The sequence below is a fragment of the Serinus canaria genome, chromosome 17 (genome assembly GCF_022539315.1).
Source record: "Serinus canaria isolate serCan28SL12 chromosome 17, serCan2020, whole genome shotgun sequence".
NCBI lineage: Eukaryota > Metazoa > Chordata > Aves > Passeriformes > Fringillidae > Serinus > Serinus canaria.
Genome location: NC_066330.1, coordinates 9955752 through 10059140, shown reverse-complemented (window position 1 = coordinate 10059140; position 103389 = coordinate 9955752). Strand labels below are relative to the sequence as shown.

The 103389-nt window shown below is 56.0% G+C and overlaps 2 protein-coding genes across 9 annotated transcripts; both read right to left on the bottom strand.

Annotated features, from left to right (window-relative positions):
• Window positions 1–17225: 17225 nt before the first annotated feature.
• RGS3 (regulator of G protein signaling 3) lies at window positions 17226–77184 on the bottom strand. Of its 8 annotated transcripts, none has more exons than XM_050981059.1 (16): window positions 77004–77184; window positions 74238–74333; window positions 73456–73561; window positions 72406–72739; window positions 71980–72019; window positions 68605–68792; window positions 66792–66875; window positions 60408–60519; window positions 54075–54115; window positions 42758–42880; window positions 28342–28992; window positions 23948–24021; window positions 20226–20327; window positions 19356–19417; window positions 18572–18738; window positions 17226–18482 (listed from the first exon to the last, which is right to left on the bottom strand). In XM_050981059.1, exons 1-16 carry the CDS (start codon window positions 77155–77157, stop codon window positions 18297–18299), a joined length of 2520 nt encoding a protein of 839 aa, XP_050837016.1. In that variant the 5' UTR covers window positions 77158–77184; the 3' UTR covers window positions 17226–18296. The 8 variants fall into 8 exon arrangements, with proteins under 8 accessions (XP_050837016.1, XP_050837017.1, XP_050837023.1 ...); XM_050981060.1 differs by having other exon boundaries at window positions 74238–74319; window positions 77004–77110; XM_050981066.1 differs by lacking the exons at window positions 68605–68792; window positions 71980–72019; window positions 72406–72739; ... (1 more) ...; window positions 74238–74333; window positions 77004–77184 and adding an exon at window positions 67012–67016.
• Window positions 77185–78226: 1042 nt separating this feature from the next.
• On the bottom strand, window positions 78227–85062 carry LOC115484337 (regulator of G-protein signaling 3-like). Its single transcript, XM_030230158.2, has 7 exons — window positions 84931–85062; window positions 83125–83183; window positions 82390–82484; window positions 81503–81571; window positions 80780–80840; window positions 79342–79432; window positions 78227–78273 (listed from the first exon to the last, which is right to left on the bottom strand). The coding sequence occupies exons 1-7, from the start codon at window positions 84944–84946 to the stop codon at window positions 78227–78229; spliced, it is 438 nt and encodes a 145-aa protein (XP_030086018.1). The 5' UTR covers window positions 84947–85062.
• Between the last annotated feature and the right edge of the window lie 18327 nt (window positions 85063–103389).

Below are 103389 nucleotides of genomic sequence, written 5' to 3'. Positions count from 1 at the left end.
CAGGGCCACCGAGAGGGCTCCAGATGTTTGCTGAGAGTGCCGGGTGGCACAGCCATCTATGTATATCATCTATATACATCTGTCTGTAAGAGCCAGGGATGCTGTTATAGATACATAATATTGGCTTTTGGAAAATATTTAAATAGATTTTATATGTGTGATGTTAACGTAATTTTGTTCTAAAGATACAGGTTTTATTTCTGTTGTTAATTAAGCTTAGACATAGAAGTGAACATAGCTATACTTGTATTAAAATGCCTACTTAGATGAGATAATATCCAATCAACATATGAAGAAGACACCTACTATAGATGTGCCAACTATCAGCACTCACTGTCTGAAGAAAATATAAACCAAAGCCCAAACTAGAAGTAATAAAAAAAAAGAACCAAAATCATAGCCAGGAAACACAAGTACTCTATAAAAGCAGACCCGAAGAAGAACCATGTAAAATAGTTCCTGGAATATGTAAAATAGTTTATAGATATATATAAAAGTCTATGAATATGCAAAGGGCCAATGTAATAAAAAAAATATTTAAAGAGTATCCCCAAAAATGCCAGTGTAGTCTAAGCTGAGTGCCAAGATGCACCCAGACATAATAACCTTTGCTCTATGGTCCTGGTCTCCTATTGTTCTTTATTAAACTTTTTACAGTTTCACAAGTGAAAATGTTTTTCCCAATGGGCTGGCCATCCTTTGGCTCTGGGGGATGCAGAGCACAGCTCAGCCCCCTGAGGTGCTCTCTGGAGATTTCCTTTGGGGGAACTGCTGAGGGAAGGGAGCAGAGGGCAGAAATCCACCAGCAGGGAGCCTCCAGAGGGGCTGGGATCAGCACAGGGTGTCCCCAGAGCCCAGCATTTCCTGCTCTCTGCTCTCTGGGCTGCTCAGGGCTCCCTGCAGACAGGCAGCCCAGCCCAAGGGGTCTGAGCCCCACAGCTGGGACACTCAGCCAAGCAGGCTGCATCCACCATGGGTCTGCTTGGCTCTCCCAGAGCCCTCAGCAGAAATGTTTGTGTCTTCCAGACAGCCCAGAGGCTCTTCCTGCTGCTGGGATGGAGGGTGAGCATTGGAGGACACACACACAGAGCCTTCCTTGTGCCACCTCTTCCACCCACCCAGCCAGGGAATCTTTTTGCTTCCCAGAGAGTCTCTTGGCATGAGGTCCAGCATTTCCTGACCACCAGCCCAACCCCACCCCCAGCCCTCAGCCTTCCTGGCACCAGTGGTGGGACTGTGTGACAGCCCTGCTCCACAGCCCTGCTCTATCCTAGCAGCAGGAACAACAAGGAGCCAGGTGAGCAGCAGATCCAAGCAGGTCCCAGAGGTGTCCAAGGCCAGGGAGCAGCCTACAAACACTGCACACAGCAGTGGCCTCCCATCAACTCTCTGTGAACCACCCTCTCCATTTTCCCAGCTGTTCCCTGACATTATTTAACTGATTTAATTTAAGGCCAAATGCCTCTGGGCTGCTCTGAGCCCTGGAGGGCAGAGCTTGCCCAGGACACGGTGCTGGTGATGCTCTGCCCAGGTGCACTCCCCAGAAGGACAAGACGTGAACTCTTCAGAGCCATCTGGGCCAAAAAGAATGATCCCCCACCCTCCCAGGCTTCTGTGGGCTATTCTGGCAGGGAAAGTGTCCTTTCCCCATGGCAGCCCTTATAGGAGGAGCACATCAGAGCCAGCCTGGCCCCTGTGGCCCTCCCTGACTCCAGACACAGCTCCATGCTCCTGCTCCCTCCCAGCTGGGCTTTTACTGCAGGAGCATCTCGAGGCTTGGGGTGGGGGAACCTTCCCTGAAACACTCAGCAGCTTTAGAAACTCTCCCTGCTGCTTTTCCAAGAGCCTGATTTTGCCTTTCTGGCTCAAACACACCACTCATTTTTCTGCAGCAATGAAGATAAACGTCAATAAATCTTCTGCAATCGTTCCACGGGGCCAAGAGTGATCTCAGCCCTGAAGCATTTCAGTGTCCTGCAGTTCCACACTGAGCCCCATCCAGCAAACTCACCCTGCTCCAGAGCCTCAAACATACAAGTACCTCCTTCAAGGAGGTGCCCAGTCCCTCTGAAGTCAATGACACCTCTGTGCTCGTGGGTTTGCCTGGACCAGCTCCCACACAAGCAGCCTGTGCACAGCAGAGAGCTCTGGCAATGCCAAAGCCCCCTTGCAGTGCTGCTCCTGAGCTCCCAGGTGTTCTGCTGCCTCTTCTCCCCCAGCAGGGTGCAGACCCCAGGCTTGGCAGCCTCTGGGGGCTGTTTGTTCACAGGCCGAGGCACATCTGTTCTCCTTTCTGCCCCTTGAACAAGGCCTTGGGAAGTGGGGTGACCCCCTGTCCTTGTCTGCATGAATTCCCAGCAAATGGCCACTCCTCTGGAAATGCAAAGTCCTTTTCCAGCTGGATGGGCAGGTGGGGCTGGGGGGATCCTGCACTGGGCAGGGTGCAGCAGGCCCAGCTGGTGAACACTTCTCAGCCAGTGGTGTTTTTCCAGCACCTTTCAGTGGTACCACAGCCCCTGGGCGATGCAGGGCCCTGGTGCATCCTGCTGGCTTCTGGCTTCTCCCTTCTGCTCCTCACAGACACCCAGCCAGGCAGCTCTGCCCTCAGCCCACGAGTGCCCAGCCACGGGGTCACTGCCCTGCCCAGCAGGAGCTGTCTGCTCCATGGCATCTGCTGGAGAGGGCAGGGAGGGACAGCTCAGCTCCAGAGCTCAGCTGGGGCAGGCAGGGCACCCTGAGGGTGCTACTGTGGGGGACAAGGAATTGAGTCCTGGGAATTGAGTCCAGTACCCGTGGGGCTGGAGCTGGGAATGGAGTTATGGACCTGCAGCACCTGGTGGGGAACCAGGAGCTCCCCGTTCCTCCCCTGCTCAGGGGAGCAGGATTGTTCCCCTCCTGCACATGCAAAGATTGGATTTGGCCAAAAAATGCAGTGGGGAGAAGGTGTTCTGGTGCAGCTCCCAGGCTCTCATCCAGCCCAAAGGCAGCAAATGTTGCTCTACTTCAGACACAGCCAGGCAATCTTTGCTGGCCAGGGTGGGTGACCCCAATCTCTGGAGCAGAAACCCCTTCCCCTTGCAGAAGGACAATGTGAATGTTTCATTCTGCAGTTTTACAGTTTGAATTCCCTTCCTTCCCTCTGCTTTTTTCCTGGACCCGCCTCGTGCCTGAACTGCCATGAGCTGCAGGGTCTGCAGTGCCACAGCCTCGTTTCCCTAATTTCCCACCCCAATTTCAGTCTGCTCAGCATTATTGGGGGGTGGCCCTGGCTAAACAACTTGACCTTGCAGAGTACCCATGAAAACAAACTGTTTCCAACCACCCTGGGAAGGCTCTTATCAGAAAATGAGCTTAGAAATTCCTCAGCACCCAGAGTTGGTGCCAGGTCATGGCTCTTATCTTCTGCAGTGGCTGCAGTAAAGGGAACATTCAGTGTGTTCGAGGGACACACAGAATTAATTGTCCTGGAGCTGGGATGGAGCCCAAAGAAATTGAGGGTAATTTTTTTTCCATCCTCTGAGTTTCTGATGGTCCAAATGTCTCTTTGTTCCTTTGCAGTTGTTCTGCTCCAGTTCAAATGCAGGTTCACAACAAACACAAGCATATCTTTGAAATATAATTATAAAAAATTTGCACCTGGGAAGGTGCAAAGGAAATCTGAAGGAGGGTGAAGGAAATCTGAGGGATCCTCCTCTGAAGGTGACTGTGAACAACATTCCTGAATGTGTCCATTCCTCCCCAGGACCCCCAGAAAATCTATTTGATAGAATCCCAGATCCCAGAGTGCTTTGGGTTGGAAGAGATCTTAAAGCTCATCCCATTCCACCCTGGGACACCTCCCATTGTCCCAGCCTGCTCCCAGCCCTGTCCAGCCTGGCCTTGGGCACTGCCAGGGATCCAGGGGCAGCCACAGCTGCTCTGGGCACCCTGTGCCAGGGCCTGCCCATCCTCCCAGGGAACAATTCCTAATTCCCAATCTCCCATCCATCCCTGCCCTCTGGCAGTGGGAGCCATTCCCTGTGTCCTGTACTCCATCCCTTGTCCCCAGGCCGTCTCCAGCTCTCCTGGAGCCCCTTGAGGTCCTGGCAGGGGCTCTGAGCTCTCCCTGGAGCCTTCTCCTCTCCAGGTGAGCACCCCCAGCTCTGCCAGCCTGGCTAGAGGGCAGAGGGCTCCAGCCCTTGGAGCATCTCAGGGGTCTCCTCTGGACTGGATCCAGCAGCTCCAGGTCCTGCTGCTGTTTGGGTCCCCAGAACTGGAGGCAGCTCTGCAGGTGGAGTCTCACTTGAGGGGAGCAAGGGACACCCTCTCCCCCCTCACAGCAATCCCATTTCCAGTCCAGGGCACACTGACATGGCCAAAGACCACTTTGCCACCAAAATGTTGCATTTTCAATTGATCAGTTTATCCCAGGGAACCAAGCTGGTCAAGCTGCACATTGCCCTGGAGCAATCCCAGCGAGGTGGGGCAGGGCAGGCAGGATGGATCCCCCCGCTCCTGCCCACAGGGAGAGCCAGCCCAGGGCAATGCCATGGAGCACAGGGGTCCCTGTCCCTCCCTGGGGCACCATGGGGGCACAGCCAGCCCTGCCTGGTGCAGGAGCAGGGCCAGTCCCATCCCACAGCCCCAGCAGCTGGGGACATGTGCTCTCCATCCCTCCTGTGCTGCTGGGGGGCTGTTCCTGCCCTGCAGACACAGGCCAGCCTGCATTTGCTCCCTGCATTCACAAAGGCATGGGCTGCTTGCAAATGCCCTTGGAAAACTGCTGGCAGTCAAGCAACCACAGGGAATTTTCCCACAAGGTCCCAGCCACAAAGACACCCAAACTCCAGGGCTGTTTCCAGCCCTCTCTCCTGCATGAGCTGAGTGAGCATCAGAGGATGCTGGGGAGCTTTGTCCTGGCCTCTTGCCCAAGCCTGACTGATTCCAGGCCAGCTAAGCCTGACTGCAGAACTGGAGGTTATTCCTTTTGCAAAGTGCTGCAGAGGGAGCTTCAAGACCTCAAAGATTTCAAAGGAAACCCAAGAGCCTGGTGAGGGTCGCTGAGTGGACAGCTGGTCCTTTATGTTCTGGCATGGGCAGTGTCTAAACTGGGCCACACAGAATCCCAGAATTGTTTGGGTTGGAAGATCCCTCCCAGCCATGGAGTCCCAGCTGTGCCCAACCCTCACCTTGTCCCCAGCCCAGGGCACTGAGTGCCACATCCAGGCCTTCCTTGGACACCCCCAGGGATGGGCACTCCAAACCCCCTGGGCAGCCCCTGCCAAGGCTTGACCCCCCTTTCCATGGGGAAATTCCTCCTGGTGCCCACCCTGAGCCTGCCCTGGCCAGCCTGAGCCGTTCCCTCTCCTCCTGTCCCTGTTCCCTGGGAGCACAGCCCAACACCCCCTGGCTGTCCCCTTCTGTCAGGAGTTGTGCAGAGCCTCAAGGTTCCCCCTGAGCCTCTTTTTCTCCAAGCTGAGCCCCTTTCCCATGGGATTTACCCCCTACACCCTTCAGACCATGTGGCCAACCCTGTTCCACTCCCCCACCTGTACCTGGGTTAGTTACACTAAGTTCAGCCTTTTACTGCATATTCACTTTCCAGAGCCTGGTCCAATCCTTGGGGCAGACAGGGAATCCCATCCAAGGTCCAGTTGTTGGCTCCCCACCAGGTTCCACCCCTGAAGGGTCCCAGCAGAGCAGAGCCCCCCTGGCAGGCCCCGAGCCCACAGGTACAGACTGGAAACAGCTGTTGGACAGATGTGCTGCAGACAGGCAAAGGCTCTCAGCCTGCCAGGGTTGCTCTGGTAACTCCCAAACACAAACCTCACCTCCAAAGGCTTCCAGCCTTGCCAGCAGCACAATAGGAGACAACAAAGTGATGAAATCTTCACCCTGCAGAAACCCCCTGGAAGCACCAGCCTGGCTCAGATTTGCAGGAAAAAAAATGCCAAGAAACTGAGCAGGGACCAGGCAGTGGGAACAGCCCTGGAACAAATCCATGGAGTGCAGCAGAGACAGGAGAGAGGATAGAGGCCGCAGCATCCCAGCAGCAAGAGGAAGGTGGAGGAGAGAGCAGAGGGGTGGTAGCAGGAGCAGGTGGTGACCAGAGATGGGCTCTGCTCCCACTGGGGGCACTGGATTAAGTGGGAATTGCTCTGGAGCTGCAGAGCCAGCACTGCCATGTCCTGCTGCAGTTCCAGGGAATGCTGTCTGGAGGGACCTCTGGGATCACCCCCAGAGCAGCTGCATTTGCAGACCCATCAGATCAGTGCAGTCCAACACGAGGGGTCTCCTGCAGCCCCACCGGGGCTCAGTCAGCCCTGTTTGGAGTGGTCCCTTCCAGCAGCTCCTCCCAGAGCACAGGGCCATGGAGGGGACACAGGAGACATCCCCTGGCATGAGCTGGGCCAGCACATTGCACAACCCTTCCCACGGAGCTGCCCACAAGGTGCTGGAAGTCCTTGGGGCAGGGACCAGGACTCTCCCACCCCTGATCCAACCACAGGGCTGCTTTGGTAGTTTCAGCTGACAAAGCCCCAACCCCTTTTCTCCCACCTCCTCCATCAGTCCAGAGCCTGCTCTGCCAAATCCCACCATGTGCCCTGGCACCAGAAACCTTCAGGTTCAGGATGGGCCCACCAGGACACTCTGTCCTGTGTCCTTACCTGCAAGTTCAGGCATCACACACAGGCACTGCCCTTGGCCTCAACCCCTGCACTCCCTCTCTGCCAGGCACCTCCCCAGTTTACAGCCCATTGTTTTAAGGAGAATCAGCCCTCAGTCCATGCTTTCCATTCAAGGTCAGGAGTTGGCCTTGGGCTCACTTGGAGCTGCCAGTGCCCCCCTGCTGCTCTGGCCATGGTTTTCTGAGGACCTGCACCACAAGGGACACTCGTGTGTCCTGTGCCAGCCCTGCCCACGTGGCACAGGCAGGGCACTGGTGACTCCTGGAGCTGAATCACCCAATGACCCTTGTGTGAGAAACGACTGCTCACTTTTAAAATGTCAAAGGTTTATGAAACCTTAACAAAAAAATACAACAAAAGGACTGAATAAGGAAAAATTGCAGCGCTGGGAGCCCCTGTGACTACCAGCCACATGCTCCTCTGTAAGATGGATCTTCTGCCTTTTATACCCTTAGCCCCTCCCAAGGTTTTGTCAGTCAACTCTGTCAGATTAAGCCCTTTTCTGACCCAGAGATGGGGTAACTGAGAGGCCTTTAAAAAACTTTTATTCCATTTCCAGTCTCATGTGAAGGGTGAGACAATACAGATGTTATAATTCACACCATCACAATCAGAAGCCAACTATTTCCTAATTACAATACACTATAAGCGTTTCTTGGCCTATCAGCTTTTTGCCACACCATGCCGTAAATGCCTTAAAGTCAATCATCTAAAATTACCCCCATGGGTCCCACTACAATGCATCTTTCACAGTTCTATTTCCCCAAAGTATCCAGTCTTTTTTTCAAGGCCATGCTTTGAAACTTGTTTCTAGTTCCATTTCTCTCTCAACAATGTCTGTCCTATTCCATGGCATTTTCTACAAATCCATTTCCCACAAGCTCCTCTGCCATCCCTTGGTGGAGATTACCTTCTCACATCTTGGTTGGAAGTCAGGTGTTGTGATGCCACCCCTCCTGGTAACAAGCCAGCCCTCTGAATGCCCTGACTACGGAGGCTGTTACAACGGGAGGGAAAAGAGGAGTATGGGGGACATAGCCCAATGACATTCACATAATATCTGTCTCTTCATGGTGAGAGCCAGCTATTTTATTACTCACCTGTAACCCATGTGACTCATCCCACAGCGCCCCAGGCAGGGCCTGGCCAGGCTGGCACTCCCTTCCCCTCCCAGCCCTGGCTGATAACAGCTCCAGCTCAGCCCCTTCTGACCTGGCTGTTCCAGCTTTGGAGGAGCTCTCTGCAGGGCTGACTACCAGGGGACAGGAAGGGTTGTGATGTTCAGAGTGGAGTCACCTCCATGGTGTCCAGGAGGAGCCTCATCACCTGGGGTCAGAGTGGAGGCACTCCCCAGCCCAGCCCTTCACCCTCCGCCCTCTGCCCCATCCCTGCTCTTTCCATAGCCAGGCACCAGCCCGTGGTGCTGTTCCATGGAGCAGAAAAGATCCTGGGCTGCAGAAAAGGAGTGTGTCCAGCAGAGGCAGGGGAAAAGCAGGGAAGGCAAGAGGAAGGGCAGGAGGGAACAATGTGGTGAAATCACAGCACCATCACCTTTGGGTGATGTTAGCTTGGATCAGCCCCAGCTCCAGCTCCCAGCCCTGCTCACGGAGGCCAGCTCTGGATCCAAAAGCCCCAGCAGAGCTCAGTCCTTCCGTGGGAAACCAGCACTGGAACCCTGAGGCTCCAGTCCAGGGCATCCTCGCCAGAGAGCTGGGCAAAGGTTGGGCTTGACCCTGCTTTTCCAGGGCATTTCTGTAGTTTATGGGAAAAGGAGCCTCTGTGAGCCCTGTAAACACACCTGTGCCTGTGGAAGAGCAGCCACCCCGGAGGAGGGCCCCAGGCCCTCTTAGGGGAGGCAGCAGGAGGTCAGGAAAACATTTGTGTACAGGAATTTAAAAGAAACCAAACAACAATTTGAGGGCTTTCATCCAGAGGAATGAGTGCTGTGACTGTTCCTTTTCCTGACCTGGAACATGCAGATCTTCAGCACTCCCAAGACCAAAAGAATTCATCTGGGAATCGCTGGCTGGACCAAGGATGGATGTGCTGGGATGGAGTAGAGCCCAGGAACACCCCAAACCCCTGCTCTGGCCACGAGTGGGGCACTGCCAACCCCACAGCCAAAGGGTTAAACCCTGCAGGGATCCACCAACCAACCAGAGCTGCCAACCTCGTGCTGCCCTTGATTTGTGCCAGCCTTGCAAGAGCCACCTCTGGGGGCTGCTCCTCACAGCCCTGGGATTGGAACACCCAGGAGCTGCCACAGCAAAGATTTGTCACCAGCAGAGAGCGTGGGGCACGCCAGGAGCTCAGGAGGGTGAGACAGCCATGGGAGATTCTCCCAGGGCTTTATTTCCATTGACAGCTGCAGTTATTTTGGGAGCTTGGCACAATGGAGAGTGCAGGGGCCAGTTGGATCCAGGAAAAAAGGAGATGTGTTTTTCTTTAAGAAAAATACAACGACATTGCAGCTTGATTGGAAAAAGACCAGGTTTTGTTTTTCTGGTTGTTATTTTTTTCCTTAGTTGGCGTTCCTCTGACTCTCTGCAGCATTTTAAGGTTTTTCCAGAAAATGAGGAGCAGCCCCAGCCCTGCCAGGAGCAGTTACTGAGCCACCAGGGCTAAAAGTGGCAAAAGCACTGAAGGTTTCCAGAAGCCACAGCTGGAAATAACCAAACACAGCACCACAGGAAAGCACAGGGCAGCCAGTGGGGCTCCACACAACCCCTGCTCCAGCCCAGGGGCTTTCCATCCCTGTCTCCTCATCTTGGAGGAGTTTGGCATTTCCTGGTGACTCTGTGCAGCCATGGAAAAGTGGGGAACAGGAGCAGGATGGGCTCAGAGCAGAGCAAACAGGGGCTGCTCAGCAGCAGAGGGCTTTGAGTTTGTGGTGCCTGGGGGAAGTACTGGAGGAGGAATCATGGAATCCCAGAGTGGTTTGGGTTGGAAGGGTCCTTTCCTTGGGCAGGGACACCTCCCACTGTCCCAGGCTGCTCCAAACCCCATCCAGCCTGGCCTTGGGCACTGCCAGGGATCCAGGGGCAGCCACAGCTGCTCTGGGCACCCTGGGCCTCCCCACCTCCCAGGGAACAATTCCTTCCAATATCCTAAACCTGCTCTTCCAGTCTGGAGCCATTCCCCTTGTCCTGTCACTCCCTGGAGAGCAGGACCCAGGTGTTTGTTGTTTCTCCTGAGTCCCACCTGAGCCTGGCCGTGATGCTCTGAGGACAGAACCTGTGGCAGTGGCCCAGCAGTGTCCCCAGCCAGCCCAGCTGTGTCCCCCAGATGCAGAGCTCCACTGGCAGGGCTCTGCAGCACTGCCAGGGTGAGAATTCCCCCATCTCTCACAGGGAGACCTGGATTCACCAGCTCTTACTTCCATCCCAGGTGGCAGGAGCAGAGCTCAGGAGGGGTGGGCAGGGCCAGCAGGGAGTGCTGGGCAGGGTGGGGAGGTCCAGGGGAGGAGGAGGAGCAGAAAAGCCATGGGACCCCCCTGCTGGGTCCCACTGCTCCTGCAGCATCACTGCCAGTGGGACTACAGTGAGGTTTGGGTGCTGCTTCTCCCCACTGCCCAGGCTGAGCCCAGTTCCAGCTAAGCCCAGCTTCAGCTGAGTCCCATTTAAGCTGTGCCCAGCTTTAACTGAGCCCAATCTCAGCTGAGCCCAACTTCAGCTGAGCCCACATGTGAGGGTGCTCATCCAAACCCCCTCAGCCAGAGAAACACAGCAGAGAACAGAGAGGATGGAAGGCCAAGGAGTAGGACCCACATCTGATGGGTTTCAAAATCCCACCCAAGAAATGGAGCACTGGGGAGACAGGACCCTCAGGGTTAGAAAACCAGCAGGATTCCCCAAGCCTATCTTTATCCAGCAAGCAGGAGCTTCAGCCACTCCCAGAAACAGGGGAGATGAGCAGAAAAAGAGGGTGGAACCAAAAAACCCAGGTGGTTTTTAGCACCAGAGTGGTCTTTTGCACCAGAGCCTGGAAAACACCTCCAGTGTCTGACCCCCCCACAGTGCTCAGGCTGCCTGGTGGTGCCACACCTGACCCCACAAACCTGTGCAGCCACAAACACAAGCAGGAAATCGTCTTCCCACCTTCCTCAGGAGGCTTTGTCTCTCCAGGTCCAGGAGAAATCAAGTTTTGCCCTGGTCTGTGGGGACAAAGTGGCACATCAGGGGTCTCCTCTTCCTTCACAGGTGCAAGTCAATAACCCCTGGTGGGGTCTGTGTCTCTGCAGGTCCCAGAGGGCTCTGGCTGACAGCTCAGCTGGAGCCCAGCATGCTCTGGGTGATGGAGGTGCCTGGATGAGGAGCCAGCAAGGGCTGACACATCTCCCAGCAAACTTCCATCCCTCTAAAACATCCCTGAGCAGAAGGGCAGTGCCCCTGCAGCCTTTTCAGACACCGGGATGGAGCAGGAGGTCCAAGTGAGACCCCTCTGGATCTTCAGTGGTGGCCCTGGAGCTGCTCCTAAGGCTCCTCTGTGCAGGAGAACAGGGACAGGGATGGACCTTGGGAGGCCACTCTGGCACCAGGCTTGGACTCCAGCAAATTCCCCACAGGGGCTGGGAACTCCAAATTCCCCAGAGTCCCAAAGCTGCCCTGAGGGAGGCAGAGCCTTGCCCTGTGTGCTGAGAGCAGCCTGGCTGGAGCCTCAGCTGTGGGGAGAGCAGTGGGAGCTCTCCAGGGAATCACTTCCCTGGCACGTGGGCACAGCAGAGGAGACAGCAGAGCCCATCCTGCTCCCTGCCAGAGTCAATTCCTGGGCTGTGATGGAGCTGCAGTAATGAGTGTGGCCATAATTATCATCTCATTAATGCTGTGCCAGTGCTTCAGGAACTGTGGTTTTATGGCTGGGCCATAAAAGCTGACACTATTTAAAAAGTGATTTTCAGGGGCTCCCATCCTACTTCCTTCCTCATTGTTTATTTTAGGAAGGGAAAGATTGACTGGATCAGCTTATCGGACTTCCTACCTCTGGCAACACTTGTGCTCCCTGAAAAATCATCTAGTTAATTAACTGGATTGTTTGCATACAAATGACAAATTAAATAAAATACGTGGGGCAATAGCTACAGGAGCCATCCAGGATCTCCATCCACACCCCAGCCTGCACAGCTCTCGCTGCTGCTCAGGCCTGAGGTGGCCAAAAAAAAAGATTTTAGGCACGATCTCTAGAAAACACAGCAATGTGGAGATCAGAATTACCAGTCAGGGAGATGAGCTTCTGTGACAGGGGACAGGGCAGCTGGGCAGAGATGTCACCCTGAGCTCCACAGGGCCACCCCACAGCCCAACCCAGCCCAAAATCTGGCTCTCTGCTCTCATCCTTTACCCACAACCAAACAGACTGTGAGTGGTCAGAGGATGAAGGGAAGGACTCTTCCCTCAGCTCCAGCATTAACTCAGTGGACCCATCCTCAAGCTATGGTATTTAATTTTTCCTTGTAGAAAAACACAGGATTTGTCTTCACATGAGCCCTTTGGCCTCCAGCAACTCTGTGCTGCCTCTCTTGTGTGCTGGGGATCATTGTCCATGTCCATGCAAAGCTCCTCAGAGTGTTCCTGGGTGCATCCCTGGGCTCTCTGTCCCCACCCTCCCACAGGCCAGGAATGTCCCCAGCACCTGGGGGGCAGCTGGGACTGGGGTCAAGTCTGGACCCCTTCCAGCAGTGAGACCCTCCCTTCTCTGGGGGTGTTTCCTGCTGTGCCAGCTTTGCCATGAGAGCACCTGTCCTGCTGTCCCTGCTGAAGCCCTGTGAGCTGTCACACGCTGTGCTGCTGTCCCTTACTGTGTCACCTGGAGCTACCCTGAGAACTTTGGCTCCATCACTTTCCTGCTGTCCTTCCCAAAGCTGTGGATGCTGCTACATCCCACCCCTCTCCTCCCTCCACCTCAGCAGCCTCTGCAGGATTCCCTCTGGTTTCTCCACACCCCTCCTGAGCTGGCTGGGGAGCACAGGGCACACAGTCAGAGGGACACACCCCAAAGCCCCATGCCAAGCCCAGCAGCTCCATCCCAGAGCAGAGCAGAGCTTGTTTGGCCCTGGGGATCAGCTTTCAGCACGTGAGCCCCTTCTGCCCTGGGAGCTTTGTTTGGTGCTCTGTGAGCCATCACAGCTGTCCCCAGGCCCAGGAGCAGGAGTTTCACCTGCTTGTCTTTGTCTAGAAAATCACGTCAGGGACAGCAGGGCTGCTCCCCTGAGGAGATGACGCAGGGACTGTGTGGAACTTTCCATGAGAAACACGTGTGGCCCCAAGTAATTGTCCCATTAGTTCGGGAAGGGACAAGAAATTACTTGCAAATGGCTCCTGTGCAAACACTCCATCCACAGCCCCCACCTGCTCCTGCTTGGCTCTTCTTCCTCTCACCCACCTCCCTCTGCCAAGGGAGGGGGGCAGGGAAATGGGGGATCCCAGATTTCCCCAAGGTGGGAATCCCAAAATCAGCTCCATCCCTGCCCTGTGCACAAAGGGGTGGGGGTGCTGGCAGGGGGTCACTCTGAGGAGCAGGTGCCCCTCGTCCCCTCCCTGTGTCCCAGCCCAGCTCAGCCACAAATAAAAGCATTTTTCACCATCATTTGCTCCATCCTCCCCAGGCCTGGCTGCACTCAGCATTATCTGCTTTCCTCCCCAGCTCCAGGGAATGTGTGAGCTGGATGGGCTGACTAAAAATGACCTCATGCAGGGAAGAATCAGAAAATGAGCAATGAGAGGGACACAACAATGCTTCCCCACTGAGCTGGAGGCACCCAGGGGACTCCAGCACTGCTGCATTTCCTGCCCTGGCCCCGGCCCAGCCAAGCTGGGTTTGTATCCTTGACAGAAACCTCTGAGTCTGGTTTTATTTTTACCTCAGAAGCCTTTTACTTTCCCTGTATTTGCTCCCTTGGATTGTTTGGGGGTGACATTGTTAATGCCACCTGCAGAGGTTGGTGGCACTGGTCCTGCCAGCCCCAATCCAGGGATGCTTTGGAAGGGCATCTGTGGCACCCTGGGCAGGACAAGGAGCTGAGCATCCCCTCCCCAGCCCAGCCCAGCCCCGGGGCCACCAGCAGGAAAGACAAACACACTTTGCACCCTTCTCACACCCAGAGGATGCCAAAGGCCCCAGACAAATCCAGACCAAGGCTGACCTCCATCCCCACCCCGCAGACAGCTGGGTGCTCCTGTGGTGGGGCTCCAGACAGCTCCTGGGCACCTCAGCACCCAAATTAGAGCTCAGGGTGCTCCTGATAAGCCTCAGGAGCCCTGAGCAGGGTGAAGGGACTGTCACGGCAGCTCAGCTGTTTACTCCAGGCAGGGAATTCTTGTGTCAGTGGTTTCAGTATCAAACTGCTGAGCTGTGTTTAGTCTGTGGCTGGAAAGCAGCCTTGCTTCTATTCTGAGAACATTTGTCTAATCAGGGGTCCAAGGAATGATTTTGCTCAGTAGAAAGTTCTGTTTATTTGGGTAAGTTTTTTCTGCAGGATGGATGCCTTGGAAAAGCCCAGTAAGGACTGAGCAGTGCTGGAGTGTCTTGGGGCACAGGACACACCTGAAAAAAAAGGCAAAGTTCTGTTTCTGTAGAAATAAGAGAAAAGCTTTGTGCTCCTGGCTTCAGGCCAGCTCTGGAATGAGGCTCCTTGCAGCCCAAGTGCTGCAGGTGCTCACCTGGGATGACCACATTCCCTTCTCTCCCTCCTCATTCCTTTTTCCCAGTAAATCTTCATGCCAGAGGTGCTCAGCATCTTGAGCTGCATTTTCAGCTGCCACATTCAGAGCTTCCTTTGCTTTTGTGAATCACAGGTGACCCCAGCACCCATCCCTGGCTGCCAGCCACGTCAGACAGCTGATGCAATACTGACCTGAGGGACACCTGAAGGGTCAAGGCCATTGCCTGAGACAGATGACACATTTTCCCACCTCTCCAAGTGCTTTTTGTTCATCCCAACCTCCTCATCCCTGAGGCTGTGAGGTCAACCATCATGTTAAAACCAGGACCTTAGGATTTTACCTTTTTCAAAAATGTCAGTTTTTGAAGCTTTCAGCTCTTTCTGGTGATAATTCCCATTTTCCCACATAGATCCCTTCCCTGGGAGCTTTGCCTTCAGCTGGATGAGTTTTTGCCATGGATGAACGAGGAGCACCTGGGTGGACTTTGCCCTGTTTGCACACAACAAACACGGCTGAGCTGCTGCTATTTGCAACTCAGCAACCACTAATTTTTAGCCCAGAGATAAATCCTCGTTATCTGCTGAGATAATGCTCCCTGTTTTGGAAGGCACCAGTTTCCACACTGGGAAATTCCCTTTGGCTGCAGCACCAGTGATGTCTACAGGCAGCTCTTCCCCATATCCCTGATCCTCGGGATGAGCCCAGGACAGGCAGGAGCTCCTGCTGTCACCCTTCTTGGGTGGCTTCAGTGCAGGTAATGTCCCTTCTCCTTCCCCAGGGCCACCCCCAGCCAGGTGACTCCCTGATCCCAGCATTGCTGCTATGGGAATGTCCCTCCAGCAGTGCCAGTTGGGTTGTGGCTCAAATTAGGAATTAGGGATATACCTAATTCCCATTCCCTTCACACAGGCTTGTGGCATTGGCATCAATGAGTCAGGAATTTCTTCTCTTGGCATGACTGGATTTTGTCCTGGATATTTGATTTTGTGCTACAGAAGGACATTTCTCTTCTCTTTCTGTGCTGTAAGCTCAGTGTCCCTGTAAGAGCTCCCTGTGTCCCCTTAGGGTTGTGGGGCTGGATCTCCTTCCCAACCAATGTTCCCCAGCACAAACCCCCTCCACGGGCTCACTTCCCTCAGCAGTTCCTGTGCAGATGCTCCAAGCTCCTCACACCTTCTGCTCTGCAGCACAAAGTCTTGGAGAAGCTGTCACAGCCCCTCTCCCACAGCACAGAGAGGACAAAGCTGTGGCTTCAATGTCACCACAGAGTCATGAGAAGACCTGAGTTCATTTTGAGACCTGTCCTGTGCTGGGGGCACTAGCCGTCCCAGGAAAACAAGGAAAAGCACGTGGCCTTTCCAGCTTTGCCCCAGCCTGTCCCTCCAGGGAATCAGGTGTCCCCAGGCACGTGGGGATGGCGTTTCCCAAGTGACTCAGGCCAGCCTGGAACCCAGCAATAAATTCTCTTACAGCAATAAGCCAGCTCCTGCCACTCACCCAGGGCTATTTCATCTTTCCAGGGAGTCAGCCCAGGTCCTCATTTCTCCACCCCCACGGGGCCTTTGTCCCCTGCAGGGATCAAAGCCAAACACCAGATTCCCACCCCACACCTCCCATGGCAGCTCCAACCCTCCCTGCCTGCCTCTCTGGGCTGGGATAATTCCTGGAGGGAAGGCAGGTTTTAGGCTCAAAAGCCAGCGAGGTAACCGGGTTGGGATGCTCCTGGGCATCAGCAGCACCACAGGATGCACCAGGGCTGCTGTGCTCTGGGCAGGGAGAAGGTGACAGCAGGGACTGAGCTGCCCAGTGCCCACAGAGCCCCCAAGCGCAGACCCTCTGTGGGTGTCCCAGTGAGCCTGGGGACATGGAAAAAATGGGACAGTGAAGGGACCCTGCTGTAAGTATTTTAACACTGACAGTTTGGGATGGAGTGAGGAGCTCAGGAGAGTGCAGATGGAGAGAGGGGGAGGTGCAAGAAAATCTGTGTCGAGTCCAGACACAAAGGGAAACCCTCCAAGCTGGGAAGGAGAGGAGATGAAAGCTCTGGGCAATACCAGGAAAAAGAGGAGGAGCTGGCCTGGAGGAGGCAGCTGGGAGGGTGCCCCCACCCACCGGGGTCAGTGACTGGGTCACCACTGGGACACCATCCATGGACCTTGACCCTGGGGTGCCAACAGCATCTCCAGGATAGCCACCTCACCAAGCCTGCTGTCCCAGCCATGCCCTGAGCGGAGCCCTCAGCTCTGCCTCACCTGGCATCACCTGGTTGTTTGAAGAAGGAAAATAGTCAGCTCCCCAGGACTGGTACCTGCTGGGGAGAGCTGTTCTCAGGTGGGGAAGCCACACAGCCCTGGGCAGCACCAGCACCACTGGGCAGCCACACCACAGTCACATCCCTGAGCCATCCAAGGCCCACCACAACCAGGTGGCACTTCACTGTTCACACCCTGAACAGCCTTTACAAAATATTTCCATCCCACACCACAGCACTGCCCTTGCTGGGGAGGAGAAACCCTGCCAAGCTGTGCACAGGCCTGGAGCAGCTTTTTGTTGCTGCTTTTGGTGTGTCCCCAGAGGGACCTGGAGCCGCAGGAGGTCGCTCAGCATTGAGCACTGGTGTGTTTGGCCATTTCCCTGCTCAGAGCTTCGTGCCCTGCTGTGTTTAACAGCGACCGCTGGCCTTGGGAACGGTCTCACTTTGGGCAAAACTCTGCTCCTACACCCAGACCTGGCCTCAGGAGCATCTGGCAGCTGCTCCATCATAAAAAAAGCTCAGAAATTCATGGAATCAGATTTTCCCTTCTTTAGGCACACAGTAACAGGATTTTACACTCTTCAGCAAGGCGAGCGCCACACGGCTCCACCAGTGCTGACAAACACGGCACGAACAAAAGCCAGCTACAAGAAATTATATTCTCCTTTTATTTACCTATGACCATGACAATGTAGGATTTTTTTCTAGATGCAGAGATGCTTTGCACTGTAAACTGGGAGGCAGGCAGTGCACCCCACCCTGCTAGGGCTAGCAAGAACCCCTGCTTCCCAACCACAGCATTGTTATCCAGAGTCAGGAGAGCGGCTGCTGCACAGAGTTGCTTTTCTGCTTTTCTCCATCACCAAACCCTCCGTCGTCAGGGCATCAGTATATTGATATTTACACCAGGCTCCCCCGGCGGCCCGCTGCCAGGGAATGGGTCTGGCACACAAAACCTGCTACCTTACAAAATCTACACACCTGGAAAAAGAAAAAGGCATCCACTCCGCCGGAGAACTCGGCCGCGACACACACAAATATTGCACTTGTAACTTGGGAACGGGGAGGACATGGGGCTTTCCTATCACACAGCAATGTGTCCAGCTACAGGAGGACAATAAATAAACCAGGGGTGAGGGCAGGAGGGGGTGCTTTGCACACCTCCAGCGCAGGGCAAGGACCCGGCTCTCGCTGCTCCCAGGGGTCCCACCACGAGCCAACGAAGCACCGGGCTCCTGCCAGAGCTGCTGCGGGGCAGCCAGGAGACCCCACAGCACAGGGAAGCACAGCAGCATCCTGGGGCTGCTCCAGTTCACAAGGCTTTAATCCAGGACCACATCTGTGTCGGTGCTGCTGTCCCCTTGCCAGAGTCCTGCGTGAGATCCCCTCCTCCCCACCGAGCTGGGCTCACTCTCCAGCAACACTCCTGGCTGGGGCAGGTGCTTCACAGTATCTTGTGGGAGCTTCCCTCCTGGCTAAATCCACGCCGGGGCCACCCCGAAGGCATCGTACCAGCGATGGTGGGGCTGCAGCAGTGCCAGCCTGCCTGGCCTGTGGTGCCCTCGGCCCCGGGCTCGGTGCCTTCAGCTGCCCCCTGTCCATAAGGCCCGGGGCACGAGCAGCACAACGAGCTCCCACCAGCTCCTGGGAAGGCCTCCACTGCCCAATTCCATGTAAACACGCAGCTCCCAGCCTGCCCCGAGACAGTCCTTGGGCCTACAGTGGGGAGCTGCCCTTCTTCTGGTTGATTATGTCCAAGTAGAGGTCGGAGCGGAGGAAGCGGGGGTACGAGTCCTTCTCCATGAGTCCGTAAATCCTCTTCTGCGCCAGGTCGAAGCAGCTGCGGGTGATGTTCTGCAGGTTCTCCTTGGTGTGCTCCCGTGTGTAGGAGTCCAGGTTGACCTGTGGGCAGAGGAACCAGGGCTGGTGAGCAGCTCCCCAGGCAGCCGCTGCGCCAGGAGCCGCACACCAGTGTGGGAGCCAGCCCTCACCTCCTTGCAGGACTGGATGGCAATGTACTCGGCGAAGATCTTCTTGGCCTTGGAGACCATCTTGGACTGAGATTTGATCTTCTTGAACTCCTCACAGGCCAGCCAGAACTCCAGGTTCTCCTCGCTGAACTCGGTGCGCAGGAAGGCCCTGAAGGCAGCGAGCCCGTCTGTGGGAGACAGGGACACGGCTCTACTCCTGCTCACAGACAGGGAACAGCCCCACAGGAGCCTCAGCTCTGGCAGAGCTGCAGCCCAAAGCACCTCCCTGCACTGCCCGAAAAAGCCCCTCGTGCAAACAGGCAGCGATGGCACTGCCAGAGCAGCACAGCCTGTCCAGGAGCTGAATCCACATCCCCAGCCTGGCTGCAGCACCAAAAAACAGAAGGGAGGCTGGGCTGGCGTGGGGACAGGACCCCCTGGCCATCCCCTGGGCTGGGTGTAGGAGGGGGTGCCTGAGAAGGGTCCTGCCATGTTCAGGATGCTCTAAAGCAGCTCCTGCTCCTCTGCACAGCCCCAAACTGGGCACAGACACAGATCACTGCCCCCTCCTCCCCAAGCTGGGGGCTGCAGCCCCGACCTGAAGCTCTCCGTGGCCCCTGCCACCAAGTTCCCCCCTGGGCCAGGCAGGAGCAGGAGGGGGGCAGACGAGGGAGAGGCTAATTTGGCTTCGTGCATCCCCAAACACCGGAAGGGATTAACAGAGGAAATCCCAGCTTTATCCAGGCACGTGTGTGGATATTCCCCTGGCAGCAAACACAAGGGGAAGGGATGGACACACACTCACATTTGTGCAGCAGCAGCTTCTCCAGGGAGTCCCCCCACTTAAGCGCTTCCTCGGGAGTGGGCCTGTGGAGGAAGGATGGCACGTTGGCAAAGCTCAGCAGCAAAAGCTGCTTTTGCTGCCTGCTAAACATTTCCATTGGATTAAAAGCCAGGCTGTGAGCCCAGCACGGCTGCTCCCAGCTCCCAAATCAGCTCCTGCTAGACATTTCCAGAGGATAAAGCCACGCTGTGTGCCCAAGGGGCTGGCCCTGTCTCCTACCTTGGTACTGGCCCTGGCAGAGCAGCTAAAGGCAGAGCCAGGCTCTGCACCAGGCAGCACCACAGCAGCTCTGCCGAAAGGAATCTGCTGCCTTTGGGCTGGCAGGAAGGAAATCCAACCCCAGGGGGTCTGTGCAGGCAGCTGTGACACTTGGGGTGTCTGAGGAAGAACTGAAGAAGCCCTGGGAGATGCAGAGCTGTGGAAAAGTGGGATTTCAGCTGCCCCATTCAAGCAGCCAGAGAGGCTGCCAGGAGCAAGAGCAGGAAGGACTTGTCTCCAGCTGCTGGAGCATCTCCAGAGCAAAGTGGTTTTTCAAACCATCCTCTGGCCAGCTAAAGTTCCATAGACAGGCACTGGGAGAACGCTGCTGTCAGGTAAATTTCCAGCCCAAGCTGCTGCGGTGCCACTGTGCAGGCAGCACCTCTCATCCTCCAGCAGGAGATTTTCAGCCAAAAAAATATTTTACATGCTCCTCTAGACACAAAAAGTTTGTCCACAGCTTCCCCAAAAGGGGTGAATACAGCTTTCCAGGAGGGGAGGATCTCCAGACCACAGCTTGCCCCCGAGCCCCCCACGGTCCCCGAGCCCCCACAGCCCGCTCGCAGCACCTACTTGAGCGATTTGAGCACTTTGTCCAGCTTGCCGGAGGGGTTGGCTCCGGGGGACTCGTTCCGCCGCCGAAAAATCCCCAGGCGGTTCTTCATGTCTTTGGCTCTAGAGAGAAGAGTGAGTGTGAGCGGGCGGGCGAGGGGACACCCGGCCCCGCAGGGACCCTCCGGCCCGCGCCCACCACCTACTCCTTCATGGTGTGCCGGCGCTGCAGGCTGCCCGTGTGCGGCCGCTGCACCGCCAGCAGCATCTCGGCGTGGAACTCCAGCGGCTGCGGCTTGGACAGGTCGCGGAAGAAGGGCATGGCAGCAGGGACAGCGGGGAGAGCCCGAGCGGCGGGGACAGCGGGGACGCTCTGCCGGCCGCCCCGAGCCGCGCTCCTGCCGCAGCGGCCAGCGCGGAACGGGAAGTGGGAGGGTTCAGCGCCGAGAGCTTTAAATGCGGCGTGGGGCGGCCCGGGAGCGTGCGAGTGAGTAAAGGCTGTGTCAGCCCCGCCGCTGCTTGCGACGGCTCTGCCGTTGCTGGGGAAACTTGAGGAAAGGTGGAAAAATCAGCGCCGAGGCGGATAGTGGGGCCTTTCAAGAGACGGCGGGGAAAAATAATCACGGCGAGGATTTACGAGGGCTATTTATAGAGCGCAGGGAAGGCAGCGGGGCCGGCGGCGGGGCGGAGCGGGCTGAGGAGCAGAGCGGGGACCGCGCTGCCCCGTGTCCCCCCTGCGTGGGCACCCGCACATGCACATCCCACGGGTGTTCACACGTCTGCGGTGCCAGCCCGTGTGGGACATGGCCTGGGGACATTTTCGTAAGGGGATGGCCGGGATTGGCAGCGCAGGGCATTGGGCAAAGACACCCCACTCTCACCCGCGCACGGGTTCCCCCCGCTCCAGCATCCCTGGACAGACAGACTAAGGGACACACGGCCGTGGGCTCGCGGTTGCCCCGGGGAGCTGCCAGTAACACAAAGCTGTACAGATTTTTGGGAAGCGCCGTGGGAAAAGGAGCTAACCCCCCCAACGGGTAGGGATGGGACGGGCGGTGCTGCCCCCGCGTGGCACGGCGCTGTCACTGCACCCGGACACCGCGGGGACCGGGACCAAACACCCCCCAAAAACCCCAATAATGCAGCAATGACAAGGTTTAGCGCTTGGGCCTTGCTTCCCTTTTCTGGCAGTCTTCTCCCAATGGCACTGATCTGTCACGCATTAAAAAGCAAGTATATTGCTATCTTAATTACATGTGGCTGGAACCCTTATAACTAGAAAGAATTACAGTTTCCATCTGTGTTTTTAATTTCTTCCATTTAAAATACCTCTCCTCGATCTCATAATGAAGTGCACACAGACAGTGTTTCACCACCTGTGGATTTAATGTATTTATCAAAACTTAAGAGCATCGTTTTTTTCTCAACATACATGGACTCTGCCCCCTAAATCTGAAGCTCCTTATCTGACAACATCTCATTAGTCAAGCGGCTTCAGTTTCCGCTTCTTGCTCTTTCTGATTCTGCAAATTTAATGTTACAGGATCTGCCACAGGTCGCACAGCAAGGATGCTCAGAGAAGCCACCTCTACCTGGCCAAGCCATGCCCAGGGACACGAGGGGGACAGGAGGGGTTCAGGGCACAGATGCACCACCCTACCCCAGGTGATGCTCTCCAGACTCACAGCTCTCTCCAGTCCCAGGAAGGTAAAACACAGCAACCACTAGGAGAAATACAAGGTGCAACAACCCCAGGGCTCAGTCCGATGAGCCACAGAATGATTGCAGAGGGCAATCCCTCTCAGTCCCTGATGCCACCCATACCCTCAAGGACACAGTTTCACTGCTTTCACACCCCCTGGGCTGTGCTCCCAGCAGGACGCACGTCCCGCTGCTGCCAGGCACCCGCTAGTGTGGGAAAAGCGGATCCAAACACGGAGCCTCACACTCCAAACACCATCTGCCTCCCATCGCTGCACCGCCAGCGCCGCCGGCAGCCGGGGACCCGCCAGCACAGGGGACGAGCCATCCACACAGCCTCGAGCAGCAATTCCAACAGTGCACCCAGTTTAGCAGGGCAGCAGTCGGTGCCCGGCAGGGCTGGCAGAGCACTGAACACTCCTTGTGTGACACACGAGCGTCACCCCCACAGCACAGCCCTTGGCACCAAGCCAGCTAGAACACACCAGGCAGGTGATCCTGGCTCCTGGGTGGATTTTCCAGCTGGAACACACCAGGCAAACACCTCCTAAGGAAGCTCCCCAACTTCCACATGCTGCTCCTCTTGCACACCCTTGCACAGAAGGAGGGGCACCAACCCAGCCTATGACAGCCGCAGGCAGGCACAGCCCCCAGCTGCAGCCACACTGCACAATAAATAATTCCCCAGCAAAAACAATTCCACAAAATAATTGCTGACTTCACTCCTCTATAAATTGATCTGCCTCAATAAATTGATCTGCCCCAGCACTCCAGCATGACCATGAGGCCCAGCACCATCACCCCACACTGCTTCCAAACCATCCCCAGGGCAGCACATCCCCCTTCCTTGCAGGATGCTGGGTGTCCTACCTTTCCAGGTATTTTTCGGAGAAGTCCACCATGGCGTGGTACATCGAGGCCGGCAGCGTGTGCCGGGAGAGGAGCGAGTGCGGACCCGCGGCCCCCGCCCCATAAATAGTCCCGGGGCCGGCTGGGACGGCGCGGCACAGCCAATGGCGCTGCCAAGGCTCCCCGGAGCATCCCCCGAGCATCCCCCGCCGCTCAAGGTGAGCGCGGAGCCCTCTCCGCAACCGCCCCTGACCCCGGGGGGCCCCAGCCTCCCCCGCCAGCCCCGCTCCCCCGGCACTGCCACGAGGCCGGGGGGACGTCCCTGCTGCAAGGGCTTCGTTTTCATTTCGAGTGCTGGGGGGGAAATAATAAAAAGAGCTAAAAATAGGCGGCAGCGATGAAGCAGCGCGGGCCGACAGTGCCGCTCGCTGGCACAGCAGCGAGGCCGGGCCGCTGCGTGCGCAGGCCCCTCGCACCCCGAGCCGCTCCAGCCACGTGTGGCTCCTCCAGGTGCCCGGCACACGTGGCGCAGGGCACGGGGCACACATCCAGGGGCACCCCCGCGGCCCCGGCACCGCCGGATCCGCGTTCCGGAGGAGTTCGCTCCTGCACATCCTCACTCGTGCGCCTGCCCCCTTCAGCTGCAGCTGTGTTTGAGGACAGCAAAGGCCACGGCTGCCTTGTCCTTGCTTGCATCCACTTTGTGGCACCCCAAAGCCTTACCGGGGGCAGCAGAGAGCTGCCGGTGTCCCTCGGGGGTCCCCGCGGTCCCCACTCCCACCGCTCTGCCCCGGATGTGCCGCAAGGGCTGAGCATGACCCGCGGTGCGAAACCTCCCCATTCCACCTCCCCATTCCTCCTCCCGGCATGGGGCCAGCGGGAAGGAGGCCCCCAGCTCAGATTTCACCGCTTCCATGTCCTCTCCCTGAACCCGGGCAAGCTGTTTTTCCCCAGAGCCGGTGTCTTCACCCTGCCCGGGCACGGTGGAAGGGGGTGCTCCCAGCACACCCCGCACCCTCCCTGGAAACAATTCCATCTGAAGTGAGAGCCCAGCTCATGGCTTTGCTGCTGGAAAAAGTCAGGGAGAGGACAGGGATCCTGAGGGCTCCTGGTACCAGCAGGGCTAGGCTGAGGTGTCTGACCCCACAAACAGCCCTGGCACTCCCTGATGCCACCCCCAATGTGACACTTACAGGCTCTTGCTGCGCTTCTTGCGGGAGGTCTCGTCCCCTTCGTCACAGCTGCACTCGGGGTCTGCTCCACTCAGCTGGGGGGAAAAGAAAAACAGTGTCTGCCATCACACCAGGACGTGCCCACGGTGTCACTCTGTGTCACCAGCCAGCAGGGCCAGCATCCCCATGTCCCCACAGCACACAGCCCAGACCCACAGCACCCACAGGGCCCCTTCCTCAGAATGGCAATGACATGGGACAAGCTCCTGACACAGGAACCTCCCTGCCCTCACTCATCCTCTGCCACCTTCAGCCCGTGGTACTCCTGGAGCATCCAAGGAGACCCCAAGGCTGCTGGCCCAGATACCTTCCAGGCTTAAGGTGCTGACAGTGGAACGTCCTACTCCTGCTGCTGAGTGGGCACAGGGATCCTGCCACTGCCCACAGAGCCCCCAGAACCAGGCTGGGCACCCAAATTCAATCAGGAGTTCCCAGCACTCCCCAGGCAGGAGAAATCAGAGCAGTTCACCTATAATGAATCATATAATTGCAGTTTACAAGTCTCCTCTCTGACCACTGCTCCAGGGCAGCCTGGACAAACCAAGGGGATCCGGGGTGTGCCATGAGCTCAGGGCAGCACCAGGACAGCCACAAAGCCTGGCACCAGGCAGGGAGACCCGCGGGATCACCGTGGCTCCGGCGCTTTAGCATTCCATCCATTCCTGCACGCAGGAACACATTCCTGAGGCAGATGCTCACGGCCAGCCCCGCATCCCGACCCCCAGCAGCTCATCCCGTGCCCCCGGGGCTGCCGGGCGCTTTCCAGGATCATCACCCGCGGCCGGGCCGTGGGAACTCTGTGCTCAGCCCCACAACCCCAGGCCCGAGGTTCCGGACATTTCCTTCCATTCTGCGCCCGGCTTTCCGGAGTTTATGGGGCCCGAACAATGCGGCCCTCGCCGAGCGCCTTCCCCGGGCCGCTCCGGCCCCGGCAGACGGGCTGGACGCGGCTTCCTGCCATTGTCCGTGCTCGGGGACAAAAGGCAGCGGGAGAGCTCTCCCGAGGAGTCCCGGCGCTCCCCACCGTGCCCTGTAAAACAACCAGCTCCAAACCCCACCGCGGGAGCGGGGACAGGGAGGCACACTGGGCACGATGGTGTTAAAAGAGGCTGTGGGATGAGCCTCTCTGAAACACTCCCAGATGGGAAAATAACCAAGAAGGTTGATGGATGTGATGGCCCTGCAGCCGAGGCCACTCAGTGCAGGTGTTGCCATTGCTTGATATCTTGGTGGGGGAATTCCCTGTGGGAATTGTGCATCGGTGTCCTGCTCCAAAAAGCTGGGAGGTTTCATTGAACTGATCAATGGCACAGACCAATGAAAGTGCTTCCAAAGTGTAGGCAGGGGGTGGCAGTAGCCCAATCCCACAGTGGCTCAGCCCCGTGTCTGGCTTCCTTGACTGCTGCACACCCTCCACAGGCAGCTGGAGATGTAGGGCAAGGGGAAGGGACAATGGGAGCACGGTGGGAATGGATGGGACAGTGGGGACAGAAGAATGGGAGCAGGGCAGTGGGAACGGGGCAGTGGGAATAGAGCAATGGAAATGGGGCAGTGGGGACAGGGGAATGGGAGCAGGGCAATGGGAACAGGGGAATGGGAATGGGATGGTGGGAGCAGGGCAATGGGAGTAGACCAGTGGGAATGGGGCAGTGGGGACAGGGGAATGGGGGCAGGGCAGTGGGAATGGAGCAGTGGGAATAGGGCAGTGGGAACGGGGCAGTGGGAATGGGGGCAGTGGGGACAGGGGAATGGGGGCAGGGCAGTGGGAATGGGGGCAGTGGGGACAGGGGAATGGGGGCAGGGCAGTGGGAATGGAGCAGTGGGAATAGGGCAGTGGGAACGGGGCAGTGGGAATGGGGGCAGTGGGGCAGGGTGGGGGCACAGGGGGAAGGGGATGGGGGCAGGGCAGTGGGAATGGGGGCAGTGGGGAATAGGGCAGTGGGAATGGGGCAGTGGGAAGGGCGTGGGCGGGCAGTGGGAATGGGGCAGTGGGCAGGGGAATGGGGCAGGGCAGTGGGAATGGGGCAGTGGAAATAGGGCAGTGGGAACGGGGCAGTGGGAATGGGGGCAGTGGGGACAGGGGAATGGGGCAGGGCTGGGAATGGGGGCAGTGGGGACAGGGGAATGGGGGCAGGCGTGGGAATGGGGGCAGTGGGGACAGGGGAATGGGGGCAGGGCAGTGGGAATGGGCAATGGAACAGGGCAGTGAGGGCAGTGGGAACGGGGCAGGGTGGGGAATGGGGGCAGTGGGAGGACGTGGGAATGGGGCAGGGCAGGGTGCAGGGGGAATGGGGGGCAGTGGGACATGGGAATGGGGCAGGGCAGTGGGAATGGGGCAGTGGGAACGAGGGGGCATGGGGGCAGTGGGAATGGCAGTGGGACAGGGTGGGAGGGCAGGGGAATGGGGGCATGGGGCAGTGGGAATGGGGCAGGGCATGGAATAGGGCAGTGGGAACGGGGCAGTGGGGGAATGGGGGCAGTGGAGGACAGGGGAATGGGGGCAGGGCAGTGGGAATGGGGGCAGTGGGGACAGGGGAATGGGGGCAGGGCAGTGGGAATGGGGGCAGTGGGGACAGGGGAATGGGGGCAGGGCAGTGGGAATGAGGCAATGGGAACAGGGCAGTGGGAATGGGGGCAGCTGGAACACAGCAGAGGGAATGGGACAGTGGAGACAGGGTGATGTGAGCTGGGAGCAGGGCAGTAGGAACAGGCAGGGTGCCCAGCAGAACACGTGGGCAGGGAATTAGGCTCCAGGCAGCCAGAGCTGCTGCAGGCTTGGAACTGGGAGCTGCAGGAGGTGCAGCCACCACACTGCCCTCTCCACCGGCACTGGCTACCCATTCCCTGCCCCCAGAAACCCAGCCCAACGTGCACTAGAACAGTTTAACGCAGGAGGAGCTCCGGTCACCTCTCGGGAAAGCATCCCCCCAGAGGAGAGCAGGAAGTGCAGCTGGCGGCTCCCCGGGGCAGGGGGGAGCAGGACCCAGGGTGCCCGGGAGGACACACAGCCCGCTCGGCTCGGGCAGCGCTGCAGGGCTCCAGGGCTGCAGGGATGCAGGGCTGCAGGCTCGGGGCTGCACACACAGCGGCACTGCGAGCTCTCCTTCAGGGCACCGCTCACGGGACGCTCTCAGCCGGCGCTGACGCTGTCACCGCCTCCCTCGCACGTGTGACAGGCAGCGACCGCGTCTCTGACATAAGGGTGGCTTTTTTTTATCGGGGATAGGGCGGGTCTGAACCCTCCATCTCCTCCCGCACACAATTGTTGGCCTCAGTCCCCAGGAGAGTTTGGGCTCCCCTGCAGACAGCAGCCCCATCCCAGCAGTGTGTAACTCTGGGAAGGGCTCTCACCAGATGGTCAGGGACTCTGAGCCCAAAAATTCTTCCAGGAAGCAGCATCAGGGTGACTTTTCAACCAGCGTGGCAGGAAGAGGGTTAACCCAGCATGGGTTTAACCCCAGCATGGGTTTAGCCCCAGGGTCTGCAGCAGCCTCTCCTGCCAAGGAGCCATTGCTCTGGAGCAAAAGCAGAACATGGTCCTGAGCTGTGAAGCGAGGACCCTGAGCACTGGACTGCAGTCCTGTGCAGAGCACAGAGCCCCGAGCAGCACCCAGAGCTGCAGATGGGGCAGAGCAGGGTTTGGGGCCAGGGGCCACTCTCAGCACCCTGCCAGTGCCACCTGGGGACATGGGAACAGCAGGGCTTCCCATGAATGATCTTTGCACTGACAGCTCGTTTCCTGCACGCTTCCTGCACTGCTCGTTTCCATGCAGCCAGGGCCATCTCTGCTCTGGGGGTCAGAGGGCTCCCCAGACCCCTGGACTGCATGGGCCAGTCCTGGGCAGAGCTGCCTCAGAACAGCCTATGCTGCTCTTCCTGCAGCAGAGGTGGGGTGACACATTACTGCTGAGCACAGCTTTTCCATGAGATGGACCCCACAGTGGTCAAAGCCCTGCAGAAGGCTGGTGGGGCAGAGGTTACACTGCTCCTGGCACACCCTGCACACTGGGGACTGTCACCAGGGACTCTCTCCACCGCTGCTGGGAGCAGCCCTGTGCATTCCCAGATCCCCAGGGGCACCTCTGCCACCAGCAGTCCCAGCAGACAGCGCTGCCCAGGCCATGGGCCCTGCAGGGCGTGGGTGCAGTGGCGGCAGTGCCACCCACAGCCCCAGCACGTTGCTCTGGGTGCCATGCCCCGGCTGCTGACACCTCCAGAGCTCGCTGCCAGGGGCAGGGACCCTCCTGAGCGCTCAGAAGGGAGCTTTGCCATGCTCATGCAGACAGGCGCCACATGGCAGGACACCCCCAGCCCAGGAGCTGTCCCAGCACCACGGCCAGCCGTGGCTCTCGTACCTTCCTGTGGCCCGAGAAGAGCAGCGTCAGCTGGTGGATGGAGCCGCCGTTTTTGACGAGCTCCTTCTTGAGGGTCCGTGGGGAGGGCAGTGCCCAGTGTGCGGCGGTGCCCTGGCTGTCGGAGCAGTGCAGGGTGGTGTCGGAGGTGAAGCAGTGGCCCTTGGCCTCCTGCAGGAGGCTGCCCTCGCTGTGCGTGCGGCGCCGCAGGGAGCCCTGCACGCTCAGGGTGTAGTCGGGCTGCCCGCCCGACGTCTCGATCATGCTGCTGCGCTTCAGCTCGTTCCTCTCCAGGTACTGCTCATCGCTGTCCTCCTCCTCCTCCTCGTCCTCCTCGTCCTCATCTTCCTCCTCATCCTCCTCCTCGTCCTCACCATCCGTGGTGCCGCCCGCCGTGCCCTCCGCTCTCTGGCTGAAGGTGCTGTCCAGCCGCAGCTCGGGGATGACAAAGGCTGGCAGGGAGCTGGGCTGCTCCTCTCCCTTTGCGGTGGCCACCGGCTGCTTTTCTGCCAGGAGAGGAGCCTGGGTGGCCTCCAGAGTGTCCCAGGGCTCAGCCAGAGCCGCTGCCTTGGCAGCCAGAGGGGCATCACCCATTGCTGCCTTCCCATCCTCCGAGTGCATCTGCCCCGGCTTCTCGGTGTCCGTCTCCAGCATCTGCCAGAGGAGAAGATAAAGAAGGATGAAAGAAGCACCCCAAATCTCTCTGGCCACCTTCCTGGGGAGCCTTTCACCTCCTCACACCCCACCTACAAGGCTGGCACGGATTTGTACAACACTAACAGTGCTCTGGTGGGGTGGGATGGCATCGTCCCCATGTCCCCAAGTGGTGCCAAGTCACCCATTGCTGTCAGCACCCAGTCCTGCTCCTGAGCCCTGGAGCACCAGGTCCCCCAGCTGGCAGGAGTGGGATGGTGGCACTCAGCTCCCGGCAGCACCGGGGGGGTTGTGAGGAATCCCAGGGTGCCGGCTGGGCTCCAGCCGCAGAGGCAGAGCCGTGGCAGAATCCTCACCCCGATGGCTGCTGCGAGCTGCTGCCCTGCAGGGATCTCCCTGGGGCTGCAGAGAAAGCCAGCAGCTCGTCCGGCAGCTCTGCCCCCTCCTGCACTCTTATCATCAAAAGGCCGAAGGGAAGCGCCGGGCTCTGCCCTTCCCTGCATTACCCCAGCTCAGCCCGAGGCTCTGGGCAAGCTCTACAAAACCACAGCCACTCCTGCCAGCCCCTGTCGGGGGTTTGTGCCTTTGCGGCTGGTTTTTCCAGGTCTCTCTGCAGCTGGGGAAGGCCTGAGCAAGCTCTGTCCTTTCAAAGGGAAAAGCCCAAGGGAAAGAACCTCCAAGGTTGTTTTTGTGAGCAGGGTGAGCCTCTGATAAGCCCTCCCTTGCCAGAGCAGGGTCCCGTGTAATTTTTGTGCCTAAGCCTAAGGGCAAAACCAGCCCAGCAGGGAAAAAAGACCAAAGGAGAGAAAATTCTCTCTTTAAGAAGCAATTCCCTCCTACACAGATCCTGGGGCAGGGACTATTCCATAGGACCACCCCCAGCTAACAAGTCACCCTGAAAAGAAGTCACTGTATCCCCAGCTGAAATCCAAGCATTTTCCCAAACCCAGGGACACCAGCAAGCTGGAGTTAAGAAAGACACTCCCTCTGTATAAATTGACTTCAGCTTTAAAAGGGGCAACAGCCCCAGGAGTCAACCCATCCAGCCTCACATCCCATTGGGAAGAGGCACACACAGAGTGGACAGAGGTTCCATCCCCATGGAGGTCCCAGCCTGTGACAGCATCCCTGGGAGAGCCATCCTGCTGCTGGATACCCCTCATCCCCCAGAGCATAGAGGGGATAACCACCCCTGGACATCCCCAGGCAGCTGTGTGCAGATGTTGGGCTGCAGAAGCTGCTGTCATCTCCATGAAACACCCCGGGGTGGGGGTGTGACCCCCTGTGCACAGAGGGGCCAGCACAGACACCACCCAGCCTGAGCTCAGGGGGCAAAGAGCTGGGCAGGTTTCCAGGAAGATGCTGGAGCTCAGTGCCACAGCCAGCTGGGCAGGAGCCCACACGTGTCCAGCTGTGCCTTGTCCTGGTTTATCACATCCTGTGTCACCTGTAGCACAGAGAGCAGCAGGTCTGTCCCACCCAGCCTGGCTCACCCCAGCAGCAATTCAGCATCACCTGAACTCCCCCAGTGAGTCAGAACACAAATTCAGAGACCACGCTGGTCCCTTCATGACATCGCTCTGTCCATGAAACAGCTGGATTTGGTGTCAGGCACAAAGCAAATGCTCCCTCACCCCACCCTTGGGGTGAAATTACCCAGTAATTCCCTGTAAGAAGGGAATGTTCCCAGCCCTGCCCTGCCAGGCTGCCCATTTGCACCAGAGTGTGCCTCAATGATGCTGCTGATGTTTTATTTGTCTTGCAATCACTGTCATCATTATCTCATGAAATAATTAGAGGAAAAACCCACAAAGCCCTCCCCCAGCACTGCCTATCTGCCCAGTCCTGCTCACAGTGCTGGGTGCCTGCATCTGATAAGGTCCTAGAAGGAAATGAACAGGCTCCTTTAAAATGAGAGACATTTGGGGATTAAATTAAATCCTTGCACTAATTCAATCAGAGCCTCTGCTGCTCTTCTCTGGCATGGAGGGGATGAGCAGCTGCCTCACCATGAGCCAGGGTTGGTTCCATCTCGGGCTGAGAGCATTACCAGGGCTGTGAAATGCTGTCTGCAAAGGGCTGAGCTCTGCTCAGCATCACCTGGGCTGGGGAGAGGCATCAATGCCATCACTGCCAGCCCACAGACCTGCTCCTGGCTGGGGGCACCAGGGACTTCATCAGCCAAGGCCACCTTGCTGCCCAAATCTAACTTGGGACCTCAAGAATGGGGATGTGACCATGTTTCACAGGCTCACAGGATGGTTTGGGTTGGAAGGGATCTAAAGCCCATCTTATCCCACCCCCTTCCATGGGGTTCACTGTCCCAGGCTTCTCCAAGCCCTGTCCAGCCTGGCCTTGAGCACTGCCAGGGATCCAGGGGCAGCCACAGCTGCTATGGGCACCCTGTGCCAGGGCCTGCCCACCCTCACAGCCAGGAATTCCTTCCAAGTATCCCACCTAACCCTGCCCTCTGGCAGTGGGAAGCTGTTCCCCCTTGCCCTGTCACTCCAGGCCCTTGTCCAAATTCCCTCCCCAGCTCTCCTGGAGCCCCTTTAGGTCCTGTAAGGGGCTCTGAGCCCTCTCTGGAGCCATTGAGCATCTTTTCCAGTACCTGAGGGGGGCTGACACCTTCTCACCACTTCATGTGGCCAAGGGGCTGCTGGAGGAGGCAGCAGTGGAGGCAGTGCTGGTGCTGTCTGAAGGAGGTGCTGTCCTTCCACCTCACAAGCTCTTCCAAAACCTCCCATGCTCTCTCTATAGCAGCAGCAGCAGCTCAGGAGCCAGCAGCCACCATCTGGATTTCTCCATTCCCAATGCCTTGGTCTCACTGCCCTCAGCATCTGTGTGTCCCTGACCTCCACGTGCAGATTTCCCTTATTTCACCACCTGCATCCTCCCCTTCACCCAACAAAGTGGTTTTGCCATTCCCAGCCTCTGGGTTTCCCTGTCTGCATCAGGGCAGGTCGAGGGGCTGAGGGGATTTACTCCAATCTCCCTGGAGGATCTCACACTTCACCCTTCCAGTTTCTGTCTCAGACTGAGAAGCCAAGGCAGTATTTTCTGAGAAGGGGAAGAGAAAGCAGAAGCAAGAGCTGCCTCCAAAGCCCAGGATGGCTCTCTGGGGTCATTTTAGGGAAGGACGATGATAGGTCTGAGACCAGAGCAAAAGCAAGAGAGTTCCTGAGAATTATCTCCTCATTGAGAAAAAAAAACCAGCACTGCCCTGCCTGCTCCAACATCCTCAAACCTTGCACCTCTTACCCACTCCCTGGGTTCTCTTTGCCATTGAGGATCACTCACTATCTCAAAAATTAGTTTTTTCAAGTTTTTAAAGTTTTATTGAAACCAAGACAGGGCAGAAGAACTGCAAACCCTCTGCTCCTTGGTCTGTACCTCGAGCAGGTTTTTCTGAGCTGCTGCTCACACCCAGGACTCTTCCAGCTCACCAGCACAGAAAATTCCAACTAGTGCCAGCACAGCCTCAACTTCTCCAGCATTTCTTTAAATAATGTGGCCTTGCTGGTGGCCCACAGCTGGGACTTCCAGCTGGGAAAACCCCAGCCATGGAGACAGCACAGCTGAGAGCTGGAGCCTGCCCTGGTGCTGCCAGCTCTCCCACTGCCAGAAGTGCTGGCACAGGTGGCATTCCCTGGAATCCCCAGCAAGAGGAGGTCAGAGATTTTTTTTTTTTTTTCTGTGGCTCTCAGCTTTTCATTTCAAAGCCTCTGCTCCTCTCAATCATGGAGCCACTGTGGCTCAAGGAATGCCTGGCCACAGGGATGTTTGATTGAGCCTTTCCTGGCTCCTGATTGGGATGCTCAGGTTTTCTCTTTCTTTTGTGGTGATGCTGAGGAAGAGGAGGCAAAACACAGCTCAGAGAGCTGCCCCACACCCAGGTACCTCCTCAGCCAAAACCAGAGATTGGGAAAAGCAGGGAAGTCCCTGCAGGCTGTTGGACATGGATGTGAGCAGGATGTGCTGCTCCAACTGTGCTCTCACCCAGGAGGGGTGAATGGATCTCCTGGGACACTGCAGGAAGAGCCAGCCTTGTGGCTGTCCCCAGCCATGGCAGCTCCATCCTCCCTGTGTCCCATGGGGAATCTCTCTGGATCCTGCTGCCCTTCAAAGACCTTTGCTCTGAGATGCCTCACCTGTCCCCAAAAGCATTTAACTCCATGGGAATGAGACCAGGGTTGTTTTGGGAGAGATGCAGAGAGCAGTGTGTTCCCTGTGCTGGAGGCAACACCCTACTCCACATCAGCTGGATTGCAGCTGATGCAAAAAAGAGCACCTACATCATCCAGGCAAACATCAATCTTTCCAAAGTAGATCTTTCCCAAAGCAGAAGGAAAATATTTTACAATTTGGGTTCTTAGCATGGGACAGACTGTGCCCAGATCCACCAGACTGGAAACTTCTAACTGTGAAAGGCTGTTGAGCACCTCAGGATTTAAAAGTGACAACTAAGAACCAAGGCAGCTCACAGCTGCAGGGAACAGCAGCTAAAGCACAGCACGGGGCTGAGGGGAAGAAAGCAAAGCCAGAAATGCAAAGCAGAACTACCAAAGCTTGAGAAAATCTTCGTGGGAGTCATTGTGAAAGTGCTCACAAGGGGCATTCCCCGAGCTCTGCTCCTGTCCCTCTGCGAGGCCGGCCAGAGCCCAGGGCTGGCTGCTCAGCCGGGTTTTCTATCCTCTCCCTGCTTCACTACTGCACAATGAATAATTGATCCCGGGCAATTACCGTGACAGCAAAAGCGGCGCGGGTGTCTGAGCCCGAGCAGCAGGGCCGGCAGTGCCTGGGGCAGGGCAGGGCAGGGAGGCGCAGATGGGAGATGGGGGGTGATGTTTGTGCCGCCCTAAAAACCCGGCCGTGGGCTGCCTCAGAACCCTGGCAGGAGAAGCCTGGCCGGAGAAGCCCTCCTCGGGGAGCAAGCACGGGAGGATCCCTGCACAAATCCCGATCCCCATCCCTGCATTCCCGGCGGGTCGCCGCTCAAAGGGCTCTGCCCAGCCCCAGCCCTGTGGCCCCGGGGCCGCTCCGCTCCCGAAACTCAGCGGGAAGCGGAGGCCACCCGAGGGCAGCGGCCCCGTGCCCGGGGAGAGGAGCTCGGGGGCAGGCTCAGCTCTCACCCCGCATCTCGGTGTCGGCACCTGCTCAAGGTGTCAGCCACCAGCCCGGGACCAACCCTCCCAACGCCGCCACCAGGGGCTCGACACCGCCGCAGCCCCGGGCTGCCAGCCCAGACCCGCAGCTGCCCCGGCAGTCCCAGCTCCGGATCCCAGCCCATCCCTATCCGGGACCCTCCATCCCCAGAGAGACTCCGAGCATGCCACGGCTGCAACTCCCGCCTGAACCTGCTGGGTTGGTCCCCAGTGCCAGTTCAGGGACGGTATCCAAAAGACTGCAAAAGTCCTGGAGCAGAAAATCCACATTGTGGGCACATTGCAATGCTGATCTCACAGCAGGAGCCAGCTGGTGCCGACGGCACAGCCAGCCCAAATTTGAGGGGGAGCCTCAAAACATCCCCGCAGTACAAATGCCCGTTCGCTCTCCCTGGATGCACCTTACCAACCCTCGAGCCCAGCCTGGTGGCAAAAGAGACTTGCAGGGTTCCCCAGGAGAGAGCAGGGCAGGGAGCGGAGCCTTGGATCCCCAAGGACACCAGCGCTCCTGGCACCCCGTGCCGCTCCCTCAGCCCGAGCCGGATCCTGCCCAGCGCAGGCTCCGGCCCTCAGCTGCAGCCTTTGCTTGTAAAACCTACCAAGTGTGGCCTCTCATCTGCATTCCCCGGGCCGAGCGAGCGGCACCTCCGCCGGCAGCCCCGGCCCCGCCATGTGCCCGCGGCGGCGCTCGGCTGCGGCTGGCGCGGCGCTCCGGCTCTGCCCTGCTGTTATTAATGTCCGTGTCAAGCGGCGGCTGAAACCGCCCCAGCCTCCCCCAGACGCGGCTCACTCGTGCCCCCCGTGCTATTTATGGCTCTGCCGGCTCTCCCCGGAGGTGCTGTTACCTGCTGACAGCAGCGCACGGCCGCTGTGCCCTGAGGAAGGGCCATTCATCACCCTGCGAGCCGCCGCGCTCCTTCTCCTGCCCTGTCCTGCCCCCGGCGACACTGAGCGCGGAGATCCCGGTGCTTCCTGCTTAAGGAAATTCTGCTGCAAGTTCGCTGTCCGTGGGGTTTTTCCCCAAACTGTTTTCTGTGGCGAAGTGATGGCTCTGGAGTGGGGGATGCTCTGCAATGGGGAGTTCTGCCCTTGGCATCTCAACCTCTGTGAGCAGCTCGAACCAACGGGCAGGGACAGGGAGAATAAACAGGCAGGATGGTGGATGGTGTCCATCCAGGGGATAGCCCACCAGTGACCATCTGCCCCCACTCTGCTCCTGCAAGGCCAGGGCCCTCTCGTGGCACCCCAATGCACATGGGACTGGGGACCCGACCCCAAGCTGGGCATTTCTCCTGCTGGGATTCCACTTCACTGACGGAGACAGGCAAGTGTCCTGATGGTTCCAGAGAGAGAGCACAGTGAGGGGTGTGTGCACAGCCACTCCCAGACATGTGGTGGTTTTATCTGTCCCACAGCCACCCTTCACTGGCGGGTCCTCACTGCTACAGTGACAGTCTGAGCTCCAGCACAGACCTCGGGCACACACACCTCCCCTGCTCAGCCAGCTGCAGCCTCCTGAATGCTCCTGGGATGGAGCAGGACTGTGCTGCCTCCTCCACCTCACAGGCAGCCACAGCTTTGCAGTGGCACAGGAAATGTGGAAGCTCCCTGGTCTCACTGGACACAGAGCTGAGCTCAGCTACACGTGGTCACCATGGACAGCAGTGACTAGGCACAGCCACCCCCACAGCTGTGCACAGCTCCCATCCTGCCTGCTGAAGGGAGCTGGGCCTTGGGGGGTTTGTGCCTGTTCCCTCTCTGAGGCTACCTGGCTGGCTGCAGGTCTGTGGGACACAGGATGCCACCACACTGGGGGTACCTGGATGTCCCTGAGACATCAGGGACAGTCCCCAGCCCCTCTCAGTGAGGAATGACCCAGCCACCACCCCAGCCTGCCCACACCCACTGCTCTGTGCCCATTGTGAGGGGGATACAGCTCCAGAGCCAGGCTCCAGCTGCTGCCTGCAGCCTCATCACTGCAGGGCAGGTGCCAGGGGACCCCGGAGCTGTGAGATGATGTCTGGGTCATAAATATCCCTGGCAGTAAAAATCCAGAGTGGTGGGAAAGGGGGAGGAAAGAGCAGATCCTGTCACTGCCATTCAGCCCACAGAACCCTTTCCCTTTGGTGCTTCTCAGCAGGGGAATCTGCAGCTTTATGGGCAGGACAGAGCTCTGTCCCCTGGACAGGATAAGGAAGGTGACAACCAGAGCCTGATGCATTCAGCCACTGCAGATCCACTGGGAAGGACTCATCCCAACACCACTTGCACAGGACCACGAGGCTGGTGCTGGAACCCATTCCTGCTGCCAGCAGAGACCACTGGAAGGAAACATCCACTGGGAGGAGAGGACCTGGCAGAGCAGCTCTGCTGTGACAGCCTCCAACTGGGCCATGGCCAGAGCCACACACAGGGGGGAGGAATCCCAGATGGTCCCAACCCCAGCACTGGTGGTTCCAAAGGCACACAGAGCCCTCCTGCAGGGGTGCTGGCAGGCCTTGCCCTGCTGCTGCACCAGGAAGGTGCTTGTTCAGGGCAGGACACCAAGCCTGGTGGAGGGTCAGGGTGCCACAGGGACAGGATGAAGCTGTGCCTACCAGTCCCACAGCACTCTGGGCATCACCACCCAAAGGCCCCTGGAATTTTGAGTATATCCTTTAACTCTGCAGAGATATCAGGTTTTGCACAGAGTTATTTGAACTTGACTTCAGAGGCTGCCCAGCCACACGCTTACAGTCCCCTGCCATGCTCAGGGGGAAGAGAAGGAGCAGCAACCCCAGGCAGGAGATGTTTGGGCACAGGCAGGAGGTGTTGGGCACAGAAGAACAGGGCTTCAGCCTGGCAGGCTGCAAGGAAGCATATGCAGCACCTTCATTAAATCACAGCAGCGCTGGCTCAGAGCGCTCAGCCCACCCCGTGCGAATGATCTCAGCCCGCTCATCCCCCCGGGCTGCCGGCGCCGCTGCTGCCAGCGCTTTCCTCTTACCGGCCCTTCTGGGGATGGGCCAGGAGCAGCCCTTGCAGGCTTTAACACTGCCTCTGGCCATGATGGAAGCGTTGGCAACTGCTCCTACCCGACTGCCCCCGAGCCTTGCCACTGGGGGGTGAGGGGGTGCGGGTTGGCCGGGAGAGACCTGCCCGAGGAACCGCTGGGGGACGGGGACAGCTCTGCTCTGCTCCTGGCTGAGGAGCCCAGCCGAGCAAACCAACAACCCGGGGGAGGTGTGGCTCTGGGCCCCTCTGCTCCACTCCTCCTGCGCCTGCCTTGGGTGCTGGGGGCCCCTCGGTGCCACCAGGAACGGCACCAGGAGCCTCAGGACTGGGCAGCCAGGCCAGGGGAGCCAGGGTTCAGTGACCAGGGCTCAGGGGAGGTGATACACAGATCAGCAGCCCAGCATCCCATCCAGTCCACAGGCACACCCCGGCTCTCTGGGGCCTTGGGACGTGTCCTTACAATGAAGGCTGGAAGCCAACTGATGTGCAGCTGCTCAGCCTGGAGAAGAGAAGGTTCTGGGGGGAACTTAGAGCCCCTTCCAGTGTTTATCAGGGTTCCAGGAGAGCTGGAGAGGGACTTTGAACAAGGGCCTGAAGTGACAGGACAAAGGGAATGGCCTTTAGCTGAAGGAAGGCAGGGCTGGGTCAGATATTGGGAAAAAATTCTTTACTGTAGAAGTGCAGAGGCCCTGGCACAGGGGGCCCAGAGAAGCTGTGGCTGCCTCTGGAAGTGTCCAAGGATCCCTGGATCCCTGGCAGTGCCCAAGGCCAGGCTGGACAGGGCTTGGAGCAACCTGAGACAGTGGAAGGTGTTCCTGCCCATGGCAGGCGGGTAGAACTGGATTTTAAAGATTCCTCGCAACACAAACCAGTCTGTAGCTCCATTACTCTGTTCAAGGAGGGACAGCTTCCTCCAGATTTTTAAGTGGACAGAGCTGCACTGAAGCCTGACTTAGAGAGGAAGAGCATCTCTGGTCCCACAGCCTCACAGCTCCATGGAACCTTTGGCTGTCCTTAGCAATGAGTTTCCCCAGTTCAGGGCGAGAGCTGGGCTGCGCTCCCTGGTGTGGAACAAGATTTTGTTTTGGTTTTGTGACCTGGCTGCGCGTCCTGCCAGCTGATGCTTTAACCCTCATAGGGGCAGAATCACCCTCAAGGTTTCTCCCCTCTTTGAGCCCCCTGACAGCCCAGTTAGGTGCTGGGTATGGCCAGGTTCAGGTTGGCCTCCAGGTGCTGCTGTGATGTGCTCAGCCTTGGCCAGCCTCTTGTGCTGGTATGTGGCAGGAAAGGCTCTCGTGAAGCTCCAGGTTTACTGCACCCTTGGCCATGTCCTACCCCACAGCAGCAGATGAGCAGAACCCCCTGGAGCAGATGGCACCGATGGGGCAGCAGGTCCCCAGCCCAAAATGGGAAGACTTTGGCCAGAAACAAAATCGGGAGGTACAAAATCCTCCCCTCCTTCCCCATCAGAGCTGATCACACTCTGACTAAACTGCTGTGAGTGAAGCACCTGCTCAGAGACACAGGGAGGAACGGGGCTGTCCACACTTGTCCCCAAGTGCTTGTCACAGCCACCCCAGCAGAGCCTGGTGCTTGGCTGTGCAAGGAGGGCCCGGGAGATGCCCCAGTGCAAGGAGAAGGGATTTGCTGGGACAGGGGGATGCCAAGGAGCAGGGATTGTGAGGGAACAGCAGGGTGGGTGCCTGGGGTGCTCGGGATGAGGAGGAGGCAGGGGGTGGGACAGGAGAGGGGTGACCACCACTGAAGCAGCTGCAGGTGCCGGGGGAGCAGTGCTGTCCCCGTAGCCCGGGAGCCCTCCCGGCCCACCGGCCCTGGTTTCAATCAGCCCTCCATCACACACTGTTTGATTTTGCTGACAGCTCATTTACTCGCACTTGTCAAGCACTTTGTAAATAAGTGAGAGAAACAGCCCTGCCCTTCCTGAGCAGAGGCACGGCCAGGAAGGGGCCGGTCCCCCGGCCGCTCATTCCCAGCACCGGAGCCAGCGCTGCCAGGAGGGGCCGGGTCATCCACGCCTGCTCCCAGGCAGGGCTGGGAAAGCGCTGAGCATCCACCACCTCCCTCGGGAAACAAGGGGAGCACCCGTCCTGGACTCCCAAAGTCCACGCCACCGAGTGTCCGTAATTATTTAGTTTAAGGATAATCTGCATCTTTCAGATACAGCCAGCCATCATCTCCGAGGCAATCTCAGGTCACGGAGCCAGAAGGGAAGAGTAATCAGCCGTTCTGAGTGTGGAAGACACAAAGAAACAAGCAGTGAGAATCAGACGGTGGCAGCAAGTCCGTTACACACCGGGGGCTGTGCTGTGTGTGGAGCTTTTCCCTGGCAGCCAAAGCAGCTGGAGCAGCTCCAGCCCCAGTACCTGCCCTGCCCCTGCTCTGCATTTGCCCTCTCTTCAGTCAGGCTGAATTTCCCCAGCTGGTGCAGCAATGTGAGGAGAGCCCAGCACTGATGCTCAGCACCTGAGCCAGGGTTAGCTCAGTTGAAGCACAAAGCTGCTCCTCTATAATCACATTGCCGTGGCTGTGGTTCCTGGCAGCCCCAGCCAGCCTCCAGCCCCAGTGGGGAAGGTTTGCTCCAAGGTTTTACAGGGACTTGCTCAGCACAGTCACAGGGCAGGGAGCAGCATCCTAGAGCAGACCTGCCCACAAGGACGGGAGGGGGAAGGTTCTGCAGATGGAGAAAATACCCACAGGGCAATTCCTGGGAGCTGCTGCAGCTGCCTGGGTGGGTTTGCAGCTCAGGGAAATTCAGCCAAGTCTTACAGTGGCAACAGAGCCCCATTTGCACCACATCCCTGACAATGACATCTGACACTGGGGACAGAGAGCTGGACCACAACAACAGCCACGCTGTCCCCAGAGCTCCTCCTGCACTGACTCTGGCAGGAAAAGCGCACTGGGAGCAGGGCTGGACTATCACAGCTGCATCCCTCATGGATGTCTCTTTCTCCATCTCCAGAAGCAGATGCTGCATTTGCTCAAGTCCCCCAGAAATCAACAGCTTTGCTCCAAAACCAGCTCTGAAAGCAGCAGTGCCAACACAGACCCTGCAGGGCTCAGACTCCTGGCCTGACACCATCCTCCCTGGGGACACTGCCAGGGGCACTGCCAGAGGCAGTGACAGTTCTGCAGAGCCTGTCCCTCCCTGAGCCACAGGCACCTTCCTGCCCTTGGTGCTGCCCTACCCAGGCAGAGCTCAGGGGGAGCCTTGAAAAGCAAGAGGTACCACCCCAAAGCCCCACATCTGTCTGATCTCTGCAGAGCTTGAAGGTTGCCACTGGTGGCAGCCATGGAGGCTCCTGAGGAGCTGCTCTGTACTCAGGCAGTGTCCCTTTTCCTGGCTCCAACACACAGGTGGCACATGGCACAGCTCTGCTGGCACTGAGGCTGTGCTGGCCCTTCGTTCCCACCCCACAGCAAAGCCCACATCCCCTTGGCCAGACTGTGGCCACAGCAAAACAAGCTGCCTCTTGCTGAGCTGGAGCAGTTTTGAAGGCTTTGCAAATCAGATTCTTGGCCAGGCTGATATTTCCAGCTTAATTTGTCTGTTCACAGAGCACAGACACTGGGTTTTTCCCTAAATATCCCTAGTATCAAATGACTGGTAAGCCAAGCTAATGGATCAGTTCTCCCTTGCAAGAAGCAGCTGATTTTCCCAGCTCCTGCCTCCCACTGCTCTGGCATCCCCAGAGAAGTCTGTCCTGACAAACCAGCCTGGACACAGCCCCAGCTGCAGCTCTCCCAGGTCAGGCTCCTGCCCAGCCCTGTGTGCTCGCCCTGCCCCAAGCACCTTCCCCTGTCCCCTCAGGAGCTACTTCCCCACGCTGCTCCTTCTTGCATTTCATACCAGATTTTGCTTTAAAATTGCATCCTGGGCACTTTACACTCCCTGGGATGGCAATGATGCTATGAACTCAATTTAGAGTGCCTGGAAGTTGCTGTCACACTCCTTTTCTCCCTCCTGGCCCCACACCCCACCAGTGGGATTTCCATCAGCTTTGGCAAGCAAGATAAACCCTCTTTGTCATGACTTTGTAGGGCCCATGATGGCTCTCCACAGCAGCCAAACACCCTCTTGGCTACTGAGGCACAGAAAAGCCTTTGAAAGAGATGTGATGTCTTCTGGAGCACTTTTTCACCTGTCCAGTCGCCAGGCTCCTTCCACAGCTCAGGGAGCAGATGCTCCAGGGCTCTGCTCTGAGCACAGCCCCACGCTCTGCCATGAACAGTCTGGGCTGGGGAGGGCAAAGAGCACCATCCCCTGAAAGCCCCACAGCCCAGAGCTCCCGCCATGATGGAGCCCCACCAGGATGCCCTTTGTAGGACCCGTGTGAGATGCTCAGATTGGAAATGTCCCTGCTGAGCTCCACCCTGGATGATCCCCAGCCCTTGGCAGGATCACAGCCAGCCCAGCACAGAGCCATGCCAAGGATCAGTGGATTCCAGCAGGGCCCCGTGCCTGGGCTGTGCCAGCTGGGTGCCCCAGGGGCAGCAGGATGTGGCCGAGCACTGTCACCTGTGCGAATCAGCTGCCCGGGGCCGCCTGCAGAGCGGGAGCTTGGGTTGGTAACGAGGTTCTCAGGCTTTGTGCGCTGCTGTTGCTATTTTAGTCCGCCTGAAACGTGCAGGAAAAGGAATCCGGAGGCTGTGTCTCCTGCGGAGCTGTTTGTGCTGACCCACTTCGGGAGGCTGCGGAGCCGCAGCCGCAGCTCCCGGCTCCGGGGCCGGGCAGCGCCGGCCCGGCCGTGCCGCGGCTCCCGGGAGGAGCCACCTGGGCCGGCGGGGGACAGGGACCCGCACGGGGACAGGAGCTGCTCCACCACCCTGCACTGGCCAAGGGAGGCATCCGGGTGTTTTAGCCCTGAAATCCCCATCTGCAGCGCTTAAAGCTCCTCAAACACCCAACACAGGAGTTTCTCTTCTCCCACAGCAGTGTCACTCTCCAGGGGTTTCTCTTCTCCCACAGCAGTGTCACTCTCCAGCAATCCAAACCCAGCCCCCGGGAGTCAACATGACCCAGCAGAGACTGCCACTGTCCCACACAGCTCCGTGGGGCAGCCCCAGCCCCAGAGGAGGTGGGTGAGAGTGTTCATTACACCCACAGAAGGCAGGCAGAGCCTCAGAGCCCTGTACACACATTTCTCTGCCAGAGCTGCTGACACAGCGCTCCCAGGCCAGGCTGGAGCTCCTCAGTGTGGGAAAAGTGCCGGGGCTGCCTCGCTGGGCATGAAAAACAGCACTCCCCAAACGAGCCCTCTGTGCTTTGAAGATATCTGTGGGGTCAGGATCAAACACATGAGCCCACCCAAGTGCACAGAAGGGGCAAATCCAAATACAGGTGCTGGGAGGTGTCAGCCCAGCCTGCCTCAGCTCCAGCCAGCAGGTGCAAACGCAGCCACTGCTCCCCAGGCAGGGCAGGAAGCTGCAGACACAGCAGTGCTGGAACACAAACTCACAGCTCACCTGGCAAACACACAGCCTCCTGCACACCCTCCTGGCAGGAGCAGCCCTGTGCAAACCCCCCCGGAGACAGAGCCTGCCGTGCTCCAGGCAGGAATTCCCAGCTCCTGTGGCTCTCTTACCTTGCTCTCTGTAGGAGCCGCTGCCGGATGTTGCTGCTTGGTGATGTTCTCAGCCAGACACCAGCAGATCCTCTTCTTCTGCTCCTGGGAGTAAGCCTCCAAACTTAATAAGCACTCCGACTTCTGACGTAAAGGAAACACAGGCAGGGAGAAGGTCATTAGCTGTGTGTCACAGGCCCTGCCGGGCTCTGCAAACTCCTCTGTCCCACACAGCATGGCAGAGGAGGGGAGAGCTCTCACCCTTGTCCTGCACCCTGGGCACAGGAGAGGCAGAGACTGGAGATCAGCTCCCTGCAGAGACAGGGAGAGTGCTGCAGGGGAGCTGGCTGCTTCCATGAGCAGGAGTGGAGCAGCACAGACAGAGCACAGGCAGTCCTGCACCCTGTGCCACTGCAGTGGAAACCGAGGGTGGAAATTGCTCTTTGCCATATGCAAACATTAATGAGGCACCAGAGCATGAACTGGTGAGAACAAGAGCCTTTGGGCTGGGTGGGGCTGGGAGGAAGAGCTCAGGGAAGCTCCAGAGCAGCCTCGCTGTCCTGCTTCTCACTGAACACCAGGATCAGAATTTAGGAATAAACTCCAGAGCAGCCTCCCTATCCTGCTCCTCACTGAACACCAGGACCAGAATTTAAGCATAAACTTCACAGCAGCCTCCCTATCCTGCTCCTCACTGAACACCAGGATGAATTTGGGGATAAACTCCAGAGCAGTCTCTGTGTCCTACTCCTCACTGAACACCAGGATGAAACTGGGGATAAACTCCAGCCTCCCTGTGCTGTTCCTCACCAGGATGAATTTGGTGATGAAGCTCCAGCTCTGGTCACACACTGTCTGTTAGCAACATACAGCAGGGAAGGAATTAAGATAAATGATGGGAAGTCATCCCAGCTGAGCCCACCTCCTCTTGTGCCCTTCCCTGCACACACCTTCTGTTCCTCTTGGACAGGTTTCCTTTGGGCCAAATCTCACTCACTCAAGGAACTTTCTGACCAAGTCCCCTCAGCAGCTGTCTCCCAGTCCTTCAACTGCTTATCTCTCATGCTAAAAATTAAGCATTATAACATCTGCTGCCTGCTGGGATTTTGCACGTTTCACTTTAGGGTCCAGAAATGCCCACAGTTGGATCATCTCCTTAAGTGGCCAGAGGGGAAAAGAAAAAAAAAAAAAATCAAAGCACAACTTTAGGACAGACTGCAAAGAAAGGAAAAAGAGTCGTTCACTAAGGGCCATAAAAAAGACCTTTTCTTTCCCCCCAGAATTTCCTTCCAGAAGGGCAGGTCCCCAGTAGCTGGTTTTTCCCAGAAAGGTCAGAGAGAACCTGCAGCTTTGTGACTCCAGAGACATAACACAGCCAGAAGGGGAAATGCTCTTTAGTCACACCATTTAAATCAGTGTTTGCATTGGATGGGAATTCATTCATGTTCCATCCAAACTCCCCTGAAGTGGTAAATAAACCAAGCTCCCACATCACCTCCTGGGAAAGAAGGCTCTGGCTCAGTCCTTTGCCCCTGCAAGGAGACTTCCATGAAGGAGAAAGTTTGAGCTTTTTTAAGCTTGGCCATCCCCACACTTATTCCTACAGGTTTTAACACTGAAAATTCCTTCTCAGGCTTCCTGAGCACAATCAGAATGAGCAGAGCTTTGGGATTCAGGGACAGAAGTGGTGGGGCTCCCCCTTGCCCCCAGATCCTGGGTGGCAGTGATGCTCAGAGCATCCCTGTAGTGTCACAGTGAGTTTTTCCCATCCTGGATGCCCCAGTCTCTTCCAGTTCCACACCAGCAGGTCACCAGGCTGCACCACTGTGACATCCACTCATCCCTAGGACGTCGTTCCCACTTTCAGAGGGGAGGGTGGGCACTCTTTGCTGGGATGGAATCCAGGCTGGCACTTCCCTGCCCCACACTTGTGCTCAGGAGAGAACAAAGCAGGAACCCAGAGAGCCCCGGGGCAGCTGTGAGGAGCCCACCCTGATGCTGTAAGTGCTGCACACTCCCAGCCCTGCCAGGCTCCTGTGGCTCCCCTGGAGCGAGGCTCAAAGCAGTTCCAAGGACATCTCTGTCCCCTGGCTGTGCCAGACAGAGCCCACCTAGCCCTGCCCTGAGCTCCTCCCTGATTCAATTACAGCCCATCTCTTTGATTGAATTTAGCACACAGCCGTGCTCAGCTCCTGCTGGCTGCTGACAGCAAAGTGCCCCCTGCTCCCCCTCAGCTGCTGCAGGCTCCCTGACCTCGGCCACCCAGGAGTGGCACAGCCAGGAGAGCAGATTTCCCTCTGCTCCAGAACTCAGGGAAAGGCAACCGGTCCAAAGTGTGTGCCAGGTATGGTGGGCAGGGCTGAGGGGACACATGAACAGCCAAAATTGCATTTATCCAATGTGTACATTTCTTATTACCACCGCAGTGACATTTAACCTCTCCAATGTGCATTTCCCAAGGAAAGAGCTCTGGTTTTCCCTCTCCCATTAACCTGCCCAAAAGCTTTCACCTGGACTGGGGAAAGCTCAACCTGCAGGGGCTGAGTACCCACAGCTGCCTCCAAACCCAGGCAAAGCCCTTTGGGATGCAGCCAGGTGAAGGGTTGGGTGTTATTGGCACGTGGCCCTGGAGCCTGCTCCATGGTGGGCACTGAGCTGCCCACCCAGGGGAGGCTGGGGAGGGCTCAAGGAGCTGTGCCTGCACACACTGCCCTGTGAGCTGGTAACTGCCTTGTGATTGTTTTCCTTCAGGGAGGCTGCTGCTGGCCTGCCAATATTTACAGAGAGAAAACAGGGTTTAATCTCCAGGGCTGGAAAAGGAGGATGCAGATGGTGTGAAGGGGGCCTTTGCCACCAGATAAAGGCAGTGACTGAAATGGCTGCCAGTGGCTTTCTGCCACTGCCCCCAGTGACAAACCTGTTATTGCAGGTGCTGTGTGCTGGGCTCAGGAGCCGCTGCTGAGCCAGGGCAGTCCCAGCACCAGGGCCCCCCCCCACTGCCCGAGGGAGAGCAGCAGAACACAGCAGGTATTGCAGAGAATGGCCCAAGGTATTGCAGCACCAGCCCCAAACAGGGCCTGCTACAGCCAAGGAGGATCTGCAGGAAAAGTTCCTCCTGCTCCATGGGAACAGCTCCCCCAGGCTGGGACCCAACCCCACGGCAGCCAGGGGAGAGGTCTGGCCATGCAGAGCTCCTGCCTAGCCCAGCAGACACCACACAAGGAGGGACTGGGCATTCTGTAGCCCATAAATCATGAGAGGAGCTCCCAGAGAATGGCAGCATCACAGGAGCCCACAGGAGCCCAGAGCCCCCACAGCGAGCCCCTGACTGCAGACACCCCTCTGTGCAGGGCCCAGCACTCACTGGGGCTCTGTGTGACACTGCAGAGCTGAGACACCACAGGAATGAGGAGCCAGACTCAGTCTGACACCTCTGGTGCCCTGAGCTCAGTGCCCAGCAGAGCCCAGGGCTGTTCTCTCACCACTGTCTCTCCTGGCTGTGTGAGGGACACATTCCCAGGGTGGGAGGGAGGGGACGTATCACAGAATCCCAGATTGGTTTGAGGTGCAAGGGGCCCTAAAGCCCATCCAGTGCCACCCCTGCCATGGCAGGGACACTTCCCACTGTCCCAGCTGCTCCAAGCCCTGTCCAGCCTGGCCTTGGGCACTGCCAGTGATCCAGGGGCAGCCACAGCTGCTCTGGGCAATCTCCTCCCACAGATGCAGGGATGCACTGGTGCTCCTGTCCCCAGGGCTGGTGGCAGGGTGGTTTGGGGACAGGCTCCTAGCCCTGGCAGCCCCTGGCCTCCAAGGCTCGGGTGTTGGGCCCTGGCCAAAGGCAGCAGAGATCCCAGAGGGGAAGTACCTCGGAAACTGCTCCAGACTACAATGGCTCCAAATCACAGAGCAAACCTTCCCAGGGAGAAACAGCCAGCCCTGGGAATATCCTGTGCACAAACACGGGCATTGCTGCTGCTGACTTCATGCACCACCAACCAAGGGCTGCTGAGAAAGTTCTGTTTGCTCCCTGCTGGGGGACTGGGGGGACAAGGGCTCTTCCTGTGGATTTTGGACTGCTGGGCACACTGGTGGTGTCCAAAATACAAACCCTGGCACTAACAGCAGGGGCCCTGCTAGAGCTGGGATGCCCAAAAGGTGCCAGGGGTGCTGGAGAAGAGGATGTGCATGGAGATAACACTGGCAGCAATCTCTGCAGGGCTCTGCTCTGGGTCTTGATTTTGGGAGCACTGATGATGGCACGGCCTGGGGGATGCCCAGAGGGTGTGGATGCTACATCCCTGGAAGTGTTCAGGGCCAGGTTGGACAGGAACAACCTGATCCAGGGAGAGCATCCTGGCCACGGCAGGGCTGGAACAGGATGAGCTCTAAGGTCCCTTCCATCCCAAACCATTCTGTTATTCTCTGAGCTGTGTAAAAATGCACAAAACCAGGAGAGCAGAGTGTCCCTGCTTATCTGCTCCTCCAGCTGGGACATGAGCACTCTCTGCTCTCTGAAGAGCCCTGAGCTGGGAGCTGGCAATGCCCAGGAGCTGCCCTGTGCCCAGGCTCTGGGTCCTGCCAACCTGGGCCTTCTGCCACTGGTGTCACCCAACATGTGACCCAGGAAAAGCCCCCAGGCCAAGCAGGGGAAGCCCAGGGTCTGTCTGCACAGAGCAGCAGCCTGGCCACCAGCTCCAGAGCCACTTCCATGGGTGTTCCAGTCCACGGACATCCCAGGAGACAGCTGGGCCAGGGGGACATTGCCACTGGAATCTGGGGCTGCCATGGGGATGCTGGGTTGGGCAGTTCTGGAGCACCTCAGCATCTGGGGCAATCTGCCCGTGGGCTCATGTCACAGCAGCCTCCAGAGGGGCTCCTCCAAAGGCTGGCATTGCTCTAACATTGTCTCCCTGCAGCTGCAGCTTGGACTGCTCAGCACCACCCAGAGAAATGCAGGGGTTGGGACCTGATGGCCTTTGGAGAGCGGGAAATGTAAAGCTCAGTTCAGGAAGGAGTTAAGCTGCTGCTGTGAGTGTGACATGGCAGAGGGACTCAGTGTCCAGCTCTCAGGGGTGACTTAAGTCTTGGGGAACCTCTCCAGCATCCCAGAAATGAGCCATGGAGGAAACAATGTCAGAGAGCAGAAAAGTATTTTTCATTGGGTAACATCCCCTGGCCACCAGCAGCAGAATGGCTGGAGCACAGGGAGTGAACTGAACAGGACTGGGAGCAGAGGCACACAGTTCTGTTCTCTCACAACATTCATGTCAAAAAGGGGTGAGAGCAAGGAGTCTCCAGGCTGACTCTACCCCAAGTCCTGGGACTGATCCCAGCCTGCGGTGCCTCCCCCCCACAGCCCAGGAGATCTTCCCCCTGTGCAGGACAAGCCCATCAGACAAATTACAGCCACAAACTTGACAAGCACCATCTCTTGTCCTCTTGTGAATGAGAGGAAATTGAGATACAATTCCAGCAGAGCACACAGCCCATTTCCCAGACAAAGGCTCATCTCCACTCCCTTCTCACTAAACAAATTCCCCTCAGCTGTTCACTTGGGCACCTAGCTTTGATGTCACCCCCAGCCCTACCCTTTTGCCCTCTTCCCTATCACCAAACCATCTGCCCAAGTGCCCTCTAGGTCTGCCAAGACAATGCCCAAAGTGCTCCTTGCAAACTCTGCTGATGATGTGTCCAGAACAGCCAGCTCCAAAATCACCCAGGTGTAACAAATCTGCCGGAGTGTCCCTGAGACTTGTCCTCTGTGCCATCAGGAAATTGCTTTTCCCAGCATTCAGATTTGCTGTCTGGGGACAGCACTTGGGCTCTCTCTGGCTCCTCCCTTTGGGACAATGCCACATCCCAAAGGGCACTCAGTGAGCAGAGAACACCTTGGGAAATGAATGCTGCTGTGGAATTAGCTGGGCCATGGATGGAGAGGCACATTACACAAGCTACAGCATTCTGTGATCCATTTGTCCAAAGCATTCCCTTGGCACAGCTGAGGGTGGGAACAGGAGCAGGAGCAGGACCCTCTGGTGCAGGGATGTGCCCACACAGAGCCAGGCTGCCCAGAGCAGCTGTGGCTGCCCCTGGATCCCTGGCAGTGCCCAAGGCCCTGTCCAGTGAGTGCCATCCCTGGCCACGGCAGGGCTGGGACAAGATGACCTTTAAAGTCCCTCCCAACACAAACCAGTCTGGGATTCTCTGATGGGGCAAGGTGGGGGACAGTGGCATCTCCCTGGCACTTGTCCAGAGGCTCTCCTGTGCAGGAAGGGCACGTCCAAGGCAAAGCCAGCTCAGGCACAGATTCACAGCATCAATTTGCTCAGCTCTGGATGAGTGCTCACCACAGCTGCTCAAGGAGTTGCTGCTGGAAGGATTTTCTGTTTCCCAGGAGAAACTCCTGTGCCTGCAGATGAAAACTTCCAGAAGGAAAAAAAGATCAAATTTGCCAGTGCTTTTCAAAGGAAAAACTTACTGAGCTGTTTGGTTTTAAGTCGATTTGGTCTGAATATGTTGGGTTGGAATCAAACACTTGTAACAATGCATAAAACCCCTGACCTGCAGTTTCCTCTCAGCGGGATATTTCCGGAGAGGGAAGGGTGTGAATGCAGCCCTGGAGCACACTCACAGCTCCACACAGCTCCCTGTGAGGCTGCCCATTCCCAGCAGGCAGCAAACATTCCCTTCTGACAGCTTGTACACATCCCATGAGGTATTTGTGTCCTGCAGGGAATGGGGAAAATGCAGACAAACTCTCACACCCAAATCCTGTGGGGTGCAGAAATGTGGGTCCACACTGAATCCCAGACTGGTTTGGATTGAAAGAGACCATAAAGCTCATCCCATCCCACCCCTGCCATGGCAGGGACACCTTCCACTATCCCAGGCTGCTCCAAGCCCCATCCAACACTTGGGCACTGCCAGGGATCCAGGGGCAGCCACAGCTGCTCTGGGCACCCTGTGCCAGCTCCACCTATTGCAGTGCTCAAGTCAGCCAGAGGCTGTCACAGGCAGGGGCTGTTCAGCTTCAAACTGTGCTCTTTGGATTTGAGATCCTGAAAGGAAAGATGCCCAGGCCAAGTCTCAATGCACTGCTGGGACTTTTTAGCACATCAGCTGGCAAATAGAAAATTAGAGGAGCTGTAATGGCCATAAACTGAAACACAAGGAGTTCCACCACACATGAGGAAGAACATTTCTCCAGAGGGTGGCAGAGCTCTGCCCAAGGAGAGTGTGGAGTGTCCCTCTCTGGAGACACCCCAAACCCACCTGGACATGTTCCTGTGACACATTCCTATGACACCTGCTCCAGGTGACCCTGCCTTGGCTGTTCTGGGACTCTGTGATCCCAGGTACACACTCAGGCATTCCTGAGATCTAAAGGTACCACCTTCACCTCCAAACTCCTGGCTCGTGCCTGTGCTGGGACTATCACAGCCACCAGAAGGAAAAAAAAACCCACAGGGGGCAGCTCAGAGCACAACCTCCCTCTGCTTTCTCATCCTTTCCAATCCCATTCTACATTCAGCCTTTCCAGGATGCCAAGTGCCCCTCCAGAACTGGGTCCATGTTCACTCAGGATCTCCAAGCCCTGCAGCTCACACCTTGCAGAGGCTGTAAAACAAATACCCTTTGTGCTGGAACCCACACCAGCTCTGCACCTCCTGCTAGCTCTGCCTGCAAATAGCCAGACTGCCCAGGGTTTCCACTCTGTGCAGTGATTTATTACACACAATTAGACAGGATGACCAGCAGTAGCTTTTTTGTGACACTTCCTGAAGGTTGGAATTTTCTCTCTTGTTTATAATAAATTAAGCAATTCACAGGTTTTAGAACATACTTTTGTTTTGTAACGTGTCAGATTCAAATGCAAATTTGTGACCTTATGGGTCAGAACATTACTCAGAAACCCTCAAGAACAGCAATAGCAGGAGGCTGCAGCTCAAGGCTTCAGCAGAGAGCTCTTCCTGCAGCAAAGGCAGCGGCAGCCAGGCCCCGTGGACTCCTCTCAGCTCTCAGCAGCACTAAACACATTAGTGCTCATTGCAGATGATTTGTGGGCAAGAAACAGCAGCTCAAGAGCTTCCTCTGACCTCCCAGCCCATCACAGCAGCACGATGGATGTGTCTACCCAGCCCACGGTGACAGGAGCCCAGCTGAGAGTGGCCACAAACCCCCCTGAGCCACCAGCAGCAGGGGCAGAGCCAGGAGAGGCTCTGGGCACAAAGAGCTGCTGCCAGACCAGGGATGGAGCAGGTCACGATGGGGAGAGACCCCTCAGGGTGACACGGGGCCAAAAAGCCATGAGAGCTCACACATCCTGCCCTTATCCCTCCTCATCCCTTCCAGCTGCCACCAGCAGGCACGGGCTGGGCAGCCAGGCAGTCCTGATCCCCCCTCAGCCCAGCTCCCAGGAACCTGAACATGTCCCCAGGGCACAGCCAGCCCCTCCCAAAGGGAATCCAGGGCACAGCCAGCCCCTCTCCAGGGGAATCCCTGTCCCCAGGGCACAGCCAGCCCTTCTCCAGGGGAATCCATGTCCCCAGGGCACAGCCAGCCCCTCCAAGGGAATCCCTGTCCCCAGGGCACAGCCAGCCCTCCCAGGGAATCCCTGTCCCCAGGGCACAGCCAGCCCTCCAAGGGAATCCCTGTCCCAGGGCACAGCCACCCCCCAAGGGAATCCCTGTCCCCAGGCACAGCCCCCTCCAAGGAATCCCAGTCCCAGGCACAGCCAGCCCCTCCCAAAGGGAATCCCTGTCCCCAGGGCACAGCCAGCCCCTCCCAAAGGGAATCCCTGTCCCCAGAGCACAGCCAGCCCTTCTCCAAGGGAATCCATGTCCCCAGGGCACAGCCAGCCCCTCCCAAAGGGAATCCCTGTCCCCAGAGCACAGCCAGCCCCTCTCCAGGGGAACCCATCCTTGCAGAGGGCTGTTCCCACAGCCAGGAAGGAGGCTGAGCTTTTCAGCAGGGCAGAAGAAGGTGCCACAAGCAGAGTGTGGCACCCACTGGACACAAGACCTGTCAAGTGATGGGGAGAGCTGCACTGGAGTGGCCCAGGGACTCTCCGCCCCGTGTGTGCTGCAAGTGCCACTTCCCAGTGCCCAGCCCCAGCCCCCATCTGAGAGCAGGCCCACTGCAAAAATCACCTTATCACACAAACCCAGCATCCCTCCAGGCCAGAGAGGCACCCAAAGCCTCCCCACTGCCCCCCTGCAGCGTTTCTGTGAGAGCCAGCCTGCAGGGACACCTCTGAGGGGACTGTCCCCTCCCAGCCTCCTGGTGACACCCCCACAAGCCTGTAAGCAAAGATCTGCTCCCAAAATGTGAATGCAAAAAAAAGAAAAGAGAGACAACCTGAAGGAATTGCTCTTCCTGGCTTCCCTGCAGGAATCTGATGCTGGAATGCTCCCAGGCTGGCTCCCAGAACACCCCATCCTTGAGTCCATCTCTCTACCTGGGGCCAAGGGCACAACACCTGTGCTGCACATCTGGGAGGTTCCCGCTCTCCTGCTCCATTCCCAGCCCCTGCAGCCCTGTCACCTCCTCCCTGTGGCTCCTGGGGAGGTGACCTGCAGGTCACTGTTTCCCAGAAGTCTGAGAGAAGTCTGCTGGGAGAGCCCCATCCTGCCCTGGCTCACTGCTGACTCATGGACACATTCCCCACTCTGTTCCCCTTTCAAACCCCAATCTCCTACTGCTGGAGAGCCCAGGGCACCTACAGCTGGCAGGTTACTGTCCCCTGCCCCTTGGAGCCAGCTGCTCCCTCTGGCTCAGGACAGAGCAGCAGCCTTGGGGCTGGGAGGAAAGGGTGGCACAGGGTACACCCTGCGTGGCAAGGTGCTGTCCCTGAGCCAGGGCTGCCCAGTGTCACCTCAAAGCCTGGGCTGGCCAGTGTCACCTCAAAGACTGGGCTGGCCAGTGCAGTGATCACCCACCCCTGGGGTCCAGCATGTGGCAGAGCTGGTCACCACGGGCTGGGAAGCTCCACTCCCCCTGTGACTGCCCAGGGGGGAGTGAACACCCAGGAGGAGCAGCCAGGGTTTGCAGAGTCCCACAGCGTGGCCAGTCCAGAACTGCTGAAGTCTGTGGGGGAACAGGAGGTGAGAAATCAAAAGTCTCACATTTTCTATCCAAGTGCTCCACTCCAGCCACAGCAGATGACAGGGATCTCCATCACCAGAGCTCTCACAGCCAATTAGGCCCCTCAGAAGGAAGCCCAGCCCTTCATTACAGCCTGACAAAGACACCTCTTCACCTCTCAAGATCTCATTAAACACAGCCAGCTCTGTTTTGGTCCCTTCTACTTAAGGGCACTAAGCTTCTAAACCAAATATCAGGCTCTGAGTGCATTTTCCCAAGTGCCTGAGAAAATGCTGGAGAGCCTCATCCAAGCACCCAGCACAGCCTGGCTGAGTCACAGCCCAGCTGTCACCAGCCCAGGGTGACATTGCCCTGGGACACACACTGAGCAAACCCAGGGGAGGCTCAGCTCCTGCCCAGCCACAGAGGAGACCAGGAAGGAGCAGGAGGGAAGGAACAAGAGGGGAGTGCAGGATTCTGCAGTGAGTCGTGCCCTGGCCCAGCTCCAGCCACTCAAGGTGAACAACTTCCACTGCTGAGCATTTGCACCCAGTTCTCACAATGGCTCATTATTCCACAGTGCTGCTGAGCAGTGTTTGCCTTTCTCTTCTGTGCCCTGGGGAGCTTTCCCAGACCCACCTTTCCACCTCAGAAAGTACAAGGCCTTGAAAGCAGGAACACAGCAAAGTCACTGCAAAAGCAAAAAACCCCACGGCCTTCAATGGTTAGGGAGGTCCAGTGTGAACCAATTCTGCAGAGTCCTTGACTTGACAAAAGGGACTGTGCCAAAGTCTGGGTGACTCCAAATCTGCTTAGAGCACACAGCGACACGTGGGTTTAGAGCTGTGATTCTGCTTTTACACTGGGCTTCCTTATTTTATTTGAGGGCTCCAAACCTGAATATTTGAAGGCAAGAAAAGCAAGGTGCCTAAAAATAATGACAAAACATTTGGCAAAAAATCTGCCCCCAGAGGTAAGAATCCTAAGAGAAAACAAAAGTGAGATGTCTCAAGGAAGATCTACAGGGAGAAGGGGAAAAGAAACCTGTCCTAGTGCTGCCCAAGCTCCTTTTAGCAGCTTCTTATTCACATATTCTACAGGCATTATGTTTCTTTTCCAGGCTTCTGACAAATTCATTTAAAGAGAAGTTAAAATCAATTTTTCCAGTGCTCCTTGCCCCAGAAGAAAGGATCAGAGCTGTCAGTACCTGCCCAGCTCTCACTGGAAGGTTAAAGTGGAAATCAGCACCACTCACCTCTGCCAGGTAAAGGATGCAGAACTTGCGATCTTCTGAACCTGCAGAGAAGAAAAACCAGGATGAGAGCGAAGCTGCAGCTGCATTTCTGCAAGAGGAGCCACTGGCAGAGGAACTGGCTGAGAGACAGCACTGAATGAGTGTTTGTTGTTGTCCTCAGTACCAGGCTGTGACCTGGGTGATGTATGTGGCATCTGCCAGGGCTGGGCACAGTGGGAGCCTGCAGGGACTCACTGCCCTGGCAGGGATCCTCCTGGGGCTTTCTCCTTTGGAAAAGGGTTGGCTTCATTCAGAGGCCACTGCAGGCTCTGCTGCCCAACCTGCCTTGGCACATGCAGCCTGTGGAAGCATCCCAGAGGCTGCACAGGTCCTGCAGCACCCCCCCACCATCCTGGGAATCAGGGATGGGTCTCTCCATCTTATCCCTGGGGGCACTTTGCTCCCAGGAGGACTCACAGAGAAACTCCTGTTCCTGCATCTCATACCCAGCTTCTTGCCCCAAGTCCTGGCTGGTCCTGGGTGGTCCTGCTGTCTGTCCCAGACCCCCCAGTGCCAGCAGCTGGGGCACTGCCTCTGCAAGGGGACAGAGCCAAATCCCAGAGCAATGGGAAGCAGCAGGAGGGGGCAGGGGGAAGAGCTCATCCTGCTCTTTTAGGCCGAGGACAAACTGCCCAGCATGGGACATCAAGGAGAGCCAGCCAAGGAACTTCCACTTCTACAGCTTTGTGAAAGGAGATGGTCCTGGGGACAACACAATCACCAACTCTGCCATCCACCTCCTGCTACATGATGGAGCAGCCCAGAACAGCTCCTCAGCTTGCAGCCAGACACCCCAGGAGATGTGTCAGATCCCAGCTGCTGCACCAGGCTGGTCCCTGCAGGTCCAGCCTTCCCTGCACCCAACCAAAAGGCGTTCCTGAAGATTTGCCCCGGCCCTGGTATGCCCCCAGCCTCGAGGGAAGCCAGCTCCAGGCATACACCAGGCTCACAGAAGGACATGGAACTGCCCCAGGACAGGGTCACCTCAGCTCTGGAGCAGGACATCCCATCTCCAGAGCAGGACATCTCTTCTCCAGGAGCTGGCTGGCCCCTTCACAGCAGCTCTGCCCTCGGCAGCACCGTGGGGCTGCTGCTCCCCTGACCCTGCTAATGATATTATCTGTGCCAGGAGCAGCCTGGGCATGGCTGCAGATCCCACTCCAAGTGGTGTCAGCACAAGCTCTGCTTCATTTCAGCAGCCTGAGCTGCTGGATGGGAATAGGCTCTGCACAGGGCTGGAAACACCCTGTTCCCTGGAGGAAAACAATTCTCCTGCTGCAGGCAGCAGCCCAAATGTTCAGATAAGAGCTGTGACCCACTGAGGGACTCGGGTGCCTCTTGAGTCACTCCCTGGGCCACGTGAAACCCATGAAGAACTGACCTGGAGCCCTTTGCTTGGTGTCTATTCCAGTTGCCCTTTGTGGGGTCCCAGCTCTGCCTCTACTGCCAGCTTCAATTTTAATGCATTTTGCAGGATTTGGGCTGGAAAATCCCTACAGGGACACCAGAACACTGTGTGACAGTGGCTGCTAGAGCCCAGCACCACTGGGAGTGCTGCTGTGGCCCTCTCAGGTTTGGAGCCCCTATGTGTTCCCAAAACCTTCCCTGTGCTCCCCCAGGTGGGGTGAGGGAAGCCTGGCCCCAGGGCTGCCCCTTTAAATCCTCATTCCAGGAGGGGAAGGGTGCTGGAGCCTGGCAGCAGGAGCAGGATGGGCCTGGCTGGGAGCCCATCCCTTACCTCTGCACACAGAGAAACATCCACTGCTCCCATGGCAGTGTCTGGGTGCTCCCAGCCCCTCTCCCATCAATCCCAGCAGGACCATCAGGCAGCGTTTTCCCTGTGGAGCCCATTGGAGCCCCTCACCCTGTGCTTTTCCCCTTGGAAAAGGCAGAGTTTGGAATGTGCCTGCTGCTGGCACACCACGAGTCCTGCTGCTCCTGCTTCTCCTGAGCTGGGCCCTGCTCTTCCCTGCCCCAGGACTTCTCCAGGCTGACTGGCAGAGCAGGTCACAGAGGACCAGCACATCCCAGCTGTGTTTCCTCAGGCCCTTTAACCAGGTTTTCCCTGATGATGTTGTTAAAGATACATAATATTGGCTTTTTACAAATATTAAAATGGATTTTATATGAGTAGTGTTGAAGTAACTTGGTTATTAAGCTATAGTTTTGATTTCTGTTGTTAATTAAGCTTAGACCTAGCAATGAAATAGCTATACTTGTATTAAAATGCCTACTTAGATGAGATAACATCCAATGAACATATGAAGAAGACACCTACTACAGATATGCCAGCTATCAGCACCCACCATGGAGTGTCACAGTGTGGACCAAGGCCCTAAAACTAGAAGTAATAAAAACAGACTAAAACCACAACCAAAAAATGTACATGCTCTAAAAAAACAGATCCAAGGAGCAGATATGCTAAACAATTATTGGAACATGTAAACTAATTTGGGGAAAAGTTTACTATGCATAAGGCTCCATGAATATGCAACAGGCTGATGGAATGAAAAGGTATTTAAGGGGTATCCCCAAAGATAACAGGGTGGTCTTGGCTAAGTGCCAAGTAATAGCCTTTCCTCTATGCTCCTTATTGCCTGTTGTCCTTTATGAAACTTTTTACATTTTCACAGGAGAGTAAACGTGTTTTTCACAATGTGAGGATCCTCGTAAAGAAAGGTCCTGTTGGAGTGTGACAGTCCAGGGAATGACCCTGCTCCTCTTGGGCCTCTGTGGATTCCTTCTGCAATAACAAGTGATCCTGACAAGGTGCAAACCCACCAGAATTAAGTTGCCTTTGAAATTCCTCTCCATTGAGCTGTGAATCCTGGCACCAGCAACCTCCAGAGCCAGCAGCTGCTGTTCCTTGTCCCTCCAAGACTCACAGCTACACATGGCCCAGCAGCTCAGTGCCTACAGGACATAAAAAGCAGGGAGCCAGTCTGGGCTAAGGAATGGCTTAAATACCATTTTCTACCAGCCTTTAGGGAGAATTTTAGTAATAAACTGGCTGCCCATCCCAGCAGCTGGGCTGGAGGCAGGGCTGATCCCTGGCAAGGCACAGGGGGAGGCTGGAGGGCGATGGCAGAGCCAGGCAGAGCTGACCTCGGTGCAGATTTCACCACAAACCAGGTTTGCTAGGATTCCTTCCATGTTTTCAAGTCTCTGGAGGATCAGGGTGGAGCAGCAGAGCCTGATGTGCCCAGAGCCCAGAAATACACAGGAGAGGCACAAGCTGGCCCTGGAGAGGTGGCAGATGCCCGGGATGATTCCCAGCTCTGCTCCCCACAGCTCTCGTGACAACAGCACAGCACATTCTCAGCCAAAGTCAGGGAAAAGCTAAAAAGAAATAAGCAGGAGGAAAAAAAAAATCACTTGAAGGTATTTCCTTCTCTTCCTGGTGTGCTGAGCTGGGGACTGGCTTGCCTTCCAGAGTGACGTGAGCTGACCCTGTGCCAGGCTGGGCACGAAGCTCAGTGGGAGCTCTGCAGGGACACGTCCCCTCTCCAGCTAAGCCCTGTTCTGCACACCCCCACTGCCTCACCCAGCACAGCAGCAGCTCCCAGCACCTCTCTGCCACTGCCACTTCCCTGTGCAGCCCATGGAAAGCACCTGCTGCTCTCAGGATTTGGGGGTGCATGCCTGGTGTTGGGTGAGAAAGATGGGAAAAGAGGGAAGCTGGTCCTGCTCCTTGCACACCCCAAGGGCTGTGGCAATGCCCTGGTGAGGGAAGGTACCCTGAGCCCAACTCCTCACCTCTGCTCAGCAAGGCTGGGACTGCATCCAGCAGCCAGGACAAGGTGCTGCCAGGCCCTGGATATGTGGGAAGGGAGGGAGCTGCTGAGCACATCCAAACCCAGCTGCCAGGAGGGGACAAGCTCATCCCACTGGGAGAGTGTGGCAGGGTACAAGCCCTGGGTGCTCCCCAGCATCCCAAGGAAGCACAGGAGGCCCAAAAATCCCACTGTTGCCCCTTGAGCATCTTGGGGCTGCACAACACAGCAGGTTGGGATGTCAAGAAGCTCTTGTTTGCAGGATCCCAGCTGGGGATGGGCTCCAAGAGCGGGGATAAAGGAATGCCCCTCTCTGTCCCAAAGCTGAGCACACCCACCAGGGGGGAATCAGGATCCCAGCGTGTGGAAATTCCCACAGTGCCTGCTGAGGAAGCCAGCCCTGTGTCACTGGGAGCCAGCTCATCAGCCTGTGCTGGGCTTGTAAAGCAGGAAGAGAGAGCATTGTTGAGGCAGATCAGACTGATTTGCTTTCGCACAGAGCAGCGAGCGGCAGGAACAGGAAACAGCACAATGGCCCTGAGCGCACCGGAGATGTCTCAATTGTTGGAGGCAGCCACACGCCTGTTCCTATTCATGTGCCTCTCAGTCATTCAGGAGAGCAGCAGCAAATCCCTGCCAAAAGGGACAGACAGCTCCGTGCTCTCTCCAGCCGCCTTTGAAGCAGCCCTGCCCGAAGCAGGAGGGTTTGAGCTGCCTGAACAGCAGCTGGGATGGATTCCCAGTGCACGGGGGGGTGGCTCAGTGCTGCAGGGACCCCATCTCCTTTGGAGAGCCTCGGGAAGCTATTCCAGACATGATCCAGCCAAGTTATTATGGCAACAAGGAAATAAGTGGTAGAAAACTGCTCACAAATCCACCGTGCCCGAGGTGAGGAGGCACAATCCTGTGCTGCTGCAAGCAGAGCTCGGTGTGCAGAGCCAGGAGCAGCACCAGGGCAGCTGATTTCTCCAAGCAGGTGAAAAGAGCAGAGCTATTCCCCAGCCTTTGGGAGCAGCCAGGGGCAGCACACACACACACGGTCCAGGAGCTGACCCAAAGCACTTTAAGAAGGAACAATTTCTTTTGTCCCTTTCTTAGAAATAAGCAGTGCTGAGAACACACTTGATAAAGCCCAGGGAGGCTTCAATGGCTCGTGGCTGTGGTGCCCCATGTCCCTCTCCTGTGCTTCTGCTCCCAAATAGGTCAGGGAATTCATCTGGAAACAGAAATGTTGCTGGAAATGGGAAATAACAATTGACAGGCAGCCTGTGGTGTCCAGCACTGAGCTCAGAACAACAAGATGCATGTGGAGAGACACAGTCCATCCACAAGGCTTGTGGCTCAGCTGGGAAAAGTCATGGGAAGCAGCAAAATTCACCCAGAAAAGGATCCCTTTGGAGAAGCAGCCCAGATCTGGATTAATTCCTTTTGGTCAGGGCCACAGGACTGCATAAAGACATTGGCTCATCTCTTCCAGAGTAATTTGGGTTGGAAGGGGCCTCTCTGGTGGGCTCTGGAGTCCAATCCCTGACCAAGCACCCAGACCAGGGCACTCAGGAGTCCTGAATGCCTCCAGGCATGGAGATCCCACAACCTCTCTGGGCAACTCAGTATCCGACCAACCTCATGACAGAAAAGTTTCTCCTTCTATCTCATCCTGATTTCCCCTGTGGGGTCCCAGGGCAGCTGCCTGGGCTGGAGGAGGAGCTGTGGCACAGTCTGGTAACTGTACATAGAACAAGCCCATACCCAAAAAGTAACCACACCACACAAGGAACAAGGTGAAACTGGGCCCAGGGCCAAGAAGTGGCTCCACCATAGCAAATAGGATGTGGTAGAGCAATTCCCTTATTCCTCTTTAGACCACGAGGAGCTAAAGGGAGTCTTTTGTACAGCCTAAAATTACCCATTTCCAGTCACCCCTGCCCTAGAAGCCCTCTCTGAGCCCTCAACTGGACACAAAAGGTGCCAGCCAAGGTGCAGAGTGAGGGCAAGGTCCCCAGCCCTGCTCTGAGGGTTTGCTCTTTCCTCCCCAGAGAGGTGAACAGGGGGATGGATGTGAGCAACAGGGAAACCATGGGCAGCTGAAGAGAGAAGTAGCAAAGTAAAGCAGCAAAGTAAAGGTCATCAGAGCTTGGCCTGCCACGCTTGGAGCCAATCTCTGAACTCCCTCGAGGCATCACGGGGGAAACCTCAAGGCTTCAATTCCCTTTCCCAGCCTTGGCCAGTCCCTGCTGTGACAGTGTGACACCACTTGGGGAATGCCAGCCCAGATCCTGAGCCATGCACATAGAAAGGCTGGAAAGGGCCTGGGTGCTCCTGAGGTGGCCCAGGAGATGGAGCTCCCAGGTAAATGAAGGGACAGCAGGGGTGATGCTGGCAGCCCAGGAAGGATGACCTGGAAGCACTGGTTGGTGGCACTGGAAGCACCAGGACAGCAGGGTGCTGCTGGCCGGAAACCTTTGCAGCCAGCAGCCAGAAAACCCCCAAAATGCCTCCAATTGCTGCTGCAGACACTCACCCTCCTGGAGCTTGACACTGTGCAGGTACAGAGGGTTCCTCAGCACGTTGCAGCGCCCGGGCTCGTCCTCCTTGGTGAAGAGCAGCAGGTCGGAGTAGACAAAGAGAGTCACCTGGAAGCACAGGAGAGGCTATAGGGAGCTCATCTCTTGGCACTGAGACAGTGTCCTGGAAATGTCCCCTGCCCTGGGGAGAGGCACCAGGGGAGCCCAGAGAGCCCTTCCCAAGGGGCTGAGGGCTGCTGCACCCAGCAAGCTTTGGATGAGGCTCCCCTCACTTGGCAGCCGCTTCCTGAGGCTTGTGAGTCCTGTGACAGGAGGGATAAACCTGCCTGGCAGTTCCACACCACACAAACACACCCTCTCTGCTCCCTCCTGTCACTTCCCACTTACACCAGTTGCAAACCACAGCAGGAGGAGGGAAGAAGTTGCCAGCTAATCCCAGCACGCTGCAGAAGTGGCAGCCTGAAAGCAAATCTGATCGCTCTGATCACCCTCACAGAGGAGCTCCTGGCTGTTCTCAGTGAGAAAGTAAAGTTTGGTTTTTACAAGAGCAGGACCACAGAGAGCAGCTGCAGGGGACAAACCTGACACCTCAAACCATGGTGGGGGTGGACAGGAAACACCGCCCAAGTGTCTCCCAGAGCTGTGCTCCAGCAGTGCCTCGGGTGTTCCAGGGGCTGGGGGCTCCTCCAGGCCAGTGGGAAAAGTCTTGCCTGAGGTCCCCAGTCCAATCAGTTCAGATTCAAGGAACCTTGAAAATAAGAATGGGTTTCTCCACTGCACTGGAGATCGTGGACCCAGAAGCCCCCCAGGGATGAGAAGCTTGGTGCCACAGCTGAGGTGTGAGCCCATCCTGGCCTCCAGGGGCTGGGGCACACAGAAATCCTCAAAGATCACAGAACCAGGGAATCACAGAATCCCCTGAGCTGGGAGGGACCCACCAGGATCCCCCAGCCCAGCTCCTGGCCCTGCCCAGACCCCCAACAACCCCACCCTGGGCATCCCTGGCAGCGCTGTCCAAAGGCTCCTGGAGCTCTGGCAGCCTCGGGGCCGTGCCCATTCCCTGGGGAGCCTGGGCAGTGCCAGCACCCTCTGGGGGAAGAACCTTGCCCTGAGCTCCAGCCTGAGCTGCCCTGCCCAGCCCCAGCCATGCCCTGGAGGCTGTCCATGGTCAACAGAGGTGCCAAGGAGCAGCTGCAAGGTGGCAATGGCACAGTGGCACAGTGGGTGCCAGACCTGCTAAGGGTGAGGGCCTTGGGGTGCCCCCCAAAACCCCCCACAACAAAGGGAAAGCTTTGCAACACTGAGCCACAGCAAGGAATGGTTTGTGGTCTTTCAGCAATGCTTTTGCAAAAGAAATCAACACCCAGAGTCCCAGAGGGGTGGGAGGGAGCACGGAGAGGTGACTCTGCTCCCACAGGGACCAAGTCCCAGCTGACAGCACAGTTTGTGTCTGTGGCTGATGGACACATCCTGAGGAGGACAAGCTGAGTAACAATTGTCACATGCTGGGGAGTCACATCAGGGAAGAGCTTCTGGCTCCAAATCCAAACCCAAGCCCTTGCCACAAGATTTCTCCTTGCAGTGCAAGTTCATTTTTGTGGGATTCTCAGTAAGTACAAAGCTGCTGGTGGAGCTTTAATTGACAATGAAACCAGGGAGGGGATGTTCTTCTCAGTGTTATTTGGAAAATCCCTTCCTCTGCTCTCAACACTCTGCTGGCTTTGTGCCCACATCCACCCTCTTCATTCCTTCTGATCTTGTTGGTAACACAAGAAACTGCACTATAACCTTCATCCCATGCCCACCTTGTGCCAAAGGTGGCCAAAGGTGTGCCATTTTCTGGGACATGTCTGGTGCCATCTCAGGTCCCTCAACCCCAAAGAAGAGATGTTGAAGGGATTTTGGGAATAGCAACCCAAAGTGAAGGAGATAAAAGCATGATCAGGTAACAGTCACACAGAAATGGAGGAAAGAAACTGAAAACCTACTACCTGGGGAAGTTTAAAGGGTAGAAAAAAGAGTGGGAGCAGCAGGAAAATCACTTCAAAACCAAGCAAGTTTCAATAGGGAATCTTGGAAATGGAATTACCTGGCTAAGAATTTACAGGTATTGAACTTTTACAGGAAGATGGGATGGATTGTATTCCGGATGTAGAAGATAAAAGCACATCCAGTGCAGGTTCTGTAGGAGCATCTCTGTCAGATGCTGCTTCCAGGAAGACAATTGATCTGAGAGCAGTTGATAGAGGTGCCTCTGCTCCTCCAGGCTGTTGGGAGGAAAAACAAAAGTGCCCCTTCCACCTGCAGGGGCAGGGGCAGGAGCAGGGGAAGAAACAAGAGGCAGAATCAGAGGCAAAGGCAGGGGCAGAGGCAAGAGCAGAGGCAGGGGCAGGAGCAGAGGCAAAGGCAGGGGCAGGGGCAGGGGCAGGAGCAGAGGCAAAGGCAAAGGCAGCCCAGCACTGTGTGGCCTGGGGCTCTGGCAGACCCAGAGGTTGGAGCTGGACACCTGAGAGCTGAGGAGGGGACTCAGGGATGACCCCAGGGCAGCAGGGGTAAGGGGAGGCTGGAGGAGTAACCTGGAGCTCTGCCCTGGGCTGCCATCCCACACTGACGGGCTGTGGCCTGTCTGTAACAGCCCTTGGCAAACAGATCTACCCTGAGAAACCACAGGGCTCCTAAAAGTCAAGAGCAAACAAACAACAAACAACATCTGGGCTCACCCAGGCAAGTCACAGAATTCACCAGAGTTGCTCCCTGGAGGGCCAAAGTAGCTTTGGGTATTTAGCAGAAGTAATTTCCTAGCCCACAGTCAGAAATCCAGGAGCTGGCAGGACAGAAGGACTATCTGAACACAGGGATGAGCACCCTGGGTTATTGCTGCAGTGATTGGCCATGTGGCCATTGTCACATAGACCTTTTACGGGGTCTGAACAGATTTTAGGGGGGAAAGGTAGGGCCTTCATAGAGGCTGACCCTGATGTCTCCACGCTGGTCATCTGGGTGTACTCTGCACCACAAACAGCAAAGCCTCTTCTGCTGAGGGACCTGAGCAGCTACAGGACAGCCGGCAAAGCACTGGCACAGGAGATAGGGACACATTTAAACAGGGAAATCAGGAGAAACTGAAAGCCAAGAAGGAAGGCAGGAGCAATGGGCCAGTGTGCTGCCCAAGGGGGGATAACCCTGGGTCTGCCACTGAGCCCTGCCCTGGGCAGGAGGGAGGCAATATCACACCTTGGGAAGAAAAATGTGGCAACAAAATCACTGTGAAAAGGTGCCCAGAAATGCAGCCTTCAAGAGAGAAAGAGGAGAAAGCCTCCTGCTCTACAGAGAGGAGCATAAACCCAGCCAAGCCCATCCATGAGGCTGCAGGACTCAGAAGGACTCAGAAGGCCCATCCTGACCTGCAGACCCTGCCAGAGGGGCAGAAAGGAGGGATGAGGAGGGCAGGAGCGTGGCCCATGCTGAGCAGACACCTCAGGGCTTTGGGAGACCTCCAGGTCCATCAGAGCTGGATGGACATGGCCAGAGGCCACCTTGGACACCCTGTGTGCCATCGCTCCCTGGCTCCCCTGGCACTCCATGGGCTGGAGGGATTTCAGGAGGCCATAAAATGGGAATTGCAGCAAAGTCTAGACAGGATGTGATTAAGGCCTGAATAAGGATTGCCCCAGAGGTAAGGTCAGGGAAAGGACAGACCCTGGCAAGCCTCCAGAGAGATAGGTTGGCTCCTTCAGGAGATGGGAGAGAGTTTGCTCAGGAACAAGGATGCAGTGCCTGATGTGGAAAGCACATCAGGGAAAAGATTCTGGGGATTTGGGAAAAAGAAAGGAGCAGGAGCTGCAGCTCCAGCCCCTGCACCCAGGCCCTCCTCTCTTGAGCCTCTCAGGCAAAGCAGATTAAAAGCACACAGAGAACAGTCCTGCAAAGCACAGGAGCCCAGCTGGAGAGAGGCTGTGTGGGAAAAGCAGTGGGAAAACAAAAACCTCATGGAGCAAAGAAGAAAGGACTGGCTGGACACAAGACTCTCTGTCCAGGCATCAGAGAAGGCAGAGAGGGAAACAACTCAAGCCCAGCCAAGAGAGGAGTCAGAGCCCTCCTGCACCAGGGGAAGCTCTGTGGTGCCCAGGCTGTTTTAGCTCTTGCTGGCTGCAGAGGTTCAGGTTCTATCCCCTCACAGCACAGCAGAACCAAAGCAGAGCCTGGCACTCCAGAGACCTGCCCGGGCTCCTTGAAGCTCCACAAAGCCTTCCATGGCTGTGCCACACTCAGACAGGAGAGAGCCCTTCCCAAGGGCCACAGGTGACACCCCAGCACTGCTGTCTCCACTGTGCCTGCCAGCACCAAGGGCTCTTTCCCTTCAGCACTTCTCATTTCTCACCCCACTGACTCAGCCCCTCCTGCCCTGCCCCTGTGCCAACTCACCCAGACAGCACAGCCCCAGGGCACCAGCATTCCCAAACACTGCCTCACATTCCTGGCCTGCATCCTGCCCTTACCTGGCACCAGCTCCAGCTGGGAAATCCTCTCCCAGCTCCAGGCTCATCCCAAGAGCATCATAAGCAGAGTCCTTTCCCTGAGACATTTTCCTCCTGCCCCTGCCCACAGTGCAGTCTCTGCCCCTCCAAACACACTTGTCCTGGGGTTCTTCATCACCCCCACGTGCACAAATACCCCACCCAGGCTGCAAAGAGCATTAGTTATCCATAAATATTCCACATTTGGCTGCTACTCCAAATATCTGAGTCTGACCTGAAGGCAGGTACCTCCAACCCAGCCAGGAGGAGCTCCCTGACCCCCAAGCCATCCAGCACAGCTGTGCCACACAACCAACAGTTTACCTGGGTTTCATTCCTGCAGGTGCCCAAGAGTCTGAGCAGCACAGGACAGCAGGGCAGATAGGGAAAGGGCTTCAGTTAAAAGATAGTGACACATTTTCTCATCAATCATGGATTTTTTTCATGGACTTTGATGTATTTTCATGTACTTTTTGGCAGAAAAAAGGGAAAAGCTGTTCAAGTCAAAGCAAGGGATGACTTACACAATGAAAACCAGAAAGAGAGAGGAGTCACATAGCACAGCCCTCTACTGGTTTGTACTGGCCAGTGATGGGAAGTGGCTCTGGCCTTCTGCTGTTGGCCACCCAGAAACTAAAACCAGTGAAGCAGAACTTCCACTACAGATCTGTGGAGATGACACATTGTTCACTCCTACTGAATTCAACCTCAAATTACTCTGTGAGATCCTCTGAAATTACCCCAGAAGAAATGGCTCTGGTTAGCAGTGCATGAGTGGGCTCTGCCTCTCTCCCAAATTCCAAGGCTTTGCAGACTCTGCAGTTGGATGCAACTGAAGCCAGCAGCAAATGTGATCAACACATCCAAACCCTGCCAGTTTGGATGGTAAAAGTTGTCTCATCCCCAGAGTGCCAAAGTCCTGTTGTGCCCCCAGAGTTCCAACAGCTCTCCAACAACATGGCAGAAAAGTTGAAGTAAGAAGAGCGAGAGGAATTTGGACAGGTCATGTGAGCTGTTTCAGGAACTGAAATTCTGAGAACATCTGCAGCAAGTTCTCTGTCTGCTTCTAGTTCTAGTTCTAGTGGATTCTCCTTCCTAGAGATGCTGCAAAGTCATGTGGACACAACCCTGAGTGACTTCAGGGGATCCTTGAACAAGGGGATGGGACTGGATGACCTCCAGTGGTGCCTTTCAGCCTGAACCACTCTCCGCTTCTCTAACCTGGCACAAAATATCCTTAAAACCCCTCCTCCTGAGTCTGCTGATGTGCATTTGCCACCCACAGTTTCCTCTCTGTGAGCCCAAAGGCAACAGGAACAACTGTTGATTTCTAGCACAGAAGAGTTTGGATATTTAGTTTATCCCACGATAAACTGTCCACCAGTCTTTCCAAGTATCATATCAATATAATCAGAAACATTTCCCTTCTCCATGTAACAAGGAGTCCCTTCCAGTCCCTTCTCAAAGTCCCCTCCAGTGCCCAAAGGGGCTCCAGGAGAGCTGGAGACAAGGACAAGGGTGTGGAATGGCAGGACAAGGGGGAATGGCTCCCACTGCCAGAGGGCGGGGATGGATGAGATTTGGGAATTAGGAATTGTTCCATGGCAGGGTGGGCAGGCCCTGGCACAGGGTGCCCAGAGCAGCTGTGGCTGCCCCTGGATCCCTGGCAGTGCCCAAGGCCAGGCTGGACAGGGCTGGGAGCAGCCTGGGACAGTGGGAGGTGTCCCTGCCATGGCAGGGGTGGCACTGGATGAGCTTAAGGTGCCTTCCAACCCAAAGTATGGTGATTCTGTGATTCAATCCTCTATGTAAGACAGCAGAAGAGCAGGTTTGGAGAGCTCAGACAAAGTGGAAGATTTTTACCTGTGTAGTCCTGTTCCTGCTCTCGAGAAGGAGCAGCTCCTCCGACAGCAGCAGAGTCCGGGCTGGGTTGCAAAGATCCAGGGGCTACATTTGGTTGGGAAAAAAAATAAAAGAAAAAGGAAACAAAAGAAACAGTCAAACCTTCCAGTGGCAGTGTGGTTAGTGAGATACACTTTCCACCCACCAAACCCACTTTGTCTCACTTTGAGCTGTAACTCACGTGAGGAGAAGCCGCCCCACGCTGTGCTCAGAAGGACACAAAGTCTGCAGTCCAGTGAGAGGAGAAAACAGAGACTTGCACTCACACCTCCACCAGCCCCAGCTGCGAGAGAAGCAGCAGCCCTTGCCTCTGACAGGGGCTGCTCTGCAGGGGGGTTATGGGTGTTTGTCAGCAGGAAGCACAACTACAGTGCTGGCACGTCAGGTTCACACGTCCCTCAGGCACCAATATTGCACCTGATGGTGTGCATCACTCTTAAAGCAACTTTTAGGAATTCCTGTCCCCTCCTGTGCCACACCCAGCTCCCCAGTCAGTGCTGGAGAGTGGGACAGGTTCACGAGTCCTGAGCGCACAACAAACCCTGCAGCAGCAGCCTGGAGCACCCTGGGGAGCAGCACAGTGGGAACGGGAGGGATCTGCACAGGGCCCTGCAGGGGTGACAGGACAGAGAAAAAAGCAGCTCCTGAAGGGACAGATTCCCAGGCACAATCCAGGATGAGCTTTGGGACTAAGGAGGCAGAAAGTGCCCTTTGTGTTCCTGCCAAAACCAGCTGAGGTGAGCCCTCCCAGGGGCCATCAGGGGGAAGGAGGTGATCAAACACCTGCCCCCAGCTCCTGCCCAGCCTCAGGCAGCCCACTGCTCAGGCAGCAGGGACAGGGAGTGGGGACCATGGCTTCAGGCTGAGCTGAGCTGGCAATGCCGCTGCCACTGGCACAGGAGGACAAAGGGCTCCCCACAGTCTCAGAAAGGCAGGGATTCATCAGCAGTGTATTAAATACATGGAGCAGATGAGATTTTGGGGGTTCTGGCCACATGAAGGACAAAATGAAGGACAGAGAGGGAGTTAGAGCTACCACCACCAAATTCAGGGCTGCTGTCTTGAAACAGAAAAAGCTCATGGACCTGCAGAGGCAGAACATTCCCTGTGAAGCCATTTCTGCTCTGAATCCTTGTCCTCTGCTCTGGTGCCAGGCTGGGAGAGCTGGGGTTGCTCACCTGGAGAGGAGAAGGCTTCAGGGAGAGCTCAGAGCCCCTGCCAGGGCCTGAAGGGGCTCCAGGAGAGCTGGAGAGGGACTGGGGACAAGGGATGGAGGGACAGGACACAGGGAATGGCTCCCACTGCCAAAGGGCAGGGATGGATGGGATATTGGGGAGAAATCCTTCCCTGTGAGGATGGTGAGGCCCTGGCTCTGACTGCCCAAATTTTAGTGTGACCACCAACTAAAATAAAACGCCTTTGCACACACTGACAGTGCAAAGCACCCTCAAGAAGAACCAGACTGATCTGCAATTCCAAAGTTAGCTCTGAAGCCCAAAAGCTGGGACACCTCCTCCTGACCCAAGCAAGTACCAAGGGCCAGATTTGAAAGCTGTAAAGGAGGGGAAAAAGTCCAACAGAGAATTGCTTGGCCAGGACACGATTCCCTTTGAGACAGCCCCCAGCACTGTGCCAAGTCCAGCCAGCTCCAGAGGAGAGCTGAGCATGGCAGGGATCCGGCTGGGAGGGAGATCCTTGCATGGATGCCCAGCTGGGCACTCCCTGGAGCTGAGATTGGGCACTGAGCACATCCAGCCCCTGTGGCTGCACTGACCTGCACAAAGATGGGGAACACCAGCACTTTGGGGGCCAGGGTCACGTAGGTGCCGTAGGAATGGGGGATGTGAGGCCTCACTATGGTGCAGTTCTGGTAGTTCCCATAGCTCTTCATGCTCTGCACAGTCTTCATCAGCCTGGATTTCCTCCCAGAGCCTGTGTGGGATTTCCCTTTAGAGCCATTCCCTGGATGGACACAGGAGGCAGAAGGAAACACAGGATGAGGAGGGAGCTCCCGCTCAGTCCTGCTCTCCTGCATGGGAATCTTGGGGAACTGCTGGAGCCAAGAGCTAGAGGGACAGGCATCACTCAGCTAACTGGGAGTCCCAGGGATTCAAGGAATAACAGCACTGATTCCATTGTTGCTAATGGCAAACAAGGTGCCCTGGGTGGTTTTGTTCCAGAGCTGCTTGTTCGGTGGCTTGAGGACTTCAGTGAGTGCCACCAGCAGCAAAGACACAGCTGGGAAGGTACAAACAGGACCCCAGGGAGGCCACAGCAAGCTCTGCTTCAGGCCAGCACATCCCATCAGTGCTCTGCCCTCTGATCTGCCCTCAGGATTCTCCCCCTGCAGTGCTCTGTCCCACCCTGGGGTCCCAGCACAGGAAGGACCTGGAGCTGCTGGAGCCAGTCCAGAGGAGACCTCTGAGACACTCCAGAGCTTGAGCCCTCTGCCCTGGAGCCAGCCTGGGAGAGCTGGGAGTGCTCACCTGGAGAGGAGAAGGCTGCAGGGAGAGCTCAGAGCCCCTGCCAGGGCCTACAGGGGCTGCTGGAGAGGAACTTCAACATTTTTATCCACACAAGTCCTGCTTGCTCTGGATTCTGGGCATGGAATTAGCAAAGTGCAGCAATGCCATGACATGGGGCACTGGGCTAATGACAGTTCTCAGAAGATACTGGGAGTGGAGGTGTCAGAGAAACCGGCATAAGTTACACTCATGGCTGGGATCAATCCCTGCTGCTGCCAGCAGTGGTTACTCAGACATTGGGTGTATTTATAAAGGATGACCTCACTGTTCATGAGGCTGGCATCACATCATCCTCTGTTTTTCAGCATTACATTCTGGGCTGGAAAAGGCCCAAGCAGCCTCACTGATTTTCAGCCTGTCCCTCTTCCCTGAGGAGAGTTATCCTCACTGAAAGGAGGGATTACAGGAGCCTTTCTCCTGCACCCTCCCACCCCAGCTGCTCAAGCAGAGCCCAGACCACATCCTGCTTGACCCCAGCAACCTAAAACTGCCCCAAAACTCACAGGCAACAGATCCAACAGGAGCTGCATGGCTCTCTAACCAAAAATTCACAGCTTCAGAAGAAGCCCCACTGAAGCCCAACATATTTACTTCCTCCCTCCTCCTGTAGCTGATGAAGTAAGCCAGCTTGGGGCTGCAGGCAGAGCTCTCCCCTGGGATTGAACTTATCCAGGTGAGGAGCTGGAGCATTCTCCTTCTCCCCCACAGGGATGTCTCAGGAGCAGGAATGAGCATCCCTCCTGCAGCTCCCTGGGGACCCCCAGCATCTCTCCCTCCTCCCTGCAGCCACCCTGGAGCTCCTGCTCCCACCACAGAGCCTTTGGAGCTCCTGCTCTCACCACAGAGCCTTTGGAGCTCCTGCTCCCACCACAGAGCTTTTTGGAGCTCCTGCTCCCACCACAGAGCCTTTGGAGTTCCTGCTCCCACCACAGAGCCTTTTACCCTGGCACTGTAAGAGATGCCCAGAACCTTCCCAGGCAGAAATGAGCCAAAACACTCCAGACCATGGCCCAGGGCAGATAAGGTCTCGTCCAAAGCAAACACACAAACCTGCCCAGCATTACATATTCCATTAAGCATTAGGAAATAGCACATTTACTCCCAGATAAAGGCAGCAGAGGTAGCCAACCTGGGCTGGGAAGCCAGCTTGGCTGTTTACTGCTGGCTGGAGCAGCTGCCTTTGCTGGGGGCACCCTCATGACCTAAGAGCTTGTTTCCATCTCTAAGTGCATTGATCCTGACATTTTCCCTTTTCCCTGGTTGCACTGGCAGATAACATCAAAGCTCAAGAAACAGCTCAGCACAGGCCAGATAAGATCTGTCTGGGCCGTGCAGGATTTGCTTTTGCTCTTATCCCTAAATCACCTCATTCTATCAGAGGAAATAATCACCTGCACAGGTCCTGGCACAGAAACACACCCAAATGTCAGCTCCTGCCACTGGGTGGGCAGCTCTGTGCTGCCACACTTCATCCCTGCTCAGGTTAACTGATACCTTCCTCCCTCTGAACTTAACATTAAATAATTAAAAACAAATCCATAAAAACCCAAAATTTGCTATGGAAAGAAGCCCAAGCCATTCAAATCCCACCCCACTGTAAGAACAAGTCCCCATGGTCTGGCTCATCTTTTCACAGGACCCACAAACAGCAGGAAAGAGCTGCAATTATCCCAGAACAAAACATCCCCTGCAGTTGAGAGTGGAAAATTCTCCTGGCTGCAGAGCTCCAGGGCTGGGAGCTCCCAAGGCAGGGGGGCCTGGCCCTCACTGCTCCCTCCTGCTCCCCAGCACTCCCCCCATGGCTTTGCCAGCCCCACTCTTGGCTTTCTCTGGACACAGCCCCACCTCAGAGACAGCACCAAGTTTTCCAGCTGTGCCCTCACCAGACAGGGAATGCTGAGGGGTTCACACTCCTCCAGGAGCTGAGCTCTCCTAGGGATCCACAGCTCATCCTGAGGGCATCCAGACAGGCCAGGGCAAGCACAGCCTCCCAAAGCTCCCAAATCCATGAGCAGACAATGGGGATTTCCACAGGACCTGGATTCCTGCAGTGCCCAGCCCTGCCACCCACCTCAGCCCACTCTTCCCACAAGTCCAACCATCCCCAGGGAGCTCCAGGCATCCCACACACATCTGTCACAGCTGAGGTTCACAGTATGAGTTTATGTTTCAAAGGTGTTTTGAGGAGAGCTGGCCCAGAGACTTTGCAGTAGCCCAGGGCTTGAATACTCCCCAAATGTGGCACAGCTGCTGGCACTGATGTGAGGCACAGCCACCCTCACTCCTGTGGCACTGAAGGAGTCTCAGAGCAGGGCTCAGCTCTCCCAGCAATGCCTCATGGATGAGGAGAACACGTGGGAAGCAGGATGCTCAGAGCTCTCACCCTGCCCTGGGAAGTCCCACCAGCAGAGCCCTCTGAGAGCTCCCAGAGCCCTCACATGAGGCTCACCCCGTGCCCAGCTCCCCTCTGCTTCTGCCTTCAGAATGACCCCAAAACCCCTGGGCTGCTGCTCCTGCCCTCAAACCCGAGCTCTGCAGGGCTGGCACAGGGAGCTGATGGTGCCAGGAGGCCCAGCCTGGAGCTGGGTGCCCTGAGCAGCTCTCCCAGCACAGGCACAACTCACCCACAGCAGTGCTGTCCTCCTGGTACACGGGCCTCAGCAGCTGTAGGGGACAGAGGGGACACGGTCACGCGCAGCAGGCCCCAGGTGCAGCGACAACAACCAGCTACAGAAGCTAACATGCCAAACCCAGCCAAGCCAAAGCACTTCAGAGAGGGCAAAAAAACATTTTTGCAGCAGAAAAGGAGAGTAATGAGTGGCAGTGTGATCTTGTACAGTGGGAACACTCCCCACATCCTCCCCATATCCCCGGGGTGAGGCCTGAGGGGAGGCAGCAGGGAAATGTTTTAGGAAAACAGTGAAAGCTCCACCGAGAGACAGAGGTGCTGCTTGTAAAACTGGCAGACATTTAGAGATGATGCTGGATGAGGCTGAAGCTGGGGCCAGGAGAGGCTGCAGCCCAGAGCCACGCGCAGGCCCGAGCCCTACCTGGCTGCCGGGGTTCAGGGGGGCCAGGATGATGTAGTTCTGGTCGGCAGCAGAGGGCACACGGGACAGGGCTGGCAGGGTGTTCTGGCCCCGCTTGCCCAGCTCTGTGTACCTGTCCCAGGTGTGCAGCCCCAGCCCCTCGGAGCCATCGTAGAGGATGTGGCAGCTGCGGCGCTGCTCCGCCTGCGCGGGGCCGCTCTTCTCCCGCTTGTGGGGGGGAGACTGCAGGTCGTAGGCGGATTTGCAGGAGGACCTGCGAGTCATGGCCTCGTGGGCCGGCTTCACCTGAGGCACCAGCCTCCACACCAGGAGGATGATCTCCGTGGGACAGTTCCTGGCAGAGATGCGGTGGGGAAATCAGGGCTGCAGCCCAGTGTCCCACAGCGAGCCCTGCAGCCCTTCCTCCTTCAAACCTCTGCTCCTCTCCTGTGCTCCTCAGCCCCTCCATCCTTCCTTCCCCTCCAGGGAATCCTCTCCTGCATCCTTCCTTCCCCTCCAGGGAATCCTCTCCTGCATCCTTCCTTCTCCAGGGAATCCTCTCCTGCATCCTTCCTTCCCCTCCAGGGAATCCTCTCCTGCATCCTTCTTCCCCTCCAGGGAATCCTCTCCTGCATCCTTCCTTCTCCAGGGAATCCTCTCCTGCATCCTTCCTTCCCCTCCAGGGAATCCTCTCCTGCATCCTTCCTCCCCTCCAGGGAATCCTCTCCTGCATCCTTCCTTCCCCTCCAGGGAATCCTCTCCTGCATCCTTCCTCCCAGGGAATCCTCTCTGATCCTTCCTTCCCTCCAGGGAATCCTCTCCTGCATCCTTCCTTCTCCAGGGAATCCTCTCCTGCATCCTTCCTTCCCCTCCAGAGAATCCTCTCCTGCATCCTTCCTCCCCTCCAGGGAATCCTCTCCTGCATCCTTCCTTCCCCTCCAGGGAATCCTCTCCCAGTGTCCTGCATCCCTCAGAGCTTTCCCCTTCCTACAGGCCCTCGGTGCTCTCCCTGCCCTGCCCTGGGCTCCCCCAAACCACCTCTGCCCGCCCTGATTTTTGGGGAGCACTCACCGGATTTCGTGGGCCAGCTCCACACATTTCCAGTGCTCCACAGACTGCTCGTTCAGCTGCAGCACAGTGTCGAGTTGCTGCAGCCCTGCCTTCTCTGCTGGGCCACCTGAGAGGGACAAATTCCAGTCACCTGCTAGGCAGGAGGCCGAGTTGGGGGGGAGGAGAAGCCCTGGAGCTTGGAGCCCCCCAGAGAGCTCCACAGCTTGCAGCCCTCACTCCCCCAAAAATCTGACAAACCCCATCTGACACCCACACCCAAAAATGAAGTGGGGTCAGCCAACCTGGAGCTTCACCTTGCAGCACATCCACACACACCAGGACAGAGCCATCCTCAGAGCTACTGCAGTAAATTCCCATGTTTCCTGGGGTGCTGTGGGGAGCCACAGAGCACACTGGAGACACCAGTCCATCCCACAGGTCCACAGCAAGAGGTTCTGCTCAGGGAACTGAGGATTCCCACAATCCTGCTCCCCTCTGACCTGTTTTCCCCCAAACAATTTCTGAAGGTCACCCAACCAGACAGACAGTTCTCAGGTTGGAGAGGGAAGGGAACAAAATCTCTGCAAATTACTGCAAAACACTGCCAAAATAGTGAGACAGTGCTAACCCAGTGGCCTCTGACCTCATTAGAGGCAACAGAGAATTCATCGATTGAAGTTTCTTGGAGGTACCCAGAGTGCTGCAAGGTATAGGAGCTCCAGAATCACAACCAGCTCTGGGAAGCAAAAAAGGAGCAAGAATTCATTCAAATCAAGAGGGATGAAAAGGATCCAGTCTCTTACCAGAGTCAACAGCCTGCACTCGGACTGGGGCGTCGCAGCAGATGGTGAAGCCAAAGCCATCAGTGCCGCGAGGGATGGTGATCTGCAGGGAGACACCTGTCAGGTGGGAGAGCAGCCACTGGGTGTGATCATCGCCCCTCGCTCCCACACTGCCCCACAGCCCCTGGAAATGCTGGCACATGGCTTTGGAGAGATGGGGAAGGGCTGTCACTGAGACCCCAGCGGTGGAATGGGTGCTGAAAGGCAGTGCCAGACGGAGCCAAGGCTCTCTGGAACGCCACAAAAGGAGTGTTTGTTTAGCACACACTCTGCTCCCAGCCCTTCCAAGTGTAAGGAAAGGTCTGAAAAGCCATTGGAAAGGAAAATCTGGCAGTCTGGCCCTGACACTGACTTCTCTAAGCAAATCACTTAAACATTTCATTTCCTGTTGGAGAATACAGAAATAGCAGCACTCCCCTGCTCCGGAGGGAGCTGCGAGCTCAGCACGCTCCTATCCTCCAGACATCTGTGTGCATCGCTCCCTTCCCTGGGCTGAGTGTGTTTTCCCTCACTGAGTTTGGAGAGGATGGATGCTGGGTTGATTTAGGCTCATTTCTCCTCCTGATTCGAGGAGCATTGAGCTTATTAATAAAATTATGCTTATTTTTTGATGTTGGCTTCCAGCAGCAGCTCAGCGTGACAGATCCTGTAAATACCTGATTAGCCCCCAAGACATTAGTCAAGATGCTTGTTTCACTGACAGAGAAAAGAAAATTAAAAATCCAACATCTGACCTGTATTATTTGGAAAGCAAACAGGCAGAAGGAAGATGAGGAATTCAGCAGAAGTTGCCAAGGAGGTGATATGGTTCCTCACTCCTTTACCACCGGAGGTCAAAGCAGTGAGATTTCATTTCCCTGCACCTTGTCCCTGTGTGATTGCTCAGCACAAATCAGGCTTCAAAAGAGAAAGTGGCTTGCCCTGGCAGAATCAAAACACAGATTCATTCCCACTGCACTGACTATTTTTCTCTCTGGAGTTTGCTGGTTCTTCAAAAAGGAACCAGCACCTTTGAATGAACCAAGAGTTGGACTCCATGGTCCCTGTGAGTCCTTTTCAGCTCAGGATATTCCAGATCCTCCACTTTCATCTACAACACCAAGCACTGGCACCAGGAGCCAGCCCAGTATCTCTCCCACTACAGAGACTCAATGGGCACTTCCCAGTCCAAGGTTTCCCCGTGTCAGATCTCCCAGTTCTTCTCCCTGAGCTGGCTGACCTTGACCCCACCTGCCCTGTGCTGCTGAAGAGCAGCTTCTCCCTGCTGATGTTCCTCACCTCCCACCACCATGGCCATCACAGGCAGTCACTGCCCATTTTTTGCTGCCACACACTGAGCTAAAGAACTATGAGCATCTGCCACGAGCTGGGAGGTGGGTGGGGAGGCTTGATGTACCCAAACTTTGCTAAAAAACACAGAAGAAATCTTCAAAATAAAGACTTGAGGAGCTCTAAGAGACAAAGCAGAGTCAGTTGTTATTCAGCCAAGGCAGAACAGCTTTCCTGCACGAGATGGTCAGCACAGCCCTGGCAAGGAGGGGGCAGTTGGGTTTGGAATTCTGCTGCTTTTGTTATTCCCAGTGTTTGCTGTCCCCCACAGCAGCTTTGGAATAACCTCAATGATAAGCTCAGGAGCACAGGGAGAAGCTGACCCTGAGCTGGGAGTCCCGGTCCAGACCACCGAGAGAATATTTCTTTGAAATGCAGGAGACTGGGACCTGCACATGGAAAAGCAGCACCTGGCACTGTGCACTGGGAGAACTGGAACCAGCACAGCGAGCTACTCCCCAGGAAACAAGTGCTCTAGGCTCCCAAAACCCCTAAAATCATTTTAAAAGAGGCAGTAGCAGCCTGCTGTGCCTGCTTCTTCTCTAATAAAGGGGAAATTAAGAGAACACCTTGCAGCTTAACACTGTTACCATCAGCATGCTACCTGCCAGTTATACAGTAAATATATTTTTTTATATTTGCATGTATTTCTATATTTTAATAATTTATTTATATTTAAAAAGCACCCCTCTCTGCCCATTTCCCCACTACAGCAACAGGCAGAGACCAGCCACAGGCACTCATGTGAAGATGCTTTCCTTCTACCTTCACTGTAATTTACAAATTGTAACGATATCAAGTTGGTGCCTCACAAGCAGCACCCACAGAGTCTATTTGTTGGATTAAGCCCTTTTCTGATCCAGAGATGGGGCAACTGAGAGGCCTTTTAAAATCTTTTATTCCATTTCCAGTCTCATGTGAAGGGTGAGACAATACAGATGTTATAATTCACACCATCACAATCAGAAGCCAACTATTTCCTAATTACAATACACTATAAGCATTTCTTGGCCTATCAGCTTTTTGCCACACCATGCCGTAAATGCCTTAAAGCCAATAATTTAAAATTACCCCTCATGGGTCCCACTACAATGCATCTTTCACAGTTCTATTTCTCCAAAGTATCCAGTCTTATTTACAAGGCCATGCCTTGAAACTTGTTTCAAGCTCCATTCCTCTCACAACAATGTCTCTCCTATTCTATGACATTTCTAAGCCAGCATTTCTTATCTCAAAGTTTATATACTATGTGAGCTTTCTGTCAAGCTTTAAGAATCCTCTACAAATCCATTCCCCACATCCAGCCCTACAAATCCATTCCCCACATCCAGCCACAGCAAGAGAGCTGCCAGGCACTCAGGGATCTGCCCAAGGGGTTGGTGCCAGGGGGATACAGACCTGCCGGTACCTCGGCTCCGAGCACACCTTGCAGAGTCCATGAAAGCGGTTCATGGCTGTGCCCCCCGAGCCCATGAAAACCCCGCGGCTGCCGCGGCACTCCCGGACTCCTCGCGGTGGAAGGAGCCCCAGTCACGCTGGCATGACGGCCCATGGGAACCCAGTTCCCGAGAAGAATGGCAGGAAGCCACCTTTCACCTCCCCGGCCCCTGCGAGCGCTGTATGCCGCTCCACGATAAGCCAGAGGCTTCCTGAAAGCCCTCGCTGACGAGGAAGGGAGAGAGTTTTATATTAAAATTCCTGTCAACTCTTTAGTAGTCCCCAGTCCCAGCTCTGTTGATGTGGCTTTTGTTCCTGTGGCATTCTTTGTGCGCACGGAGCGCTTTGTTATTGCGACGTTCTCACAAACACTTGGAGGATGTTTGAGCGGCGTTTCACAGGCACTGGCTGTGAGAGCCTCAATCCATGAAGTACACGGCTCCACACTCATAAAAAAGTCAGAGGTTTGGGTTTATAGAAGCAAAAAAAAAAAAAAAAAAAAAAGTTTGTTTTTGAAAGCACAGACCCAGAGGACATGCACGTCCCCGTGCTTTGCGCTCATAAAGTCACCAAGGGAGAAGCACCGAGATCAACTGTGCTGCATCCATGGTGGAATTTGGGAATTAAAGGCCAAGAGGAACGCTGAGCACAGCCAGCAGCCAGATACCCAGCAAGGCTCAGCTGCCTCTCTGCCAGAGTTGGGCACAACTCCTTGGAGATGGGGTTCCAACAGAGAAGAGAACACCTTCCACACTCCTACAGGGGATGATAAAGGAGGGAATGCTGGAGGGAACCCAAAATCTAGGTTCTCCTGCACAGTAACCAGAGTGGCAGGGCCAGAGAGGTCAGGCAGGGAGCTGAGGAGCCCCAGCACTCCCAGGGGAGCCGCGGTGGCAGAGCCATCAGAGCATTGTCAGGGCAGCCACGCTGGAAGGAGGAGCAGCTTTCCTTCCCAGCCAGCACTGCTCAAGCCAGTGGTGACTGCTGGAGAGGAAGGGAGGAGAGGGGTGCTGGCTTTGTTTGTCTTGCTCAGCCCTGTGCTGTAAAACAAATAACTGCAAATGCAGCTGAGGGAAGCACAGGGCGGAATTCGGCACAGATAAATCACGGGGCCGCCCGAGCCCCGTTTCCGATGCAAACCATGTGTTTGTGTTCCCATTTCCCATCCTTGCCTCTCCAATAAATCACCCAGGCTCCACCATGGGCCTTTCCCTTCCCAGAGCACACGGTCCTGGAAGGAGGAGAGGAGCAGACCTGTCCAAAGAGTCACAGAACGAGGCAGGGGCCCATGCTGTGGGGCAAGAGCCTGCCAGCCCAGCCCTGCCATCCCAGGCAGTGCTGGTGCTTTGCCTGGTGTGGGAATACACTGGAAAACAGGAGGTCCTTAGGGCAATGGGGGTTAGCACCCAAATCACCCCTTCCACCAGCTGGGGCCTGACTGGGGTAAAAAATTGCCTGTGACAATTTTTTACCCCAGTCAGGGGTAAAAGCCATGGTGTGACAGGGAGGTGACAGAGCTCCCTGACCCCAGCATCACCCTCACTGAAACACTGTCCCTTGGCTCTCTGGAAACCCCTCAGGCAGACACCCGACCTCACATCTTCCCAGTGCCTGGTGGGTCACAGCCCTGTCACACCCACCTTCAGCTGCTGCAGGGTCACAGCGTCCTGGCTCTCCTGGGCTGCACTTTGACTTCCTGGCTGGACTTCTGAAATGGTTTTTAAAACATTTTTTAAAAAGGAAAAGGCCCACGAGTGTGACAGCACATCCCACACTGCACATGAGAGATTTACATGGCATGGGCACATCCCCTCCAGGCAGCAGCTCGAGGGTGGCTGCACACCTGAGACAGGCACTGCTGCCCACCCTGCCCTGTGCCAGCCTCTGCTCCTCCACTCCCTAGCAACACTGTGAGACCAAGGCAGGAGAAAAAACTCCCAAACATCCAGCCCAGACCCCAGGGGCAAAGAGTGTGGCCTCGGCAATGAGCCCCAAGTCTGAGAGGCAGGAGGCAGCATGAGGACAAGCCAAGCAAGAGAGAGACATCTGGCTGCAGGGCTGGGGTCCCCAAAGAGCCCCAGAAGTGAGGCTGAAGGGGAGAGCAGGGACTGCTGAACCAGCCAAAATCCCCACCCCACAAGATTTTGGGATCACAGTGCCCACTGAGCACCACAGGGCCGAGCAGTGCCCGCAGGGTGCAGTGGGGTTGGGGCTGCCCCACACACAGGCTCAGACACAGCAGTGACTCCTCTTGCAAGCCTTGCCAACACCCCAGGGATATTCCCGTGGTGGGACACACCTGTGCTCTGCTTCAGCCTCCTCATGGCCACCTTCAGGTGCTTGGTCCTGCCCAGGTCCTCCCCGAGGAGGTAATACCAGCCACTGATCTCCTGTGGGGAGGGAAGCAGAGGTGCATCAGGGCAGCTGTGCATGCAGGGAGCTGTGCATCCAGGTACAGCCACAGAGGCGCCCAGACCTGCTCACACACACACAGAGCCCACAGTCCTGCTCTCAGACACAGCTAAAATTCCATCCTCCCTGCAAGGGGGAATGAACAACGCTGAAGCACCAAGATTCCAGGGTTTTAGAGGGATATCCAGCAGTATCATGTAGCAGCCAAGGGACATCATCTCAGCCTTGCTGAGGTCCTGTGAGCACCATACTGTTTTAAAAAAGGTGCACCTCACCTGTCCAAATTTCAGAGGAGGCCATGCTTAAGTCACCTCCCACCCACCTCTCAGGCCACCATCACCAACAGCTCCTTTTTAGTCTCCAGCTATGAAGAAAACATCCACACCTCAGGTGAGAAAAGTTAAAAAATCAAGGAGCTTTTGGACAACGGTCTCAGGCACCGGGTGGGATTGTCTGTGCAGGAGTTGGACGGAATGCCCCCTGTGGGTCCCCTCCAGCTCAGGATGTTCTGTGATTCTGTGAGCTCAGGGGATGTATTAACACTTCCATGAAACCCCTCCAGCTTGCTGAGACATTCTGCTGCCCAGGGACAGAACTCCTCCCCGCTGGGCACTGGGACGAAGCATTCCCGTGGGATGAAGAGTTCCCATGGGACGAAGCATTCCCGTGGGATGAAGAGTTCCCATGGTTTGAAGAGTTCCCATGGGATGGAGCATTCCCAAGCTTTGGTGCTCACTGGGAGCCGCCGGCCCGGGAGCCTTGCCCAGGAAGGCAGAGCCGGCTGTACTGACCAGCAGCAGCCAGGCTGGGGCAGCAGCACTGTGACCAAACCCTCCGCAGCAGGGACAGGGATTCTGGCACAGAATTCCTGCCAGAACAGCCAAAAAAAAAACTCTGTGGCTGCCCTCTGCACATCAGCAAACCGCTGGGAATCAGGCAGACTCCTGAATGTATCCCAGCATCACATCCCCTCACCCACATGTCAGATGTGACCCATGCCAGCCCCATGTCCTGTGTCCCCTCCCTGCAAACTGGGCAGGCAGCATGTCCTGAGGACAGCTCTGTGCACCCCCAATCGCTGCCACTCTGTGCCCCTGCCAAAGGGAGTGACATCCCCTGTGCCAGGATCCCTCCTCTGACAGCCTCCCCACCCACCTCCAGCACCCACACCATCCCCAGTCTCACACTGCCCATCCACACTGGGAATAGGAGCAGGGAACTCCCCAGGCACCCTCTCCCACCGTGGGAAAAGCCTGGTTTCATCCACCCAGAGAGCCCAGAGAGCCCTGCCCCAGCCCCACACCCTGCACTGGGACAGGAGGTACCTTGTCCAGGGACAGGAGAGACTTCACACCAAAGCTCATGCAGCCGATCAGTTCACTCTGCCTGCAGGATGACCAGAGTTCAAGGACTGTTGGCACACGCCTGTTGGAGCACCAGATCCCCCCTGGCACATTTTCAGGGAGCCCCCAACATCTCTGCCTATGCTGGGTGCCAGTGCCAGTGCCCCTGGTGTGAGCAGGCATGGTGTAAGCACACCTGCAGGGCAAGGAGGAGCTGGTCTGAAGCCTCCTGGTCACCTCCAGCCCACCTGGTGCTGGCAGAAGCTTGGCCAAGGTGGCACTTGCCTGGGTGGCAGCACAGCCTGCAAGGTGCCAGCCCCCTTGGTGCCCTCCCTGAATTGTCCCCAGAGGGAGGGGAGGTCTCAGCCCACTCCAGCCCCACCTGGCTTTGGCCAACAGTGCAGGCATGACTGGCCACAGGGGGTTAAATGCTGGCCCAGCTGGTGGCTACCAAGCAGCCCTGATGGCAACAGAGTGCCAAGGGCAGGGTTTGTTGCCCATGATGCTCCCCAGCATTGGCTGCCCACGACTGTGACCCCAGCTGGGACATCCCTGGCCCAAGGCCTTGAGCAGAGCAGCCCTGAGGTCAGGGCCAGCCCTCAGGGCCCTGGAGGAGCTCACATGGGGTGACCCAAGAAGGGGGCAGGGTCTCTGCCACAACAGCCCCATCTGAAAAGGATCCTATGACAGCTGGCAGCCCCTTACCTGGAATTCCTCTCTCTGTTCCAGACTGTGACCAGGAGACGCTTCTGCTCATCGTCCTCTTTCACGGGGCTGTAACAAGAGGGCAGAGCCCATCAGCCTCCCCAGGAGCACTCAGCAAGGGCTGCCCTCACAGCCACAGGCTCCTCAGCCACCCCACAGCCAGGTGTTCTCCTCCAGTCTCTGCACAGAGCACTGCAGCACCTCCCCAAAGAGCAATCTGCTCACTCCTGACAGACAGCTGCCAGGGGATGTGACCTCTCCTGGGCGGGTGTGGGGACACCATTCATGTAGCTTCAGGGGGGAAATGATCTTGCAGGAAGACAAATCCAACACCGAAGGGTAAGGGCAAGGAACAAGCCACAGTTCATGCTCTGAAGCCATCACCCTGTGCCAAATCCAGCCCTGCATGGGTCAGAGGGCTGGCACAGCCCCGTCACCAGCAGTGACAAGCTCTACTCAAACACTAAGTCATGCAGCTCCTTCCCCATGCAGAGTCATGCTGGAGCTGTAGGAAACCCTTTTACCTTCCTCAGTCACACTATTGCAGGTGCCAGGTCTAGGAAATGGAGTGTGCTTGTCCAACTCCTGCCCAGCAAGACAGTCTGAACATGCAGGAGCAGCACTGCCATGCTGTATGTGCTGACAGCTCTGCAGAGCTCTGCCCAAAAGTTCAAGGCACTTCAGCTACAAAAACGAGCAGAATAATGTCTGTCACTCCTCATCTCAGCAGCAGAGCTGCTCAGGCGTGCTGAGTGCTTATAGAGATCACAAAGCAAAAGCAAATACAGGGTTGTGGCGTGGGGAGGGAGCCCTGGGACAGTGGCACAGGGTCCCCAGTGCTCTGTGTGACACGGGGCTGAGGGGTGGCCCAGAGCTGCCATACTCACAACACAAAGTGCTCGTGGAACACAGGATTTTTGCTGTCTGGCACTGTCTTCGTCTTTTGCCTGCACTTCCAGTCAGCATCTGGCACAATGGACGTCTTTGGGAGGAAAACAAGCAGCGTGTTAACATTCCCAGAGCACATCCCCCAGCTGCCCTGGCAGGACACTGGCACAGGCACTTGTACGGATGGCTGAGCTCAAGGATCCTGCTGAGCCCTTGCTAACGGCTGGCTGGGATCACCCCACCCTTCTGCCTGTCAGGCAATTGCATTTCAAAATCCCTTGGGGCAGGGGAGGGAGGGAACAGAGCAGGAAAATCAAGAGTGATGTACACAAGTGTGGCTGGCTGGGGTCTGACTCGCACCCCCTCTCAGGGGAGCTGCTTCCTGCACTATGCACATCCCAGCAGGAGAGCCACCCTGTGCCAGCAACCCCTGCCAACACCAGGCTTGGGGCACTCTCTGGGATGTTCTTGCAAGGAATGGTTGGCACAGCCCTCAGCAGGGTCCTGTCATTCCCTTTTCTGCTTCATCCCGACACTGCCAACAAAACCCATGAGCTGTCCAGCACGGGGCAGGAGCCCAGCCAGCTCCCTGCATGCTGGGGATGCCCTTCCAGAGCAGGATGGAGAAGGAAGAGGAAGGAAAAAACAGTGCAGAGCAAGCTTGGTGGAGCCAACCACAAAATTCCCCCCTAAAAAGCACAAAGGTCCCTGAGCAAAGCCCCAGGAGGACCCACCTTCACATAGGAGTCACATGCACGGCACTCTGCTCCCATCAGACCTTTTGCTTCCATGACTGGAAAGGAAATGAAATTATCACACCCTAAAGCAGCAGGGGAGGCATCTCCCTACCCCACACTGCTCTGCTCCCCAGGCTGATCCCTCCTTGTGGGGCAGAGCCCCCTCAGACAGGGGCAGGGGTTGATGGCACTTTAACACACAAGTGCTGTAAATGCAGCCTGGGCTGAGGTGGTGGCAGAGCAGTTCAGCATCCGGGTGGCACAAACTGCATTCCCTCTGCCCGACCTCCCCAGCCCTGCTCTCCCTCCCCTGGAGCCAAACAGATCCTCCAGGTACACATCAACAGCCCATCCTGGCACTGCCCTGACACCGTCACTGCCCTGGCACTGACACTGCCCTGGCACTGCCCAGGGCTGCTCGGCCCTGCTGCCTCAGACCCACTGCTGGCTGGGGCAAGAGGTGTGCCAGGGTGGGCCAGCATGTGCCAGGGGTGTACCAGGGGTGTGCCAGGGATGTGTTGGGATGTGCCAGGGATGTGCCAGGATATGCCAGGTGTGTGCCAGGGGTGTGCCAAGGATGTGCCAGGGGTTTGCCAGGGATGTGCCAAGGATTTGCCGGGGGTGTGCCAGGGGTGTGCCAAGGATGTGACAGGGGTTTGCCAGGGATGTGCCAAGGATTTGCCAGGGGTTTGCCAGGGATGTGCCAAGGATTTGCCAGGGGTGTGCCAGGGGTGTGCCAAGGATGTGCCAGGGGATTGCCAGGGATGTGCCAAGGATTTGCCAGGGGTTTGCCAGGGATGTGCCAAGGATTTGCCAGGGGTGTGCCAGGGGTGTGCCAAGGATGTGCCAGGGGATTGCCAGGGATGTGCCAAGGATTTGCCAGGGGTTTGCCAGGGATGTGTCGGGATGTGCCAGGGATGTGTTGGGATGTGCCAGGAGTGTGCTAGGGGTGTGCCAAGGATTTGCCAGGGGTGTACCAGGGATGTGTTGGGATGTGCCAGGGATGTGTTGGGATGTGCCAGGACAAGACCTGGGCTGCTCCAGATGGAGGGATTTGGGGTAAAGTCTGTGCCAGACCCTCAGACAGGCGTTTCCCAAAAAAAAGAGAGATAATCCTGACACTCCCATTGGCCACTCCGATAATCACCATCAAAACACCTTCATGGGAGAAATGTCGCCCTGATTTTGTAAAACTTTGTAAAGCCTTCTGATGTTTATATTCTTTCAACAAACTTTCTCACACACAATTCTGTAAATAACTTATGTTTTGCATTCTTTCATGGAGGTGGAGAGAATTGATGGACCCTTGGTCTGTCCAGTGGCATTGGAGAGGTGGCACTGTCACCCTCCAATCCACTGTCACCTTTGGAAAACTATAAATGTTGGAGTCAGAAAATAAAGGTCCTCTTTTTTTGTTCCCCTCGAGAGCAGCAGTGTCTGTGTCATCATTTCCTGCCTTATCTCAACAGGAGAAATACTGCTGGTGTTAAAAACTGCAGCATTTAGAGGTAACAGAACAGTTTGGAAATCCTGGCAAATGCGGCTAAAGGGTTCTGGCAGAGACAAAGCATTTCAGACTTTCCAAATTGTATTTGCCTTTTCTCTCTTCATATGGAACAAAAGAAAAGTAATTTATACACATGGGTGCAAACACATCTCTGAAAATTTCAGTTTGGTCTCTTAATCAAAGAGCTGTTGTGCCACTGCACCACAGGGTTGTTCCCAACAGGACCAAGAGCATGCAAGACTGTCCCCACCACCAGCCCACTGTGGATCATTTGGGATGTCCCAGGACACACTCACCGTGCAGCACCAGCATCCGGCCCCGCACCTCGATGGACAGCTTCAGCTGGCCTGGGGACACCAGGGGACAGGAGAGGACAGGCTGAAGGACAGGCTGAAGGACTCAGCCACCCCACAGCTGCACACTCACACAGGGCCAGACACATCCTGCCTTCCCCCCCAGGCAGGGAGCTGAGGGAAGCATCCCAGCTCAGAGGCTCAGGCTGGAGATCAGCACTGCCAGCACTGCCACCCCCCTGTCCCAGCCCTGAGCAGGAGAGCCAGGGTGTGCCCTGCTGGCTGAGGGCACAGCACCCAGGGCAGCACCACTGCTCTGCCAGCCTGCTCACACCCATTCCCACGCTATTCCAAGCACTGGCAGCTCTGCATCAGCCCAGAAATCCCTCCACAAGGCTCAGACTGACAGAAGACTCAGCCCGTGGTGTTTGTCAGGGTCGGGGTGTGATGGTTACGGGCTGCAGGGTGAGCTGCCTCCCCTCTGGGTGTCCTCCCTAAAGGTCCCCTGGGAGCTGGGCCTGCCAGCCTCAATAGGATGTGTGCGTTTTAATGGCAATGAAAGGTGTCTAATCATGTAACTGTTCTGGATAGACCCAAAATTAAACATTTCCCAACACCCCTGGAGAATCCAAGGACTGAAACCATCACTGCTACGTTTCCCTTAGTCCAAAGCAAAGATCCCACTTTCACTTCTTCCCCAGTTTACAAAACACAGCAAACAAGTGAGTAAACATCATTTACAGGCAGGTAAACATAACATACAGACACATAAACATCTTGCAAGTTAAAACCCAACATTTCATTTTGCCAAAGACACGCCCAAGGGCTTGGGCTTGCTTGGGAAGGGATATCTGATGGGATTGTTTAACCTGAAACAATTCAGAGAACACATTTTTCACTCAAAAAAAAAAAAAAAAAATGTCCAACCTCTGAGCAGCTCACGTGTGCATGGACACGAGGAAATGGTGTCTGTGTGCATTTGCACAAGTGCAAGGTGAGAGAGTAAAGGTGGGTGAGTCAGGACAGCTCTAACCCTGGTTTGCAGCAGAGAGAACGCTGTCCCCCAGTGTCATCCTCCCACTCCAGGCTTTGGGCACAAGGCTGGAACCCTTCTGCCATCTGCAGACCTCTGGGGCTGTGGGAACCCTCTAGGGACAGCTCTGTGCACCCCCAATCGCTGCCACTCTGTGCCCCTGCCAAAGGGAGTGACATCCCCTGTGCCAGGATCCCTCCTCTGACAACCTCCCCACCATCTCCAGCATCCACACCATCCCCAGTCTCACACTGCCCATCCACACTGGGAATGGGAGCAGGGAACTCCCCAGGCAGCCTCTCCCACCATGGGAAAAGCCTGGTTTCATCCACCCAGAGAGCCCAGAGAGCCCTGCCCCAGCCCCACAGCCCTGTCTGCTCTGCTGTTAGTACACAACAGATGTTACAGCACAAAGGAAACTGCCCCAGTGCAGCCCAGCCTGAGGAGGAGTCGGGATGAAGGGAGCGGGGAAGGAGACGGGAAGTTTTTGTGCTGGGTGATTTGGGGGGGATGCCAGTCTGGGGACTGTCCTGCCCTGGGGTGGCTGGGGCTGCTCCTGGGAGCTCAGAGGACAAGGCTTTGCATGGTGAGGGATGGGGTCACTCCTGCCCCATGTGTGTCACTGCTATGGGGACAGGGTCCCAGGCACAGGCTGCCCCAGCAGACGAGAGGAGAGCAGGGAGGAGAGGGGCAGCTCTGCCTTTTTGGGGAGAAACACAAATTGGCCATGGTAGGGTTTGGGAGCTGAGGTGCTATCCTCTCTGTGAGGAGCAGAGGACATTTCCCTCTCAATGCATTTGCTCCTGAGCATCTCCCAAGCACACGAAGGGACAAATCACAACTCCCAGCACAACCCAGCCCCTGCCTGACCCCTACTCAGGCCTCAGAGGCACTCACTGGCTTGTGTAGGACCAGGATTGGAGAGGGAAGCTGCTCTGGGAAGAATGATCTGGCCAAAGCTGGGGGGAGGGATGTGCTGTGCCAAGGTCTGTGCTCAGACAGAGCTGGGGCACTTTGTCAGAGGAGCAGAGCAGGGACTTGGTGCCACACCCAGGTGGGCAGGAACACAACCCCTGTCAAGGCAGGTTCATGGGCTGCATTCCCACCTCAATCCAAGTGCAGAGGGTCAGAGAAACCTTTTCCCCTGATTTATCTCCTGATACATCCCTAACAAGAACTGAGGGAAACAGCAGAGAGGCCCTGACACGGCTTATCCAGGTCCTCTCTTTAAAATAAAGGTGACTATAAATTAAAATAAGTGTAGAAGAAGGGCAGAGGGAGATGCCACATGCAACTCCTGGGTGAACATCCCATCACAGAGCAGACCCAGCCAGGTTTGCAGGGGTGAAGCACAGAGAGCTCCCAGCCCCATCCATCTGGACCCACAGGGCCAGGAGAGGCAATTCCTGCCAAGGAACAAAGCTGGCACAAGGAGAACAGGGGAAAATGGGCATGAACAAGCACAAGATGGTAATCAAACAGGTTCTCACCCATGAGAGAAGTTTGCCAGGCTAAAGGAGGGGACAGGGCAACCTTCTATGGGAGCAGACCTAGCAGGGAAACCTGTTCCTTACTGATGGTCTCTGACGAATGGAAATTTGGAGTTCTTCTTAAATGCTTTTCTACTTTACTGTAGGAAAAACACAGTGTTGGCCCTGGCTGGGGCAGTCAAGAACCATCTATCAAATGCCAGTGGGGATTCCTGCCAGAGGACACAGTGTCAGATCCTGCCTGGTGGGAGGTGCCACAGGCACAAGGCGCCCCAAAATCACCATCTACATTCTCTGCCCTGGCACCAGCCCTTTGGGAGACTCTCTCCTAGTCACCCTCAGTGAGAGGGCAGTGCTGGCCCTGTCCTGCCAGGCTCTGCAGCTCAGAACACAACTCCACATCTCACCAGCAATGCTCAGCCCATGAGAGGAACTGTGTCTGCAGAGATGATGTTTGCCCTGCACTTGGTTACAGAGTCAGGAGGCTCCACAGAACCCACATTATTTGGCCTTTATCCTACAGACAGAGACAGGAGGATTTCAGCTTCCAGGCTGTCCAAAGCACTTTGGCACTCAGAAGGCCAAATGAAGAAGAAGCAGCATCCCTGGGAAGGAGCTCACGAGAAGGTTTGAAAGAAAACAAAACTGCTGCTTTGAAAGCAGCACCCAGAAGGGGCACCCAGCCGCCCCGTGTGTGACTGGCTGCCAGGACAGTCCTGACACAGTGGCCAGGACATCCACAAGACATCCAAATTCCCTGGGGACCCGCAGCGAGCCAGGGCCGGGCCAGCTCTGCCCGCAGAGCCTGAGCTGCCAGGGGCCACCAAAACTCACTCTGCACACCAAGCAGCCACAGAGAGACCCCCGAGGAGAGAAAAGAAAACTAAGGCTCTGCCCGAACAGGGGCACAGCTGCAGCCAACCCTACTCCAGCTGGTGTCCATGCAGGGGCAGAGCGGGCTGGGCGTGGGCACCCGGGAGCGCTGCCCGCACCGCTCCGGGCATCACCGCGGCTCAGAGAGGCAGGAGCTGCTGCCCGGCCCCGATTCCTGCGAGGAGCAGCTCCCCACCGCTTCCCGGCGGGTTGGCACCCCCGGGCTCGGGACTCCGCGCTTACCGAATGTGCTGAGGCAGAAAGACGCTCCCGGGAGCGGACCCGCCCGGCGGGAGCAGAGCGAGACCCTGCGCACATTGCCGGCCTCCATGGCCCGGCACCTCTAATTAAGTGCAGCAGTAATTGGAGCCGTGCCCGCCGAGCCGAAGTTTCCACGGGACACGGAACAACCGCCGCAGTTTGAACAGAGCGGCTCCCATCGGCCCCGGGGCTGGAACGGGACCGCACCTGGGCCACGTGCCAGGGCGGGGACAGTGCCAGGAAGGGGACAGGGCCTGGATGGGGACAGTGCCACAGTGGGGACAGTGCCAGGAAGGGGACAGTGCCACGGTGGGGACAGTGCCAGGGTGGGGACGGTGCCAGGAAGGGGACAGTGCCCTGCCCCACCTGTGGCAGCGCGGGGACAGTGCCTGGATGGGGACAGTGCCATCAGAGACAGGTAGGAGACAGGTAGGACAGTGGCAGGGTGGCACAGTGCCCTGCCCGCCCCCGCGGACCTGCCGATGGTGCCCCCGAATGAGCTGCAGGGGAAAGAGAAGACCCTCGCTGGTGTCAGCAGTCCCTGGGCCTGCCCGTGCGGGTTTGCTGGCACATCCCAGCTGCTCAAGGAGCCGCAGCAGAGCGGGGCAGGAGCCCTCACAGCTCCCTGGGGACATTACTGCAGCAGAACTGGTCTGGGAGGGTGAGCCGGAGCGGGGACATCGCAAGGCATGGGTCACCTGCTTGGCTCTCATGTGACGAGGAAAGAGGCCCGCAGCCCCCCAAGGTTTATGGGGTCACCAGCAAGAGCCCAGAGCAGCCCATTCCATCACCCAGGAGCTGGGGGTGCACCCACCGGCTCTGGATGCTGCACCACAGCTCACCGGGAGGCACCAGGGCTGAGCTCCAGCTCCGGAGGGTGCGGAGGAACGATGGAGATGGTTCTTGGGGGAAAAACCCTCCCCAAAGGCTGGGCTGTGCCAGATACTCCGGGATGGAAAAGAACGAGATCTCCGTGCAGCCCAGGCTGCTGAACCCCCCCCACCCAACCCTGCCCGCAGTGGCCCCTCCACACAGCCCTGGCCAGGGCTGAGCCCCGGCTGGCCCGGAGCCCCCCGCACCCCTCACTCACCTTTCCCTTTCACTCGGGCACGGCTGATCCTCCTCCTACTCCCCGAGGCTCCCCGCAGCCGGGACTGTCCAGCCCGCTGTGGCCCCCTGGTAGATGGCAGATGCTCCAGCACCGCGGGACTCGGCCCTGGCCCTGCCAGGGACAGAGGAGATGAGAGCAGGACCCGGCAGGACTGGGAGCAGGGACAGCAGGGACCTCACAGTCTCTGCTGCACCCTCAGTTTTATCAGCCCCAGGGGTTTGTGCCCACCTTGGCCCAGCCTTCCTTGTGAGCACAGAGGAGAGGAACGATGGCAATTCACTCGATGCAGTGTCACAGAGGAGACAGAGCCACGTTCAGAGGGACTCACCCCTGGCAGGAACCCCAGCTGCAGCCTTGGCCGTGGCCTTTCCCATCCCACACACCAAGTGCATCCCAGAGGCTCTGCTCAGCACGGTTTCATTTTATTTAGAACAGATGACCAGTCCTGTCAGGACTTTATTAATGTGTAAGCAGCTGTCCAGGAAGGACACTGGAGATGCTGCTCTGAACTGAGTGTTCAGAACTGGCTGAGAATCACAGCATGGTCTGGGTTGGAAGAGACCTTAAAGACCATCCAGTTCCATGCCTGCTCCAGTTATCCCAGGTTACTCCCAGCCCTGTCCAACCTGGCCTTGGGCACTGCCAGGGATCCAGGGGCAGCCACAGCTGCTCTGGGCACCCTGTGCCAGGGCCTGCCCACCTCCCAGAGAACAATTCCTAATTCTCAATCTCCCATCCAGCCCTGCCCTCTGGTAGTGGAAGCCATTCCCTGTGTCCTGTCCCTCCATCCCTTGTCCCCAGTCCCTCTCCAGCTCTCCTGGAGCCCCTTCAGGCCCTGGCAGGGGCCCTGAGCTCTCCCTGCAGCTTTTTCCTCTCCAGGTGAGCACCCCCAGCTCTCCCAGCCTGGCTCCAGAGAAGAGGGGCTCCAACCCTAGAGCAGCTCTGTGGCCTCCTCTGGACTCATCCAGCAGCTCCAGGTCCTTCTGTGGGTGGCTCCAGAGCTGGACACTCTTGCAGGACTCTGGCTCAGACCCAGCTCCAGCCCATCCCTGCTGATGTGCTGGGGCTCAGAAGAGGTTCCACAAAAGGGGGAATTGGATCCTTTCCTCATGTCCAGCACCCTGACAAAGCCCCAGCAGCCCCATCCTGGCCCTCCTCACTCACAGCCATCCAAACCTGCCACAGGATCTGATGCTGAGACAGACAAAAGTGCTCAGACCCAGAACTGGGAACCTTGGAGGAGAGATCTCCCAGCACAGAGCAGAGGAGCCAGTACAGACCAGGAACTCTGCAGGATCAGGAACATCTGCCCAGGCTTCTTCCACAGGGATGAGTAGGGTAGGACTGGTGAGGCAGAGCTGTTTTACACTTCCCTTAACACAGGGCCAGCTGTGGAGCCCCAGATTGGGGGTCCCCAGTTCTGGAGCCCCAGATGAATTCCCTAGAAGGGCAGTGGGGCAGAGCAGTGTTCCCCAGCCCTGATGGAGCCACACTCACAGCAGCTGTAAAGGCAAAAGAGCCTCAGCAGGGATTTTGATGCCTCTCAGCCCCATGCCAGTGTGTACCAGGATGGACAGATGGACAGCACCCAGCACACCCTTCCCAGTGCCTCCAGTACCCCAAAATATCTCCGGCTCCATCTTCACAGCCCCTAGGCAGAGGCAGCAGCTTGGAAAGGCTGTTTGCTCACTGGAAAAGCTGCTTTTACCCCCAAAGGCTGCCAGAGGCACTGTTTGATTCAGCTGAACTTCCACCAGCAAAACTGCCTGAAACTGAAGGAAAAGCAACAGGAGGGACACAGAGCAAACAAGGGAGGGAAGGAGGGAAGAATGCTCTGCACAGCCCAATCCATCACTGCCACAGACACCTACTGTACTACTGCCATAAATCCAGGCCCCTTTGGGCATTGGTGGAGACAAACCCCCCCTGCAGCCTCCAAAGCCTCTGGACAAAGAGCACAGCTCTGCTGGGGCTGCCTGTGCCTGCAGTGTCAGCCTGACCCTGGCACCCTGCAGGAGGCTCCCAGCCCAGAGCCAGCCAGCACTGCCCAGGGCCTGGGGCCTCGGGGGTGTTCAGAGCTGGGAATGGCCTGGCAGGGTTCTGCTGCCAGCTCCCACAACAAGCTCCTGCTTTCCTGGTGCAAAGGGGCCAGGGTCCTCCTTTTCCCTCCTGCCCACAGCACAGCAGCGAGGCACCAGCCAGGATAGGAGCAGGGCAACGTGCAGGTCAGGGACCAGTGGGGTGGAAAAGGCCCAGAGCTGAGTCCCCTCGGGCTGTGAGAGTCCCTTTCCAGCTCTGGGAAGCACCCAGAACCATGCCCATGGATGCTGTGTTGCTGGAGCCCCCTGCACACACAGCCCAAGGGCAGAGACACATCAGTGGGCACAGCTGGACTGCTCAGCACTCCTGCAGCTCCCCCTCCCTTCCTGTGCCTCCAGCCTCGGGATCCAGGGCTCAGGGTGAGGTGAGGAACAGAGATGTGATTTATTCTGTAATTGCTGTGTGTTTGTGCAGCACAGCAGGGGCCCTTGCTGCCCTCATCACAGTGCAGGGGATGCACAGGCAGGGCAGGGGGGCAGAGAGCAGGAGCAGCTGTGAGACAGCACCAGGAGCTCCTCAGCAGCCCCAGCACATCTTCCTGCCCTCTCAGCACATCTGCCTGCCCTCACAGCACATCTGGCTGCTCTCCCAGCACATCTGGCTGCTTCACACCAGATCTGCCTGCTCTCAGAGCACTGCTGGCTTTAGCCCAGGGGAAGCCGGATCCCCTTTCCCAGCTGGCAGTGTCAGAGGTGTGGGAGGCCAGCAGAAGGTGCAGCCTGGTCACACTGATCATTGAAAGTCTGGGCCACCCCCTAAATTCTCCTGTCTGCCTGGTGGCCCCAAAACTCCCAGAGCTGACCTGCAGCTTCTGGAATCCTTCAGGACCCAGGAGCCCCCAGGGAAGCCTCAGCTGCTGGCTCCTGCCTCTCCATCAGGGACTTGAAGCAGCAAGCCCAGAGCGAGGTCTGGTGGAATGTGGTGGCCACAGGAGGGGAAAGGCTGCTCCAGCAGCTTTGCCCAGAACAAGAACCTGCTTCCCACATCTGGCACAGCTGCTTTGCAGGTCCTGAGGAAGGGATTAATGCAGTTATCAAAACCCAGAAGCACAAGGAAGGGAGCACAGAGAGGGAGGGGGTCCCTTGCCAGAAGGCAGGAGCAATCCCTGCACCCCAGGCAGGCTCTCCAGCCAGGAGCCAACTGACCAGGCACACAGCCGGTGCCACAGCACCCCACAAGGGCCTGTCCCAGCTGCCCAAGTTGATATTTGCCCCCTGGCATTCCAAAACACATCCCCATAGCCTGCTCCACGCTCTCCCTGCAGATGGGCACAGCCAGGGTAGCAGCTCTGCCTCTCCCCAGGAGCAAAGCCCTGAGCTCCAGCACAGCTCACCAACATCATCAGAGCTCCTCCAAAATATGACAGGCTGACACTGGAGGTGTCACATCCTCTACCACATCTTGCTGAAAGGCAAGAGAGCCCAGGATAATAGAGCTGGGGTGGGGATGGACCCTTTAATCCCACCCTCATTTTCATTCCATCCTCAACAGGCAGGGCTGGGATAGGAACTGAAGTGTATTTATGTTACAGAATATTCCAAGAGCTCTCCTGTCCTGCCCACAGGGAGGGTCTGGGGACTCCTCCTCATCCCAGCCCTGGGGCCTGCAGAGAAACCTCACAAAGGCTCAAACTCCCTCTCTCATGGATGTGTTTATAATGCAGAGGGAGAGGCCCTGGACTGACTGGGGTCACAGTCAGTGCTGCTGTCTCCTCCTGGACAGGAGGGCTGAAGAACATCCCTGCCACAGTCCCTCTCTGTCCCTGGCCACGTGCCCCAGGAACTCTGCTGATGCCAGAGCCCCACAGACACAGGCAAATGACACCAAAGCTCTGTCCTGGACAGGCAGGAACCAGCACACAGGTGGGTGCTCAGGGATCCAGGGTCATTCCTAAGGCACTTCTGAATGTTCCTCCTTTCAGAATAATCAAAAACTCTTCATTTGTTCAGCTGAATCCATTTGCTGACATTCCCAGTGATCTCCATCTGCCACACTCCAAAATTAAAGCTTTTTCCCAGCAAATTTATTTGCACCTGGGAAAAACCAAACCAATCTGGGATTGCACCTGGGAAAAACCAAACCAGTCTGGGATTTTTCACTGCACAGCTCAGCCCACAAGACAGACAACACCAAGCAGCTTCCTGAGCAAGCAGCAAACAATTCCCTCTACAATCCCAGGCATCCTGAACCTCTGGAGTGGGAGCAGGGTTTGTACCTGCCCAGCCTTGCCGTGTCCTGGTCCCTGTCACAGCACAGCAGGCTGGCAGCCCCAGCACCATGATTTGTGTGGCTCCTCTCAGCAGCACCCACAGTTCTCCCAGCACTCAGAGGTGTTTACACTCCCCCTGTCTCCCAGGAGCTCCCCAGGCTCACACAAAGCCTCCTCTCTCTCTCTCTGTCTCATCGCAAAAGGCTTTTAAGAGGCAAACAGGACAGTAATAAATGCTCTGTCTCTCCAGCTAAAGCAGGCAGTCTCACAATTTGGGTGAAAGAGTCCCAGGGGACAGGGCTTTCAAAATAATAATAAATAAATTATAGTAAAGAGTCTCTGTAAGACTCCCAGGCCACAGAACTCTCCCTGCCCATCTCCCAGAGGGTTTGAGGCTCGCTGGCTGCAGAAATCACTCCTAACACACAAACCCAGGAGATTCAAATCCACTCTGTCCTGCAGCACAGAGAGCCCTGAGATTAAACATTATCCCACATGGAGCTGGGCATCTCCAGCCCCCCACAACAGGCACAGGGGAGATACAGACCCTCATCTCCTCTAGCTACCAGGGTGTGGCTGCCATGACCAGCCACCTGCAGAGCCATCACCCATCCATCCCCCCCTCTTCCCCCAGGGGAAGGAGCAGTGCTGCAAAGGCAGGGGGAAATCCCTGAGCACTCACAGGTGAGCCCCGGCTGCTCCATGGCTCCCTCGCAGGCTCAGATCCTCTCCAGCAATGGCCCAGGTGAGATTCAGCTGCCACGAGCCTTTGGTGGTGGTACCACTGCAAGGGGAGGGGGAAACCCCAATCCAAACCAGTATATCAATGTCCCAAGGGAGCAGAGTTCCAGTCTGGGGAGGTACAAATTAAATTGTAGTCTGTGAAGTGATGGTGGTCCTGCAACAGCTCTGTTCTCTCCTGGCTCCCAACAGCAAGAAATCAACTCCTCCTCACTTTCCTCCTCACATTCCAGCCCCAGGACTGACCTTAACCTGTAGTTCTGTTGGAGTCTCCAGCAAACTGCTCATTCAGCTGGTTGGCCTGGGAGTTAATGACTTTCTTTTAAAATTTAACACCGTTCTCCATCACAGATTTCAGTCTGCCAGCACTAGGGTCTGCCTTTGGCTGGATATTCAAATCCAAACACGTGCTTAGACAGTTATTCCAGGCAAAAGGGTAACAAGGCACACAGAAAACCCACAAGGCTGGGGCTGCCTTTGGAACTAAAGAAACTAAATCAGGGAAAAATTATCTGGCTTCCCAGATGGTAAGAGGATTGCAAGAAGGAGGGTTTGGGCTATTTCGGGGCAATCCTGAGGGCAGATTTCTGGGATTAGCACCGCCTGGCATATAGGGCAGACACACAAACCACAGCACTTTCCAGCAGTGGGAATACTGCAGCCCCTCTTCCCCAGGGCCCAGCTGAAGTGTCCCTGAGACCATCTCTGCAGCAGGCACTGCTGGGCTTTTCCTTGGAATACTTCAATTAGGAATCCAACAAAGAGGCAGACTGGCACATTACCAAATCCTTTTTCAATCTAAGGCCCAAGAAAATTTTCTCCTCCCTCCAGGGTATTTTAGGTACACCACCCCTTCTCTGCTCACATCCCAGAGTGTGAGCATCCTGTTGGAGCCCAGATCTGAGCCAGAGCAGCAGCAACATCCCCAGCATGGTCATTGCTGCTGCCTTTGCCACCCTGCACCTCCCTTGTCTCCACCTTTCCAGGCAGATGCACTCAGGACTCCACACTCCTGGAAAATAGCCCCTCCCAGCTGGGAGAGGACAGTGCCCTGGGTGTCCAGCCAGCACTGACCCGGCCCCATGGGCTGCTCCTGCTCACTGCACAAAACCATCCTCCTCCTTCCACAGTGTCCCCACAGCCAGCACATGATCCCAGCACAGCACTCAGCTCATCACTGCTGCTGCAAAATATCAGTCTTGGCAACATCCAGAGTCTGACAAGAACTGTGTCTCTGCCTCTCCACAGGACTTTGTGTGTTTGGCCTTTTGCACCCATCGTTTTGGCTTACAAATTCTTTGGCTGATCTCTTTTCTAAACCTCCCTCTCTGCCTCATCCCCACAAAATGCAGAGTCTGAACATGCAAAGGGAGCAGCCCATGGCCCTCCCTGGGCTCTGAGGCGTGGCTGTAAGGGCTCAAGATGGAAGCACAGAGAATTTCTAGGGCAGGCAGAGGCTCTGTGACAAACCCCAAGTGAGCAGGAGCTGGCACAGCCCCTTGGCAGCTCACCAGGGATGCAGAGCACAGAACAGTCTCCATGCACAACCACTTGTTCTGTGCCCATCCTTCAGCAGGGCCAAGCTTGATGAAAACAGTTCATCTTGTCCCTTTGGCATTGCTAAACTGGCTGAAACTAAAGCAGCTGTGACCACAGCATAGTTTGTATAAGAGCTGCTCCATAAACCAGCTCCTCTCCAGAAGGAGAGCAGCAGGGAAAAGATGGGAGAGCCAGAAGCTCTTGTTTTATTTCAGTTCAGATTTTCACCCATCTTGAATACTCTAAATCTGCAGAAACTGCCTGGCTTCTTCCCCTGCTGCCCTGGGGCTGGTTAGGGAGACATCCAGGGTTAACTCAGAAGAGGGATGCCTTTGAGGCACAGAGATTCTTCCTGATCCCTCCAGAAATAACCCGTACAGAGCATCTCCTCTAGGGCTGGAGGAGCCCCCACTGCCACCCTCCACAGTGAGGAACAGCAATCAGAGAGAGCAGCAGCCACCAGAGTACCACGGGCTACCTGTGTGCTGTGGATTCCCCATCCCTGGCAGTGTCCCAGGCCAGGCTGGATGGGACTTGGAGCAGCCTGGGGCAGTGGGAGGTGTCCCTGCCCATGGCAGGGGTGGCACTGGATGGGCATTAAGGTCCTTTCCACCCCAAACCAGTCTGGGGTTCCATGATTCTCTCCCCAGAAAAGGCACACAGCTCAGGCTGAGCTGGCTAAGAGGATGATGACCCCAAAGCATTAATGGGGCATCATAAACTATTTTTTTCTTCTTTTTTTTTCATCCTTTTTCCTTTTTGCCATACCTAGCCTCCAGGATAATAGTGGGTTGGGCCCACACCTGACTTGGGAACAGTACCCAAACACCTGACAATTTTCCCAGCTCAAGGCTTTGTCCTTGGTTTTGCATTTCCTTGGGACAGTGGGACTTTCTCAGGCCAGGTGTTTAACACACACCTGTCTTACAGCCTTAACCTGATTAAAAGTCCAGTGAATTACAGCAGCACATCAGCTCACAGCACCATTCTCCTGCACCCTGAACCCTCAATGACACAGAAGAGCAGCACCATGAGACATTCCAGGTCTCTTAGAGGATGTCTGATCTGAGCATCCAGTCCCGCTGCAGCATTTTGACAAATGCTGAGTATTAATCCATTGTTGATTTATTTTAGTGCAATAAAAACAATGTAATAACCAAGCTGGGTCTTTAGTGACCCTTCTCATAAAAGAGATCAGTTTCAATATAGCAAAAGGTCTCTTGGGAATTATGCTTTTGGCCTTAGAATTGTCAAATGGTTCAAAGTAATGAAGTTACAACAGCTTAGGAAGTTATTGCCTGTCACCTGAGCTAAACTGCCAGGCTCTATCTGGAGCTGCAGGAAATAGCTGAGCTCTCCTCTCAGGTACCTCACATGGGCTCTGCTCCCAGCTCTGACACTGCTCTGCCTCCCAGTGAGCCCGGTTAGCTCACTGATTTCACAGAAAATCAAACATTTCTGGCATTTGGCACCCAAACAGATTTGACCAGGGCATGTGATGGGGGAGACGGATCAAATGCCAGAAATCTTAGACTGGTTTGGGCTGGCAGAGACCTTAAAGCTCACCCCATCCCACCCCTGCCATGGCAGACCTTAAAGGTGAGCTTTAAGGTCTCTGGCTGGCAGAGACCTTAAAGCTCACCTCCCACTGTCCCAGCCTGCTCCCAGCCCTGTCCAGCCTGGTCTTGGGCACTGCCAGGGATCCAGGGGCAGCCCCAGCTGCTCTGGGCACCCCATGCCAGGGCCTGCCCACCCTGCCAGGGAACAATTCCTTCCCAGTATTTAACTAAATGTATCCTCCTTCAGTTTAACACCGTTGTCCTCTGTCCTGGGGGACAACAGAAGGGGCAAGTTGCCCTTTTTCTTGACAGAGGCCTCCTTTGTCATCTGGATCATCTTTGTCACCCCCATTCCCAGGCTGGACAGAGTAAACCAAGCTGGTGTTAGAGTGAAGCTGCTGCTCCAAGGGCAGCTGCTTCATTTCTCCCCCCAGAACCCTGATCCTGACTCCCCCCTTTAGCCCAAGCATGGGAACAGGCACACAGAGTCTCCAGCTAGAAGGGACCCAGAGGGATCATCAAGCCCCACTCCCCTGAAGGACTAGAATTAAATCCTGTGACTAATCACATCCTCCAGATGTTTCTGGAGCTCTGGCAGCCTTGGTGCCATGAGCACTTCCCCAGGGAGCTTGTGCTAGTGACCACCACCCTCTCCGCGAGGAATCTTTACAAGAATATTTAAGGAGAAAGTATATTTAAGAATATTTAAGAAAATAAAAGCAGAGCCATCGGGTCAGACAAAGCTCCTGTTTCATATCAGAAGGTGATGTCCAGAGGAGAACACAACTGAGCAGGCATGAGACATTTTCCAAAATAGCTGCCCAGCCCCAAACCACTTTCAATTCAAGGACTTTCCAGTCCTGTAGGGTCAACTTTAATGTACATTTGGCAGACATAGGAGGAGCTGGATCCCATTCATGGAGTGGCATACTACACCATTAGCCCAGCCTTACTGGGACACCTTCAAGCCACTCTCTGGATTAATTGTTATGCTGGATCCATTAGTTGAGCACAGCCTGATTATTGCCCATATCATTTAAGCATGATCCCATTACTCACAATCAGGAAGGCATTCCCTTCCCTGGGAGCTGAGAGCACTCACTGTCCCCGTGTTATTGCAGAGCACCAGGGTGACCTGTGCAGGTGAGAGGATGTCTGACCCTGCTGCAGAGCCCAGCTCTGGCTGGAGCACGGCACAAACAGGAGCAAGATTCATGGTGCCACAAACCCGAGTGAACACCACCAGAGGTGACACAGAGGTCACCCTACAGCTTTCCTTCCCAAAGCACTTTCCAAAGGGAGTAACAAAGTTACAGTTAATGCAATAGTCTATCCACGCAGCTGAAAATAGCTCCTGACCTGGAACACAGGATTTGTCCAAGTCTCCGTCTTAGCTCACATAGGAAGGTCCACTCAATCAGCAGAATTTTAGGCTGGTACTTTTTTGACAGTTAAAACTGCTGAATTAGTTTATGGCTAAAAAAAGAATGCCAGGAAGATATTTTGGAAAGTGCTGCACTCAGAGGCCTTCATCAGAGGTGAGCTAAACTTAGAGGGCCTGAGGAAGGAAGAGAAGTGTGTGAGTGACACCTCTGAGGGACAGCTCCATCCCCTGGGGACCAGGCTCCTGCCTGTAGTGCCTGGCCTGTCTTTAGGGGAAGGAAAAATGGAATCATTCCAGGCACCAGCTCTCAGTTAGAGGCCTGATGCACTTAAAAATTTAGAGATTATAATGACCAAGTAAAAGCTTATTTCCTTTTAAAAAGGATACTGCCAAGTGTTTCACATTCATTCTTCTTCCACAGCCAAAAGGAAAAAGAATTTAAAAAACAGAGCAGTCATAAACAATCTCCCAAGGAAATTTAAATTGGTAAGTGCAAACCATCTAACACCAGTTTGGGATGTGTCCCTGTGTCTCTTCCTTCATTCAACATCAGTTTGGGATGTGTCCCTGCCTTCATCCAACACCAGTTTGGGATGTGTCCCTGTGTCTCTGCCTTCATCCAACACCAGTTAGGGATCTGTCCCTGTGTCCCTGCCTTCTGCCTTGTGACCACTGTGTCTCTTGCTGTTTGTTGTGACTCTCCTGAGCGCTGCCGTGCCCCCCTGAGTCACCCAGAGCCGGGCGGGTCGTTCAGCACTAACGAGGGCCGAGGTGTGAAGTGACTCACGGGGCAGGAACGCACTGAGCGCTTCTCAGGCTCAAGACCTCACAGTAAATCCTGCAACCCCAAAACATTCTGAGCAGAGCCAGGGAGTGCCCCGAGAGAGGGATTTGCAGTTCAGAACTCTCTTGTGCACTACGTCCTGGCACACCTCATCCCTGATTCTACAAGAGGAAGAGTTACCTGTTACTGCATCAAGAGCCTCTTATTTACAGGACTTGGATGGCACCCATCCAAACAGGGCTTCTGGAGTGCTGGAAACAATACAGGTGTTCCACAATGACTGTTCTACATCAGAATAATCTGTATTTTTGTATTAGTGTTGTTTTCTTGGCCATGATGATACTGAAGTGTCATTTTTACAGAAGTCAAGTGAGATTCAAGCCCCTCTGTACTAACAGTGGGTTCTGAGTACAAACACTGCTGGGTAAGCTCTGTGCCTGCAGCTAAACTAGAAATGTCATATTTTTGTGCAATGTTGTGAAAAAAAAAGCAGGCTAAAGGAGTGCCCACCCTCACTGCAGGCTTAAAACTCACAGTGTTCATCTCCTGATATCAGTGCAGAGTCATCAAAGAGAATCACAGAATGTGAAAGGGACCTTAAAGATCCTCTCATACCACCCTGCCCTGGGCAGGGACACCTCCCTCTGCCCCAGGCTGCTCCAAATCCCAATGTCCAGCCTGGCCTTGGGCACTGCCAGGGATCCAGGGGCAGCCACAGCTGCTCTGGACACCCTGTGCCAGGGCCTGCCCACCCTCCCAGAGTGTTTTCTTAAAATCTAATTCAAAGCATTTAAATCTAAACCTGTTATAGGCTTTCCCTGAGGTAGAGAAGGACAATATTATCCCATGGTTTTGCTTTCCCTCTCAGGCTGAGCTGAGCTGCTGCTCCTCTGTCTGTATTTACACCTGTGCCACATGGAACATCTTTTTTTTTTTTCCAGTGTAAAATGTGACTCACAGCAGTAAACTTGAGCATTTCATGCTCAACATCTCCTGTGTTTTACACATGACAGTGAAACAAGACTAGAAAGCTGATTTAATACAAAGAGTCTGGACCTACAGGCCAGGATGGCTGACCCTGGATCTCTGGCAGGGTCCCAGGCCAGGCTGGATGGGGCTTGGAGCAGCCTGGGATAGTGGAAGGTGTCCCTGCCATGGAATGGGCTTTAATGTCCCTGGGATTCAATGTACCAACCTCCAGACATTGTGAATCTGTCAAATACAGACTCACACCAGGGACCAGGGAGGAGTCTGTTGTGTCCAGAAGACACACAGAGCTGGATGGTCCCAGCTCTGGACCAAATCCCTGGATTTGAGCAGCCCCATTCCTGGCTCTGCTCCATCCCACCCCTTCCCCAGGCAGTCCCACACCACCACCTCACTTGGTTCTCAGTTCATGAACAAAAACACCTCATGCTCTAAAAAATAGAAATCAAATGAACAGCAGTGGCTCCCAAGGGCTCCAACAGCTCTGAGCCACCCCGGTATGGCATTCACATTCTCTGAAAAAATCCCTTCACCCAGGATTTTTTCTCCTGGGAAGCTGAGAAGCCTCAGAGGAAAGGAAAACAATTCATGTCTCATTTGCTTCTCCTGTGCTGTGCTGATGTGGAATGTGTTTGGAGATTGTTCACCCACAGGGGATTGTTCCATTGCATTCTGCTGGGAGTTGTTTTCACTCTTTGGCCAACCAGGGCCAAGCTGGGTCAGGGCTCTGGAGAGAGTCAGGAGTTTTCATTATTTAGCATTCACTAAGTATCTTTTCTGTATTCTTTAGTATAGTATAGTATTCTTTAATAGAATATAGTATTATAAAGTAATAAATTAGCCTTCTAAGAACATGGAGTCAGATGCATCATTCCTGCCTTCTTTGGGGCATTCCCAACAAATGTAATACCCCTGTCCATGATCCAAGTCTGCCACGGTCACTGTCACAGCAGCTCAGTCTGTGAATGCCCCTCCCCAGTGCCAGCACTGCCACACCTGCCCAGGGACACCCAGCAGCCAGGGTTGACAACAAAACACATGGAAAGGAGCTAAAACCAAACTTACACACTGTTTGTACAGCAGGGATGGAGTTTATTAATCCAGTGGAACTGTAACAGTCACAGGCCTGGCCCAGGTGTGCTCATTCTGTGCTTCCCCCAGCACAGCATTATGTCCCCACAGTTACCTTCACCTGGGCTCACAAGCTTCTGTCAACTCTCCCGACAACAGAAACACCGCCCTTGTCAACAGGAAATTCCCATTTTCCTTGGAAAAGGGCTCTGCTGTCAATCGCTGCTCACAATTCCAAGTATCACCCCAACACAGCACCTAATTAATCTGCTTTCTTGCACTCTGAGCTTATTTAATTACCTGGTCAGGTTATCAGCAGGGATAAAGTCTCATGGAATTACAGGGTTTAGGCCAGGGATGGAGGCACTCACAGCCCTGTGCCCTCACACAGCAACAAGGGAAGAGACCAGACACCAGTGTGGGGTAAAACAGCTGTTATTTCCCTTTGGAAATTAAGTAACTTTCCTAACTAATTGTTTTTATTAATTGCAACCAGTGCCCACTTTGAGCTAGCACAAGTTAAGTTTCTTCACAGGCTGTTACAATTACTTTGATCACTAAATAACCAAAAGTTTGCTAAAAGTAACCCTACCAAGCTTCAATAAACAAAGCCAAAGGGAGCTGGAGATTGGACATCTGAGATCTTAAATTTATGACCCTTCAAGGGTGTTGGAGTAAGCAGAAAATGCAGAGGAGATTAAGGCCTGAAAAGCTGGAGATTCCCTGACTGAGAAAAAGATTATAAAAGTAATAAAGTATGTGGACCAGATTAGCACAAAGAGTGAGAAAAATATCAACCAAGAGCAGATAAAAAGCAAAGTAATGAGGAGAATTATGTAACCTAAAGTCAATGAACATTAATTTGTTTGCTAAAAATGTATAAATAAGTGGAAAAGTTTTGTATCTGCGTAGGTGCAGATGCTGGAGCTTTGTCAGCCTCGCATGCTCTTGGCTGAGGATACAGTAATGCCTTACTCACTAATAGTGCCACACAGCCTTAGAGGGAGCCTTACTGATCCCAAGGACCTTGGGGGACCTTGGGAATAATCCCAGAGCTCTGCCCCAGGGCTGCACCAGCTCCCCCTGTGCCTGTGCCTGGCCCTGGCCCTGCTGCCAGCTCCTCAGCCGCCAGCAACCCCCAGTGACAGCAGTGTGACCACCTGAACCTAAGCTGCCCCTGTCCCATCATCTACACCTGAACCTGTCCCATCATCTACAACTGAACCTGTCCCTTCACGTACACCTGAACCTGTCCCTGTCCCCTTCAGCTATAGCTGAACCTGTCCCTCCACTTGTCCCTGTCCCCTCACCATCACCTGG

What these genes read in the sequence shown, in the direction of transcription:
- RGS3 (XM_050981059.1), bottom strand. Translation starts at nt 77,157, where the DNA reads ATGGGCCGTCATGCCAGCGTGACTGGGGCTCCTTCCACCGCGAGGAGT. An exon ending in CCCTGAACCCCGGCAGCCAG is followed by an intron (nt 72,020 to 72,405) that starts GTAGGGCTCGGG and finishes TGTCCCCTACAG; the next exon opens with CTGCTGAGGCCCGTGTACCA. An exon ending in GCAGGAACAGGACTACACAG is followed by an intron (nt 60,520 to 66,791) that starts GTAAAAATCTTC and finishes CTGTGCTTCCAG; the next exon opens with GTGACTCTCTTTGTCTACTC.
- LOC115484337 (XM_030230158.2), bottom strand. An exon ending in CATGTGACTCCTATGTGAAG is followed by an intron (nt 82,485 to 83,124) that starts GTGGGTCCTCCT and finishes TTCCTCCCAAAG; the next exon opens with ACGTCCATTGTGCCAGATGC. An exon ending in GAGGCTGAAGCAGAGCACAG is followed by an intron (nt 78,274 to 79,341) that starts GTGTGTCCCACC and finishes TCCTCCTTCCAG; the next exon opens with GACCGTGTGCTCTGGGAAGG.